Below are 144179 nucleotides of genomic sequence, written 5' to 3' on the forward strand. Positions count from 1 at the left end.
CAGAAGGACAGACAGACAGACTTTGATTTTTATGATTATATATATATATATATATATATATATATATATATATATATATGGTCATTGCATAAATTGAGACCCAGAGGAGATCTGGTACTGAGACGCAGAATCCAACTTGCTTCTCTCTGACTTAGAAGTCATACCCGATCTCCTCCCCGTGCAGGTTTACGCACATGCCAGGCACACAAAGTAAAGTTAGATCTCCCTGATGTATTTCTATACATTTTCTAGATAAAGCTGACATAGATTTTCTGGGGGTAGATCCCATGGCTGCCGATAAGCAATTCTAATCTTTAATTTTCTGCTCGTGTTACCTATATACAGTACTGTAACCTACAAGCCTGACAAGTGGCCAGGTACACAGCATAAGATATATTACAGTTCATGAAAGTACTGATACAAAATGTCTGACCTGTAGCCGTAGCACAAAATGTCTTCTGTTTTTGTATATATTTGCAAGTACTGTATCTCGTCATGCCGCATGCGTATGAGCCTGTGGTAGAGAGCCACAATTAATTGCTATCCTGTGCTTTGAGGGCACTAGGTGACAGATATTTGCCTAATGTTTTTCCCAGCTTGGCTACACACCTTATTCCCTTACTCAGAATGTGGTCACATGCAGGGACAGATTAACTTTACTATGGGCCCCGGGCTGTTCACCAAGCTTGGGCCTCCCCCCAACCCACTGTAACTGTGGTGGCCTTAACCTAAGTCTTTTTCCTCCATAATGCAGCCTGCACAGGACCTGTGGTGACATCATTGTCACATGTTAAGGTCCTTCAATATATTATCTAATGTTACTGCATTGTCTCCTGTCTGCAGTTTTGCCCTGATTTGTGCAAAATTGCGGTAAAAAGCTGTGATTTTTTATGCAAATCATGACTGAACATGAGTCTGTTTGGGGGGTCATGGGCCCCCCAGGAGCTTAGGGCCCTGGGCTATCGCTCAAAACGGACCTATTATAATCTGCTACTGATCACATGCTTCATCTTAATAAAGAATCGGCAGATACTTCAAAATAATGTGTTTTATGTTGTTAAACTGGGGGCTGAATGGATTTTGGTTGTGCCCCAAACCAGTCATCTGTAGCAGCTATGGCTTCAGAAATGATGAGAAATTTGGTTGCCTTGAGGTGTTTCTTCAGGTTTGGGGGGGAAAACACTGCCTGTGCCGCTGTGGCAATGTCTGCAGCAGGGGGCCCTAGCACATGCAGGGAGCCCATTAGCCGCCCTTATGGTTAAATACATTGGTGCAGGAGCAGACTACCTTCTGCTCAACCCCTTATATACTGCAGTGTGTAAGTGACCCAATGTTCACTTACATGCTGCAACACAAAAAAGGGTTAAAAAGCACAAGACAAGGAGATGTCTGCTTGACTGCTCTGATAACCCTTGACCCTTTTTTGTGTTGCAGCATGTAAGTGAACTTTGGGTCACTTACACACTGCAGTAGATAAGGGGCCCTTATCATTCCTGTACCTCCCTGGGCCCCCCTCATGCACGGGTCCCATAGCAGCTGCCTACCCTGCCCCTATGGTAGCTATGCCACTGGGCCAACATATTCCCACAGCACTTTACAATTTTAAATAGATCATTCCCATACCAGGAGTTAAACTTGGTCCGCCTGGGTAAAAACCAGGAATCCTAACCAGTAAACAATGATGACCTATAAATAAATCCTATTGCATTATGTAAATTGAATTATTATTCATTGTGATTAGGCCTTGGGCTTTTTCAGATCACAAGCGTACAGATGGTGCAGCGACAGTAAAGGGAGGCAGATACATGTAATACTGATACAGGGTCATTGTGAAATGGTGACATCATATGTTACACAATGTACATTGCTGTGCTCCGGAGAGTTTGATGGAGTTTCTCCAAATTGTCCTTTTTCCACTTAGATAAATCGGGCACATCCTTAAAGGGAAAGTTTTGTTGGAAAATAACCAATTGTTTATATTAAGTTTTTATGTTAAACATATTTTTAACAAATTGTTGATGATGATTTTCCTAATTTACATATTTACTGCATTATCAAATAATCATGAAATTGTGCAGTTTCCCTTCTAGCCACTAGGCCTAAAACTAAAGTGATACTCCCTGTTCTGTATCACATCATTTTCATGCAGTCTCCTCCTTATCATCCCAGACAGGAGTACACTGACAGGTGACACCAGTATATAGATAACAGACAGGAGTATAGTGACAGATGACACCAGTATATAGATAACAGACAGGCGTAAAGGGACATGTGACACCAGTATATAGATAACAAATAGGAGTACAGTGACAGGTGACACCAGTATATAGATAACAGACAGGAGTACAGTGACAGGTCTCACCAGTATATAGATTATACAACACAGACAAGAGTACAGTGACAGGTGACACCAGTATATAGATAACAGATAGGAGTACAGTGACAGGTGACACCCAGTATATATATATATATATATACTTATTATATATATATATATAGCTTAGGTAAGATGGCAGCCCCCATAAAAATCTACAAAAATGTAATGAAAATACAGTTCCAAAAAAAAGAAACAGATAAGAAAAAAGAGCATGTTTCAGTAGCTGGTGATGATGAGTAAAAAAAAACATAGTCTCAGTGATTCATTCCTTTTAGATTTACAATATCTAAGAATTAGTATATCTGGGCTGTTATATTGTTGGGCACAATACAGAGCTACAGTGACACCTAGTGGTTGGTTCCCAGTACAGCTCAATAATGTTTAAAATCAATTGGTGCGAACTTAATTAAGGGAAAGTAAAGATCATTGAACAGACATTAGAGGATTATATAGAGAGAATAGACAGAAGTACAAGTTGGGTTGTTAACCCTTTCATGACTGAAGGTCATTGATGCCTAAATGCTCAGGTCAAATTGAAGCAATGTTCCTCCCCGAATTCTAAGAGCCATAGCACTTTTATTTTTCCATCTACATGGCTCGTTGGGGAGTCATTTTTGCACCATGATCTCTAGTTTTTATTGGTATCATATTGGTGTAAGAAAATTTTTTGATTTTTATTCAGTATTTTTATTTTTTTTTTACACATTTTGTATTGCATAGATAGTCCCTTAGGGGGTTATATATGCAATGCTCTGATTGCATATACAGATCTATGGTATGCCATAGCATAGCATTCATCAGTATTATCAGCAATCTGTACATAGAGTTTGCCTGAGAGCTTACCCCCACCTGCTGGTACAAGTGATTGGGGAGTCCCAACAAGTCAGTGACAGGTGCTTGTCCTGTCACTGACTACACTAAATGCCGCAATCTCTATGCATCCCAGCATTTAAGAGATTAATGCTCTGGCATAGGCCACACTGATGTGTGCGGGACCGATAACATTAAGAGCCCCATTCAGTCCAGGAATGTATATATACAGATTGTGGACGTAAAGGGGTACTCCAGCGGGGGGGGGGCACTTTTTTGCTGGGACCAGGGAGAAGGTGGCCGAGGGAAAAGACGTCCACTCACCTCCCTGGTTCCAGCGGCGGGTCCCGCATCGCGGCGCTCCTGTGTGTCTGATGCGGGCCCGAGACGATACACCGTGATGCGGGACCCGCCGCTGGAACCGGGGAGGTGAGTGGACGTCTTTTCCCTCGGCCACCTCCTCCCCATTCCCAGCAAAAAAGTACCCCTGGAGTACCCCTTTAAAGAGGTTGTTCAGAAAAAAAATTATTTGAGGGCAACTGGTGCCAGAAAGCGCCAGAGATTTGTAATTTATAGCAGCTGTGAAGTACTGGAAGATTTGAGATTTTTTTTTAATAGAAGCAAATTACAAATCTTGGGCAATTTTTGCCACCAGTTAATTTTTTTTCTATACCTGTACTACTACACCCCTCATCTGTTTCTGTACTACTACTACTACTACACCCCTCATTTGTTTGTGTACTACTGTGGTGATCCCCGGTGGTGTTATGGCGGAGGAATGGCCGGTCACTTGCCAGGTGGTAGAGTGTGACTCCACTCCGGTGGTTGTTGGCCGAGATTCAGCCGGGCCTTAAGATGTTATGTCATGACGTCAGTGCCGGTTGGGCACACAGGTATGGTGAGACACCTGCTTTTAGTTAAGAAGGCCGGTTGTACCCTGTCCCCCTGTGGACAGTGACTTGCCGGGTTGCTATGGGGTCCCTTAGAATATTGTGATCACGGTAGGTCAGAGTGGTGTAGTGACCCTCCCTGACTATCGGTACTGCCACCCACAGAAAGGGGAAATGTCCCAAGGATGTGGTATACACTGTGTTGGTGTGGTGTGAAGAATCACAGAGTCTCTTTATCTTGGAAAGTAGTTGTGTGTGCAGCAGGTAATACAGCTTCCTTTGATAGGGTACGTATCAAAGAAATGATAGGGTAGAGGGGGGGGGGGGTGGATCTCGCCTGTCCGCAAACTGGATGTTGGCTTTGCTGCACAGTTGAGGTGAATGGAGCTGTATTGTAATACCACACACAACCTGAGGACATGCGTGATGCTGTTTTTGCAAAAAAAAAAGACAAATCAGCTGTGTGGGACATTTACTAAGGAGTCTAATGTGTGTGATTCTTCTAATGGGGATTGGTGTATATTTTGTTCCACTATCTTGCGACTGATTTATTAACATGTAGCAATGCATCTAAGTAAAAAGTCGCAAAAAAGAGTCGCAAAAATTGCGCAAGCATATTCACCTGGTACTGACCAGACGTACACTACCGTTAAAAAGTTTGGGGTCACACAAACAATTTTGTGTTTTCCATGAAAAGTCACACTTATTCACCCCCATACATTGTGAAATGAATAGAAAATAGAGTCAAGACATTAGTTAGACATTGGTTAGAAATAATGATTTGTATTTGAAATAACATTGTTCTTACATCACACTTTGCATTCGTCAAAGAATCCTCCTTTTGCAGCAATTCCAGCATTGCACACCTTTGGCATTCTAGCTATTAATCTCTTGAGGTAAGATGGAGAAATTGCCCCCCACGCTTCTAGAAGCAGCTCCCACAAGTTGGATTGGTTGGATGGGCACTTCTGGCGTACCATACGGTCCAGCTGCTCCCACAACAGCTCAATGGGGTTCAGATCTGGTGACTGCGCTGGCCACTCCATTACCAATAGAATACCAGCTGCTGCTTCTGCTGTAAATAGTTCTTGCACAATTTGGAGGTGTGTTTAGGGTCATTGTGTAGGATGAAATTGGCTCCAATCAAGCGCTGTCCACTGGGTATGGCATGGTGGTGCAGAGTGATAGCCTTCCTTATTCAGAATCCCTTTTACCCTGTACAAATCTCCCACCTTACAGCACCAAAGCAACCCCAGACCATCACATTACCTCCACCATGCTTAACAGATGGCGTCAGGCATTCTTCCAGTATCTTTTCATTTGTTCTGCATCTCACAAACGTTCTTCTTTGTGATCCAAACACCTCAAAGTTGGATTCATCCGTCCACAACACTTTTTTCCAGTCTTCCTCTGTCCAATGTCTGTGTTCTTTTGCCCATCTTAATCTTTTTCTTTTATTGGCCAGTCTCAGATATGGCTTTTTCTTTGCCACTCTACCCTAAAGCCCAAAATCCTGCAGCCGCCTCTTCACTGTAGATGTTGACACTGGTGTTTTGCGGGTACTATTTAATGAAGATGCCAGTTGGGGACCTGTGAGGCGTCTGTTTCTCAAACTAGAGACTCTAATGTGCTTATCTTCTTGCTTAGTTGTGCAACGCGGCCTCCCACTTCTTTTTCTACTCTGGTTAGAGCCTGTTTGTGCTGTCCTCTGAAGGGAGTAGTACACACCGTTGTAGGAAATCCTCAATTTCTTAGCAATTTCTCACATGGAATAGCCTTCATTTCTAAGAACAAGAATAGACTGTCGAGTTTCAGATGAAAGTTCTCTTTTTCTGGCCATTTTAAGCGTTATTTGACCCCACAAATGTGATGCTCCAGAAACACAATCTGCTCAAAGGAAGGTCAGTTTTGTAGCTTCTGTAACGAGCTAGACTGTTTTCAGATGTGTGAACATGATTGCACAAGGGTTTTCTAATCATCAATTAGCCTTCTGAGCCAATGAGCAAACACATTGTACCATTAGAACACTGGAGTGATAGTTGCTGGAAATGGGCCTCTATACACCTATGTAGATATTGCACCAAAAACCAAACATTTGCAGCTAGAATAGTCATTTACCACATTAGCAATGTATAGAGTGTATTTGTTTAAAGTTAGGACTAGTTTAAAGTTATCTTCATTGAAAAGTACAGTGCTTTTCCTTCAAAAATAAGGACATTTCTGTTAGCAACTTACCTGACTTTGCATCAGCAGCGGTCTCCTGTGCTCAAGGCGCGCGGACAAGACGCCGCTGATGGTAATCTGTACACTGACCTATTTCTCTGCTCAGGTTGCCTCTGTTGTGTTCTCTGGCAATTGCAGGGTTAACCTTGGTTTGGCTTGCTTTCTGTGACAGGCAGGTTTGCTCCCAGTGTGTGTGTGCAGTGTCCCAGAACATGCAGACTACTACTCCTATTATGGCCATTTCTATTGCTGTGTCAATGCCTGTTCTGGTAAGTGTTTGCACTGCAACTGCTGCTTGTTTTCCCCTAGTATTCTCTGGTAATGTGCATTCTCATGTGTATTCTCATGTATTCCTGTGTATTATTGCATTGTACAGTGGTATGCAAGGCTGTTGATCACGTGACCTGTAACCCTGTTTCCTCCAATGGCCGATTAGCTCTGGCCAGGAACAACCATGTGACCTCCCAGGTCCTGCTGACAAGTCAGTTCAGCCCCTGCTTTCAAGCAAGGAGGTTGTGTTGCTCTGTTCTCTCCCTCAGAAGGGGACAAAAGCATCTCTGCAGCCTCTTCACCATAAGAAGAGTGACTGATTCTGCTGCTGTATTCAAGTCTTAGGCTGTATCTGCCGGCTCAAGTGTCCGCAGTCTTCTCTTTCATCTGGGTGTCATTCCGTTATCTCTCCTCATCGCTACAAGGATTCACAGCAAGTATTATTCTCAAGCTAATCCACCCAGCAACGCTATTTCTCTCATACTCCTACTCCCATCATCCGGCACGTATTCTCACAGCCTATGCAGCACCACTCCTGCTTTATTTGTCAAAGCCTGCTATATACCCGGTTGCATCCGGACAGAACTGTTGCTACTAGTTACCTCATCGATAATAAAACCGCTGTTACTGAACCCTGGCATTGGTGTCCACTAACTGGTGCCCTGACTAGGTGCAGCAAAGAATCGCATGCCCATCATCACCCGCAGATTCCACAGACCGGCCCTACAGCTGTGCCGCCCTCAGGCCTATACCGTGACAAGTATAACCCCGGCAGCTGCCCCGGTCATTGCCCGCTCATAACACCAGCCATGCGGAAGTGGCCCCCAGGGGCCAGGGCATCGCATGTGTGTGTATGTTTTTCAGGTGTCTCTGGTTGGAGATTAGGGGCTGGGCCAATCCTGTCCTGAACCAGATTCCTGGTTCCTCATATAAGACAGTCTGTGTCTGTAGGAGTTGCTGGGTATTTTGGCGTGTATCCACACAGTGTCTCAGCTCCCTGGTTTGTTATTGTCTCCTGTTTCTGACCTTTTGGCTTGTTCCTGGACCTTCCTTGTTTGCTGCTTGCCCTGATCTTCTGCCTGTGTTCTGACCTTGCTTTTGCCTTGTGACTCTGTACCTCTGCTACCTGACAGTGTATGACCCGGATTGCTGACCTTTCTTTATTGTGTTTTGTTTGTCTTGTTTTGTCTTGTGTTTCACCTACTCAGTGTAGGGAACGTCTCCAAGTTACCCGCTGTCATCTAGGGCAGATTGTGGTAAGTAGGCAGGGGCACTGGATTGGGTCAGTTCAGGGCTCACTTGTCTGTGTCTCTGCTCTTGTACCTGACTAGTCATTACAATTTCAATGTGACCCCAAACTTTTGAACGGTAGTGTAGACCTGAACCAAGTTGCAAATGGTGAATTGGGCGTTAATTCAGGATTATGCAAATTTTGGGGTAAATACTCAAAGCAGACAGATAAAAAAAAGTTGCATCTCAAAAATATTCTCCCATTGAATACTGGTTCGTAAATAGAACCAAAAATTGGTGAAAAATCCAATTATTCACCTAAAAATAGGTGCAAAGCCCTTGATAAATTTCCCCCTCCGTTTTTCTAATTTATGAACGTGGAGGGTGCAGGGTGCCATTTAAATTTTCACTTCAGGTAGCAGAAAACCTAGAATCTGCCCTGTGAGTGCTAATAGCTAACAGTGTACTGACACAGCAGAGAACCATAAGCTCCCGCTGTGACAGTGTGTCTTGTGGCTGCAGGCAGTATCTGCCTCCAGCCACAAGGGCCGCTCTCTCCTCCCGGCAACTGGCGCAAGTGACATCACTCATGCTGAGCAGGGGGAGAAGTTGCTGGGGGACTAGAGAAACCATAAAGATGAGTAGAGTATAGCTTTTTGTGTTTTAATTATAGAAAAAGGGGGTAGTATTATGATTATGAAGGGGCAGGAGAATGATGAAAGGGGCAGTAGTATGATGATGGAGGGAAAGGAGGATTAAGGGAGTAGTAGTATGATGATATGGGGGTGCAGCTGCATCATATGAGTACAAACTACCAGTATTTACAGTAAGTAAGTAGAGTGATATTTATGGGCCACAGCTTGTATGTTGCTCTGAGGTGGTGTTGTGTAATATACTGGAGGTGGGTTGTGTAATATACTGGAGACCTGACACTGGGGTGTGTAATATATTGGGGACCTGACATTGGGGGGTGTAATATACTGGGGACATAAAACTTGGGAGTGTAATTATCATTTTGTGTTGTTCTGTATAAAAAAAATTCTAACTGAAAATACAGGGGAAAAACCTCTTGTTGCCAACACTAAAGTTTCCCTGGAAGAAAATTTCAAATGTTGGCAACCATAACTTGACACTCCATTCAAAGACACTGGACCTCGATCTCAAGATCGTGAGGGGGTCCTGTGGTTGGACACCACATGATTTGACACATGTGAAAGGGGATAAGAGTACTAGAGAATGTAGTAGCCTTGTCATAATATAGGACACCAGGTATAAAAACCATCTCGACATATGGTGCCCTCTACATCGTAACCAACCCTTCCAAAGTCGGCCCTGATCAGACTCATTTTAACTAGCACTCTTTAGAGAAATACCGTATTTTCAGACGTATAAGGCAACTGGGTGTATAAGATGACCCCTGACTTTTAAGCAGATTGCCAGGGGTTCGCCTTAAACGCCGGAAAATGTTAACCCGTGCCTGACCGCAGCCCTGCTGTGGTCAGGCAGGGGTTAACTGCAGTTAAATTTTGAAAAAAAACATTTAACTCACCTATGGCCCGTACCCGGCTTCCTTGCGCCTCCGGTACCATTCTCTGCGCCTTCAGCAACCTCCGGTGCCTCTCTCATTCTCCCGAAGCTCTCCCGGAAGCCGAGCGTCTCCGATGAGATGCTCGGCTGCTAGGAAGAGGTTCGGCGATCTCCGTCTCCGGCGCAGGTAGTGACCGTCACACTGCCAATGTCGGGAATGGTACCGGAGGCACGCTGAGGACGGGAATGGGCACTAGGTGAGTTAAATGTTTTGTTTTTTTTTTATAGTGGTCGCCCCATATGGTGGGGATGGGGCCATTTTTGAGCCCCCCCACTATGGGGCAACCAAACCTGACGTATAAGAAGACCTCCGACTTCTAAGAAGATTTTTTGGGTTAAAAAGTCGTCTTATATGCCGGAAAATACGGTAATCCGATTATACTAAAAGATAAAAAACAACGTGTACACTTTTCCTTAGTGTTTATTACATGATTAGAATATTTTATAAATAATAAATGTCAGTTCAAGTACCCACATCTATCAAGTCTCAACATGTGAAACCATCCATTGGTATATCAATATTTTACAAAAAATATAAATTAAAATCTCTTTCTATAATATGCTATAAATAAAAAATAAAATAAAGTCCAGTCTTGTCTTCTCATGTTGCCATGGTGCCTTGCCGTTCTATAGACACGATGTTGATCCCAATCTATGTGATTTCTAGAAAGGATTAAGGCTGAAAGAAAACAATAAAACAATTAAGTACAAATATAGTGACAACCGTGATACTATGATAGTGATAGTAAATAGTAAAATGGGAAGGTTATTCATAGCTCTGTGACTAATTAAAAAGACAGAAAAGGAAATAAAGTAAGAAATAGAGAAAGTGCAAGAGAGAGAGAGAGAGAGAGAGAGAGAGAGAGAGAAAGAATAAATTAACTTTTATGGGAATTTTTTTTAAGGCCCTGTTTTGTGCCAAAACCAGAACTTGTACTTCTCGCACCTGTTGGATCCAATTCTGGTTTTGGCACAAAAACTTAAGCAGTTATTTTAAAAACAAAAATAATTTCAGCCTGAAGAGAATCTAAAAATACATAAGAAGGATATGTAGTTAAGTTATTTTTACCTGTAGTTGTGTTTTGTAGTTTTTGTTGTTTCCTTTAGTAGAGAAGGACAGGTCTCTTCACACTAGAGTGCAGTCTATATTTTGGTAACACATCCTTGGAGTCCACCATTCTGTCCATATGTGAAGGTCTGTGCTCTTCCTCTGTAATGGGGTAGATGTTCCTGAGTATCTAACTGTATGTCACTTCTGGTTCTCTCGTGTCTCCGGAGTGCAGCCATCTTCATGGTGTTCACTGCCAACTTTTTGAAGAAGCTGGAAGTTTCAGGTTGAGAAAATGTCTTATGCTTAATGAAGAACACAATGATGGCTTGATCTGTGCTGATTTCATGGAGGGAAACATCTCGCTTCTTGATCTTTCTTGAATACTCATGATCAGACATTTCTGCTGACGTCAATTCTCTATGGTTGATAAGTTTCTCTCCCCCTAAAAGACTTTGCTGTATTATCTCAGTTACATTGAATGTCGCCCAGGAAGACTTCAGATTGTTGGGTATACTTGTCTTCATGGATCCTAAGAAGAGTTTGTTGTCACCACTGTTGGCTTGGTAGATGTCCACTGTAACATTGCCCGATTTTGCAAAAGGTGGAAGATGAACCTGAAGCTTCACCATTTGTAGCTCATCATTTCTGGGGACCGTGGAAAGGTCAAAAGTCACTGACCACCGATTATCCTCCACAATGAAATCTGTAAAGGAAATTGAGACGTTAGTAATATCTACTATTCTGTTTTACTGTAAAATAAAAGTTACCCTCTCTACCGTTATTACTACACATAGAACTATTTGTTATTAAATCAGTTATCAACTTGTTTTATTTTATACCCAAAATATATAATAATAATAATAATTAATAGTGATGAGCGAATAGTGAGATATTCGAATATTCGATATTCCTACGAATATTCGAATATTCGATTGAATATTCGATCCCATTAAAGTCTATTCAAACAAGTATTCGATTAGGAAAAAACATCTATTTGACCATTTGGAGGGTCAAAACGGAAGCTGGGGGATTTGAACGCTTATCGAATATTTATCGAATATTCGTGGGATATTCGTACGAATATCGAATATTCGAATATCTCACTATTCGATCGAATATCTATTCAATCGAACAGTATTCGCTCATCCTTAATAATTAACTATAAATATAAAATAAATTATTAAAACTAGTGACTATATTACTTACTAAAAGAGGTAACATATAAAATGACAAATAATACAAACAACCAGAAATTACAGAACAATAGTTAATCTAGTGCTCACCCTTTGCAGGAAGACTCTTCCGACTCCTCCAGGATCTGTTTTTCCGGCTTGTTATCCTCCTTATTATTTCCCATAAGAGTATGATAGAGATTCATCATGTATAAAGGGATCTTAGCTCCATGAGGATGGCTGCCAGCTCTTGGATGAGACCTTGGTGGATGGAAAGGTCTCGCTGATATGAAGGAGATAAGCATCAAATATGAGAAGATCTTCATAACCATCTTAGAAGAAGACATCTTTCCCCAATGTCTTGGTCAGGTAGCTGTGATTCCTGTAGTAGCTCAGGAAGACTGAAGTGATATCTGCAGTAACCCCTGACTTTATATATGGATCCAGAATGGACTGTATGGGATCCTCACACTTCTGACTCTTTGAAGAGTTGAATCCACACATCAATAGATACATGAGCGGAGATCAATCATCTTTATGATTATCATGCTAATTACACCGATAGGACCCTGATTGATGTTTGTTTCTACAACTGATTAGTTTCGGTTTCTCTAATAGATAGATGGTATTTCTCTGTAGAATTTCTTCCCTTCATTGCTTTGGTCTATCATGTATGGATCCTATAAGATTTATTGTTAGTATTTATTCCTCCAGTTATTCAGACCAAGCCCCACCATTCTTACTATTTCCAGCAATTTTCATTTGGTTTCTATTTTTGGAAGATATCATCCCCTGCATGTAGATGGCTCTTCTGGTGCAAATAATATCCCAAGTCATATTTCAAGAGTATGTACAGTTTCAACTTCCATACAAGCCACCTATAGGTGGCACTAAAGAGATATTGTCTATTTCTATAGTTCAATTTTTTCCCTTATTGTCTCATGAATAAATCTTATTTTATTTGTTACTTTGAATAATTCTTCTATGGATACAGTGTGGACATTTTTCCCTTTCCCATCACTACTGTACAGATTCTATGGTTAAAGTTATATGTTATATGTAAAATACATCATGTATCGTCATGTTCCTAGTCAGACTCCCTCTTCTACGTCTTTATGGGCCTCACTGTGTGCACCCGGGGTACAGTCATGCTTGAGAAAAAAATGCAGAACACAAACTAAGCAGAAAGCAATAATTGACTACAATGTCTTGGTGCTGAAGTATTAAGATTTTTCTTTGAAAGAACTAAGTGACCCATGCTGAGATCTGACCAACAACCCCCATAGCATCATCCCTACTTTACAGTGGAAACATAGAGGATTGTAGGCAGAAAACGACCACCTGGTCCCTCTAGTTCACCCTTCGGTTATTGCCTGTATTATTATCTTTCATCCTTCTGATGGAAGAGATGATGGAGACGCTCTCTATTTTATGGCATCCTATGGAGGACCCTGTGACCATAACAACATTCAGCCTTCTCCATAGGAATGTACTGCATGCATGAAAGTAGCACAAATGCAGTGGAGAAGACATCTGGCCATATCAGAAGGAAGGCTTCTGATGATAGAAGTGACCAACCTCTTTAGGCTTTATGTTCTTTAGGGCCCTTGCACACTACAGAAATTGTGAAAATAACCTCCAGGGGTATCCATGCTCACTCCTGCTTGAACATCTGGCCGTCCCATAGGCTCCATTCTATGGTGTGGATTCTGACGTCTGTCAAAAGAATTGACATGTCAATTCTTTTTTGGGTGGACGGTGGAATCTGCCTGAATAGAATGGAGCCAAACTGGATGGGCAAGGTGTTCATTTTCTGCCAACACTCTTCTATGTTTTTATAGATTTTTGGGAATTTTTTTTATTCTTTTTAAGATGCCCCAAAACAAAAGAAATAATTAGATTGTCAAAACACTCAAAAACAATTTCTACAATTTCCCATTGTGTTTATTAAAAAAATTACATTTCCAAAAAAATATGCAAATCTATAAAATCTGATCATTTCAAACCATCCATTGGTATTTATACTTTTTATATTTAATATATAAATTAAAATATATCTCTACAATATGCTATAAATAATAAAAACAATTAAAGTCCAGTCTTGTCTTCTCATGTCTTCATGGATCATTTTCATTGCATGCGATGTAGATGTTGTGTTATGTCATTCCTTCAAATGATTCAGTCTGAAACAATAATAATACAATGAAGTACAAATATAGTGACATACTGTATGGTACATCAGTTATATAATATTAAAAGAGATTATCAAAAGCTCCATCTCTGTTTCTTTGGTGTAAAAATGTTACAATTCAGGCCGCACACTAAGAGCAAGAACACAACCACTCAACATCTTTTTTTTTTTGGCCTGTTTTTTTTTGGACAGCCATTATTGTGAGCCCAATTAACAGCTGTTATTTTTTTTTAGTAAGTCTCTTTTTCCACAAATAATTTCTTTGAAATAACGGTTGTTATTTGAGCTCAAAATGACGTCTGTCCCCAAAACAGTCTACAAATGTCCAAAAAAAGAATTGCGGTCGTGGCCCATAACTGAACAAAAATTTGCAACTTTTATTGACGCTCAAAAATTATGTAAAATTCTAAAGCCATAATACAGAAAATAGATATTTTATAAAGTAGAAATCAATAAAATTCAATTTAAGGATATGCAGTTTAAATAATTTTTACCTTTAGTCGGGGGTGTATAGTTATTGTAGTTTTCTTTAGTTGAGCAGAATGTTTCTCTTCACGCTAGAGTGCAGTCTGTATTTTGGTAACACATCCTTGGAGGCCACCATTCTTTCCACTTGTCTATGTGAAGGTCTGTGCTCTTCCTCTGTAATGGGGTAGACGTTCTTTGGAGTATCTAGCTGTATGTCACTTCTGGTCCTCATATGTCTCCGAAGTGCAGCCATCTTTACAGTGTTCACTGCTAACTTTTTGAAGAAGCTGGAGGCTTCAGGTTGAGAAAATGTCTTATGCTTAATGAAGAACACAATGATGGCTTGATCTGTGCTGATTTCATGGAGGGAAACATCTCGCTTCTTGATCTTTCTTGAATACTCATGATTGGACATATCTGCTGATGTCAAATCTCCATGGTTGGTGAGTTTCTCTCCCCGTAGAAGACTTTGCTGTATCATCTCGGTTACATTGAATGTCGCCCAGGAAGAATTTAGATGGTTGGGTATACTTGTCTTTACGGATCCTAAGAAGAGTTTGTTGTCACCACTGTTGGCATGGTAGATGTCCACTGTAACATTGCCCAATTTTGTAAAAGGTGGAAGATGAACCTGAAGCTTAACCATTCATAACTCATCATTTCTGGGGACTGTGGAAAGGTCAAAAGTCACTGACCACCGATTATCCTCCACAACGAAATCTGTAAAGGAAATTGAGATGTTAGTAATGTTATCTACAATATAGTTGTACCTTAAAAAAAAAAGTTGCCCTCTCTACTCATTTTTACTACGCATCAAAAAGATTTGTTAATAAATTAGTTACCAACTTGCTTTGTATTATACCCAAATATACTTTATAATAATTAACTATAAGTATATAATAAATTACTATAACTAGTGACATATAACATGACAAATAATACAAATAACAGGACTATAGTAAATCCTGTACTCACCCTTTGCAGTAAGACTCTGGACAGTATCCGACTCCTCCAAGATCTGTTTTTCCGGCTTGTTATCCTCCTTATTATTTCCCATAAGAGTATGATAGAGATGCATCATGTATAAAGGGATCTTAGCTCCATGAGGATGGCTGCCAGCTCTTGGATGAGACCTTGGTGGATGGAAAGGTCTCGCTGATATCAAGGAGATGAGCATCAAATAGGAGAAGATCTTCATAACCATCTTAGAAGAAGACATCTTCCCCCCAATGTCTTGGTCAGGTAGCTGTGATTCCTGTAGTAGCTCAGGAAGACTGAAGTGATATCTGCAGAAACCCCTGACTTTATATATGGATCCAGAATGGACTGTATGGGATCCTCACACTTCTGACTCTTTGAAGAGTTGAATCCACACATCAATAGATACATGAGCGGAGATCAATCATCTTCATGATTATCATGCTAATTACACCGGTAGGACCCTGATTGATGTTTATACAACTTATTAGTTTTGGTTTCTAGATGTAATAGGTGGTAATATTTCCCTTACCTTTGGGTTTTAGAGATGTCCTTTCTTGTCATGACCTATATGTAGATGGCTGTTTCTTGTTTCGCTAATAGTTAAAGGTTATGTTGCAAGGGTCTTAACCGGTTTAGGTTAGAGATTAGCGAACCTGACAAAAGTTTTTGTTCAAAGATTTAAATGGTGATTGTTCAGATTTGTGCGAACCCAAACTTTCATCAGGTTTTATCATCTCTAGTTTAGACCTTAACTTGCAGGGAAGCCACCTATAGAAGGCACTTTTTCTTTTTTATAGAGGTAGAAAAATTTGCATACTTTGTTGATGAGATTATTGTTCTATAAAGAAATCTGATTTTATGTATTATATTGAATAGTTGTTCTTTTTGGATTCAGTGTATGCTTTTTTAATTTCCCATCACTAATATACAGATGCTGCTAGAGTTCAATAAGGCAAATACATGTACAACTGATATAGTCTTTGTGCTATCAATCTGTTCCGTCCAGTCACGTTCTTCTTCCCCATTCCCCCCCCTTCATGTCTTCATGGACCCAGTTATGTGCTCTGTGGCACCATCATGGTGGTGCAGAAATGGGTCAATCCCAAACTAAGCCCATAAAGCTGGAAGTGACAATTGTCTAACACATGATTTCTCTTTACTATAAGGGGCCTGAGCAACACTCACATACTACTATCCCTACTTTACCATAGAAAAATAAAAGATTGTGTGCAGAAACCCCCCACTTGGTCTCTAGTCAGCCTGTGTATTATTTTCTTTTGAAGTAATTTACAAATCTTTATAATTTTTGGGCACCAATTAATCTAGATCATTTTTGTCTCTGGAGTACCCAATTAATACATAATGGCTAAATAATACCAACACATCATGACCGTTATCATTACCACTACAGACTGTGATAACAATGCAGTTACATCCAGTGACTCCCTGGTAATGTCTTTTGTAATTGAAATCAATTACTGAAGTGATATCTGAATCAATCCCTGACTTTCTGTATTGATCCAGGACGGACTGTATGGAATTCTCACACTTATGACTCTTTGAAGATTTTGATCCACACATCAATAGATACATGAGCAGAGATCAATCATCTTTATGATTATCATGCTAATTACACTGGCAGGACCCTGACTGATGTTTACACAGGTGATTACTTTCAGTTTCTAGGTGTAATAGATTCTCTGTTCATGTATCTGTTTACTCCCTATTATGGACAGAGTCTTAATATGGAACTCAAGATTTAGTATAGAGATGCCTGACCACTCCTGTAGTCCACCATATACATGCATTGCTTAAGTTTGTGTTTTAGAGATGTCCTTTTTTTGTCATGATCCGTATGTAGATGGCTATTTCTTTTTTTCACTAATAGTTAAAAGTTATGTTACAAGGATCTTGACAGGTTTAGGTTAGAGATTAGCAAACCTGACAAAAGTTTGGGTTCAAAGATTTAAATGCTGATATTAAACCCTAACTTTCCTCAGGTTTTCTCATCTCTAGTTTAGCGCTTAACTTGAAGGGAAGCCACCTATAGGAGGCGCTTTTTCTTCTTTATAGAGGTAGACAATGTTGCATACTTTTTCCCAGGAAGTATTGTCCTATAAAGAAATCCTTTTACATGTATTATATTTAATAGTGAATATAACTAATGTACAGATGCCGCTACAGTTCATTGTGGCAAATACATGTACAACCGATATAGAGTCTGTGCAATAACTCTGTTAGAAACATAGAAGATTGTCGGCAGAAGAAGACCACTGGGTCCATCTAGTCTGCCCTTTCCATTCTTATTATCTTAGGATAGATATATGTTTATCCCAGGCGTGTTTAAATTCTATTATTGTAGATTTACCAACCACATCTGCTGGAAGTTTGTTCCAAGTATCTACTACTCTTTCCGTAAAGTAATATTTTTTCATGTTGCTTCTGATCTTTCCAACAACTAATCTCTCACTGTGTCCTCTTGTTCTTGAGTTCAATACAATGTGTTTTATCCAGTCAAGTTTTTCTTTACCAGTCCTCCCCTCCTTGTCTTCATGGACCTTGCTTTGTGCTCTGGGGCACTATCAGGGGCCTACAGAAATGGGTCAATCCCAAATTAAGCCCATAAACCTAAAAGTGAAAATTGTTTAAAAAGTTTTGGTAATGAAGTATTATCATTTCTCTTCACCATAACTCGGATACTCCCCAATAGTATCATCCCTAATTTACCATGAAAACATAAAAAAATATCTGCAGACCCCCCCTCCCCACACACACACACACACACACACACACACACACACACACACACACACACTTGGTCTGTCTAGTCTTCCCTTATTTATTTATTTTTAATCGCAATCTTTCCCTTCCTATGGGTTATACTCAATTTGGATGATTTTTTTTAAAGGGGTACTCCGGGCAAAATTTATTTTTAATATGTTATTACAAAAGAAAAGTTATACAAATCCCTAATATACACTATTTATGGGAAATGCACATATGGTGCTATTTTCCCTCAACTTAGGAGATCAGGCAGGCTCACTTCCTGTAAAAAAAAGGTGACGTCACGTTCAAGTGCCGGGTCCAGCAGGGGGCGCATGTATGCATCTATATAGATGTATCTCTCTCTCTGGGGGGGAGGGGGAGGGGTCTCTACAGCGGGGTCAGTATCAGCCAGCACGGCTGATACTGACCCCGCTGTAGAGACCCCTCCCCCCAACTAGCTTACCCTGCCGCCCAGTCGGCATTCCCCCAACTAGCTCTGAGCCCACCCGTCCTGTGCAGGAGCGCTCACCCGCCGCTCGTTCCTGGCAGGGTGAGCGCTCCTGTACCTGCCCATCCAGCCGCCCATGCTCTGATCCGCCCATGCTCTGATCCGCCCGGTCCCTTGCAGGAGCGCTCACCTGCTGCCCGGTCGCGGTGCTGTGAGCGTTCCCGCACCTCCCTTTGCATCAACCTGTCCCCTCTCAGATACCCACAGCACAGGAGCAGGAGCAGGTGAGCTCACCCGCTCCTGCTCCTGCGCTGTGGGTATCTGAGGGGACAGGTTGATGCATACGGAGGTGCAGGAACGCTCACAGCACCACGACCGGGCGGCAGGTGAACGCTCCTGCAAGGGACCGGGCGGATCAGAGCACGGGCGGCTGGATGGGCAGGTACAGGAGCGCTCACCCTGCCAGGAACAAGCGGCGGGTGAGCGCTCCTGCACAGGACGGGTGGGCTCAGAGCTAGTTGGGGGGACGCTGACCGGGCGGCAGGGTGAGCTAGTTGGGGAGAGGGGTCTCCAAAGCGGGGTCAGTATCAGCCAGCACAGAGAGGAAGATACATCTATATAGATGCATACATGCGCCCCCTGCTGGACACGGCACTTGAGACGTGACGTCACCTTTTTTTACAGGAAGTGAGCCTGCCTGATCTCTTAAGTTGAGGTAAAATAGCACCATATGTGCATTTCCCATAATTAGTGTATATTAGGGATTTGTATAACTTTTATTTTGTAATAACATATTAAAAATAAATTTTGCCCGGAGTACCCCTTTAACAAAAAAAAAACAACTTAAAAAAAGGTATTGAATTACTTACAAGGAAATACAAAATATGTTTATTTTGTTTTACATTTTTTCATATGGGAAATTTAAGGGTGATTCCAATTGTTAAGGAATGTATTTTTTTTTTTTTAAACTTTTATAACACTTTTTAAGTACCCCTAGGAGCTATCATAAGCAATCATACAAGCAAAGATTGCATGGTTGCTATTAATTATAACATCTGAGCTGTGAAACAGCCATCATTGAAGTAATGTGTTTTCAATCTGACACAGAATGCTCTGCTGCCACCTGTGTCCATGTCATGAAATGTCCAATTTAAGAGAACAAAGGATAGACCGTCTGCTCTACAAATTTATTGACACTAAAAGAGGTGGCAGCAGGGAGCAATGTGTCAATCTGGAAAAACCTAAAAGATTTATTCTATTGCACATAGCGGCTGATAAGTACTGGAAAGCTTGAAATTTTTAGTTAGAAGTACTTTACAAATCTTTATATTTTTTGTGGAGTACCCAATTAAAACATAATGGCTAAATAATACCAACACATCATGACCGCTATCATTACCACTACAGTTTGTGATAACAATGCAGTTACATCCAGTGACTCCCTGGGGATGCCTTTTGTGATTGAAATCATTCACTGAAGTGATATCTGAATCAACTTGTGACTTTCTATATTGATCCAGAATGTACTGTATGGGATTCTCACACTTATGACTCTTTGAAGATTTTGATCCACACATCAATAGATACACAAGCGGAGATCAATCATCTTTATAATTATCATGCTAATTACACTGGCAGGACCCTGACTGATGTTTACACAGGTGATTACTTTCAGTTTCTAGGTGTAATAGATGGATGGCATTTCTCTATGTATCTTTTTAGTCCATTTTTACACCTTCATTGCCTTGATCTCTCATGGACAGAGCCTAAATGTATAGCTTATAAGATTTAGTATAGGAATGACTGTCCACTCCAGCTGTCAACTAGACCAAGCCCCACATATATATATATATAGCTGTTTCTAGTTTAGCTAGTGGTGCAAGTCCTATTGCAAGAGTCTTGACAAGTTCAAAAATTGACTTAAATGGACTCCACCTATAGGTGGCACTAGAGAAATAGTTTTCTTCTTTCTAGAAATAGAGTATTTTGCATGCTTTTTCCCAGAAGACATTGTCCTGTAGACTCCTAGATCTTTCTGTATACAGTGTAGGCTTTTTTCTTTCTCCACCTCTAAAGTTATGGAAGGCTAAAATAAATAAAAATGAAAATGAGTCTTTGTCCAATACCTCTGCCTTATTTAGTCAAGTTATTTACCAGCCCTCCCCTCCATGTCTTTAAGGACCTTGCTGTGTACTCTGCGGCACCATTATATTGGAACAGAAAAGGGCTAAATCCAAAATGATCCCATAAAGCTGGAAGTGACAATTGTCCAAAATCTCTCAATGCTAAAGTATTAAGATTTTTCTTCAATGGAACCAGGGGGTCTAAGCTAAGCTAAAATTAATGCGAGGGTTAGCAAAGGGGACATTTTTATTGGCTAAGGTGGTATAGATGGAGAGTTTGCACAGATGAAGGATAGGCAGAAAATGGTGGGTCACTGGATGTAACTGCACTGTTATCACTTATACAGCCTGTAGTAGTAATAATAGACATCATAATCTGTCAGTATTATTTATGCATTTTTATGGGTGATTTATAAAGACTATCTTGTCTAAATTGATGCCAACATGTCCCACTCTAGATCTATTGAGAGATGCACGCACCTCAATAAATTCTGAGAATAAGCAACTGCTGTGCAGCAGCCTTGGAAATCTGTGCCAGATTTTTTGATTTATGATTTATGCCCCCTCTTCATCCTGCCATGCCCCCAGACAAATAGGGTTTAGAGTTTTAGAGTTTTGGTGACCCCCAAGTAGTATGTAGGTAGAACCCACATTATTAGGCAAGCAGATTCTTCGTATCAGATAGGGAGGTAAACACCCTACGTGCTTGCAGACAGAATATTTTTACAACAGTTGGCATGGTTATAAAAATTGGCATGCAATGTTGGAATGGTTGTACCGTTCACAACTAATGGCTATGAAAGCAGAGAAACATGAATGACCAGTGGAGGAGATTTCCATCAGTCATTGATATCCACTAAGGTAACTTGTATTTGTACCTAAAACAATTAATAGATTGACGTGTGCAGCACATTTTATTGACCTCCCCCCTCTATGATGCATCATGTAGTGTCAAAATAAAATTGCCATAAGGTAACTAAATAACACTGCCAGGCATTGCCTAGAATCTAAATATCACCAAGAAGTTAGGGAATGTAGCTGCATCCTAAGCAGCAACTAATCCATAGGATGGGACACCAACCATGGAATCTTGAGTGCTATCAATCAGAAGACATGGTGTCCCCTTAAATAGTAACTAGGGATGAGCGAATTTATAGTACAAACAAAGCAAATTACTTTACTAGCTCAGCAATCTGCTGCTTGAGGCTAGGTTCACACTACATAAGTTTCCGGCCATAGCGCGCTCCGTGAATAAGCGGCCGGAGATTTACGTAGTTTGCGTACAATGGAAAGTATACGATGTACGGCTGTACAGTTCACACTACGTAAGAACTTACGCCCGGATCGTATGCGGCGCCGTAAAAAATGAACCAGACCATTGTTTTGGGACGGAAATGCTGTAACTTACGCCCGTAGCGTAACATGCGGTCCTGTACGGAGTGGTGATTTCTTATTTTTTACACTTTGATTTGCCGATCCAAAAGGTTCTGTGGGGTGTCCGGGGCTAGCCGAAGATATTCAAGTAAAATACCACTGTCAGATCGCTACGTACGCCGCTCGGGAAGCGTATGTAGCTTACGGGCGTAAGTTCGCGGACCGTACGTAGCCAGCCGCAACTTGCGTAAATCCCGTCCGAAGTTTTATACGTATATGTCCGGCTGTGAAAAATATGCGGCCGGACATATACGTAGTGTGAACATAGCCTTAAATTCCAAGCTTCTCCGTGCTGCGCCACCCCCTCTTCTCCCTGTACTGGATCCAGCTTTTCCAGGCACCCGGGGCGGAGCGGTACAGACTTCAAAGGCAGACGTCTGATAAGCAGATTGCCAAGCTAACAAAGCGATTTCCTTTGTTTTAACTGTAAATTCACTCATCTCTATTAGTAACCTCGTTTCCCATGAAGATGGCTGCATTTTGGAGACACAAAAGCAACAAAAGTGAAAGTCAACTAGGAAATCCAAATAGTGGGGGAAAGAAAATATTACTTTACTGAAAGAGTAGTAGATGCTTGGAATGAACTACCAGCAGATGTGGTTGGTAAATCTACAATAACTGAATGTAAACCTGCCTGGGATAAACATTTATCTATCCTAAGATAATAAGAAAGAAAATACTTAAAGGGCAGACTAGATGGATCAGGTGGTCTTTTTCTGCCGACAATCTTCTATGTTTTTATAGATTTTCAAATTTATTTATTGATGGTTTACAAGATGCTCCAAAACAAGAGAAATAATCAGATTACAAAAAGACTCAAAAACTATTTCTACAATTTCCCATTTTGTTTATTAAATACATTCCATTTCAAAAAATGTATTCAAATCTTTCAATTTTGAACATGACAACCCATCCATTGGTATTTCTATTTTTATATTTACTATATAAATAAAATATATCTCTACAATATGCTATAAATAATAAAAACATTAAAGTCCAGTCTTGTCATCTCATGTCTTCATGGATCATTTCCATTGCATACGATGTACATCCCATTTTATGTTCTGTGATTCCTCCTAATGATTCAGTCTGAAAGAATAATAATACAATTAAGTACAAATATAGTGACATCTGGCATATAAATGACATATTAAAAGAGATTATCAATAGCTCTCTCCCTCTCTGTTTAATTGGTGTTAAAATGTCACTATTTAGGCTGCATGAGCACACTATGGGGGAGATTTATCAAACCAGTGTAAAGTAGAATTGTCTTAGTTGCCCCTAGAAACCAATCAGATTCCACCTTTCATTTTTTAAAGAATCTGTAAGGAATGAAAGATGGAATCTGATTGGTTGCTAGGGGCAACTGAGCCAATTCTACTTTACACCAGTCTCACAAATCTCCCCCATTATGTTTTTTTTCCTGCCGTGTGGTGCTGTTTTTTTGCACAGTCATCATTTTAAGCCTGATTGACAGACGTTATTTCAAAACAATGGCCGTTATTCCACAAATAATAGCCATTGTTTTAAAAAATGTTTGATATTTGGGGTCCAAATGATGATTGTCCAAAAAACAGGTATCAAACATCCAAAAAAAAGACTGGTAGTCATGTCCCATATTTTATGAAGTAGACGACAATAAAATAAATTTTAAGGATATGCAGTTTAAATTATTTTTACCTTTAGTTGTGTTTTATAGTCTTTGTAGTTTCCTTTAGTTGAGCAGGAAGGGTCTCTTCTTACTAGGGTGCAGTCTGTAATTTGGTAACACATACTTGGAGTCCCCGATTCTGTCCACTTGTCTATGTGAAGGTCCTTTCTCTTCCTCTGTAATGGGGTAGATGTTCCTTGGAGTATCTTGCTCTACGTCACTTCTGGTTCTCTCATGTCTCCGAAGTGCCGCCATCTTCATAGTGTTCACCGCCAACTTTTTGAAGAAGCTGGAAGTTTCAGGTTGAGAAAATGTCTTATGCTTAATGAAGAACACAATGATGGCTTGATCTATGCTGATTTCCTGGAGGGAAACATCTCGCTTCTTGATCTTTCTTGAGTGCTTGTGATCGGACATATTTACTGATCTCACATCTCCATGGTTGGTCAGTTTCTCTCCCCCTAGAAGACTTTGCTGTATCATCTCAGTTACATTGAATGTCGCCCAGGAAGACTTCAAATTGTTGGGAAAACTTGTCTTCACGGATCCTAAGAAGAGTTTGTTGCCACCACGGTTGGCATGGTAGATGTCCACTGTAACATTGCCCAATTTTGTAAAAGGTGGAAGATGAACCTGAAGCTTAACCATTCTTAGCTCATCATTTCTGGGGACTGTGGAAAGGTCAAAAGTCACTGACCACCAATTATCCTCCACAATGAAATCTGGAAAGGAAATTGAGATGTTAGTAATATCTACTATTCTGTTTTACTGTAAAAAATAAAAGTTACCCTCTCTACCCATTATTACTACACATCAAAAATATTTGTTAATAAATCAGTTACCAACTTTTTCTATATTATACACCAAATAGATTATAATATTAACAAAAAATATATAATAAGTGACTATAATATTACTTAGATCAAGAGATAAAGTCATATAACATGAAATATTATAGAATATATTATACAAATAACCATAAGAAACCTGACTATAGTAAATCCTGTACTCACCCTTTGCAGAAAGACTCTGGACAGTATCCGACTCCTCCAGGATCTGTTTTTCAGGCTTGTTATCCTCATTATTTCCCATAAGAGTATGATAGAGATTCATCATGTATAAAGGGATCTTAGCTCCATGAGGATGGCTGCCAGCTCTTGGATGAGCTCTTGGTGGATGGAAAGGTCTCGCTGATATCAAGGAGATGAGCATCAAATAGGAGAAGATCTTCATAACCATCTCAGAAGAAGACATCTTTCCCCCAATGTCTTGGTCAGGTAGCTGTGATTCCTGTAGTAGCTCAGGAAGACTGAAGTGATATCTGCAGTAACCCCTGACTTTATATATGAATCCAGAATGGACTGTATGGGATCCTCACACTTCTGACTCTTTGAAGAGTTAAATCCACACATCAATAGATACATGAGCGGAAATCAATCATCTTTATGATTATCATGCTAATTACACTGGTAGGACCCTGATTGATGTTTGTTTATACAACAGATTACTTTCGGTTTCTGTAAAAAATGGATGATATTTCTGTATGTATCTGTATACTCTCCTCCCCATTGCCTTGATCTGTTATGGACAGAATCTCAATATGAAGCTCATAAAATTTAATGTTAATATAAAGTACTCTAGTTACCATCCAGACCACGCCCCACCACTTACTATCATCATCAACAATTTCCATTGGGTTTCATAAAGTGTTCAATTTGGACAATGTCATTACCTGTATGTAAATATATGTTTTTCTATTCTAGCTAAAAGCTCAAAATATGTTACATGGATCTTGATATGTTCAGACTTTAACTTCCATGAAAGCCACCTATGGGTTGCACTAAAAAGACAGTTGTCTTCTTTCTCTCAACTATTCTTTCTATCAACTATTATCCCAGGAAGCATTGTCTTATAAATAAATCCTATTTCATGGATTATATTGAATAATTCCTCTTTGTGGGTATAGTATTGGCTTTTTTCCTTTCCCCTCACTTGTACAGATGCTGTGTCTAAAATTAAGGGAGGCAAATACAGTGGTACCTTGTATTGAGAGCATTTTGCAAGAAAAGCTCACCGTTTTTCAAAATAGTGACTTGGTTTAAGAGCATTGCTTTGGTTTAAGAGCTCCCTGTATTAGGTGGGAGGGCGAGTGGGGGAGGAGCATGGTCTGCATAGTGGGGTCTACAGCACTGTACTCAGTACCCAGGAAGTCTTCCTCTCCTTCCAAATCATAGCAGATCCACTTCAGGCTGGGGCTTACATCAGGGGACAGGACTGTGGGGGTAATCTCTCCATAGCTGTAACCCCTCTCTCCCCGGACAGAGAGCGCTGCATGTATGTGCCCACATATACCCTGTTCATTCCTTCCTGCTCCCTGCAGTCTCTGTCAGTCATTGTGTTTCCCATCCTCTCCATTACTGTACAATAACTTATAGTAGAACATATTCAACTGTTCCTAAATGTTTGTTTTTTTTGTCTTACATGTTATTCAGAATAATAAATCTGCATTTCAATGATTTCTTATGGGAAAATTTGCTTTGGATTACAAGCAAGCTTATGGAACGATTATTGCTCGTAATCCAAGGCACCACTGTACACATAGAACTGATATATGGAATTTTGAGTTAAAAACTATCAAGACATACGGAGCTCCCTTTGGTAGTAACCATCTCTCCCAAAGCTGACACTGTTCAGGCTCATTTAAACTAGCACTTGTATAGGCTTTTCTGATGTGATCTATTGGTGGTTTACAGAATACTTATAAACAAGAGAAATATTCAGAGTATAATAAAAAAAAAAAAAAAAAAAAACAACCTGTACAATTTTCCATTGTGTTCATTTAATTTAGAATGCAGTATAAATCCATACATCATATTCCAAGTATCTAAATCTATTATATGTCAGCATGTGAAACCATACATTAGTTTTTCTTTTTTTTTACATTCTACTTATAAATACAATTCTATCTCTACAATATACTATAAATAATAATTAAAAAAATTCTAATAAATAAAGTTCAATCTTGTCATCTCATGTCTTCATGGTGCCTTGATTTTTTTTATTTTTTTTTAAATAATGTAGATTCCATTCTACGTAATTCTTCCAGTAGATCAACTGCAACAAAAAATAATAAGATTAAATACAAATATAGTCACATCTGGGGTACAAGTGAAAAACTATTAAAAGTAGAGGTGGGTATCAATAGCTCGGTGCCTGTTTTGTCTCAATTTATAGTGTACACTGAATTTGTGTAAAAATTTGCAACTTTTTTCACCATTGAATAGTTTTGAACAATAAACAAGGTCAACAATCAACCCTGATTGATGTTTGTTTATACAATCGATTAGTTTCGGTTTCTGTAATAGATGGATGATATTTCTGTATGTATCTGTACACTCTCCTCCCCATTGCCTTGATCTATTATGGACAGAATCTCAATGTGGAGCTAATAAAATGTTATATTGGTATTTAGTACTCCAGTTGGCATCTAGACCAAGCCCCAACAACAACCAAGCCACAACTATCATCTATCTATTGGTTTCATATCTAAGACATATGGCGCTCCTTTTAGTAGTTATCATTTCTCCCAAAGCTAATACTGATCAGACTCATTTTAACTAACACTTTATAGTTTTTTTATTTTTAACATTATTTGTGGGTTTCAGAAATTCGTAAATAAAAATTCTTAAATAAGAAAAATAATCAGATTATAATAATAAAATAAACTCTATTACAAAAACAACTTCTAAAATTTTCCATTGTGTTTATTTAGTCTAAATCCATAAATCATATTCCAAATATTTACATCAATCATATCTCAGCATGTGAAACCATCCATTAGTATTTCTATTTTTATATTTTTCATAAATAAATAAAAAAACTCTCTCTACAATATTCTCTAAATAATATTAAAAAATAAAGCCGAATATTGTTTTCTAAAGTCTTCATGGTGCCTTGATTTTTTGTTAGGGTCCTATTAGACGAAGACATTTTTGATGATTACCAAAAAAAAACGATAAAGCTTCGCAAACGAGATTGGTTATCGTTAACCTGAAATTGTTCACCATATTACACAGGAGAATGGTCGTAAGTTACGATCGTTACAACGACTATTTACTGCATCTGATCCCAGCAAAAGAAGAAATGATTCAGAATTAAAGCAAACGATTAACAAATATTTTAGGGTCAGATCTAAATGAACAATCAACGACACACAAACAATTTTTCAATCGTTGTCTGCAGTTACGTGGAACAATAATCGTTTATATTCGAACAATATAACGATTGTCAGCACAATAATCGACCCGTGTAATAGGGCCCTTAGACACGATGTAGATTGTATGTGATTCCTCCAGTAGATTAACTGCAACAAAAAAATAATATGATTAAGTACAAATATAGTCACATCTGGTGTACAAGGTCTCGCTGATATCAAGGATTTTAAATAAAAAACACATTTTCAATTGGTGCCTGAAAGTTAGAAATGTATTGATACGAGTATCTGTAAATTAATTCTATTTAAAATATCAAACCTTCCATTACTTTAAAATATATATAATTTACAAATCTGTATAACTTTCTGCCCCTGTCTGATATATAAATATTTTTCTCCTGTGGACCCCTGTAATACATCTGTAGGCCATGTTCACACAACGTATGTTGCAACAATGGCCGTGCAAAAACGGCCGTGATTTATACAAACCATACGTTGTCCGTGAATTAATGGAATCCCGACCTGAGGGTATACACATAGTATACACCAGAAGTGAAGATAATCCGGCCGTTAGATGATTTTCAGTAACACCCGCTGTCTGTGATTCGGCCAGGTCACAGAACGGCTGGTGTTTTACAAAGTGTGAACATGGCCGGACAGCTACAGACTGTTTAAGTGGTAACACCTATATTCTGTGTCTCACGGGTAACAGATTTTGTGAATTAAATTGCTTACTTTTTTCTCTCTATTCTGCACTTTTATACAAACTCCTCGCCTATAGGGTCTCTGATAGTAATAATGTTCAGATATTAGGAAGAGCCCGGCACTCACCAAGTAGATTATGCTTCTTTATTGTAGTGTAGCAAACATATGGTACAAGGACGCGTTTCGGCCAAGCATGGCCTTCATCAGCTTAGGGGTGTACACCCCTAAGCTGATGAAGGACATGCTTGGCCGAAACGCGTCCTTGTACCATATGTTTGCTACACTACAATAAAGAAGCATAATCTACTTGGTGAGTGCCGGGCTCTTCCTAATATCTGAACATTTTTCTCACCTCGAGCACCACCGCCACGGAAGTGCCGTCTTCTACATATTTCTTCTGATAGTAATAATGACCCCTGCATTACAGGAGACAGGATAATAATTGTACAGAAATTTAAAGTGTATGGCTATGTTCACACTACGTAAGTTCTGCAGAATTTCTGCAGTACTCTTGTAGTGCTGCAGGCTGAGGGAATCCCGGCCGGAGTGTATACACATAGGGGGACATTTATTAAGTCCGACTTTTTCTGCGCCGGACTTAAAAATGTCACCGCAGCTCCGGCACTACGGAGATTTATGTAGAGGCGCACTGCCTTAACATAAATCCCGTGTGCGCCAGTGAGCACGGCAGGAAACCTACACCAGCTGAGATACAGCTTGATACATGTCCCCCATAGTATACAATCCGGGCTGGAATCCCTAGCAGCAGCGTAGAAAACTGACATGTCAGTTTTCTGCGCCCGCTATTCAGTGAATAGTGGCCACAGAAAACCCTGTCAGTGCACACTGTGGAGCGAGCGGCTCCGGCCGTACGCTCTATTGTGTGCAGTAGGGCCATATGATGCGGGCGAGCACGGATGCGCCCACATCAGAACTCGGCAGCGCTTGAGATCATTCAGGAGGTACTGCAGGATGATCTTTTCCGAGACCGGCCGTTCCGTGACCCGGCCGGGTCACGGAATGGCCAGTCTCATACTACGTGTGACCATAGCCTAATATTGGAATGGTCTGAGCATCCACAACTAATGGCTGTGAAAATGGAGAAACATGAATGACCAATGGAGAACAATTGGAATTAACTATTACTACCATACATAGAACGGTTATGAGTAATAACTGTACAATAGGTCATATGGTCAATAATACTCATTTTTAATCTTTGGGCCAAGCAATATGTAAATAGGTTGTCCTCTGCGGAACCTTCTGTTGATTCCCTGTCCTATATAGTTTACCATGTAGTGGCCAAATAAAAGTGCCATTAAGTAACCAAATACCACTGCCATACATTGCATGGAATCTTGATAACAACAATAATCTAGGGAAGTGACTTTCCATAGATAAAGGGTCCATTTACACATAAAGATTATCTGACAGATTATCTGTCAAAGATTTAAAGCCAAAGCCAGAATCAGACTATAAACAGAGAACAGGTCATAAAGGAAAGCTTGAGATTTCTTCTCTTTTCAAACCATTCCTGGCTTTGGCTTCAAATCTTTGCCAGATACTTTGTCAGATAATCTTTCTGTGTAAATGGACCCTAAGACGCCTGTGATGGAATCTTTAAGGGGAACTCCCCAGAAAAATGTTTTCTTTCAGATTAAATGGTATCAGAAAGTGATATAGATTTGTAATTTACTTCTATTTAAAAATCTCAAGCCTTCCAGTACTTATCAGCTGCGGTATGTCTTGCAGGAAGTAGTGAAGTCTATCCAGTCTGACACAGTGCTCTCTGCTGCCACCTCTGTCCATGTCAGGAACTGTCCAGAGCAGAATCAAATGACCATGCTTTTGGACAGTTTCTGCCTGAGACAGACGTGGCAGCAGAAAGCACTCAGACTGTGTGAAAGTGGCAAAAAGAACACTTTCTGCAGGGCATACAGAAGCTGATAAATATTATAAGGCTTGAAATCTGTGTAACTTTCTGACACCAGTTGATTTGAAAGAAAAAAACCTCCGGAGTGCCACTTTAAGTTCAACATATGAGTAGATATGACACCCCCTTCAGTAGCACACCCTCCCTCCTAAAGGCAATCCTGATCAGGCACAAAACATTTTACCTAGCACAAAATAAATAATCCAATTATACAAAAAACAACTTGTCTAATTTTTCAATGTGTTTATTAAAAATGAAGAATGTTTGATAAATCCATACATGACATTTCAAGAAAGTATCCAAATCTATAAAGTTTTTTTTATTTTTTATTTAACACATAAATAAAATAAATTGTTTGTACAATATGCTATAAATAATTAAAACATTAAAAAAAAAATCCACTTTTGTCCTCTCATCTCTTCATGGGGCCTTGATCTGTTTTTAGACACAAAATAGATCCCATTCTATGTGATTCTTTCAGTAGATTAACTAAAAAAAAGAAAAAAGAAAAGATGATTATTGATTAAATAAAAATATAGTCGCATCTGATGCACAAATGATACAATCTTTTCTTTTGTGAGAAATAGTCACAATTCGTAGTGAATATCGTATTTGCAAAAAGAATTTCCGACTTTCACATCATCAATAGTTTTGAAAAATGCAAAGAAACAAGGTCTCTGATTTACTGACGTTATTCTTTAATTCTAAAGCCAGAAAACAGCAAAATATTTAGTGGTCAGATTAGGTGTAAATTTTATGTTCTGACTTTAGAACAGACTAAAATGTAAGATAAAGAGATAAGAGATAGAGAGATAATTGAGGTTTTGTAAAGACAACCTCAATAAAATATGTTCTAAGTTTATGTATTTAAAATTATTTTTACCTTTAGTTGTGTCTTTGTAGTTGTAGTTTTTGTAGTTTCCTTTAGTTGAGCAGGACGGGTCCCTTCCCACTAGAGTGCAGTCTATATTTTGGTAACACATCCTTGGAGTCCACCATTTTGTCCATATGTGAAGGTCTGTGCTCTTCCTCTGTAATGGGGTAGACGTTCCTTGGAGTATCTAGCTGGTATTCACTTCTGGTTCTCTCGTGTCTCCGGAGTGCAGCCATCTTCATAGTGTTCACCGCCAACTTTTTGAAGAAGCTGGAGGCTTCAGGTTGAGAAAATGGCTTATGCTTAATGAAGAACACAATGATGGCTTGATCTGTGCTGATTTCATGGAGGGAAACATCTCGCTTCTTGATCTTTCTTGAGTGCTTGTGATCAGACATGTCCACCGATTTCACATCTCGATGGTTAGTTGGTTTCTCTCCCCCTAGAAGACTTTGCTGTATCATCTCAGTTACAATGAATGTCGCCCAGGAAGACTTCAAATTGTTGGGTATACTTGTCTTCACGGATCCTAAGAAGAGTTTGTTGTCACCACTGTTGGCATGGTAGATGTCCACTGTAACATTGCCCGATTTTGTAAAAGGTGGAAGATAAACCTGAAGCTTAACCATTCGTAGCTCATCATTTCTGGGGACTGTGGAAAGGTCAAAGGTCACTGACCACCGATTATCCTCCACAATGAAATCTGTAAAGGAAATTGAGACGTTAGTAACATCTACTATTCTGTTTTACTGTAAAAAAAATTAAATAAAAGTTACTCTCTCTACTAGAGATGAGCGAACCTCAAGCATGCTCGAGTCCATCTGAACCCAAACGTTCAGCATTTGATTAGCGGTGGCTGCTGAACTTGGATAAAGCCCTAAGGCTATGTGGAAAACATAGATATAGTCATTGGCTGTATCCATAATTTCCAGAAAACCTTAGAGCTTTATCCAAGTTCAGCAGCCACCGCTAATCAAATGCCGAGCGATCAGTTTCGGATGGACTGGAACCCGAACCCGATTCGCTCATCTCTACTCTCTACCCATTATTACTAAATATCAAAATATTTGTTAATAACTACATCTATAACTGGTGACCGTATCATTACTTATATACACATAATTAAATCAAGTAAAAAAAAAAATGAAAATACAAGACTGTAGTAAATATTTTACTCACCCTTTGCAGGAAGACTCTGGACAGTATCCGACTCCTCCAGGATCTGTTTTTCCGGCTTGTTATCCTCCTTATTATTTCCCATAAGAGTATGATAGAGATTCATCATGTATAAAGGGATCTTAGCTCCATGAGGATGGCTGCCAGCTCTTGGATGAGACCTTGGTGGATGGAAAGGTCTCGCTGATATCAAGGAGATGAGCATCAAATATGAGAAGATCTTCATAACAATCTCAGAAGAAGACATCTTTCCCCCAATGTCTTGGTCAGGTAGCTGTGATTCCTGTAGTAGCTCAGGAAGACTTAAGTGATATCTGCAGTAACCCCTGACTTTATATATGGATCCAGAATGGACTGTATGAGATCCTCACACTTCTGACTCTTTGAAGAGTTGAATCCACACATCAATAGATACATGAGCCGAGATCAATCATCTTCATGATTATCATGCTAATTACCCTGGTAGGACCCTGATTGATGTTTGTTTATACAATCGATTAGTTTCGGTTTCTGTAATAGATGGATGATATTTCTGTATGTATCTGTACACTCTCCTCCCCATTGCCTTGATCTATTATGGACAGAATCTCAATGTGGAGCTAATAAAATGTTATATTGGTATTTAGTACTCCAGTTGGCATCTAGACCAAGCCCCAACAACAACCAAGCCACAACTATCATCTATCTATTGGTTTCATATCTAAGACATACGACGCTCCCTTTAGTAGTTATCATTTCCCCCAAATCTAATACTGATCAGACTCATTTTAACTAGCACTTTTTATACTTTTTTCTAACATTATTTGTGGGTTACAGAATACTCATAAATAAGAGAAATAATCAGATTATAATAAAATAAAAAAAACTCTTCTATAACAAAAACAACTTCTACAATTTTCCATTGCGTTTATTTAGTTTAGAATGTTGTATAAATCCATACATCATATTTCAAGTATTCACATCAGTCATATCTCAGCATGTGAAATTATCTATTAGTATTTCTATTTTTATATTTTTCAACTAAATAAAAACCTTTCTCTACAATATTCTCTAAATAATAATAAAAAATAAAACCTAATATTCTTTTCTCAAGTCTTCAAGGTGCCTTGATTTTTTGTTAGGGTCCTATTAGACAAAGAAATTTTTGACGATTAGCAAAAAAACGATAAAGTATTGCAAATGAGATTGTTTATCGTTAACCTGAAATTGTTCACCATATTACACAGAACGATGGTCGTTAGTGATGATCGTTACAACGACTGTTTACTGTATCAGATCCCAGCAAAAGAAGAAATTATTCGGAATTAAAGCGAACGATTAACAATGATTTTAGGGTCAGATCTAAATTAACAATCAACGACTAGTGATAAGCGAATAGTGCAATATTAGAATATTCGATATTCGTACAAATACAAATATCTGGAAAAAAAAAAACGGAAGCTGGGAGATTTGAACGCTTATCGAATATTTTTCGAATATTCGGCGAACTATTCGATAATATTCGATAGATCAAATACCTTACTATTCGATTGAATATCTTTTCGATCGAACAGTATTCGCTCATCACTATCAACGACAGAAAAACAATTTTTCGATCGTTGCCTGCAATTACGCGAAACAATTATCGTTGAAATTCTAACTATATAACGGTTGTCAGCACAATAATCGACCTGTGTAATAGGGCCCTTAGACACAATATAGATCCCATTGTAAGTGATTCCTCCATTAGATTAACTGCAACAAAAAAATAATATGATTAAGCACAAATATAGTCACATCTGGTGTACATGTTAAAAAATATTTAAGGGGGGGGGGGGTATAAATATAGTCTGTGCTTTTTTATGTAAAATAGTCCTAATTCATAGTGTACACTGGATTTATATAAACATTTGCAAAGTTTCTCGGCATTCTTTAGTTGTAAAAAGATGGGAACAGAAGCGGACAAGGTCACCAATTTATTAATACAGTTTTAATTTCAAAGTCATAAAATGGCACAAATTGTAGCGGTCAGATTAGGCGTAACTTTAAATTTCTTACTTTGCAATAGACTAAAATTCACTCAGATGAAATTTAAATAGATATGAGATAAATAGACAATAAAAAGATACATAAAGAGTATAGTAAATCCTGTACTTACCCTTTGCAGTAAGACTCTGGACAGTATCCAAATCCTCCAGGATCTGTTTTTCCAGCTTGTTATCCTCATTATTTTTTCCCAAAAGAGTATGATAGAGATGCATCATGTATAATGGGATCTGTGACCCACCGTTTTGTGATCCGGCCGGGTCACAGAACGGCTGGTGTTTTACAAAGTGTAAACATGGCCTGACAGCTACAGACTGTTTAAGTGGTAACACCTATATTCTATGTCTCACGGGTAACAAATTTTGTGAATTAAATCGCTTACTCTTTTCTCTCTATTCTGCACTTTTATACAAACTCCTCGTCTATAGGGTCTCTGATGGTAATAATGACCCCTGCATTACAAGAGACAGAATAATAACTGTACAGAAATTTGCAGTGTAAGGCTATGTTCACACTACGTAAGTTCCGCAGAATTTCTGCAGTACTCTTGTAGTGCTGGAGGCTGAGGGAGTACCGGCCGGAGTGTATACACATAGGGGGACATTTATTAAGTCCAACGTTTTCTGCGCCGGACTTAAAAATGTCCCCGCAGCTCTGGCACTACGGAGATTTATGTAGAGGCGCACTGCCTCTACATAAATCCCGTGGGCGCCGGTGAGCACGGCAGGAAGCCTACGCCAGCCAAGAGCTGGAGTAGGTTTCCTGCAAAACTTAAGATGAATCGAGCGCACTCTGAGTCCGTGCCCCCCGTTCCACCCCCTCTACACCTCCTCCCCGCCCCTCTGGCGTACCCGGCGGAAAATGCCGATTAGCGAATATTTTATTTGCAAAATGGCCATCACCGGGACCCCTAGCGGCGGCGTAGAAAACTGACATGTCCGTTTTCTGTGCCTGCTATTCAGTGAATAGCAGCCACAGAAAACCCTGTCAGTGCACACTGTGGAACGAGCGGCTCCGGCTGTACGCTCTATTGTGTTCTGTGGGGAGTTCTGATGCGCCCACATCAGAACTCAGCGGCGCTAAAGATAATCCAGCCGGTACTGCAGTACCGGCCAGGATGATCTTTTCTGAGACCGGCCATTCCGTCAACCGGCCGGGTCACGGAATGGCCAGTCTCATACAACGTGAGACCGTAGGCTAATATTGGAATGGTCTGAGCATCCACAACTAATGGCTGTGAAAATGGAGAAACATGAATGACCATGTGACGCAATGGAGAACAATTGGAATTAACTATTACTACCATACATGGAATGGTTATGAGTAATAACTATACAACAGGTTATATAGTCAATGATACTCATTTTTAATTTTTGGGCCAAGCAATAAGTAAATAGGTTGTCCTCTGCGGAACCTTCAGTTGACTCCCTGTCCTATATAGTATACCAGGTAGTGGCCAAATAAAAGTGCCATTAAAGGTAACCTGTCACCTGTAGATATGACACCCCCTTCAGTAGTACACCCTCCCTCCTAAAGGCAATCCTGATCAGGCACAAAACATTTTACCTAGCACAAAATAAATAATCAAATTATACAAAAAACAACTTGTCTAATTTTTCAATGTGTTTATTAAAAATGAAGAATGTTTGATAAATCCATACATGACATTTCAAGAAAGTATCCAAATCTATAAAGTTTTTTTTATTTTTTATTTAACATAAATAAAATAAATTGTTTGTACAATATGCTATAAATAATTAACATAAAAAAAAATCCACTTTTTTCTTCTCATCTCTTCATGGGGCCTTGATCTTTTTTTAGACACAAAATAGATCCCATTCTATGTGATTCTTTCAGTAGATTAGCTTTGCAAAAAAAAAGAAAAAAGAAAAGATGATTATTGATTAAGTAAAAATATAGTCGCATCTGGTGCACAAATGATACAATGTTTTCTTTTGTGAGAAATAGTCCCAATTTGTAGTGAACATCGTATTTGCAAAAAGAAATTCCAACCTTTGACATCATCGATAGTTTTGAAAAATGCAAAGAAACAAGGTCTCTGATTTACTGAGATTATTTTTTAATTCTAAAGCCAGAAAACAGCAAAATATTTAGCATTCAGATTAGGTGTAAATTTTATTTTCTGACTTTAGAACAGACTAAAATGTAAGATAAAGAGATAGATAGATAATTGAGGTTTTGTAAAGACGACCTCAATAAAATATGTTCTAAGTTTATGTATTTAAAATAATTTTTACCTGTAGTTGTGTCTTCTAGTTTTTGTAGTTTCCTTTAGTTGAGCAAGACGGGTCCCTTCCCACTAGAATGCAGTCTATATTTTGGTAACACATCCTTGGAGTCCACCATTCTGTCCATATGTGAAGGTCTGTGCTCTTCCTCTGTATTGGGGTAGACGTTCCTTGAAGTATCTAGCTGGTATTCACTTCTGGTTCTCTCGTGTCTCCGGAGTGCAGCCATCTTCATAGTGTTCACCGCCAACTTTTTGAAGAAGCTGGAGGCTTCAGGTTGAGAAAATGTCTTATGCTTAATGAAGAACACAATGATGGCTTGATCTGTGCTGATTTCATGGAGGGAAACATCTCGCTTCTTGATCTTTCTTGAGTGCTTGTGATCAGACATGTCCACCGACTTCACATCTCCATGGTTAGTTGGTTTCTCTCCCCCTAGAAGACTTTGCTGTATCATCTCAGTTACAATGAATGTCGCCCAGGAAGACTTCAGATTGTTGGGTATACTTGTCTTCATGGATCCTAAGAAGAGTTTGTTGGCATCACTGTTGGCATGGTAGATGTCCACTGTAACATTGCCCGATTTTGTAAAAGGTGGAAGATGAACCTGAAGCTTAACCATTCTTAGCTCATCATTTCTGGGAACTGTGGAAAGGTCAAAAGTCACTGACAACTGATTATCCTCCACAATGAAATCTGTAAAGGAAATTGAGAAGTTAGTAATATCTACAATTTAGTTTTACTGTAAAAAAAAATAAAAGTTACCCTCTCTACTAGAGATGAGCGAACCTCGAGCATGCTCGAGTCCATCCGAACCCAGAAAGTTTGGCATTTGATTAGCTGGGGCTGCTGAACTTGGATAAAGCCCTACGGGTATGTGGAAAATATGGATATAGTCATTGGCTGTATCCATGTTTTCCAGACAACCTTCGAGCTTTATCCAAGTTCAGCAGCCGCCACTAATCAAATGCCGATCGTTCGGGTTCGGATGGACTCGAACCCAAACCCGTTTCGGTCATCTCTACTCTCTACCCATTATTACTACACATCGAAATATTTGTTAATAAATCATTTACCAATTTATCATATATTTTACCTTAAAATAGGTGACACTTTCTACTATTACTACATCAACATAAATCTCAAATATAAAAGTAATAAATAACTATAAATATATCATAAATAACTACATCTATAACTGGCGACCGTATCATTACTTATATTCATATAATTAAATCATATAAGACAAACTGAAAATACAGGACTATAGTAAATCTTCTACTCACCTTTTGCAGTAAGACTCTGGACAGTATCCGACTCCTCCAGGATCTGTTTTTCCAGCTTGTTATCCTCCTTATTATTTCCCATAAGAGTATGATAGAGATTCATCATGTATAAAGGGATCTTAGCTCCATGAGGATGGCTGCCAGTTCTTGGATGAGCTCTTGGTGGATGGAAAGGTCTCGCTGATATCAAGGAGATGAGCATCAAATAGGAGAAGATCTTCATAACCATCTCAGAAGAAGACATCTTCCCCCCAATGTCTTGGTCAGGTAGCTGTGATTCCTGTAGTAGCTCAGGAAGACTGAAGTGATATCTGCAGTAACCCCTGACTTTATATATGGATCCAGAATGGACTGTATGGGATCCTCACACTTCTGACTCTTTGAAGAGTTGAATCCACACATCAATAGATACATGAGCGGAGATCAATCATCTTTATGATTATCATGCTAATTACACTGGTAGGAACCTGATTGATTGATGAATTTTTGTTTCTACAACTGATTAGTTTCGGTTTCAGGATGTAATACATGGATGGTATTTCTCTGTGTATCTGTAGACTTTCTTCTATTCACTGCCTATATCTATAATGGACAGATGACAATATGATACTTACAAATTTTTGTACCGAAATATCCACTCTGGTTTTTAACCATGCCACGTCCACCAATTTTTATTGGGCTTTAGAGAACATCCCTTTTTGACAGACAATGACATCCCCTGTATGTAGATGGCCGTTTCTGGTTCGGCTGAGAGCTAATTCATGTTTCAGTTGCCTTGACAGATTAAGACCAGAGATGAGCGAACCTGGAGCATGCTCGTGGCGATCCGAACCCGAACTTTCGGCATTTGATTAGCGGTGGCTGCTGAAGTTGGATAAAGCCCTAAGGCTATGTGGAAATCATGGATATAGTCATTGGCTGTATCCATGTTTTCCAGACAATCTTAGAGCTTTATCCAAGTTCAGCAGCCCCTGCTTATCAAATGCCGAACGTTGGGGTTCGGATCGACTCGAACCCGAACCCGGTTTGCTCATCTCTAATTAAGGCGTTAAAAGGATATTTCCTTCTCAGCTTGTTATCCCCTATTAATATCAAGCTGATTGTTGGGGGGTCTGACTGCTGAGAGCACTATGATCTTATAAACCGGGACATAATTGCAGCTGAAAAGAGTGGAGTACCCACCCTGCCTGTGAGGCCATGCATAATATTATTATATATACTATCACTGAAGAAACAGAGAAACAATAACTGGCGCACCCAGTAACAAAAATCAATATCAATTTTATTATTGTACATATATCAAAAACATCAAATGGACATACAATTAAAAACACTTAAGAAACCCAATACTGGAGGACATGCAGAAGTTATACATATGTCCCCCCACCGTAGTCCCAAATACATATAAATAAACAGAGCCCTGTAAATCACATCATATAATATAATATAACATAATAAAGACCATCAAAACTGAACTGAATCTAACCAAAAAAGTGCAAGTGCCTACATCAATAAAAACATAAATAAATACTGAATTCATGAGCGGACATATAAAGCCTGGGCATAAATAACCCTCAAAATCACAATGTGCCATACAACAAGGAATTGCAAGAAAAATCCCTTTTCATCAAATCCAAACAATGGTCAATTCAAGATGACATAACACATGTATATATCACCCAGGGCTCTGATATGGGATTCTGAAAAGTGATTTTTTTGCAATTCAGTGTTGTATGGCACATTGTGATTTTGAGGGTTATTTATGCACAGGCTTTATATGTCCGCTCATGAATTCAATATTTATTTATGTATTTATTGATGTAGGCACTTGCACTTTTTTGGTTAGATTCAGTTCAGTTTTGATGGTCTATATTATGTTATATTATATTATATGATGTGATTTACAGGGCTCTGTTTATTTATATGTATTTGAAACTATGGTGGGGAGACATATATATATAACTTTTGCATATCCTCCAATGTTGGTTTACCCGTATTGGGTTTTTTTATGCTCCGTTTACACGGAACGATTATTGTGCGAATTTGCACAATACCGATCGAATTTGAACGATAATCGTACGTGTAAACGCAGCGAACGATCAAAGGACGAGCGAGAAATCGTTCATTTTGATCTTTGAACATGTTCCCAAATCGTCGTTGGTCGTTCGCAAAAAATTCGCAGATCATTCCGTGTAAACAGTCTTTCACCGATTTAACCTATGTGGGAGATCGCAAAACGATTTTTCCGTACGATATATCGTTCTGTCTAAACGCTAAACCATGGGTCTCCAAACTGCGGCCCTCCAGCTGTTGCAAAACCACAACTCCCATCATGCCTGGACAGCTAAAGCTTTGGATTTGGCTGTCAAAGCATTATGGGAAATGTAGCTTTGCAACAGCTGAAGGGCCGCAGTTTGGAGATTGTTATAAAAAATCGTTACTTCAAAATCGTTAATCGTACGATCAAGCGAATTATTGCTCCGTGTAAAAGAAGCATAAGTGTTTTAAATTGTATGTCCATTTGATGTTTTTGATATATGTTCAATAATAAAATTGATATTGATTATTGTTACTCTAAATATATGTGTGGGTACGCCAGTTACTGTTTCTCTGTTTCTTCTCCCACCTATTTTTGTATAGCATACAATTATTTTCTATGACTAGCCAAACATTACTTACTTTATTTAATCAATTATTTAAAAACGAGGAAAGAAAACTCTCAATGAACCATGGGAATAGCAGCCGCCAATGCGTTTTGGATGACATGGTTTCTTCATAGCTCAATAGAATGAATCTGCATGGAGATGCTGTATTGCTGATGCAAAAGTCACAATATCTTATGGAAAAATCGCAGGCACAAATGTTAACAATTGGCAATATATAAATTTGTTATATAGTATGGAAGAGATTTATCAAACATGGTGTAAATTAGAAATGGCTCAGTTGCCCCTAGCAACCAATCAGATTTCAGATTCCTTTCATTTTCCAAAGGGTCTGTGAGGAAAGAAATGTGGAATCTGGTTGCTAGGGGCAACTAAGATAGTTTTACTTTATACCAGTTTTATAAATCTCCCCCTATGTATGTATACAGATATACACTCACGGGCCACTTTATAAGGTACACCATGCTAGTAACGGGTTGGACCCCCTTTTGCCTTCAGAACTGCCTCAATTCTTCGTGGCATAGATACAACAAGGTGCTGGAAGCATTCCTCAGAGATTTTGGTCCATATTGACATGATGGCATCACACAGTTGCCGCAGATTTGTCGGCTGCACATCCATGATGCGAATCTCCCGTTTCACCACATCCCAAAGATGCTCTATTGGATTGAGATCTGGTGACTTCGGAGGCCATTTGAGTACAGTGAACTCATTGTCATGTTCAAGAAACCAGTCTGAGATGATTCCAGCTTTATGACATGGCGCATTATCCTGCTGAAAGTAGCCATCAGATGTTGGGTACATTGTGGTCATAAAGGGATGGACATGGTCAGCAACAATACTCAGGTAGGCTGTGGCGTTGCAATGATGCTCAATTGGTACCAAGGGGCCCAAAGAGTGCCAAGAAAATATTCCCCACACCATGACACCACCACCACCAGCCTGGACCGTTGATACAAGGCAGGATGGATCCATGCTTTCATGTTGTTGACGCCAAATTTTGAACCTACCATCCGAATGTCGCAGCAGAAATCGAGACTCATCAGGCCAGGCAACGTTTTTCCAATCTTCTACTGTCCAATTTCGATGAGCTTGTGCAAATTGTAGCCTCAGTTTCCTTTTCTTAGCTGAAAGGAGTGGCACCCGGTGTGGTCTTCTGCTGCTGTAGCCCATCTGCCTCAAAGTTCGACGTACTGTGCGTTCAGAGATGCTCTTCTGCCTACCTTGGTTGTAACGGTTGGCTATTTGAGTCACTGTTGTCTTTCTATTAGCTCGAACCAGTCTGCCCATTCTCCTCTGACCTCTGGCATCAACAAGGCATTTCCGCCCACAGAACTGCCGCTCACTGGATGTTTTTTCTTTTTCGGACCATTCTCTGTAAACCCTAGAGATGGTTGTGCGTGAAAATCCCAGTAGATCAGCAGTTTCTGAAATACTCAGACCAGCCCTTCTGGCACCAACAACCATGCCACGTTCAAAGGCCCTCAAATCACCTTTCTTCCCCATACTGATGCTCGGTTTGAACTGCAGGAGATTGTCTTGACCATGTCTACATGCCTAAATGCACTGAGTTGCCGCCATGTGATTGGCTGATTAGAAATTAAGTGGTAACGTGCAGTTGGATAAGTGTACCTAATAAAGTGTCCGGTGAGTGTAGATAAGATGCATCTATATCCCCACAATTGAGGCGAATGAGCTAATTTTTTACATGCTTGTCATCATTGCCACTATAAGAGTTTATAAGAGTAAACACGGCGTAATACCGCGGAGGAGCTCTCCGCCTCGGAATCCCGTCGTGCTCAGTGTGCTGCTTTAAGCGAATGGGAGAGTGCACGCTCGTCTACTTCCTCTCCTCTCCGCTCAAAGAACTAACATGTTAGTTCTTTGAGCGGAGTGCGGCATTAGCAGACAAGCGCGCGCCCTCTCATTCACTCAAAGCAGCACACTGAGCGCGGCGGGATTCCGAGGCGGAGAGCTCCTCAGTAAGAACTGGCCCTTAGTGTTACTTAAAGTGAAGACGTGCTAAGAAGATCTCATTGGAACAGATGTACCTGGCGCATCAAAAACATTAAAGACACTCTAAGGCTAGGTTCACTCTATGTAAAAATGACGTCCGTCTTTCATATAAACGTCCATCACTGCGAGGATAACATTTGTTATTTTTTAAATAACAGATGATAATTGCACAATGGCTGCTGTTGTTTTAAAAGATGGCCGTCATTTTTACATAATGTGAAGCTAGCCTAAGGCTAATACAGATAGATATAGTTCATTGATATAGAATCAAGGCTCTATAACATGGTTATTAGCTTAGTAAAAGGGCAAAGAGTCAGCTGACCATATCTGATCATATGCAGGTACATAAATCCCTAGGATTCCTGAAAGGGAGGCACGGGCTGGGCAGAAACGGTTAGCAGGCCATATTTTGCCTGGGTCTGATTTAGGAGGAAGTTTAAAAAGGGGTTTTATTTAGCCAAAATTGTCTATTTTATGCCCTTTGTGGCCAAGTAGAATACCGCTGCTGCCTCCAGTGCCAACTAAAAGTGTCTGTCTAGGCCCTTTAGGGTCAACCAGTCTGCTGACAGCCGTAACCTTGTGTCCTGTGTCCATTGTTGCCACTTAACCCCTTCCCATCAGCAATCTGTATATATACGTTCCTACTGCACATACCCCATGCAGTAGGAATGTACACTCACCGGCCACTTTATTAGGTACACCTGTCCAACTGCACGTTACCACTTAATTTCTAATCAGCCAATCACATGGCGGCAACTCAGTGCATTTAGGCATGTAGACATGGTCAAGACAATCTCCTGCAGTTCAAACCAAGCATCAGTATGGGGAAGAAAGGTGATTTGAGGGCCTTTGAACGTGGCATGGTTGTTGGTGCCAGAAGGGCTGGTCTGAGTATTTCAGAAACTGCTGATCTTCTGGGATTTTCACGCACAACCATCTCTAGGGTTTACAGAGAATGGTCCGAAAAAGAAAAAACATCCAGTGAGCGGCAGTTCTGTGGGCGGAAATGCCTTGTTGATGCCAGAGGTCAGAGGAGAATGGGCAGACTGGTTCGAGCTGATAGAAAGGCAACAGTGACTCAAATAGCCAACCGTTACAACCAAGGTAGGCAGAAGAGCATCTCTGAACGCACAGTACGTCGAACTTTGAGGCAGATGGGCTACAGCAGCAGAAGACCACACCGGGTGCCACTCCTTTCAGCTAAGAAAAGGAAACTGAGGCTACAGTTTGCACAAGCTCATCGAAATTGGACAGTAGAAGATTGGAAAAACGTTGCCTGGTCTGATGAGTCTCGATTTCTGCTGCGACATTCGGATGGTAGGGTCAGAATTTGGCGTCAACAACATGAAAACATGGATCCATCCTGCCTTGTATCAACGGTTCAGGCTGGTGGTGGTGGTGTCATGGTGTGGGGAATATTTTCTTGGCACTCTTTGGGCCCCTTGGTACCAATTGAGCATTGTTGCAACGCCACAGCCTACCTGAGTATTGTTGCTGACCATGTCCATCCCTTTATGACCACAATGTACCCAACATCTGATGGCTACTTTCAGCAGGATAATGCGCCATGTCATAAAGCTAGAATCATCTCAGACTGGTTTCTTGAACATGACAATGAGTTCACTGTACTCAAATGGCCTTCACAGTCACCAGATCTCAATCCAATAGAGCATCTTTGGGATGTGGTGGAACGGGAGATTCGCATCATGGATGTGCAGCCGACAAATCTGCGGCAACTGTGTGATGCCATCATGTCAATATGGACCAAAATCTCTGAGGAAGCTTCCAGCACCTTGTTGTATCTATGTCACGAAGAATTGAGGCAGTTCTGAAGGCAAAAGGGGGTCCAACCCGTTACTAGCATGGTGTACCTAATAAAGTGGCCGGTGAGTGTATATATACGTTCCTGCACTGACGGGGCTGTAGATGTGTGCTGGACCACTGCAGTGAGAGCGGTCCCGCACACATCAGTGTGTCCGGGTTGGAGGTAATGAGAGGCAGCTGCAATCTCTCAGTGGTGTCTCATTAACCCCTTAAACGCCTCGACCTATAGCGATCATGGCATTTAAGGTACTCAGTGACAGAACAAGCTTCTGTTACTAAGTGATCAGGACCCCCGCAGCATGGCTTGTGCCGACAGGCAGGGGTAAGTCACTTACCTCCGTCCTGTCGAATCAGCGATCCATGTATAGAGTCTGCTTTCAGGCAGGCTCTATACATAGATCACCGATAACACTGATTTATGCTATGCTATGGCATAGCATAGATCAGTACATGCAATCTAATGATTGTATGTTTTACAGTGATAAAGAGTATTAAAAAAGAAAAAAAAATGTATTAAAAAAAGCTTTTAAAAGTATTACAAACCCCTTATACCCCCTCCCAATAAAAGTTTAAAATACCCCCTTGCCCATTTTAAAAATAAAAATCTTAAAAAATAAATAAACAAACATATTACATATCGTAGCTTGCGCAATTGTCCGATCTATTAAAATATAACATTATTGTTCCTGCACAGTGAACAACGTAAACGGAAAAAAAACCCACCAGGATTGCTGAATTTAATATAATAAATTATATATCAGAAAACAAAATTATTAAAAAGTGATCAAATTGTTTCTGTTACACCAATATGATAATTAATAAAAACATCATGGCCCAAAAAATGACACCCCAAGCCCTGTAGGTGGAAAAAAAAAAGCGCTATGGAACATTGCATTAATTTGACCCGGACTTTTGTGCATCAAAGGGCTCTGCCATGAATGGGTTAAATTCCCCGACACCTCACAAGACAGATTAGGGATGCAGAGATATTTGTTCCACTGTAACTGTTCTGAAGCAATCACCGATATTCTTTTTCTCCCTTTTCTTTCCCACGTTGTCCCTAGCTAAGCTGTGGCCGCCCCCCTGCAGCTGACATCCTGCACACTGTCATATTCCATTATTCTCACTGTTACAGCGAAGGCTTTGGCACTCCAATATACTGTTTAATAGTCCCACTATTGGAGTTGCTATAGTTAAGCTAATTTTAAAATTTTTAACTTTGGTTCGATTTGTATCAAAACAGAAAATTACAGGAAAAAAATCTGTGAATCCACTGAATTGAATTCTTCTGAATTGAATTGAAAAGTTAACCCCTTGCCGCAAAATGACGTTTGGGAAACGTCATGTAAAGCAGGTAGTTCCCGCAACATGACGTTTCCCAAACGTCATGTGTTCCCTGCCTCCCCCCGCTGTCCCGAGGTGAGATCGGGCAGCAGGAGGAGGCTATGTCACATAGCCTCCTCCCGCTGCCTCTGCTCGGAGGGGAGCCGCGCTCCCCCAGGGCAGTTAACCCCATAGACGCCGCGGTCAATGTGACCGCAGCGTCTATGGGGATATGTTTGCATTGGGAGGCGATCGGGCGGCGGGAGGGGGCTGTGGCATGTTGCCTCCTCCCGCCGCCACTACAGATCCTCCCCCGGCAGTTCCCTGTCCCCCCCGGTACTGGCGGATCGCCACTATTACCGTTATAGCGGCGATCCGCCAGTACCGGCGCCACCGCTGCATTTCATCTCCCCGGTGGGGGGAGATGAAATAAGTATTAATCAGACCTCAGATCAGCCCCCTTGTGGCCGATCTCTACCCCCCCCCTCCCCGGGCGGCCATCAAATCCAAGATGGCCGCCCCCATCGCTGCGAATAAACGATGTTTGTTCGCAGCGATGGAAATAAAAAATGAATGAAAACCCCATGCTCTCCGCCACCGGAGGTAGCGGAGAGCATGGGGCAGTGATCGGGGACCCCCCTGTGGGGTCCCGGAACAGGCGATCGGCGGTATATACTATATACCGCCGATCGCCTGTTCCCATTGCTGCCTGGCACTTTTTATCCCCTGTCACCATAAATCATTGGTGACAGGGGATAAAAAGTGTCACCGTGCCCCCCCCCAAGTCGCCCCCCACCCCCCAGTCACCCCCGTCCCCCAGTCACCCCCCCTTCCCCACATACGTTACCTGATCCTGGAGCTCCGTCCTCCTCGACGTCCTGACTGCTTCTGATGTGCGCATGCGCGTCAGAAGCAGTTAGCTCTGAAAATTTAAAGTGACAGAGACCAATTTGGTCTCTGTCACTAAACTATGATTACTGTGATAGAAAATATCACAGTAATCATAGTAATACAGTGAAAATGAAAGTGAAAAAGTACAAGTGAAAAAGTGTAAATGTGAAAAAGTGAAAAACATACAAACAAAATAAAACACACTTTTTATTATAGTAATAATTGCGTTTTACTTCCAGATTACCCGTAACCACCGCAGGTTGCCCGTATCCGCCCCAGTTTGCCCGTAACCACCGCAGGTTGCCCGTATCCACCCCAGTTTGCCCGTAACCGCCGCAGGTTGCCCGTAAACACCTTCCTTTGAACGAGAGGAAACTGGATGATGGGAGTAGTAGTCCTGGAGAATAATACTGGGCGGAATAGAACTGAATACTTGCTGTTGATGAGGATGGAGAGATAGTAACTGAAGAATGACACCCAGATCTTGACTGAATATAAGAATCTTGAGGATCAAGAGGGTCCCGACTGGACTGGAATACTTCTAAGCAACACTGAAGAGGGTACCGCGGGTTGCGGTCTTCTCCCTAAGGAGCAGCAAAGCACACGTCCTTCTCCCCTGAAGGTGGAGAGAAGACTACTGAGGTAAAGGGAAGTGACTAACTGACCCCAGCCAAAAGCTCAACGGCTATTGGGGTTACTATGGCAGCTGGGGAAGTCACGTGACACCAAGCCAATTGCATTACCACACCTTTGAATGCCAGGTAAATGAATATATATAGTAAAATAGGAGGAAGACCAGACTTAAACACGGGGTCAGAATACAAGTGCAGACATACAGTTAAGAGCAAATCTTCTGTTCTGGGACACTGCAACGTGATCACCTGTTCACACTGCTGCGATTTCAATAACGGTCTACCATGAGACCCTGTGAGTTTGGCAAAGAAGCTAGGGAGTGGACGTCTGCGGTGTGCCACTGCTCCCTCCTCAACAGGTGCTGCTGTGTCTCCCTGCCCTGAACCACGGCCTTCTGGGGTTCACCATTTTATGGACACTGCACAGTATGGAGCTTAGATAGGCCTTGCGTATGAAATACAGAAATCAGGACAAATACTTGTACTCCCACAAGTTTTGAGGGGGGCTGTACGGTACAATCTGGTAGTGGCTGGACCTAGGTACACGCTGTGGTACCCCCGTCCAATGAGCAGTGAAGTTTTATGCAGGTGTACTACAAGTCCCAGCAATACAGTGTAGTACCCACTAGTTTATGGGGGGGGGGGGCTTTGCGGTACTACCTGATAGTGCCTGGACCTAGATACATGCTGTGATACCCCCATCCAATGAGCAGTGAAGTTCTATGCAGGATGTACTACAAATCTCAGCAATCCAATGTAGTACAGCAGGACCACCAGCCCCAAAATCAAAAACAGAGTACACTGAGTACTTCTTAGGGGTGTGTATGCAACACCTAATGCCCCCTTTCTGCCAGCAGCCGGTCACCACAGTGTGCTGATGAAATCGTGGTAGCAGCACTGCAACTCCCAGCCAGCAGTCTCTAGTAATACTATTAAAAAACGCTTTGAAGTCCTGAAAAGGGCTGTTGGTTTATACTGCTAGTATATACCCTGCCTACTGGAACGCTAAACCCTACACTGACGCTCTCCCTGACCAGCAGCAGCTCTGTCCCTGATCTCTCACAGCATGTGTCTGAAGCGAGCACTGCCGGCGTCGAGTTTTATATGGCAGGGTCATCTGATCTGGCCAACCAATCGCTGCTATAGCCATGTATGGGTCCCACGTCATCGCAGGATGTACCAAAGAGTCTCCTGCATGTTTATTGGCTGAGAAATAGCGCCCAAACTTACAGGAAACAGATGATGAGATTTTCCCAAGTATCGCGAGATGCTCGTCCGAGTAACAAGTACCACCGAGTACCCTAATACTCGATCGAGTACCAAGCTCGGACGAGCATGCTCGCTCATTACTAGTGTAGGTTTCTGAGGCTGGCAAGGAAGCCTCATATATTCCTGTTTGGCATGTGGATGCAAAACTGACGTTCGGATAGGCCGGTCTTCATAGAATCCCAGGACATAATACATGATACATCCCAAACCTGGACTTCACATTCCAGAATACTCTAATAACTAACCGTAATGATTCTTTATTACAGACAATGTGAAGCAACGTTTTCTCCAGGAGGTCATAACTATTAACAAGACCTTAGGTAAGAGATAATAATAAGGGTTAGGCTCCTGATCTGTCTGTCCTTCTGTCCAGACTAGCACACGCCTCCTAGCCCTGTGGTGCCCTTGCTAATCTCCACAAGTTCCTATCTTTGCAGGCTTGCGGGGTTCTCCTACCTGACTCGTCCCTGCTCTGGAACTTTCTCCATTATAAGGCTATGTTCACACAACGTCAAAAATAGAAAAAAGGCAGCCACTTTTGCAATTTAAAATAACGTCCGTTTTTGACACGACTTTAAGTGACTGCAATGGCAATGCATTGAAGTCAATGGAAAGACGGACGTCCAATGCTTAGAATGTATTGAATAATGGACGTTATTGCAGCGGACGTCAAAATAATGTTCATGTTCATTATTTTCGGTTGTCTTTTGCAAACAGCGGACGTTTTTTATTAGCTGTTCACACGCAGTTTTTCTTTTGTCACCGTTCTTTCTCCGTTTTTACTATTAAATTCAATGGACTTTTCAATTAAGCCGCATCCAAAGTCCAACTAGTAACCCCAAACCAGAATAATGTACCAGCAGCCGACATTGCACTAAGGGAAGGCCTGACAGCTAAATGACGTCCGTTATTTTAGACTCCAAATAACGGACTTAATTTTAAATGGAGCCGAAAAGACGTTGTGTGAACATAGCCTAAATCTGTGGACAATGTAAAGTATATGGCTAATAGTCTCAAAAGAACATGGCAGTATAACACAACAGATTAAACGGCTGAACAAGTGAATAGCCTGTGTGTTGGGCGTGAGAGTCAAAATAGTCACTAAAGCAACAACAGTAATAAATTAAAGAAAATAAAAAAATAAAAAAGCATTATAGTAAAGCACATTAATATGCTCCTTATGGTGCGTTTACACAGAGAGATTTGTCTGACAGATTTTGGAAGCCAAAGCCAGGAATGGATTTGAAAAGAGAAGACATCTCAGTCTTTCCTTTATGACCTGTTCCCTGGTTATAGTCTGTTCCTGGCTTTGGCTTCAAAAATATGTCAGATAAATCTCTGTGTAAACGCACCATTAGGTCATTGAGCCTATAATCAACCCTAAACCCTCAACTGACACCCAACCTATCTGTTTCAATGGGATGACTCATGCGCCTCCGCTCTAGGCGCCTCTCCGCTCAAAGAATTGACATGTCGAGAGCAGAGACACGCGAGGCATCCCATTGAAACAGATGGGATTCAGGTGGGATTCTGAACGGAGTCTGCAGGCGGAATTTCTGTCTGTTTTTTGTATTGTGAACGGGCCCCTATAAGAGCTGTTTCCATTATCAATCAATATGCTGCCCTCTTGCTGACTGCTGTATATTCTGTTTTCATAGAGAATATGTGTCCTGTATGGCTTGATGGCTGGAAAAGGATCGACTCCTCGTGTTATTATGTCTCTGAGGAAACAACAACCTGGGATGACGGCCGAGATAAATGCTACAACATGAACGCTGTTCTTGTAATGGTAAAGGACCAGGCTGAATCGGTAAGAGCTGTATACAGGAGACAACATCCACCCTTTCTAATAAAAAGTAACAGCAATGTACAGTATAATATTTTAGATTATGTCTTTCCATATTCTCCAACATATAAGAATTAAACGTGGTTATTTCCACTACAACCTTCCAGGAAGTAATGGGGGCCGCACTGATGTTGAGGGGAGATACAAGGTGGTAGAATGAACACAATGGGGGAGATTTATCAAACATGGTGTAACGTTAAACTGGCTCAGTTGCCCATAGCAACCAATCAGATCCCACCTTTCATTTTCCAAAGAGTCTATGAGGAATGAAAGGAGGAATCTGATTGGTTGCTAGGGGCAACTGAGCTAGTTCTACTTTACACTAGTTTGATAAATCTCCATCGTGCCCAGATCAGCTAAGGCTTTGGCAGTTCAGGCATTATGGGAAATGTAGTATTGTACAGCTGGAGGGCCGCAGTTTGGAGACCTATAAACTCAGAAGGTACTCACAATGTAACCTCTGCACACAAGGATACTGGAGCCGGCCTGAAGTCCTGTAGGGTTGTCTTTTAACAATTTACCTTTAATGTAATTAAAACCGTTCTTAAACTTGGATATATGTGACTTCCCACTGGGGTATATTTTATACTTCCCAGGGCTGTTGAGTTTTAAAGGGGTTGTCCAGTGAAAAACTGGTGTCAGAAAGTTATATAGATTTGTAATTTACTTCTATTAAAAAATCGAAAGTCTTCCCATACTTATTAGCTGCTGTATGTCATGCAAGAAGTGTTGTTTTATTTTCAGTCTGACACAGTTCTCTCTGCTGACATCTCTGGCCGAGACAGGAACTGTCCAGAGCAGGAGAGATTTTCTATGGGGATTCATAGAAAACCGAGACAGAGTTCCTGTCTTGGCCAGAGATGTCAGCAGAGAGCACTGTGTTAGACTGTAGACCACTTCCTGCAGGACATACAACAGGTGATAAGTACTGGAAGACTTGAAATTGTTTAATAGAAGTAAATTATAAATCTATATACTTTTCTGATATCAGATGATTTGAAAGAAAAAGTCTTTCGCTGGACAACCCCTTTAAGTGCACTTGGGGTTGCAGGTCTACGCTAGAGGGAAAGAGACTAGGCAACCACTTTCCTTCCCTATCTAGACTACACTAAAAAGACTACAGTATCTTCCTCTCTCAGAGAGAGTGCTGGGCTACAGCATGGACTTTCCACCTTTCCCATGTTAGTCTATGGGTAAAGCAGCACAATCTTCTCCCTGGCCGGCAACTTGTCATTAATTTCTCATCGACTTCCATTATACATTTTGACGGGCTGTGCTACTGGCCGGGAGTTTCAGCACTCTGCCGTGATCTTTCTCCAGCTATATCTTCTAATCAATAACTTTTGACATTACTCATGACATGTCAAAAGTTATTTTTAGTGACAGGTTCGCTTTAACGTGTCACATGGACATATCAAAAGCTTTTATCAGTCAGGGTCTCACCGCGGAGAACGAGTGGGAAAAAGGAGACAGGTGGGCCTTTCAATCCCTAATGGCCCTTTTACATGGAACGATAATTTGCCTGATCACACGATTAACAATTTTACAGGAACAATGTTTTTTTTTAACGATCAGCGTTTAGACGGAACGATACATCGTACGGAAAAATCGTTATGCGATTGTTTTGCGATCGTGTAAGCCTATCTCACACATAGGTGAAATTGTTGAAAGACTGTTTACACTGAACGATCTGTGAATTTTTTGCGAACGACCAACGAAAATTTGAGAACATGTTGAAAGATCAAAATGAACGATTTCTCGCTCTTCCTTTGATTGTTCAATGCGTTTACACGTGCGATTATCGTTCGAATTCGATCGTTCCGTGTAAAAGGACCATAACTCAGAACAATCGCTGTCCAGGGCCCAAGTCTAAGGGCCCTATTCCACGGGACGATTATCGTTCGCATAATCGTTAGTGATTACCGATCTCAAACGACCACTATTGCGAAAGACCTGAAAACGTTCACTCATTTCAATGGAACGATAATCGTTACTTATGATCGTATTTGCGATCATTTTTTCTTCGCTATTTCTTTGCTATTGCGTTCGCATCTACTGCAAACGACCGAAGGACGTCTTATTCAATGCGAATGATTTGCGAACGAGCAACGATAAAAATAGGTCCAGGTCTTATAAAGTGATCAACGCTTTCTCGTTCAGACCTTAATCGTTAACTTCATTTCAACCGAACGATTATTATTTAGATTCCAAAGATTTAACGATAATCTGAACGACAATCGTCCAGTGGAATAGGGCCCTAAGACTGCTAGACAGAGATGATTGACAGTGGGGAAGTGAAGCATTGATCTATTGATTGGTGGGAGTTTCAGCAGTTGAGTTTTCAGCCAGTTACATGTCAGTGACACATCAGAATTATTTTAATAACAGTTATAACTCTATCTATCTATCTATCTATCTATCTATCTATCTCCTATCTATCTATCTATCTATCTATCTATCTATCTATCTATCTCCTATCTATCTATCTATCTATCTATCTCCTATCTATCTATCTATCTCCTATCTATCTATCTATCTATCTATCTATCTCCTATCTATCTATCTATCTCCTATCTATCTATCTATCTATCTATCTATCTATCTATCTATCTATCTGTCTATCTATCTCCTATCTATCTATCTATCTATCTATCTATCTCCTATCTATCTATCTATCTATCTATCTCCTATCTATCTATCTATCTATCTATCTATCTCCTATCTATCTATCTATCTATCTATCTCCTATCTATCTATCTATCTATCTATCTATCTATCTATCTATCTATCTATCTCCTATCTATCTATCTATCTATCTCCTATCTATCTATCTATCTATCTATCTATCTATCTCCTATCTATCTATCTATCTCCTATCTATCTATCTATCTATCTATCTATCTATCTATCTATCTCCTATCTATCTATCTATCTCCTATCTATCTATCTATCTATCTATCTATCTATCTATCTATCTATCTATCTATCTCCTATCTATCTATCTATCTCCTATCTATCTATCTATCTATCTATCTATCTATCTATCTATCTCCTATCTATCTATCTATCTATCTATCTATCTATCTATCTATCTATCTCCTATCTATCTCCTATCTATCTATCTATCTCCTATCTATCTATCTATCTATCTATCTATCTATCTATCTATCTATCTATCTCCTATCTATCTATCTCCTATCTATCTATCTATCTATCTATCTATCTTTCTATCTATCTATCTATCTATCTATCTATCTATCTATCTATCTATCTCCTATCTATCTCCTATCTATCTATCTATCTATCTATCTATCTATCTATCTATCTATCTATCTCTGTCAATAAATTTCCTAGGATACGTTGAATAAATTATATAAGAATAATAGGAGATACTGGATCGGACTGAGACGAGACCCAAAAGCAGTTGAAACCTGGAAGTGGCTGGATGGGACACAAGTCTCTTTTTCGTAAGTGCTGAGCAGAAGGCTTCATATGACTTGGAGAAAAAGCTAGACAATGTTACAGAAGACATTTACATTTTCCTGCATAATGTAAAAACAAAGAAAATTGTCATCAGAAAAAGCCATCTTCTCCACCCTTCTATTATTTCCTTTCTTATTATCTTAGGATAGATAGATGTTTATCTCAGGCAGGTTTACATTCACTTACTGTAGATTTACCAACCACATCTGCCAACCACAAGTTTGTTCCAAGCATCTACTACTCTTTTATTAATGTAATACTTTCTTATTATTCTTCTGATCTTTCATCTTGTTTCCTAAGTGTTTAAAAACACTTTCCTCCTCAGCCTTATTTAGGGATTTAATATACTGTACTTAAAGGTTTCGGGCTTGTATCCCCTTTCCCTTCTTTCCTCCAGACTATACAGATTCAAATCCTTAAGTCTTTCCTGATATGTTTTATGCCTCACACCCTCCACCATTTTTGTAGACGCCCACAGCACCACCACAGGTGGCCAATTATTATTATTATTATTATTATTATTATTATTATTATTATTATTATTATTATTATTATATATTTTTACTACTGCAGATGTTAAGCTTACTGGTCTGTAGTTACTGGGCTCTTCTGTACTACCCTTCTTGTGGATGGGTATAAACAACAGGGATCTGCTCCTATTATATATATATTGCATCTATACCCATGATTCTATATTTTTAGGATATAGATGAGGAAAAGAAACAATGACTTAAAATACCTAATGTAAAAGTTCTAGAACAATGTGTCAGCACTTGTGTCTATATTGATATCACCTACAGACAGAAACTATGGAGACATCTGTCCATGTTCTTGACAAGTAGGACCTACTAAAGTCTTTGGCCTATAAAGATAGGATCAGCTCGTCACATATATAGACTTTATGTGCAATAATTGCAAATAGGGGCCTCTGTACGACGTGATTTGCAACTTATAGTCACATTGTGCCAGCTATGTAACTGCATATGACAGCACCCATGCAGTGTACATGTTATGCATATGTCTATCTGTGTAGTCAGGCCTGAATCAGTCTTTAATGATTATGAATGGAGGTTCTTTTTATCTCGATAAGTGCTATAGACTCGGATGGAGGTGTCTCATTGCTTATTACTTATTTTTTTTTACCTTAAAAACAACTTGTTCTTCTTCATTTACAGAATCTGGAAAATAAATCAGCCCGATAATTACCGGGATAATGAACACTGTGCAGAAACCCAATCCGGAACCTGGAATGATGCACACTGTACTGAGAAGTTGTATTATATTTGTAAAAAATAAGAAAGAAGAAATAAGCTGAGATCTATTCTATACCAAGTAGTGGCAGAACATGGAGCTCCTGGGCCCTAATACAAAATCTATACCAGGGGCCCCACCTGCCATGTGCTATATATACAGCTATACTGCTTCTACTTCTATGCAGAGTGGCCTCCAGCTCTTTTAGACACCAGTGACTTCTCATGGTTTCTCCAATTATATAGCCTATCACCGCCATACTGTGCAAAAATGACCATTGCTATATGACCGAACTATCGTCAGTATCGATGAAGAAAGCCTCAAGACTTTGTTTTATACAATAATATTTATTATTATAATCATGGTGTTTATCTTGTTATCAGGCCAGATGTCACTTTCTTTTACGCTTACAAATAAAAAAAATATAAAAGACTTTTTTTTTTGTCTTGTTCTCAGCCTCTTCCCACATCTTGACCTAATAACATGAACATGCGGAAGGCCGGGTCGCATATGTTGTGGTAGTTCATGCAGTGTTGTGGCAACTCTGTGGTGTAGGGTCACTTGGGCACTTGTCACAGTAGCCTGGAGGGGTGCTTCTCAGAGCTTCAGATAACCTTAGCCCAGGGCCGTATTAATAACTGCAGCTACCCTAGGCCCTAAACCTGAAGACGCACCGATTGGCCTTACCAGACCTGACCAATACTACCATACCCCCCACCCCCCATGGAAAAGACAACAGATTTACTGGCTAGTTTGAACAGGAGGTAGGAGACTAAAAAAATAAAAACAAAAAGAAAAATTGTTTTTTTCTTTCTCTGCTCCCTGGTGCCGCCCCCCTGCAAGGTGCTACCCCCCTGCAAGGTGCTGCCCTATGCCTGTCCAATGTAACTGTGTACTCTGCCGGGATAGCTTGGTGAAGAACAGAGGAAGAAGAAGAAGATACTTGTACTCACGTATAAATAACTTTGATTTGACCGTCTTATGCCCTACAGTGTTGAGATCCCTGTCCTGCTAGGGTAGTACGAGGTCCCAGTTCCCTGTGCTGGACTGAGCATACTTTCCAAGATTTCCCAGAATAGCCGTGTGCTACAGTAGGATACGTAGGCTGCTTTGACCAACTGGGGTCAGTACCTAGCTCAGGTATACTGCCCTGTGTAGTCTTGAGGGTATCCCTGCTCTCTGTCTCTGTGTCTGTCTCTCTCCAACTCCAAGCTAGAAAGACAAAAAGCCCTCCCGCAAGGAACCAACCTCCTTTAAAGGGGGCAAACTAAACCTACTGGTGATTGATGGGTATGTGTGTGTGCAAGAGAGAAAAGAAAGGCGATAGGGCAGAAAAAAGAAGGAAAACAGACCTGCACCTTGACAGGATAAAACATGACATGTGACATACAACAGTTAATCCCATTGCTTCCTTCAGTTCTTCAGCTATACATTACATAATACCTGAAAAAAATACAACAGCGACACCTAGTGGGAAGAAACTAACAGTACACTCCACCTTCATCCCATTGGGAGTTATTTTGCCCAGGTGCATAGAGAACTTAGTGGCACATTTGTGCTGGGACACTACATACAGGTTACCATTCCATCTGCTGAACACTATAATCATTCACCTACATGTATACAACAGCGGACAGATCATTCTTACAGCTTCTGATGTCAGTGGCTATACCTAGAATAATAATGAGGGCTGACTGAACTCCTGTCTATGTCTACTTTGTCGACTTGCCCCAAACAGTATCCCCCAACTAGGTGACAATGCCTACGGTGCTAGGTGCACTGGGAAGAAGGTCAGAAAATACTAAGTCAACCAGTTGGGGGGATGTGACCTGTAAGTGATATTAGCAGAGGCATTGGCTTTGAGCTTCTGCCACCAAATCCTGTAATTTAGCGTTTCCCAACTGGTGTGCCGGGAGAACCCGCCAGGGGTGCCGCGGGATCCGGGTGGGAAATGTGCGCTGTCTCTTTAAGCATCCCGAGAAGCTGCGCGGCCGCACGGATGCACGGATCACTTTCATGTTCTGCCCGTACTATGAGCGGGCGGAACATTAAAGTAAACAGAATATAGGAGCAGGAAGTGTCAGCGTCCTGCTCCTATATTCACTCCCATAGGCCGCCGGCACTTCATGCCAGCAGCCTATGGGAGGCCGGGACGGGACCTCTCCGGCAGGCGTGATGACGTCACATCATCACGCCTGCCGGAAGTCCCGTCCCCGCGGCTCGCAAGATGGAGCCCAAAGAGGAGGAGAGCTGCTTCCTGCAGCCACAGCGCGGATTAGGTGAGTAGGATGTTTGTTTTTTTTAAGGGGCAGAGCAGGGGGCATTATTAGTTCATGGGGGGCACCTCTGGGGGCATTATTAGTATATGGGGGCACCTCTGGGGGCATTATTAGTTCATGGGGGCACCTCTGGGGGCATTATTAGTATATGGGGGCACCTCTGGGGGCATTACTAGTTCATGGGGGCACCTCTGGGGGCATTATTAGTTCATGGGGGTACCTCTGGGGGCATTATTAGTTCATAGGGGGCACCTCTGGGGGCATTATTAGTTCATCACAGCAGGGGATCCTACATACAGGGGGCATCACACCTTCCTACTCGCTTTACTGCACATAACACCAAACAGCGCAATTACTTTGGGAGCCTACAGGAGGGAGAAAGGATAGGAAGTTGCTAGAAATGTGCGGAGCCTAAATTGTTTGTCTTCCAGGTTCTGAAGAGATGAAAAGTAGCTGGAAGAAATCATCATGGCGGATGGAGAGGAAAAGGGAAAGTGACTCCTCAGATCAAAGAAGACGTCACCTGTGAGTCACTGTATGACGGTTTTCTTATTTTGTAGAACATTATTTAGTAGGGGTGCCCCGAGGAAATTTTTTTTTCCAAGGTGTGCCCCAAGGTGGAAAAGGTTGAGAAGCACTGTTGTAATTCATCCTTTTCACAGAGAACTTTACCTGCTGCTGGGGTCAGAAGGCTCCCGCACATCATCACTAACTTTGCAGGTTAACAAACCGTGGAAAATGGTTGTCCACTGCCCAGCCTTATACTCTTAAAGCAAATGGTACAACACTTTTGTGATTTTCACATGGATAGAGTGGCACAGTACTTTTTTTGAACCCAGGCCCAGTTCCCGTGTACGCCGCTGGTAGTGAGGAACTCGAGGTGGACCCGCCTGCCCCCAGTGTGACGAAACCCACTTCCCTCTGTGACGTGGCTCCATTAGAATCAATGAAGCCGCGTCACAGAGGGGAGGGCCAATTATCACATTGGGGGCAGGCGGCCCGTCTCCAGTGCTCCACCTCTGACCGGTACAAACGTTTTAACCAAAGTTTCGGAAAAACTCCAAACTTCCTGTTTTGGCTAGAGGGTTTCTCCCCATGGTCGAATATGGTCGACAACAAGATCTTGCTCAGGTGTGAAGGGAGAGATCTAAGGTACCTTTTAACCAGCTAAGAGAAATGTTTCTAATAAGCAATTATTTTTTTTAATTCGATTTGGTGAATTCACATAACAGGGGGCAGGTGGGGGGTGCATAACAGAGTGATTATTACTATGAGTTGGTGGGGCATTATGAATAGCAGGGGGCATTATTACTATGGATGGGGATGTATAGCAGAGGCATTATTACTATATGGGGGGCACACCAGGGGACATTATTACTATATGGGAAAGGGGTCATAGAAGGGGATATTATTACTATATGGTGGATCCTACATACGGGGGCAAACCTCATGTCTACTTACTTTACTGCGCATGACACCAAGCAGCAGAATTACTACCGTATGGGACCCTATAGGTAGGGAAAATGTAAGGATGTTGAAGGAAAAGTATAGAGCCTGTGCTCACATGTCAGTAACTTATGTCTTTCCCATTCTGTCTGCAGCAGCAGTGGTGAGTGCAATACCATATTATAAAAAAAAAAAATGTATGAATTTATTCTTAAACGTCTATAGACTCGTGTTTTTTTTTGTATGGGGGCTTTTGTGTGATGGTTGGACACCTAGAGTCTCTACTTGTTTAGTTACCATAAGTGCCATAGCAATTGTTGGTGAGGTTGTGATCTAAGCAGTGTCCTTATTGGAAAACATATACCTTCCCTCCCCCATAGCACATGACCATGAGTATATAAGAAGCTAGAAGCTCTCTATACTGTTAAGCATTGATAATGCCTTTCTTTTTTTTTCTTACTTTATTTTACTTATAACAAAATACAACAATCAAAAATAGCAACATTCAATTATAATTTTTCCTCCCACTTCCCCCACCCAAACCCACCCCAGAGAGAGAGGGGGAAAAAAAGAGAAGGGGAAATCATATCTTTATTTTATTTTTGCAGAGATCCACGGTCCCCAAATTTTATATAATCTTTTTGTTCTTTTCTGAGATATCTGTGGTGCCCAATATTCCTCGTATTGTTGTACTCTATTCACCAAACAAATCCATTCCTCCATTGCTGGAGCCCCAGAGCCAAACGATCTCCTGGAAATAACGATCTTGGATCAGTTTATTTAATAATGACCCTGCTCCACCATCATTCTTATATCCTCCCAATAAAAATCTAGGGCTAAAGAACGTGTAAAGAATTCGAGATCTTGCATTTTCCCAAATTCCATAAATCTAGAGTTCCCTCAAATAGGTGATAATGCCTTTCTAGAGACACGATGTAATCTGCTAAGCCATGGACAATAATACAACACCATATTATCAGAGATGCAGACTTTTATATCTGATAACAAACTGGATGGTCCCTCATGAGTTCACAGGACAGGACAAAAAAAAAAAAAAATCTAAAAATCTTAGCACAGAACAGTTTTCCATTTTGACTTTAAATGGCCTTTGGCCCAGAGAAGACAGCAGCACTTTGTTGATTGTGTGGCTCCTTCTTTTACTTATTTACAGCTTTAACTTCTATTTGTGGGTTGTGGAGAACACGATTCCAGGAAATGTTCCTGAGCCCACACAGGAATCTCCACTACAGAATCATGCATGTTTTTATCTCAGTGCTGCCCGAGAGATGTAGATCACCAGCATCCAAAATTGGTCGTTGCACCAGATTTAGGCTGGGTTCACACTATGTTTTTGCAATCCGTTTTTTTTTTCACCCATTTTTTGCTAAAAACTGATGAAAAAAATGGATGCAACCGTTCAGATCCGTTTTTCCATTGATTCCATTATAAGGAAAAACAGATCAAAAAAGATCTTTTTTTTTTTTAGCGTACACAAAAACGTAGTCGACCAAATTTTTGTGTCCGTAAAAAAAAAAAAAGATCCGTTTTGATCTGGGTTTTTTTTTATAATGGAAGTCAATGAAAAAACGGATCAAAACGGATGCACACAGTTGCATCTGTTTTTTTTTCATCCATTTTTTGCAAAAAAACGTTGTCAACATGGTTTACAATACTATCAATCCATGTGATGCAGAAGCCGGGGGCAGCCAACTACAGGATGGGGAGTTTCTGGCTGGCCCCAGTGATGTTGGGACTGGCAAATGTATCAGCAGAACAAGGATACCGGACCAAGTGCTTCTCCTGGTTTTGACACCTTGGCGTGTTTTGTGATTTTGCTTTGGTTTCATTTATCCCTTGGTGTGACAGACTGGCTTTGACTTTATATTTTCTTCCCGTGTGTACAGACTGTTGGGGTCTGCCATTCTGAGCACATCAACCAAGTAGACATGGACAATGAGGTTGTTCAGTTAGGTCTTTTTTTTTTTTTTTTTTTACTTTAGTTCTATCAGGTGACCAGGAGTGGGGGCTGCTTCTAGCCGCTGACATCAGAAAATGTAAGAATGATCTGTCCCCTGTTGTATACATGTAAGTGACATGACTATAATATCCAGTAGATGGAACGGTGTCCTGTACATATTATTGGGTCAAGGCGTAGGAAGGCACGAAAGAAACTATTCACATTTTTTTATTTACATTTTTATTCACAATTCTCCTTCTATCCACATGTACAATCCGCTAAAAATTACGGATTGGGCATCTGTAGTGCATCCGTATTTTCATCAATACATTTTTTAGAAACGCAACCTTTTAGCATGTAACTAATGACTCCTAATGATCCTTACAGACATCAATGTGCACTAACTTGAGTAGAGAAATACGGATCTGTAGATGACGGGACGTGTGAATAAGGCCTGAGGCTATGTTCACATGCTGTACAAACAATAAAAATCAAATATTATTGCTCAAAGGGCCTTCACCATACAGGGAGCTCCACCATTCTGGTCTCCTAGTGCTGCTGGATTGGATCATACAGACATCCAGCCATAGAGATTCAAAATCCACAAGGGTTGACAATGGGCAAAATAGATCTAAATCTACTTGAGACCTCAAATCCAAGTATAAAATAGAGCCTTGAAGTTTTCTTGATTGAAGACCACTCTGCATTATAAATAAAGCCAGTAAAGCTGTATAGAAAGCATATGGCAGGTGGGGCCCCTGGTACCGATTCTGAATTAGGGCCCAGGAGCTCCATGTTCTACCACTGCTTGGTGTAGAATACATCTCAGCATGTTTTTATTTTTTCACAAATATAATAAAATTTTTCAGTACAGGGTGCATCATTCCAGTAGCCGCCTTGTGTTTCCCCACAGTGCTCATTATCCCGGTAATTGTCGGGCTGATTCGCTGTCCAGTAGCTATAAATAAATGAAAACAAACAAATAATTTTTCGGATGAAAGAAATGTAAGATAAATCAATGGATGAAAAAATACCAAAGATATAGCCAGGAGACACATCTGTCCTAGTCTATAGGTTTTAGTGAATAGAAATAACAAGAAGCTCCTTTCTCAGGGTTAAAGCGTATCTGTTATAGGGACCGCTACCCCATCAGCGGTGAAGTCAACTCTCTGGGTGGAAGTTCGGGTCTCTATGGCTGATCCAGCAGCTGCCCTTGTGACAGATACCCATTAACCCTTTCAGGACTGGACTAATTTTGACCTCAAGGACCAGTGTGGTGTCCCACCACTGGTGTTTTTGTCTCTCCTGTGCAAATGTCAAAAAGTCTTTTCTCTCAGGTTAAAGTGGTGATGAAATATTCTGAATTTGCACCACTAGGTGTCAGTATTTATATGCACAGCTGAAGGTAGTCATGGGTTAATGTTTTATGTATGCCATGTGTTTATTGCTGACCAATAGGAGGTGCTCTTTTCTTCTAACCTATTATATTTCTCCTTTCTCCTGCGCACATTCATCTCCACCACTCACAGGCAGGCATACACAGAGCCCCTGTAGGAGGAGTTTCACTGGTGGAAAGTTTTAGTCAGATTCTCAGAGAGGAAGGACACAAAAACCACTGTTCATGCTGTAGTTAAGCCAGGGTCTGGCTGATGCCAGGACCTCTGTCAGGCACAACCCAGTTCAGTTGAGTCTAGTTACCTAAGTGTAAAGATGCAGCAAGAGACCAACAGTTCTTTCACTACTACTACTTTATCTATTATGCAGTGCTAAGCGCACCAAAGGGAGAGGTAACCAAGGAACAGCCTGCCCCAGCTGGACTAGCACTGGCGTCACCACTATAACATCACCGTCTGAGCTGACAAAAGCAAACACCTGCACCAAGCCAGCCACCACACCAAGGCTCATTTTTCAGATCTGACCTATTGCTCTTTATGTGTTTATAGCTTGGATGCTTTAACTTATCCAAAAGTTTGCTTTTCCGTGACACATTGTACTCTAGAGGTAAATTTTGACCAATATCCATACAATTGTCTTGTAAAAGATGTCCTCAATTTATGAAAAAAAATGGAAAAATAGCATGTCTTTAGCTTTAACATTTTCTGCAGTTACCGTGTGGGTTAAATCATGTGATATTATTGCCAGCATCATAACGAATGCAATCAATCCCAAATATTTGTACTTTATTGATCAATTGCAGAGCGGGACATGGGGATTGTGTGTTTATTTTATTTTTTTAACTGTCCCACTAGGTTACTGTGGCATCAGCTGATAGCAGGTATAATACACTGCAGCACCCATCAGTAATGCAGTGTATTATGCCTGTCAGTGTTACACTGACAGGCATTGCTGGGTAGACTCTCTGTAGCAGCTGAGTGCAACCAAGTGGTAGGGAAAGGTAATGTAATGATGGCCTAGGAAGAGAGACAAAAAGTCACATGTACCCCAAAATTGTGCCAATAGAAAGTACAAAAGGAGGGGGGGGGGCAGCCGACAGTCTTCTACATTTCAACATTATGCTTAAACATATTGATGACAAAGTTACCACTCTATAGTTTTCATGTAGTTTTTTTTTTCTCACATAGACCGTCATATTAAGCCTCCTGCTCAGCACTTACTTGAAGGTGACTTTTGTCCCATCCAGCCACTTCCAAACTTTAATTGCTTTCGGGTCTCGTCTCAGTCCAATCCAGTATCTCTTATTATTATCATATAATTTTTTCAAAGTGTCCTAGGAAAGTTAGTGACAAAGATAATAATAGATAGTAATAAGGGTCCCACTTAATTTAATTCTATATTTGTTCTTGGCTGTCAGATGTTGTCAACCTGAAAGAGGCACTTCACCACTTATCACTTTAATATATTTATGCTGCTTATTGTTTGGCACTACCCCCCCCCCCCCCCCCATAGAATACTCCACTGCTCAGCTGACCCCTGCCAAGTGAGAATGTGCCTCATGCCTCATACTGGCCAAAATATATGAACCATCCTACTACCATTTTGTTCACAAATTCACATCAGTGCACCCCGATTTCCATCCCACCTGACACTGGTTGCATTAACTACAGTAAGTTTCATTTCCATATGTTGGAGAATATTGTTAGACACTCAATAGACAGGCAATATTGCACTGTTGTGTTTGTTTTTTTAAAGTGTGACTGTTGTTTTCTGTATACAGCTCTTACCAATTTAGCCTTGTCCTTTATCATTACAAGAACAGAATTCATTTTGTAGCATTCCTCTCGGGCCGCATTCCCAGGTTGCTTGTTGCTCAAAGGCAAAGTAACATGAGGAGCCGCTCACATCCCAGCCGGCAGGACACTGTGTGCACATACTCTCTATGGGAGCAGAATATACAGTGGTTAGTAACATCTGAGCTATCATCAATCCCTCTGCAGTGTCCAGGAACCATATTTAGGGTTGGGTGTTGGATAAATCCCAATTATCAGCTTTATAGTAATGCTGTTTATGTATTTATTAGTGTTTTTGCTTTTGTACCAATTACTAAATCATGGCCAAACACCCAACACATTGGCTATCCACATGTCAAAGGGATCATAGCTTGTTAAAAGGGTTATCCAGTTAAGTAAAATAGATGTTTAATAATCCACCTTCCTGGAGACTAACACCCTGTTAAATAGTCGGTATTTAGAGATGAGCGATTTGAACAGACCGCGATGTTTGACTATTCGATTAAATATCGGACCTCATTAAAGTCTATGGGGAAAAAAATGCTCATTTCTTGGAAACCTAAATTCGACCACTTGGAGGCCACCAAGTCTACAATGACACCAAGTCCATTAATGCCAGCACCTCTGGAATGCATCTGGAACAGAAAGGGAAGCTTGCCTGGATGCATCTAACACGCCAAAGTCGCAGTATTACCCCACTATCACAGCCTCTTAACTAAACACTCCAAACACTATATAACCTCTATGTAAAGTGGAAAAAATACATGGAAACCTTTATTCCTCTCCATTAGCATGGACAGAAAGTCAAATTTTAAACCCTTTAAATCACGTTGTCTATGACAACTACAGATGGCATAGGCAAAGGGGAAATCAAACTGCAATGTAACAGCAAATAGGTCAAGAAAAGGCGTGACAGTTTTTTTTTTTTTAATAAGTAGCGTAGCGCGCCAAAACTTGTGTGGTGCTGTGTGACTCCACCAGTGTAGTGCATGGTCGAGATATAGCCCAGCCAGGTGTTATTCTATTGTGACGCCAGTGCCGGTTGGGCACATAGGTATAATGGCACACCTGCTTTTATCTTAAATAGGCTAGCTATACCCTTTCTCCTGTGGTAGGTAACCTGCAGGGCTGTTTGGGGGTCCCTTGGGTACTTATTATGATGGTCCGGAGTGGAGTTGTGACCCACCTGGACTATTGGTATCGCCATCCACAGAAAGGGGAGATGACGCAAGGAAGATGTAATGGCTGTGTAGGGTCTGGGATAAGAATCACAGAGTCCACTTAAAATAAATAAACTCTTCTTTATTGCCAAAATACTTGATACAGTGATACCCAATGAGTTCAGCTTGATAAGTTACTTAAAACTGTGGAGACAGGAACTGGGCTGAGACCTGAGAAAGAATACAGTCGTGCCGACTGATTTGCGTGCTGAGAGGTAGAAGTAGTTCAGGGGAGTAGAGAGAAGGATGTCGAGAGAGTCCCAACCAAAAGTAGTACTGTGCTCTGCCGAACTTGAGAAGTAGAGTAAGTAGAATGCTTTAGAGAAGAGAGAATATTTGTGCCTATGTTTTGACTCTTTGGTCTTTGCACCACCTATTGCCCACCAGTGTCGATCGACCCGTCCTAGAGGGTGACACAAACCCCAGACCTTGTTACCTGGGATGAGCAGAGTGGTCAGAATTTTCTGATGACACCCACACTGCGAGATAGAGTACGTAGGCTTCTAGCAACTTTGCTCTATCCGGATCAGTTCCTCTGTCTTCAGGATACTGTCCTGGACTGTTAGACTTGTTCTCGGCGTGGGCTGGGATGATCCCTGACTTGTCCTCTCTAAGTGTGCGTTCAGCACTGCATAGTGTGTAGAAGTGTGATTTTCAAGAAAAGAGTGCATGCGTCCACTACCACACCTTTGACTACACTACACTGGACTGACTGTTGGAGTCCCATCTCTTCTTCACCCCATGTGACAACTTCCTACAGCATCTTGTAACGTGTGCTGTGAATGGGTGAGAAGAGTGCAAGGAAAAGAGAAGGATAGAGATAGGCAGAAGAGAAAAAGCTCTTTTTGGTGCACAGATCACAGAACAAATAACCCTTTAGACACAACAGCTGTGCAATACTTAGGCATACAGTATACATACTAGCGTCACCTAGTGGCGAAACTTAAGCAATACTTCACCACCACTAACACTTTAAAGAACAGGCTTTTGTGAGAGGTGTAAGACAGGCGACACCAGTGGTGGGACACAACAATTGCCCCGCTACTATTAGAATGTAACAGCAAATAGGTCTGGAGAATTATTAGCTGCCTGCCTGTCTGAGTAGATAATGTGCTGGTAGGCAGCCTGTTTATTGTATGGACCAAGCTATATGCTGTGCTGTGCAGTAGCCCTAAAAAGTGCTTTTGTGGTCTTGCCTGTCTACAATCACCTAAAATCCTAACTGTCCCTACTCCAAGATCTCTCCCTCAACTTGTCCAGCAAAACTTAGACTGTAGGAGCAAATAGATGAACTGAATCCTATTCTTTACAATGAGCAGCTGCCTGCCTGTCTGTGAGAATAAGCTGCAGATGTTCTGGTAGCCAGCCTATTCACAGTTAGGCTGGGTTCACACTACGTATATTTCAGTCAGTAATGTGGTCCTCATATTGCAACCAAAACCAGGAGTGGATTAAAAACACAGAAAGGATCTGTTCACACAATGTTGAAATTGAGTGGATGGCCGCCATTTAATGGTAAATATTTGCTGTTATTTTAAAACAACGGCTGTTGTATTAAAATAATGGCCGTTATTTACTGTTATATGGCGGCCATCCACTCAATTTCACCATTGTGTGAAAAGAGCCTTTCTGTGTTTTTAATCCACTCCTGGTTTTGGTTGCAATATGAGGACCACAATACTGACTGAAATATACGTAGTGTAAACCCAGCCTAAATCTGTAGATAGACACTGTGCTGTGTATTTTAGTAGCCCTAAGAAGCGCTTTTGGGGTCTTGCCAGCCTACAGTCAGCTAAGTCCTCACTGTCCCTGCTCCAGCCTCTCTCCCAGACTACCTTTAAGATGGCAACTGACGACGAGCAGAAAAAGCCAAGTTTTTATACTTGGAGGTCACATGAGTAAGCAAGTCAATGAATGTAGACTCTGTTCTCACAATTCCAGCTTGCTCCAAGGTCCTGTCACACACAGGCTGCACAATTATTGGCTAGAAAAAGGTGCCAGGCAAGGTGGGAGGGGAAACAAATTTTTAATGCGTTTTCGGTCGGATACTCAATTGAATATGAGTATTTTGAATAGTGTAGTATTCGATTGAATAGCTACTCGTTCGAGTGCTACTCGCTCATCTCTATCGTTATTACCTTATCAGTCTCCTTCCCTGAGTTGTGACTGTGCTCCCTTCTGTGCAAGACCACTTAAACTGTGTTTGAGCATTCCTCTATATCCCGCTTCTGAACTCCCTCTTCCCCCCTCCCTTTGGGGATTCTCACGTGACCAGTGTCTTTGGCCAGCTGTCTCAGTACTATGTGATGCTGGCTGGCCCCAAGGGTGGTTTTAACAATGGCAACTTGACCCTGGAGGGAGTTGGACTGCATCACAGAGTGCAGAAACAGGCAACCAGAGACCCTTGTCACTTAAGAATCCCTGAAGGGAGGAGGAAGAGGGTGTTCAGTGTCAGGATGGAGATGAACGCTCAGACGCAGTTTTCTATCTCTCGAGTCAGAACTCAGGGAAGGAGACTGATAAAGTAATAACAACTACTGAACAGATTGTTAGTCCCCAGAAGGGGGGACTAGAAAACCTCTATTATACTTAACCGGATAACCCCTTTAAGCTGTTGTGTTATACTTCAATCTTGAGACCATGATCCATATACTTTACATTCATTGTCTATAGATTTATAATGGAGAAAGTTCCAGATTAGGGAGGAGTCAGCTAGGACAACCTCCTTCCATCCGGCAAAAATAGGAACTAGCAGAGATTAGATGGAGCACCACAGGGATAGGAGGCAGGTAGATACCCAGCCAGACCTAACCCAGGAGCCTAAACCTTATTATTGTCTCTTACCCAATTTCTTGTTAATAGATGTGATGTCCTGGAGAAAACTTTGTTTTACATTATCTGTAATAAAGAATACATATGTTTAGTTATCAGAGAAATTACATGGAGAGAGAATTCTGCAATATAAAGTATAGGTTTGGCATCTATAATAAGTATATCCTGGTATCTAGGAAATATGTGAATATGGTTAATTGAGGCTTTCATAAATTATAAGTTACATTACTGTGACCCTTGTAAAGGACCCACCTAAATCCTGTTTAAATCTTGTGACATCTGCACGGGCCGACTGTGATTGATCACCTGCAGGAGATAAATTCAAATATCTTTTAATGCAACTACATTATTTCATTGAAGAGTAAACAAGTAAAGTACTGGAAGCCGCCCTTTACCTGTAAGCGATGTTAAATGCAGAGGTGTGATTGCCAGAGCAAAGCACCTATTGCTCCCCGTTCTGTCAACAACTCTTGTGGTTGTTTAGGGCATAGGAGTTGTTGTTAAACTCAAATCTTGTTATTTACAAGGTGGCATCATGGAGGAGCCATCCTGTAATTTTCCCTGAGCACCGACGTCATCACTTGGCTGGACATGCACAGTGTCAGACTGGGGTATCTGGGGTCCACCAGAGGCAGGGCCGCTTCTGCCATGAGGCGGAATGAGTATTCCGCCTCAAGCGGCAGATTCTGTACCCCTGCAGGGGGCGGCAAGATCTTCACCGCTGTCATTTTAGTTAAGTTTATCTTAACTAAAAGGACAGCAGCAATCGCGTGTCTGTAGCCCAGGTTTGCCTCAGGCGGCAAAAAGCCTGGGAACGGCCCTGACCAGAGGAAATGATCCTGGGGGCCCACCAATGAAAAATCAGAGAGAAACAACATGTCAGTCATTCTTAGTGCAGATTCTAAAGCTGGGGGCCCACCAAAGGATCCTCCGGTTCTCTGGTGGGCCAGTCCGACATTGGACATGCACAGTACATCAGCAACAAGTCCCCGCTCAGTGTTTCATGTACTGTGCACGTCTGGTCCAGCAATGGCATCAGCGCTCGTGGAGGGGGGGTAACTAGTAAACATTTATTATACTTAACGGGATAACCCCTTTAAGCTGTTGTGTCATACTTCAATCTTGAGACTATGAGCAATATACTTTACATTGTCTATAGATTTATAATGGAGAAAGTTCCAGAGTAGGAGGAGTCAGCTAGGACAACGCCTTCCACCCTGCAAGGATAGGAACCAGCAGAGATTAGATGGAGCACCACAGGGATAGGAGGCAGGTAGATACCCAGCAAGGCCTAACCAAGGAGCTTAACTCTTATTATTATCTCTTACCCAATTTCTTGTTAATAGATGTGATGTCCTGGAGGAAACTTTGTTTTATATTGTCTGTAATAAAGAATACATATGTTTGGTTATCAGCGAAATTACATGGAGAGAACATTCTGCAATATAAAGTTTAGGTTTGGCATCTATAATAAGTATATCCTGGTATCTAACTGTAGGTATAACTGTATTTAACCAAACAGTATTGCCCTTCCACCATCTCAGTACAAGTTTCACAATGAAAAGCTGAAAGTCCTCTCCTATGTCACTTCTCCTTACTAGCAAAAAGTGAATCTCTAGTTTTATGAATCACTGTTGGTTGGTTGGTTGGTTGGTTGGTCAGAACAGTCAAGTGTGAACAGATTGTTACTGTGGGCCTGATTCCCACATCGGTAGTCCTGCCCGCAGCCACAGAAAGGACTACGGATCCTATTTGGTTCCATGGCTTCCGCACTTTTTTGTGGCATGGATCCTGCATAGTAATGAGAGAGCATGTTCATCCGAGCTTGGCACTCAAACGAGTATTAGGGTACTCGATGGTACTCGTTACTCGGACGAGCATCTCGCGATACTCGGGAAAATCTCATCATCCGTTTCCTGTAAGTTTGGGCGCTACTTCTTAGCCAAAAAACATGCAGGAGACTCTTTGGTACATCCTGCGATCACGTGGGACTCATACATGTCGATAGCAGCCATTGGTTGGCCAGATCAGATGACCCTGCTATATGAAAAGCGCGGCCCCCAGTGCTCGCTTTAGACGCATGCTGTGAGAGATCAGGGACAGAGCTGCTGCTGGTCAGGGAGAGTGTCAGTGTAGGATTTAGCGTTCCAGTAGGCAGGGTATATACTGCTTCAAATAGTTTTTTAATAGTATTACTAGAGACTGCTGGCTGGGAGTTGCAGTGCTGCTACCACGATTTAACCAGCACACTGTAGTGACCGGCTGCTGGCAGAAAGGGGACATTAGGTGTTGCATACACCCCCCCAAGAAGTGCTCAGTGTACTCTTTTTTGATTTTGGGGCTGGTGGTCCTGCTGTACTACATTGGATTGCTGGGATTTGTAATACATCCGCATAGAACTTCACTGCTCATTGGATGGGGGTATCACAGCGTGTATCTAGGTCCAGCCACTATCAGATTGTACTGCACAGCTCCCCTAAACTAGTGGGTACTACTCTGTATTGCTGGGGTTTGTAGTACACCTGCATAAAACTTCACTGCTCATTGGACGGGGTTGTCAGAGAGTGTGTCTAGGTCCAGCCACTACCAGATTGTACCGTACAGCCCCCCCCCCCCTAAACTAGTGGGAGCACAAGTATTTTTCCTGATTTCTGTATTTCATACGCAAGGCCTATCTAAGTTTGATACTGTGCAGTGCCGTTGCCAGAGGCCGTGGTTCAGGGCAGGGTGACACAGCAGCACCTGTTGAGGAGGTAGCAGTGGCACACCACAGACGTCCACTCCCTAGCTTCTTTGACCAACTTACGGTCAACTTACTCATGGTAGACAGATATTGAAACTGCAGCAGTGTGAACAGGTGGTCACGTAACTTATCCACCACCCAGTCTTCAACGCAGTCCGCCCACGTTACCAAAGGGAGTGGAACCCTTGCTCCATTAGCTCAGCCTCCTTCCCCACAGCCTAGCCCCTACAGGGACAGAAGGGATTCAGATAGATCCACCACCATGCTCCCAGGAACTCTTTTCTGGACCCTTCCCTGAGTCTGAGCAACCAGAGCAGTCGATCTGTCCCGATACCCAAACTATGCAGGTCACGCAGTCAGTGGGTGATGAGAGTGGGGACTTGCAAGCGGGGTTGGAAGAGGTGTCTGATGATGACGATGAGACCCGGATGTCAGCCAGTGAGGTTGTTGTCATGGATTTTTGTGTGTTTGCAACTTCAGCCATAGCAACGTGCTCCTGCCTAGTCTGAACGGTAGTGTGAACAGTGTTCTAGGAGAGCTGACTAAAAGTGTCTTTTTTTTTTCCTTCTGTGTTCCAGATGGGGGAGTGGCCGCCTCTACTTGGTTGTGCACTCCTCCTGTCCCACCCAGGTGGTGTAATTACTCTTGCTGGTATTAGACAGATCTTGCATGCCCAGAGCATAGGCATATTTCATGCCATGGAGAGGCGATAGTACAGTGTAGGACTGTCCCATTATAAGGCCACCCTAACGTGGTGGGGCAGTTTATACCATTTTCAAGAGGTAACCAAGAGCCTCATTATTTTTATGTAAGTTTTTTTCGGCAGTTGTGCGGGGCTGCTTTAACTATTTTCATGTCTGTAGTGGGTCTGTATCTTGCCATTGCGGTGAGCTGTGGCATTTTTCTGTGTTTTTGTGTGTTTGCAACTTCAGCCATAGCAACGTGCTCCTGCCTAGTGTGAATGGTGTTCTAGGAGAGCTGACCAAATTTGTCTTTTTTTTTCTGTTGTCATGGATGTAACCCAAAGGGAGGAGAGGTGAGGAGAGTGAAGAAATGGAGAATTAGCTGGAGGAAAAGATGAGGACGAGGTGACTGACCCGAGCTGGGTGGATAAGCCTAGTGAAGACCGTGCTTCTGAGGGGGAGGCAAGTACCATGCCTGGCCCACGTCTTCAACCTAGTGTTGCTGCGGTTCCTTAAAACTTACCCCAATGTGGCTGACTTGCTCACCAAGGTGCACCGCATCTGTGTGCATTTACGCAAGTCAACCAGTTAAACTAACCCCAACTGCTACAGTCAAATTCAAACTCAAAACAACGTTGGGGGGGGGAGAAGTGGGGAGTCGCATGATGCAGGGAATGTTACCCCAACTGCTAGAGTCAAATTCATAGTCAAATTCAATTTACCTTCCTTGTCTTGTCCATTTCGAACCATATTATCTGTGGATGTCATCTTATCTTAGGGGTGTCCTCTGCCATCTTTTCACCAGTACCTTCTACCTTTTTTTGATGTTGTAGCCGTTTTGAAGGCAGGATTGACCAGGTCTTTTTAATAGACACTTGCCATCTCAGAGACTCTTTAAAGGATTGAAAGTGTATTCATTCGTTCAAATCAAATTCCAGCCTCTTAAGAAGACTGTATTGTTATTCTTCGTCCCTACCTCCAAAGATATGCCTCTCACACACAACTACATGTGGGTGTGAGGCTAAATCTAGCCATAATTGTATTGTCCATCTTGGTCTGGGTCTGTGTTGTCAGGCTAAGTTTTTGGGTGGTCCATATGCTACCAGTGTTTGAATGGTTCCATGTGTTCTCACCGCCATGCTGTGTCAGGCTAAGTTTTGAGTTGGTTCAAATGATAACTCTGCTTTAATGAAACTCTGTGTCCTCACCGCCATGCTGTGTCAGGCCTAATTTTTGGGAGGCTCACTTGCTATCTCACTTTTAAGGGTTCTCTGTGTCCTCACTGCCATGCTCTGACGTCACACTACGTCTGCGGAGGAGGGGGACTGGTTGCCGGGGGCCCGCCGATCGCGCCCTTGCCAACCAGCCAGCTGTTTTATTTTTTGTTTTGTTTTGTCTAGCCGTGGCCGGGGCCTCACCCCCCCCCCGGCCGGGAGGCATCAGGTGTACCTTTGATGGTGACTGACAGCTGGCCTAGCCAGTTAACTGTCAGCACCTAGGTTTGTGTCCACTAAAAATCCCTGCCCCTAGACTCACTCTAATTCTTGGGTGGACTCACTTGCTTCCTCACTCACTTTTAATGGTTCTCTGTGTGCTCAATGCCATGCAGTGTCTGGCCTAATTTTTAGGAGGCTCACTTGCTTCCACACTCACTTTTAATGGTTCTCTTTGTGCTCAATGCCATGCTGTGTCTGGCCTATTTTTGGGAGGTTCACTTGCTTCCTGACTCACTTTTAATGGTTCTCTGTGTGCTCAATGCCATTCTGTGTCTGGTATAATGTTTGAAAGGCTCACTGGCTACTGCTTCTACCTTGTTCACTCTGTCCTCACCGCCATGCTGTGTCAGGCTGAAATTTTTGGCTGGTTCATGATATGCTACCTCTGTTTTAATGGTTCCCTGTGTTCTCACTGCCATGCTGTGTCAGGCTGAGTTTTTGGGTGGTTCATTTACCTACCTCTGTTTTAACCAGGCTGTTGCACAGAATTAGGCATAATGGTGCCATTAGAGGCATGCAGCCTAAGAGGCATGCATACATGCTGCCCCTGCTGTTTCCTGTCCATTTCCGTTGTGTTTCCATCAATTTCTGAGGTTGACTGGTTTTCACACGACCTTCCCTCTACCGAACTTGAGTCTCCTGCAAAAATGCTCAAGTCTCCCATTGACTTCAATGGGGTTCGTTATTCGAAACGAGCACTCGAGTATCGGGAAATACTAGTCTCGAGTAACGAGCACCCGAGCATTATAGTACTCGCTCATCACTAATCCTGCACCCAACACAGACCTGTAACAACTAGTACCGGTGTGTATATAAGGCCATAGAAATTACTATTCTATGGCCTCATTGAAGTACTTATTCCGTAAATGCAGATAGAATGAGTGGATGTTTGAAATAGGCCTTAGTATTTACCTAGACTTCTATTGGCAAAAAGACAAATTTGGTCAGCTGTCCTACAACACCATTCACACTAGGCAGGAGCACATTGCTATGGCTGAAATTGCAAACACACAAAAAAGCTACAGCTCACCGCTAATGGACAGACACAGGCCCAATACACAGACCCAATAAACTTCTATTGGGAGAACCCCGCCAAACCTCTCTGCTTTCTGCATGCAGAGATTGCTGAGACATGGTGGATTTTAGGTAATTAGTAGTTGTCAAATTTATATACCCTTCTAGAAAATTCTTAGTTAATAGAGGGGGGGTGGTCCTTTGTCACATTTGTTGGCCAAAATGCAGAGAAGGTACATGAGTCTTCTGCTCTGGATAATACAGATGAAACATTGATTTCAGAGGGGACTGTTCCCTGTGTAGGGATTGTCCAAGGAAGAGAACCCTGTTAACAAGGAGTAATTTAAGGAAGAATGTGAATATGCTTAATTGAGGCTTTCATAAATTACAGGTTACATTACTGTGACTCTTCTGGAGGACTTACCTAAATCCTGTTTGAATTTTGTGACATCTGCACGGGCCGACTGTGACTGATCACCTGCAGGAGATAAATTCACATATCTTTTAATGCAACTACATTATTTCATTGAAGAGTAAACAAGTAAAATACTGGAAGCCGCCCTTTCACTTTAAGCGATGTTAAATGCGGAGGTGTGATTGCCAGAGCAAAGCACCTATTGCTCCCCGTTCTGTCAACAACTCTTGTAGTTGTTTAGGGCATAGGAGTTGTTATTAAACGAAAATCTTGTTATTTACAAAGTGGCATCATGGAGGAGCCATCCTGTAATTTTCCCTGAGCACAGACGTCATCACTGTTCTGGACAGTCACATGCACGGTACATCAGCAGCTCAGTATTTCATGCACTGTGCACGTCTGGTCCAGCAATGGCATCAGCGCTCAGGGAAAATTACAGCGGCCTCTCCGTGCTGCTGCAGGCTCCTCTATTTCCAGAGACGCGTGATTAAAGAAGATTGTACAGGTGGGATGGAAAATATAAAGCAAACTCCATCAAAAGTTTTGAGCAAACTCCATTTTAAGCAAAACACATTGTGATTCTAATGGTACTTTTACACGGAGCGATAATTCGCCCGATTAACGGTTTTGAATGAACAATGTTTTTTTTATAACGATCAGCGTTTAAATGGAACGATACATCGTACGGAAAAATTGTTTGCCATCGCTTAAGCCTATCTCACACATAGGTTAAATCTGTGAGCGACTGTTTACATGGAACGATCTGCTAACTTTTTGCGATTGATCAATGCCGATTTGAGAACTTAGAACTTTAAAATGACCGATTTCTCGCTAGTTGCTCGATCGTTCACTGCCCCTCCTAATCCACTGCGACTTGGTCTGGCATGTTAAAACACCTGTGCAATGTGAAAACAGGAGTAAATGTTCCAGTGGCATTCCGAATGATGAAGAGGGTGGGGAGGAAGGGCAGAGGGGTGGTGCAAAGTTAGGGCACAGATGCTCCCCTTGGGCATGGGCTGCAAGTTTAAAAGTAGGTTTTTAGGACAATAACTGCATCACCTGGCAAACGGACCTCAGGACAGATCTTGGATTAAAAGCAGCTATCCGAAGGTACAAGTGGTTTGGGGGGGGGGGGGGTCAGATTGTGGGTACAGAGTCGCTTTAATGCAACAAATAAGGGCTCATGTGGGTTTCTAGGTGAAAATATGTAAGTGCTATGGCCTTTTAAGCACAAGGAGGGAAAAGTGAAAACGCAAAATGGAAATTGGTCCGGTCTTTAAGGGGTTAAAGAAGAGGGAGGAGGAAGGAATGGTGAGGTGTGTTAGAGTGCAGCACAAATGCGGAGCCATAACTCTTTATTCACTCTTCATTACAGTAGGAGATGCATAATCCTCTCTACACAAAAATTGCCAAAGGCACCATGCTCACAAGCGGGCTGCCAACTACGGCACACTGTCAGCACCTCAGGATAATCGGGCAGGAAAAGCCAAGTTCTTATGCTTGGGATAAAAGCATCATTACTGCTGGGAGTTGCTGGAGGGAAATGGATGGCACAGGCAATCTGACATTGCATACACAAAAAAATATTTGGGGGAATTTGTAATTCGCAATAACTTTTTTTTGTATAATAAAAGTTGCAAATTTTTAAGTAACCTCCTTTTTAAGGAAAAAAATATATATATAAACTTTTACACTTTTAGCCTACTCACACCACTTAATAAATATGGCACCAAATCTGTCTGTGACAGGAAATGTCCAGACCAGTAGCAAATCCCCATAGAAAACCTGCTCTGGACAGTTCCTGACATGGACAGAGGTGGCAGCAGAGAGCACTGTGTCAGACTGGAAAGAATATACCACTTCCTGCAGCACATACAGCAGCTGATAAGTAATAGAAGACTGGAGATTTTAAAATAGAGGCAATTTATGAATCTGTATAACTTTTTGTCACTATTTGATTTAAAACATTTTGTTTTCTCTGGAATATCCCTTAAATTCACCGCCATTCTCTCCAGGATCAGTATATGAATTGCCGGTCTTAATAAATTTCCCCACTTTATTTTCATGGGATCTTAATTTTCTATCTCTTACCCAAGGTCATGTTAATAGAATTGATATCCTGGAGAAATTGTTGTTTCCCGTCATCTGTAATAAAAGAGAATTGTGTATAACAGTTCAGAGAGTTCTACACGCTACCATACCAAATGTGTTTATTTCTATATATTCTATATTTTTTTTGTAAACTGGGAAGGAAAGGTAATTTAAACTTTTATTGTATTATTTATTATTTTAAAAACAATTTTTATTATTTTTTTCCCACTTCATAAGTCCCCCTTAGGGTCCATTTACACAGAAAGATTATGTGACAGATTATCTGCCAAAGATTTAAAGCCAAAGCCCGGAATGGACTATAAACAGAGATCAGGTCATAAAGAAAAGCCTGAGATTGGTCCTCTTTTCAAATCCATTTGGCTTTAAATCTTTGGCAGATAATCTGTCAGATAATCTTTCTGTGTAAATGGACCCTTATAAGCAATCATTAGATTGTTTATACTGGTCAATGCTGTGCTACTGCATAGCATTGATCAGTGAGATCAGCACTCTGCTACTAGAGTCTGCCTGAGACAGACTATAGGAGCAGATCGCTCATCAGACAGCATGGAGATAGGTTATGCTGAGTTTACACGGAATGATAATTGGCCCGATCGTACGATAAACGATGTCGGAGTAACGATTTTTTTTTCATAACAATCAGCTTAAGCCTATCTCACACATAGGTTAAATCGGTGAACGACTGTTAACACGGAACAATCTGCGAACGACTATTTTAGAACATGTTGTAAGATCAAAATGAACGATTTCTCGTTCATCGATCGTTCGCTGCGTTTACACGTACGATTATAGTTTGAATTCGATCGTTATCGTGTAAATTCGCACGATAAGCCTTACGTGTAAACGCACCAGCTTCTGAGCCATTCTGTATACTCTTATCATACCGGTTTATCATGGTGCCTTAGGGAGTAATGAGGATTTATTCAAGGAACTATCCAAATAGGATTTATTGAAGATTTTGTCAATTTCAGCCAAAATCTATGAAGCTGTGTAATCTGTCTACAGCAGCCAATCACAGTTCAGCTTTTTGCCAGGGTTAAGAGCTGAGCTGTGATTGGTTGCTGGGGGCAGTTTACAGCAGTTGTTTTTTACACCGTTTGAAAAATCTGGGCCGAACATGCAACTTAAAGGGGTTATCCAGTGCTACAAAAACATGGCCACTTTCTTTCGGAGACAACACGACTGTTGTCTCCAGTTCAGGTGCGGTTTGCAATTAAGCTCCATTCACTTCAATGTAACTGAGCAGCAAAACCCCGCCCAAGCTGGAGACAAGAGTGGGGCTGTCTCTGGAAGAAAGTGGCCATGTTTTTGTAGCGCTGGATAACCCCTTTAATCAATTTTCTGAGACTTTTCTGGGGGACTCACCGAAATCCTTTTTGATCTTTTTGATAGTTTCAAGGATCATCCGCTGTTGGTCGTCTGCTGAAAATAAATACAGATGTTCTTTAAAAAAAAAAATTCACTTTATTGAGGAGTAAACATTTAAAGTACTGTACGTGGGTCAAGGATTGGTGCAAATTATTACTTTTAGCTATCGGTATTCCCTCTTAGCTTGTTATCCTTTATCCATAGCGTAAGAAATAATGGGCTGATTGCTGGGGATCCGACTACTGGGATCCCCATTGATCAGGAGAAGAAGTAGTGTTTTTTATGCTACAGAAAGGGGATGCCTAGATGGGGTATACCTACCAGATACTACTTGGGGGGGGGTTGGGGCTTCATTACAGGGTAGATAGTATCTACCAGAGGGAAGCCAATGTGAACAATATTACAATCAGGGAGACCAATTCCTACAAACTGGTTGATATATCTACTTGGGGTGCGGAGGGGCATACCAACTGGGGAGCTGACTACAGAGGGATTACCTACAGGGGATGTCCATAAGGGGATACTACATACTAGGGGAAACCAACCTGCACAGAGGGGCCTAATTACTACATGGGGTTATAAATTGGCTTTATGGCATATGGGGCTGTACTGAGATGCCTAACTACTATATGGGGGAACAGAAGGCACTTATACTTTAAATGTTCACAGAAGGGGCCTAACTACTATATGGGGGCACAGAGGGTATTCTTTACATCGCTAAGGCCATCCTTGAGGAGCATAATTTCTTAAGCCAGAAAAAAAGAAATATGTAAGAAAACATACCAATATTTACTCTCTTTCTGTGGTTTTCCCAGGAAATGGCACCACTGTCAATAGGTGCTAACATGTTTAGATATAATATGATCTTTCATGTGGAGGACACTTACCATGATTCTTCAGATGTGATATCTCTTCACTCACTTCCATAGCTGGGGAGTAAAGATTAGATTTGAGATAAGACAATATTGCTGGAGGGGAGTGGATGGTAATCTGACCTTGAATCTTTATTTTGCTATATAACGTTTTATGGGGAATTTATCATTCACTGTTTTTGTATAATAAAAGTTGCTAAAAAATTATAAAAAAAAAATGTGACCTTTACATTTCTGGCCTACTCACACCACTTAATAAATATGGAGCCACCTCTGTCTATGACTGGAACTGTCCAGAGTAGTAGCAAATCCCCATAGAAAACCTCTCCTGCTCTGGACAGTCCCTGATATGGACAGAGGTGGCAGTAGAGAGCACTGTGTCAGACTGGAAAGAATACACCACTTCCTGCAAGACATGCAGCAGCTGATAAGTACTGGAAGATGGGACATTTTTAAATAGAAGTAAATTAAAAATCTCTATAACTTTCTGACCCTAATTTTCTATTTCTTACCCAGGGTCTTGTTAATAGATTTGATATCCTGGAGAAATTGTTGTTTCACATCATCTGTAATAAAGGAGAATTGTGCTTAGTTATCAGAGAAATAAAAAAAAGACTGCACATCCTTATACTGGAATATATGTGAAATTAGTTATGTTTTTCCTATAATAAGTCCTGTATATCCTGGTATTGTAGAGAAGCAACTACGCTTATTATTTCAGGCACCAACTCTACTTTGTAATGATGTCTTTTTTTTTTCCATAAAACATACAGTGAAACCATGCCAACTATTAACCCCTTAGCGACCCATGACGTATCTGATACGTCATGGTGCCGCTCGGGGTGTTCAGAGCGGGGTCCCGCCGGGACCCCGCTCTGAACGGCGCTGATCCCGGCTGACACGTGCAGCCGGGCAGTGCCTCTATTAGCCGGCGCGGGTCCCGTTGCCGCGCCGGCTAATTAAGCCTCTAAGTGCAGCTGTCAAACCTGACAGCTGCACTTAGAGGCTTTGTACACACTATCCCTGGTGTCTAGTGGCTCGGATCTCCCCCCGCAATGCGATCGCGGGGGGGAGATCCGTTCTTCTGCCCGTGCCGGGCCTCAGCGTCGGAATGACGCTGATCCCGGCTCGGCAATAGATTGCTATGGCCTGCAGCAGGCCATAGTAATCTATGACCGATCTAATCGATCTTTGCTGTGTATATACACAACATTGATCTCTATGAGAGATCAGTGCTGTCTATATACAAGTCCCCCAGGGGGGCTTCTAGTTACATTAAAAAAAAAGTAAAAAAGTGTTTTTATTAATAAAAAATCCCCTCCCCTAATAAAAGTCCATATCACCCCCCTTTTCCCATTTTATAAATATAAATTAATAAATAAATAAACATATTTAGTATCACCGCGCGCGTAATCGCCCGAACTATTAATTAATCACATTCCTGATCTCGCACGGTAAACGGCGTCAGCGCAAAAAAATTCCAAAGTGCAAAATTGCGCATTTTTGGTCGCATCAAATCCAGAAAAAATGTAATAAAAAACTATCAAAAAGTTGTATATGCGCAATCAAGGTGCCGATAGAAAGAACGCATCATGGCGCAAAAACTGACACCTGACACAGCCCCATAGACCAAAGGATAAAAGCGCTATAAGCCTGGGAATGGAGCGATTTTAAGGAACGTATATTTGTTAACAATGGTTTGAATTTTTTACAGGCCATCAGATACAATATAAGTTATACATGTTATATATCATAGTAATCGTAACGACTTGAGGAACATGCATAACAAGTCAGTTTTACCATAGGACGAACGGCGTAAATGCAAAACTCCCCGAAATCAAAACAAATTCGTTTTTTTTTCAATTTGACAGCGCAAATGATTTTTTTCCGGTTTCGCAGCATATGTTATGGAAAAACAATGCATGTCATTGCAAAGTACAATTGGTTTCGCAAAAAATAAGCGCTCATATACGTCTCTAGGTGAAAAAATGCAAGCGCTATGGACTTTTAAACTTAAAATGGAATAAGCAAAAGCGCAAAAACGAAAATAGGCTTTGACCTTAAGGGGTTAATGGTGGCTCTCTACTGCTACATGCTGTAGGGAGATGCTGGGTATAGAGCAGGCCCAGCTCCTCAGCCACTCTATATGCTCTTATACTGGTTTATCATGGTGCCTTAAGGGGTTAATGAGGAATATTTCAAGGAACTATCCAAATAGGATTTATTGAAGATTTCAAAGATTTCAGCCAAAATCTATGAAGCTGTGTAAATAGAATTTGGTGTAAACTGCCACAGCAGCCACTCACAGCTCAGCATTCTTTTTACCAGGGCAAAGAGCTGTGATTGGTTGCTCTGGGCTTTATTGGTTGATTGGTTACTCAGCTGTTATTTTACACCATTTGGAAAATCTGGGCCGAACATGTGACTTGTTAACCCCTTGACAATTGTGACTTTTGAGTTTTCGTTTTTTCCTTCTCGTCTTCTAAGACCCATAACTCTCTTATTTTTCCCCCTACAGGGCCATGTGAGGGCTTGTTTTTTTTAGCAACAGGTGTACTTTGTAATGGCATCTCTCATCTGCCATAAAATGTATGATGAAACCCCCAAAAAATCATTTAATTTAATAGAATTTGGGTCAAGAAATGCGATTCCACAAATTTGGGGGGGGGGGGCTTCCATGTTTACGCAATGCACAGTATGATAAAACTGACATTTATTCTATAGGCGAGTCTGAACACAGTGATGTGCATGGTTACTAGGTTTTATAACGCTTTACAATTTTTATTGGCAGTAAAACTTTTTTTCTGCAAATAGGCATATTTAAAATGGCCCTATTATGACTCTTTATTTTTTCACCTACCGGGTCGTATGGGGGTGTCATTTTTTGCGTCATGATCTCTAGTTTTTATTAGTAAAATTTTTTTCTAGATCAAACTTATTGATCGCTTTTTATAAATTTTTCATACATAAAATGTAATTTAAAAAAAAGTAACCTCTGCATTTTTTTTACCGCTTTTTGTTTACGCCGTTCACAGCGTGGGAACAATAATGTTTTATTTTAATAGATCGGACGATTACGCACGCTACGGTATATTATATGTTAATTAGCTTTATTATTTTTATGTGTTTTATGTATAAAATGGGAAGGGGGGTGATTTAAAGTTTTTTATTGGGGGAGGGTCTATGGGGCATTTTTTAAATCTTTTATTGATTTTTTTTTTCTTTTTTAAACTTTTTAAGTCCCCTTAGGGGACTTTTACATCAATACATTAGATTTCATTCTCATAGCGTAGCAGGGATTAGTGTAATCTGCGATCTTCTGATAGAGCCTGCCTGTGGCAGACTGTCAGAAGATCAGACTGCATGGAGGTAAGACGTATACCCCTATCAGTCAGGCTATACAATTGGGACCCCCACAGACACACTGCGGGGGTCCCGATCGGTAAGTGACAGGAGATGCTCCTGTCACTTACACTTAAACGCTGTGTTCGCTGTGCGATTGCAGCGTTTAAGGGATAATGGCGGGCGGCCGCGCGATCGTGGCAGTCCGCCATTGAGGGTGAGGGCCTGGAACTGGCTGCAGATAGCCTGGGGACCCCGGAAGGGCATAAATTTACGCCCTCCTGTGTTAAGGCCCGGGCAGCGGGGGGCGTAAATGTATGCCCATAGTCGTTAAGGGGTTAAATTGCTGAGACTTTTTTGAAGGACTCACCAAAATCTTTTTTGATCATTTTGACGTCTTCAAGGATCGTCCGCTGTTGGTCGTCTGCTGGGGATAAATTCACATGTTCTTTAATAAAAGTCACTTTACCGTATTGAGGAGTAAACACATAAAGTAGATGGGTCAGGGACTGGTGCAGATTATTACTCTTAGCATCTCCTAAGCTTTGGATAAGGGATTACTAATAGCTGATTGTTGGGGATCCCCAAACTGATTGCTTTGCTGGGGATCCGACCACAGGAACCCTCACCAACCATGAGAGGAGGGATGCAATCATCCTTACAATTAAATGTAGCATCTACTGGTTAGTATTATTTATGCTACAGAATGGGGGGGTGCCTACCAGATACTACTGAGGGGGAGGGAGATCAGGGCTTCCCTGTAGCGGAGTATCTACAGGGGAGGCCGACTACTAGGAGGTAGCCTATATGTGGAATATTACCACCAGGGACACAATTACCTACAAACTAAAAATTTCCAGTATAAACAAAGTAATTCGCTTCATTAACTCGACAATCTGCTTATCAGCCTTCCTGGGTGGCTGGAAAATCTGGATACAGTCCTGGTAGAAGTGCCCAGAACTGTATCCAGCTTTTTCAGCCAACTAGGATGAGTGGCATGGGACAGTATGGATTTCAAAAGGCAGATCGCGGAGCTAATGAAGTGATTTGCTTTGTTTGTACTGTAAATTCCTGTACTGTAAATTAAACTAGTGGGGATATTTATAGTGTGTGTGTGTGTGTGGGGGGGGGGGGAGTATTCTTACTGGGGAGCCGACCATGAGGGGATTATCTCTAAGGGTATGTCTATAAGAGGAAATTAAAAATACTAGGAAAACCAACCTGCACAGAGGGACCTAACAACTACATGGGGGTATAAAGTGGCTTTATAGTATATCGGGGCTGCACTGAGATGCCTAACTACTATATAGGGGAATATATGAGTCTTATACTTTATAGCGTCACAGAAGGGGCCTAACTACTATGTAAGGGGCACAGGGGGTCTTTATTATTTTGGTCAATACTCTACAAGATATAACGTGATATCTGCTGTAGAAAATAACTGGTCTCCAACTTACTTCTATTCTTTATATCACTGAGGCCATCTTTGAGAAGCACAATTTCTTAAGACAGAAAAAAAGAAATATGTTAGAAGGCATACAGATATTTTTTTTTTCATTCTGTGGTTTTCCAAGGAAATTGCACGCCCGTCTATCTGTGCTGACTAACATGGTTAGATACAATAGGGTCCCTGATGTGGAGGACACTTACCATGATTCTTCAGATGTGATATCTCTTCTCTCACTTCCATAGCTGGGGAGTAAATAGCAGATGTGTAAGGAGACAGTATCAGTGTATTCATAGCATTATTATAAAGATCATTACAGCTGGAATTTGCCACCTCTATCCATGACATGTACTGTGAAGAGCAGGAGCAAATCCCCATAGAAAACTTCTCCTGCTCCGGACAGTTCCTTCATAGGACCTTTGTTTTCTATTTCTTACCCAAGGTCTTGTTAATAGATCTGATATCCTGGAGAAATTGTTGTTTCATATCATCTGTAATTAAAGAGAATTGTGTTTAGTTATCAGAGAAATAGAAAAGACTGCGCATCCTTATACTGGAAGAAATATGAAATTAGTTTTGTTCCCCCTATAATAAGTCCTGTATATCCTGGAATTGTAGACAAACAACTAAGCTTATTATTTCTGGCACCAACTCTGAGCCACTGGTTTATCATGGTGCCTTAAGGGGTTAATAAGGAATATTTAAAGGAACTATGCAAATAGGATTTATTCAAGATTTTGAAGATTTCAGTCAAAATCTATGGCTCAGGGAAGAAACAGAGTGCTGCACATCACACCTATGGCTGATACTAGTGCCGCTTGGCTAAATATAAAACACATCAGAATTTTGTGTATGAATTGATCAAGCCATACTGCCCCATGTACCTCGTGCCGGTATCTGATACACATGGGTCCCTACACTAAGTCCACACCGTGCCAGTCAGTGGCCACCAACCCCGCAGGCGTGCACAGCCAGGGAACGGGGGCCATGGGACGGCCCTGCGACCCCCATGCCACAGGACCAGACCCAAAAACACCACACCAGAACCCGGCCAGCACCGCCGGCGGAGAAGGTCGCCCCCAAGCAGCACAAGTCTGGATAAGGTATTGCGCTCACCATAGCTGCAGCAAACAGAATGGGAAAAAAACAGGAGGGATTAAAACCATGTGCACTCAGGTGTCTCCTGCTAATTGCGGTCATGTGGGTCTCACCAGGAGGAGTGCAAAACACGGAGAAAAGAGAGAAACAAAATGTGGCTCAGGGAAGAAACAGAGTGCTGCACATCACACCTATGGCTGATACTAGTGCCGCTTGGCTAAATATAAAACACATCAGAATTTTGTGTATGAATTGATCAAGCCATACTGCCCCATGTACCTCGTGCCGGTATCTGATACACATGGGTCCCTACACTAAGTCCACACCGTGCCAGTCAGTGGCCACCAACCCCGCAGGCGTGCACAGCCAGGGAACGGGGGCCATGGGACGGCCCTGCGACCCCCATGCCACAGGACCAGACCCAAAAACACCACACCACATCAGTCAAAATCTATGAAGCTGTGTAATCTGTCCACAGCAGCCAATCACAGCTCCGCGTTCCTTTTACCAGGGCTAAGAGCTGAGCTGTGATTGGTTGTTCTGGACAATTTACACCAGTTTGAAGGACTCACCAAAATCTTTTTTGATCATTTTGACGTATTCAAGGATCGTCCGCTGCTGGTCGTCTGCTGGAGATAAATTCACACGTTAAAATCCACTTTACCTTATTGAGGAATAAGAAAGTAAAGTAGATGGGTCAGGGACTGGTGGAAATGATTACTCTTAGCAATTGGTAATCCCTTATCCAAAGCTTAGGAGATGCTGATTGTTGGGGATCACCAAAAAGTAATTGCTTTGCTGGGGATCCGACCACAGGAACCCTCACCAACCATGAGAGGAGGGATGCAGTCATCCTTACAATTAAATGTAGCACCTACTGGTTAGTATTATTTATGCTACAGAATGGCGGGTGCCTACCAGATACTACTGAGGGGGAGGGAGATCAGGGCTTCCCTGTAGCGGAGATGGTATCTACAGGGGAGGCCGACTACTAGGAGGTAGCCTATATATGGAATATTACCACCAGGGAGACAAATTCCTACAAACTGGTGGGTAGAGATGAATATATTTACAGTATAAAGTAAATTGCTTAGTTTGTACTGCAAATGTACTGTACTCTACTGGTGGGTATATCTACCGGGGGGGGGGGGGGGGGGAGCATTCTTACTGGGGATCTGACTATAGAGGGATTACCTCTAGGGGGATGTCTATAAGGAGATACTGCATACTGGGGAAACCAACCAGGGGGGATAGAGTGGCTTTATAGTATATGGGGGCTGCACTGAGATGCCTAACTGCTATATGGGGGTATAGAAGGGTCTTATACTTTATAGGGTCACAGAAGGGGCCTAACTATTATATGTGGGCACAGGGGGTCTTTTTTACTTGTTGGTCCATACTCCACAAGATACAATGTGATATTTACTGTAGAAAATAACTGGTCTCCAACTTACTTCTATTCTTTACGTCGCTGAGGCCATCCTTGAGAAGCGAAATTTCTTAAGGAGAGAAAAAAAAAATATGTAAGAAGACATACAGATATGTTTTCTCTTTCTGTGGTTTACAATTGCACCAATGTCTATGGGTGCTGACTAACACGGTTAGATATAACATGATCTGTGATGTGGAGGACACTTACCATGGTTCTTCAGATGTGACATCTCTTCACTCACTTCCATAACTGGGGAGTAAATAGCAGATTCATGAAAAAACAATATCGGGTTATTCATAACACTATGATAAAAGGATCTGTATTGCTGGAGGGGATGGCAAAGGTACTCTGAACTGGAATATACATTTTGCCATATAACATTTTAGGGGAAAATTATCATTCACTCTAACTTTTTGTATAATAAAAGTTTTTTGTTTTTTTTTTTTAGGTAGGAGTCGACAACCCCCAGTCATCTAGGCTGAGAGGCTGTTGCAACCACTCTGGAATCAGGAGCTGAGGTCAAAGAGCAGTCCTGGAAAACCAACAGCACAGGAGGAGGAGCGATGTCTCTGTGCTGTCGACAATCACACCCTGAATCACTGCTCCGCGCTTTGGCTTGTCTCATAGCAGACATCAGGCTGCGGGAAGGGAGTCTTCTCCAGCTGCCTTCATACAAGCTCTGCATCGGAATAGTGAAATAGCAGGCAGCATGGAGGGAGAGGACTCTCTCTTCATGCCGCATCACTATTTGTATATGGACGCTCCAGATGACATTATCTTCCAATACTGGCAACGTGTTTATAAATAAGTTGGAAAACCCCTTTAAATTTTTTTTTTCTCTCTCTTACCCAGGGTCTTGTTAATAGATTTGATATCCTGGAAAAATTGTAGTTTCACATCATCTGTAATAAAGGAGAATTGAGAAAAGACTGAAGATCCTTGGGCTATGTTCTCACAATGTATGAACAACGGCCGTTGTTGACAATTGCATTGAAATCAATGGAGAACGGCCAGAAATAATTAACGTGTCAATTTCTTTCACCGTCATAGCGAAACACGGCCGTTGTTCAAAACACTTTTTTTGGAGGGATAATTTTTGTTATGTTTTACTGGATAAATAAATCTGGCCCAAACAAATAACTTAAAGTGACTGTACCACCAGGCCCAGGCTGAAGCACTGGAGGCGGCCCGACCCTCCCTTAGTGGTAAGAAACCCCAGCCCCTCCATGATAGGATTCCATTGATTCTAATGGAGTCACATCATGGAGGGTCTGGAGTTTCCTCCCACTAAGGGTGGGTTGGCCCGCCTCCAGTGCTTCAGCCTGGGCCTGGTGGTACAGTCACTTTAATATATTGCTGAGACTTTGTTGAAGGACCCACCAAAATCCTTTTTGATCATTTTGACGTCTTCAAGGATCGTCTGCTGTTGGTCGACTGCTGGAGATAAATTCAGATATTATTTAATAAAATCCCTTTACTTCATAGAGGACTAAATAAGTAACTTAAATGGGTCAGGGAGCGGTGCAAAGTCTTAGGGTAGGTTCACACTGAGGAATTCTCGCGGATAAACTCCGCAGAATTCTGTCGGCTGTACGCGCTCATATCACTTCTTTTGGCGGAATCAGCCGGCCCATAGAATGGTGTCTATGAAGCCGGACGAAAAGCGCGGCCATGAGTGCGTACAGCGGACAGAATTCCGCTGAGTTTATCCATGAGAATTCCTCAGTGTGAACCCGCCCTGAGTCTCAGTAAATGGGAAGAGTCAAAGGGGTGTTCCCATCTCAGTTTGTCATCCTCCAACCATAGCATAGAAGAGAACAAGCTAATTGCTGGGACCCCCAAACAATCAAAGAATGGGGATCCCAATCATCCTCACAATGAAATGTAGTGCCTACTGTACTTGTGCAGTCACTAATGCCATGCCTGGGGTTGCCGATATGTTGGGCCAGCTGGTGGGTTTGGTATTTCGGAGGTTACTTTTCACGGTGGCCAGGAGGGGTAACACACACACCCCCAGACACACGGTAACTGGACCTTGATTAGGAAAGATGTGAGGTGCCAGAGTCCCACTTTAAACAACTTGTGTACTGTATCTTAGTGCAACCAGGCCTCTGTACAGCGGTCAGCTCTGTGGTACCAAGCCTGGGTTGAATCGCAGTAGAATATAGAATTTCTTGCATTTTTACAGGCGTCTTCACACTAGTACAAAAAATAGAGCACTATATAGGTTCTCAATAGTTGGTTGAGCAGTTTGGTAGAGAAAACGCACTAAAAATGCAACTCACAAAAAGTTCCAAAAACACAAAGAATTTCGCAGAAATCAATAAAGGAAGTCTCTAACACACTTTTGAAGGGGGGTTACCACTTGTGCAAAAACAGACAAATCCTGTTCATGACGCCATGCGGAGCGTTGCCGTGGCAGGGGTTGCCGTTACAGATTTTGGTGCTTGCTGGTGGGTTTGGTGTACGGAGGCTACTTGTCACGGTAGCCAGGAGCGGTAACACCCACCCCGGACACATAGCAACCGGGCCTTGGCTAGGACAGGTGTGAGGTGCGGAGTGTAGGTGCAACGGCAGAGATGACAGAGTCCCACTTTAAACAACTTGTGAGCTTTACTTAAAAAAGGTATCTTTTAGTGCAAACAGTTTCAAACAGTGCTCAGGTACTTAGTGCAAAAATAATCAAATCAATACTTCAACAGGTAGATAGGTGAGTTGATAGAAGAAACAACAACAGAAGATAGGGATCATGTACAGTACTTTGTACTCAGCGGGGATGTGGAGAAGTGTTTGAAGAAATCCTCGTACTCACATATGGATGAGTCTAGTTACCTCAACTAACTGCCTTCTACCCCACAGTGTCGGGTGACCCGTCCTCTGGGGTAGTACAAGTCCCAGGTCTCTGCTCTGAGTGGGGCTGGCTTGTAGTGTTCTTCCTACAGTAGTAGTGTCATTCATTCCTCTTTAAGGTAGTTGACTGTCCTAATCAGGTAGTGGATCCTCGGCGTAGGCAAGGGTGAGTTAGTGCAGAAACAACTATATACACAACCTGTCTGACCTGCAGCCAGGCGTTAACTGACTAAAGACTAAAAAGAAGTTGTCACTATAAGGAAAGTTCTTACTAGAGAAAAGAAGTGTAAGTGTAGCTAGATCTAAATGTTATCCGCAGCTGTGCTGTGTTAGCGTGCCATCTAGTGGTTGGAGTAAGGAACAGCGGCCAACCTGTCCTAACCTGTGACATTAGAGAGAAACAGTTTTACCAAGGTGTAAGAAGAGAAAAGAAAACACGTAGTGGGACACTACAACTACTCCATCCATTCTCTATTGTGCTTCTTCAGCAGCACAATTTCATATACTTTCTTTATCCCAATTCATATAAATAAAGTATACCAAACTGTATGTTCATGTTTTCAGAATCAGTTATTCAAAATAAGGGTCACCAGTTGACCATCAGATTTTCCTACTCCAAACAGCAAGCTCAGGAGCCAGATGGGACCCTGCACATAATAGCCTGGTCTGGTGGCTATCAGGGTAGTAAGTACTGTATACAAAAATGGAAATTTTAACAGAGATAGCAATGTACGTCTGCCACTTGTGCCTGCAGGCTTTATGCTACAGATATTATTTTCTTTCTGTGGTTTTCCCTCTAAATTGCACCACTGTCTATGGGTGCTGACTAACATGGTTAGATATAATAGGGTCCCTGATGTGGAGGACACTTACCATGGTTCTTTAGATGTGATATCTCTTCATTTATTGCCGAATCTGTGGAGTAAATAGCAGGCTAGTGAGAAGACAGTATCAGTGTATTCATAGCATTATGATAACAGGAGCATTACTGCTGGGAACTGCTGAGGGGAAATAGATGGCACAGGTAATCTGACCTGGAATATACATTTTGCCATATAATTTTAGGGATAATCAATCATTCACAATTTTTTGTAAAATAAAAGTTGGTAATTTTAAGTAAGCTCCATTTTAAGCAAAAAAAAGTCACTTTTACACTTCTTGCCTACTCACACGACTTAATAAATAAGGTGCCACCTCTGTCTGTGACATGAACTGTCCAGACCAGCAGCAAATCCCCATGGAAAAAGTCTTCTGCTCTGAACAGTTCCTGACATGGACAGAGGTGGCAGCAGAGAGCACTGTGTCAGACTAGATAGAATACACAACTCCCTGTAGGACATACAGCAGCTGATAAGTACTGGAAGACTGGACATTTTTAAATAGAAGTAATATACAAATCTCTATATATCTTTCCAACACCAGTTTATTTAAAAAACTCCTTAAATTCACTGCCTTTCTCTCCAAAACCAGTATATGAATGGCCAGTTTTGGTAAATCCCCTCTCTTTATTTTCATGGGACCTTAATTTTCTGTCTCTTACCCAAGGTCATGTTAATAGCTTTCATATCCTGGAGAAATTGTTGTTTCCTATCATCTGTAACAAAGGAGAATTGTGTATAGAAATATAAAAGACTGAACATTCTTAAATGAAAAGTCTGCGCATTTTCAATATTTGACAGGCGACAGGGAAGAACATAGCAATGAAGCATTGCTTACCTCACCCTGTACCCATGATGCACCATCTAAGCAGCCCAGGGTCCCCCGACAGAAGGCATTTCCCCCCCGAGTTCTTATGACATCACAACTCTGGGGAAACGCTCCTCCCGGCTGATGGACAGCCCGGTCAGAAAATCATTGACTACAGTCATGGCCAAAAGTTTTGAGAATGACACATATTATATTTTCACATGATCTGCTGCCCTCTGGTTTTTATGTGTGTTTGTCAGATGTTTTTATCACATACAGAAATATAATTGCAATCATATTATGAGTAACAATCAATATTTGCAGTGTTGACCCTTCTTCTTCAGGACCTCTGCAATTCTCCCTGGCTGCTCTCAATCAACTTCTGGGCCAAATCCTGACTGATAGCAGTCCATTCTTGCACAATCAATGCTTGCATTTTGTCTGAATTTGTTGGTTTTTGTTTGTCCACCTGTCTCTTGATGATTGACCACAAGTTCTAAATGGGATTAGGATCTGGGGAGTTTCCAGGCCATGGACCCAAAATCTCTATGTTTTGTTTCCTGAGCCATTTAGTTATCACCTTTGCTTTATGGCAAGGTGCTCCATCATGCTGGAAAAGGCATTGTTGATCGCCAAACTGCTCTTGGACGGTTGGGAGAAGTTGCTCTTGGAGTAAATTCTGGTACCATTCTTTATTCATGGCTGTGTTTTTATGCAAGACTGTGAGAGAGCCGATTCCCTTGGCTGAGAAGCAACCCCACACATGAATGGTTTCAGGATGCTTTACAGTTGGCATGAGACAAGACTGGTGGTAGCGCTCACCTCGTCTTCTCCGAATAAGCTGTTTTCCAGATGTCCCAAACAATCGGAAAGGGGATTCATCAGAGAAAATGACTTTACCCCAGTCCTCAGCAGTCCACTCCCTGGACCTTTTGCAGAATATCAGTCTGTCCCTGATGTTTTTTCTGGAGAGAAGTGGCTTCTTTGCTGCCCTTCTTGAGACCAGGCCTTGCTCCAAGAGTCTCCGCCTCACAGGGCACTCACACCTGCCTGCTGCCATTCCTGAGCAAGCTCTGCACTGCTGGTAGCCCCATCCCACAACTTTTAAGAGACGGTCCTGGCGCTTCATGGTCTTTCTTGGGCGCCCTGGAGCCTTTTTGGCAACAATGGAACCTCTCTCCTTGAAGTTCTTGATGATGTGATAGATTGTTGACTGAGGTGCAATCTTTCTAGCTGCGATACTCTTCCCTGTTAGGCCATTTGTGTGCAGTGCAATGATGACTGCACGTGTTTCTTTAGAGATAACCATGGTTAACAGAAGAGAAACAATGATGCCAAGCACCAGCCTCCTTTTAAAGTGTCCAGTGGTGTCATTCTTACTTAATCATGACAGATTGATCTCCAGCCCTGTCCTCATCAACACCCACACCTGTGTTAATGGAGCAATCACTGACACAATGTTAGCTGGTCCTTTTAAGGCAGGGCTGCAATGATGTTGAAATGTGTTTTGAGGGATGAAGTTCAATTTCTAGGCAAATATTGACTTTGCAAGTAATTGCTGTTAAGCTGATCACTCTTTATAACATTCTAAAGTATATGGAAATTGCCATAAAAACTGAAGCAGTAGGCACGGGGAGAGGTGAGTCTGGATGGTTTGTTATGTTCCCCCCTGTCCATGGAGTTTGACATTTTTTACTAGTGGCCGGACTTCTCCTTTAACCCCTTCATGACCATTGACACATATGTCCTCGCCTTCTAAGAACCATAACTTTTTTATTTTTCCACCTTACAGGGCTGTGTGGGGGCACATATTTTGGGCCATGATTTATTGTTTTTATTGGTATTATATTGATGTAAATTTTTTAGATATATCTATTAGAGATGAGCGAATACGATTTGATCGAGATGATATTTGATTGAACATTCCGGTATTCGAAAGATTCGAATTCAATCGAGTAGTGTGGTGAATACGCGGGAAACATTCTAAAGCCCTCCCATCGCAGTTGGCACTTTTTTTTAACCCAACCTCCATGCAGGGAGGCTGTGAGGGACCCTGGGAGTACGCAGCGCAAAAACGGCATCTACCCTCATTGGATGGCTGAACCACATGACCTCGAATCTCAAATACATGGCTACCGCCTCTCGAATGCAGATGAGCTTTCAACCTAGCCAGGGAAAGATCTTGCAGCAAGGAGAGATAGGTTTTAGTAGTGTTTGGTTAGGCAGGATTACTACAGAACCCAAAAGTCCTTTTCAGGGCTAAGATCAAGCGAAAAAGTCATCTCTGAATCCAAAGCACTTCTCAGTGCTAAGAAATAGATTATATAACAGCAGCATCAGCAGGTGTACTCATTCCAGTACCCTGTGTGTACAAGTGACTTATAGTTTCTCTGGTTTAGCCCACTAAGGGCACCTGATATATACTGTTCCAGTAGCCCAGTAAGGGCACGTGATACATATTGTTCCAGTAGCCCACTAAGGGCACGTGATATATACTGTTCCAGTAGCCCAGTAAGGGCACGTGATATATACTGTTCCAGTAGCTCAGAAAAAGGCACGTCATATATATTGTTCCAGTAACGTTCGTACAGCATGACGCGTGATACGTGCGAATAACATGACGCTCTGTGGACACACATTAGAATCATGTATGTAACGCTGCACAAGAAATATGAACGAAATGTGTGAACATTGCCGTAAACGTTCGCAAATATTTTTCATTCACAACGGAGAGTGGCATTATACAGCGATTTTGGGGTGTTGGGTGCACCCAGGCATGCTCCCCCTAATGTCACAGTGTAATTCCTGAGGTGTTTGCATCATTTAGAGAGGTTTCATGGGGGACTTGGTGACCTCCAAGTGGTCGAATTTGGATTTCCAAGTGCCGCAATTTTTTTTCCCATAGACTATAATGGGATCGAATATTCGTTTGAATAGTCGAATTTCAGTGACTATTCGATTCGAATTCTCGAAAGTCGAATATTTCACTACTCGCTCATCTCTAATATCTATATACAACTCTATGGAGTAAATAACAGGTTTGTGAAAAGACAATATCATTGTATTCATAGCATTATAATAAAAGGATCATTACTGCTGGGAATTGCTGGAGGGGATCGGATGGTAATCTGACCTTCAATATACATTCTGCCATATAACATTTTAGGTGGAATTTATTATTTACTCTTTTTGTATAATAAAAATTGCTAAAACAAATCTAGTAATAAAAAGTTACATTTCTGGTCTACTCACACCACTTAATAAATATGGAGCCACCTCTGTCTATCTCAGAAACTGTCCAGAGCAGCAGAAAATCCCCATAGAAAACCTCTCCTGCTCTGGACAGTTCCTGACATGGACAGAGGTGGCAGCAGAGAGCACTGTGTCACACTGGAAAGAATACACCATTTCCTGCAGGACATACAGCAGCTGATAAGTACTGGAAGACTGCAGGTATTAAATAGAAATAATTTACAAATCTTCATAACTTTCTGCCACCAGTTGATTTAAAAACATTTTTTTCTACTAATCTGCAGACTTTCTTTTAAAGACCAGTATATAAAATGCTGTTCTTGATACATTCCCCGTTTTATCTTCATGGGACCTTTGTTTTCTATATCTTACCCAGGGTCTTGTTAATAGCTTTGATATCCTGGAGAAATTGTTGCTTCACATCATCTGTAATAAAGGAGAATTGTGCTTAGTTATCAGAGAAATAGAAACGACTGAATATACTTAGGCTATGTTAGTGCGTCGGAGCGGCACTGAGCGAAGTCATTGAGGGCATAGGCTTTGGCTCTCCGTGCGCCTGCGCCGCTCTGATGCACTACGGCACTGGGAGGGGGAGTGGTGAGGCGGGCCAAAGTGCGGCAAGAAGCCATCACCACTGCCCCTCCATAAGAGTGTGGATGCTACACATCTTCACATAACCCCTGGAGGCTAGATGGTGCTTCATCTGCAGTGTGAAGTGCATTGAGCCTGCCCCAGCAAGAAATAGGTTAAGTTCACCCCTTCCTTTCTGGCATTAGCAAAGTGCGCTAAGGACAACAGATGGAGCACAGTCTGGCCACCAGGGGGTTAAGTGAGAATGCACAGCATCAACACTTAACCTTCTGGAGATTATGCATACAGTAAGCAGCTACAGTATGTATATAGATGTTTTATACAGTAAAGGAGCAGAACACCTGTTAAAATGATGGGTGTTGTGCTTCTTTTTTGTCTCTCTTTTTTTTGTTTGGTATCTTGAGGACTATGCCGGATTTGGTGGACTGCAGCATTGTATTGTCTTTTTTATGCAGTTTACATGCTTAGCAGTGGAAGCTGTCTAACAGAATTAGTTTCTAAGCCAGGGCTTAGTGTTATCCCGTATAATGGCTAACACTAACATTATTACCCCAGTACCCTCACTGCCACCAGGGGTACTGGGAAGAGCCGGCTACCAGTAGTCTTAGAGCATGAAAAAATGTCACTCCAGGGTGGGGTGGTAGCAGGCTGGTATTATTAGGCTGGATAGGGCCAAAATAAATGACCCTTCTCATCCTGGTATTACTAGGCTGCTGCTGTTTTTTTTTCCCCTTGCTGGTAATATTTTTAAATATATAAGTAATTGTTTCTATTTTATAAAGTTTTATAAATCTGGACCTACAGTGAAATGTAAATTGGTAAAATTACCAATACTTTTTTGAAGGACCCACCGAAATCCTTTTTGATCATCTTGACGTTTTCTAGGATCATCCGCTGTTGGTCATCTGCTGGAGATACATTGAAATGTTCGAAAACCACTTTGTTTCATTGAGGAGTAAACAAGTAAAGTATACATGGGTCGGGGATTGGTGCAGATTATTACTCTTAGTTTGTAATCTCTTATTTACAGCATATTGACAGCATAGGAGATACCAAGCTGATTGGTGGAGATCCAACCACTGGGACCCCCACCAATTGTGAGAACAGGACTAACATTGTTAGATCTGGTTAGATATATTATGGTCATTGATGTGGGGGACACTTACCATGATTCTTCAGATGTGATATCTCTTCAATCATTGCCAAATCTGTGGAGTATATAGCAGATTTGTCAAAAACCCGTCTTTACTGCTACGAGGGTTGTAAATGGCCCAGGTATTGTGACCTTGGATATACATTTTGTCATATAACATTTTAGGGGCAATTTATCATTTATACCAACCTGTTTGTAAAAAAAAAATTGCTAATTTAGGGTAAGCTTCATTTTAAGAAAAAAAAGTGACCTTTACACTTCTGACCAACTCAAACTACCTGAGAAATATGGCGCCACCTCTGTCCATGTCAGGAACTGTCCAGTCCAGTAGCAAATCCGCAGAGAAAGTCTCTTCTGCTCTGGACAGTTCCTGACATGGACAGAGGTGGCAGCAGAGAGCACTGTGTCAGACTGGAAATAATACACCACTTCCTGCAGGGCATACAGCAGCTGATAAGTACTAGGAGACTTGAGATTTTTAAGTAGAAATAATTTACAAATCTATATAATTTTCTGACACCAGTTGACTTAAAATCTATTTTTTTTTCTCTCCACTGACTTTCTCTTTAAGATCAGTATAAGAAATGGCGGTCTTGGTAAATTCTCCTCTTTGTCTTCATGGGACCTTAGTTTTCTATCTCTTACCCAAGGTTTCGTTAATAGCTTTAATATCCTGGAGAAATTGTTGTTTCCCATCATCTGTAATAAACAATAATTGCATTTAGTTATCAGAAAAATAGAACAGACTGCACATCCTTAAACTCTTATTTTACAAATGATAAATTTGGCGCAAATCCCAGAGTACTGTATGTGAATTTTTGGGTAAATACTCAAAACAAGGAGATGAAAAAAAATACATCTAAAAATATTCACCTGTTGAATACTGGTTCATCAATAGAACTGGGTGAAAAAATCCAATTAATCACCTAAAAATAGGCGCCAAGCCCTTGATAAATCTCCCCCATTGACATTTATTAAAGGGGTATTCCAGTTTTTTTTTTTTCTTTTAGATCGACTGGTGTCAGAAAGTTATATAGATTTGTAATTTACTTCTATTTAAATTCTCTAGTCTGCCACTACTTATCAGCTGCTGCATGTCCTGCAGGAAGTAGTGTATTCTTTCCAGTCTGACACAGTGCTTTCTGCTGCCACCTCAGTCCATGTCAGGAACTGTCCAGAGCAGCAGCAAATCCCCATAGAAAACCTCTCCTGCTCTGTACAGTTCCTTTCACAGACAGAGGTGGCAGCAGAGAGCACTGTATCAGACTGGAAAGAATACACCACTTTTTGCAGGACATACAGCAGCTGATAAGTACTGGAAGACTGGAGATTTTTAAACAGAAGTGAGTTACAAATGAATATAAATTTCTGACCCCTGTTCATTTAAAAGAAAAAAATTGCTAGAGTTCCCCTTTAAGGTACAATATAACATCATTAGGCATCACTAGAACATGAGGAATGAAATGTAACATAAAATATAGTACACGCAAATATTACAAGAAGAAAGCTGTAATCTTCCTACCTTCCTTTCATCATGTAACACTAACACATAGTAACAAGTAATAGATCAAGAAATATGGTCCCTGATGGAGGACACTCACCATGATTCCTCAGATGTGACATCTCTTCCCTCATTGCCGAATCTGTGTATCAAATAGCAGATTAGTGAGAACACAATATCAGCTTATTCATAGCACTCAATGTACTGTTTATCATTGACCATAATAAGGAAGGTTCTCCATCCATTGACCATAATATAGAAGGTTCTCCATCCATTGACCATAATATAGAAGGTTCTCCATCCATTGACCATAATATAGAAGGTTCTCCATCCATTGACCATAATATGGAAGGTTCTCCATCCATTGACCATAACATGGAAGGTTCTCCATCCATTGACTATAATATGGAAGGTTCTCCATCCATTGACCATAATATGGAAGGTTCTCCATCCATTGACCATAACATGGAAGGTTCTCAATCCATTGACCATAATATGGAAGGTTCTCCATCCATTGACCATAATATGGAAGGTTCTCCATCCATTGACCATAATATGGAAGCTTCTCCATCCATTGACCATAATATGGAAGCTTCTCCATCCATTGACCATAATAAGGAAGGTTCTCCATCCATTGACCATAATATGGAAGGTTCTCCATCCATTGACCATAATATGGAAGGTTCTCCATCCACTGACCATAATATGGGAGGTTCTCCATCCATTGATCATTATAAAGGAAGGTTCTCCATCCATTGACCATAATATGGAAGGTTCTCCATCCATTGACCATAATATGGAAGGTTCTCCATCCATTGACCATAATATGGAAGGTTCTCCATCCATTGACCATAATATAGAAGGTTCTCCATCCATTGACCATCAACAGTTTTGGAGATAAAAGGGGTATTCTAGCAACATTTTTTTTTTTTTTCATTTTTTTTTTTTTTTACTAAAGTTAGGCTGGGTTCACACTATGTTTTTACAATCGGATTAAAACAGATCTATTTTTTTTATAGGACACAAAAATGAGTTCAACTACGTTTTTGTGTATGTTTGTGTATTATATTTTCAGAAACCGTCCGTTTCGTGTCCCGGCCTGGTCACGGAATGGCCGGTCTCATACGCCATGTGAACATAGCCTAAGGCTGCATACAGCACTGTAGCTGTATCTGTAGCTGTGCTGGGACCAGAGTATCCCTGCATTTCCAACAAAGCCATTAGTGACACCACAGGGGCTCCTTACTGCCACCACTATCTACCTATCTATCTCCTGGCCACCGTGACAAGTGCCCAAGTGTACCCCAGACCACCTTGCTGTTCCACCACCTCACAGCACACTGGGCCACGGCACCGCCTTGCGTGGCATCACAAACAAGATTTTTACTCGGTTTTTCTGCTTAGAAACCCCTCAAAAGTGTCTCCAGACCTGTCTTTTGCCCCACTCAGAAGTTGCTTCAGTGTGCCAGCTACCAGTGCGCCCAACAAGGGGTTAACAAACCACAAGATTGTTTGTGTCCTATCCCGCTGGACATTGTCGTCTTCAGCAGCTTCTAACACAGCCCCGCACTCCGGAGCTGTAAGTCCAGCAATGTCACTAGAACCTCTACCCCAGACGGATGCCCCATCCTGCACCACGTGGGTAGAAGATTCTGACCACTTCGGGTCCAATGGCCCAGATAAGGTCAAATCTATCTATCTATCTGGTCAACAGGAAAGTAAGCAGCACAGCCTGGAGCTTCAGTCAGATAGCGGGTGCCAGATGGAGGATCACGACCACTGATCAGATGTAGATAGTCAAAGGATTCCAACAGCACTCTCCAAGTAATTTCAATGTGCAGATTTATTCCATCAAAACGTAATGATGGTTGCAAGGTAGTGCTTTTGTTTTTCTTTTTTTGCTGTGCTGCACATTACATTTTGATGGAATAAATCTGCACATTGAAATTCCTTGGAGAGTGCTGTTGGAATCCTTTGGCTATCTATCTATCTATCCATCTGCTCCTGCAGCTAATGTCAGCTGGGGATAAGTAAAGGGCTGCAGTAATTCATGTCTCTTCCTCCTCTATATTGACATTAATATTGTGCAACCTTACAAGCAAATGAAGATAATAAGCTCCATAGAGCTCTATATTTTTTTTTATTGTAGTTTATAAGCACAATTTACCCCAGATAAAACAATGTGGATGTAGATAATGCCATACAGATGTGTTAAACACCAAAAAAAAGTAATAATAATAATAAGCGGTGTAACCAACACTCACAGTATTTTAACAAGATGCTTGTGGTGATCATCAAAATGAGGAACAATATAGTAATAAGGGTCAGAGCTGCTACACTTATCCGAGATTTTGTTATGTTGCCGGGTGACTCTTCTAAAAGAAAATCATCACAATAAATATATTTAGATAGATAGATAGATAGGAGATAGATAGGAGATAGATAGATAGATAGATAGATAGATAGATAGATAGATAGATAGAAAGATAGGAGATAGATAGATAGATAGATAGATAGATAGATAGATAGTAGATAGATAGATAGATAGATAGATAGGAGATAGATAGATAGATAGATAGATAGATAGATAGATAGATAGGAGATAGATAGATAGATAGATAGGAGATAGATAGATAGATAGATAGGAGATAGATAGATAGATAGATAGATAGATAGATAGATAGATAGATAGATAGATAGATAGGAGATAGATAGATATATAGATAGATAGATAGATAGATAGGAGATAGATAGTTAGATAGATAGTAGATAGATAGATAGATAGATAGATAGATAGGAGATAGATAGATAGATAGATAGATAGATAGATAGATAGATAGATAGATAGGAGATAGATAGATAGATAGAAAGATAGAAGATAGATAGATAGGAGATAGATAGGAGATAGATAGTTAGATAGATAGGAGATAGATAGATAGATAGGAGATAGATAGATAGATAGATAGATAGATAGATAGATAGATAGATAGATAGATAGGAGATAGATAGATAGGAGATAGATAGAAGATAGATAGATAGATAGATAGATAGATAGATAGATAGATAGATAGATAGGAGATAGATAGATACAGATAGATAGTTTTTTATTCGCCCAAAACCGCAACGTTTCGACCTCGCTATGAGGTCTTTTTCAAGCAGTGTCAATGGTACATATGGCAAAGTGTGCATTTTATACACAGCAAACAAGGTCAAAAATCAGTGGTTACAAATCATTAATTAGTGTATCACAGCAACAGCAGGTAAACAAAATACATACGCAAAAGGAGATACGTGATCGTGACAAATACATCACATGATCGGTATAGTGTCCATCAAAAAAATCACCATCAAACGTGTATAGTGTGTAATATATGATATAATAAAGTCCAAAAAGTCCTATTTACAAAAGGAATGACGAGGATCCTCACTCACCATGATGACAGCTTCGCCCCATGTTAGGAGTAGTTGGCGTGGTGGATAACAAAAGGCTCATGCGCAGTAAACAACCAATACACAGCAGTGAGTCAGTGACGTATTCTATGTCCCACGTGATCGGATTAACTCTATGCATGTAGGATACTGACCCAAGTGGAGAATAACAGTATCTATGTAGATTCAAAATATGGAACACTGTATGCTACATCCATTGACACGGCGAGTGTATAAACACCCAGACGGCCTTGCTGAGACATTTGTACCATACTTCTCCATATACAGGGCTGCCGGGAAACAAGAGATCTCGGGCTGTTTCAAAAAAAGCCGCACACAAAAATTCCTCGGTGTTCCGGGACTCCTGATTCACGGCACCGTGCATCACGGTGTCCCTTCCACTAAGTCCATGGCCTTCCACGCTTGGACTTTCTGGTACTCGTCCCGGCCGACATTTTACCATGTGGACGCTGTTGCAGTGATTCCAAAAGCGCATAGAAAACGCAAGAGTGTCGCTGAATGTGAATAGCAGCTAACAGCCAAAAAGTTCTGGGCAACATGGGCAACATGTGATCAAAACTGACACTTTTACACATCCCATAACAAAAAGGAGATATCAGATTAAACAACATATCACATGCGATACAGACTGGGTCATTTATATCATTTTGTGTCCATGTCAATTACTCTATGTTGGTGAAACCTCCCTAGATGTCAAGACTCGCCTCACACAACACAGGTACACGATACGCAAAAATAAATTGGACCTACCAGTGTCTAAACATTTTGTTGAACTTAATCATCAGGAACAGGACCTTCGAGTCATCTTCATGGAACACATCACCCCCCCAATCAGAGGTGGTGATAGAGTGTCTCAATTGAAAAGGAGAGAACTTTTTTGTATCTTTGAATTGAATAGTCTCAAACCTAACGGTCTAAATATAGATTTCAAAATCAATAATCAATAATATTTTTCTTAGTACTTACTATTAATATCTTTTTTCCTCAATAGATGGCATTTTTCTCTCCTCTATGTTGTTGTACCATGTGTATATATGGCCTATAATTAGTTTTACTATATACTTACCTTTGTTTATCTTTTCAGGATATCAAGCAATTTTCTTTGGAATCAAGGAGACTTCACCACATGATGACCTTGCCCATTTGAGAACTTTTTGGCTGTTAGCCGCTATTCACATTCAGCGATACTCTTGCGTTTTCTATGCGCTTTTGGAATCACTGCAACAGCGTCCACATGGTTAAAATGTCGGCCGGGACGAGTACCAGAAAGTCCAAGCGTGGGAGGCCATGGACTTAGTGGAAGGGACACCGTGATGCACGGTGCCGTGAATCAGGAGTCCCGGAACACCGAGGAATTTTTGTGTGCGGCTTTTTTTGAAGCAGCCCGAGATCTCTCGTTTCCCGGCAGCCCTGTATATGGAGAAGTATGGTACAAATGTCTCAGCAAGGCCGTCTGGGTGTTTATACACTCGCCGTGTCAATGGATGTAGCATACAGTGTTCCATATTTTGAATCTACATAGATACTGTTATTCTCCACTTGGGTCAGTGTCCTACATGCATAGAGTTAATCCGATCACGTGGGACATAGAATACGTCACTGACTCACTGCTGTGTATTGGTTGTTTACTGCGCATGAGCCTTTTGTTATCCACCACGCCAACTACTCCTAACATGGGGCGAAGCTGTCATCATGGTGAGTGAGGATCCTCGTCATTCCTTTTGTAAATAGGACTTTTTGGACTTTATTATATCATATATTACACACTACACACGTTTGATGGTGATTTTTTTGATGGACACTATACCGATCATGTGATGTATTTGTCACGATTACGTATCTCCTTTTGCGTATGTATTTTGTTTACCTGCTGTTGCTGTGATACACTAATTAATGATTTGTAACACACTAATTAATGATTTGGAACCACAGATTTTTGACCTTGTTTGCTGTGTATAAAATGCACACTTTGCCATATGTACCATTGACACTGCTTGAAAAAGACCTCATAGCGAGGTCGAAACATTGCGGTTTTGGGCGAATAAAAAACACTTATTACTTTTTCACTGAATTTCGAGTGCCACGGCTTTTTCTATTTAGATAGATAGATAGATAGATAGATAGATAGATAGATAGATAATAGATATGTATAGATAGATAGATAGATAGATAGATAGATAGATAGATAGATAGATAGATAGATAGATAATAGATATGGATGGATAGATAGATAGATAGATAGATAGATAGATAGATAGATAGATAGATAGGAGATAGATAGATAGATAGATAGATAGGAGATAGATAGATAGATAGATAGATAGATAGATAGATAGATAGATAGGAGATAGATAGATAGATAGGAGATAGATAGGAGATAGATAGATAGATAGATAGATAGGAGATAGATAGATAGATAATAGATATGTATGTATAGATAGATAGATAGATAGATAGATAGGAGATAGATAGATAGATAGATAGATAGATAGATAGATAGATAGATAATAGATATGGATAGATAGATAGATAGATAGATAGATAGATAGATAGATAGATAGATAGATAGATAGATAGATAGATAGATAGATAATCAAAGAATTCCGCAGCACAACCATGTGGTGAAAAAATCCAAAATTGTGTTTATTCCATGTCAGTAGAAAATTCCATGCAACGTTTCTGTCTCTTCTCGAGACCTTTCTCAAGCATAAACATAGTGAGTAACACATCCATTTTATACACACGTGAAGTCAGCTACAATTGATTGTCAATCAATGTGACGTCATAGTAAAAGTGAAATCGTTCACAATATAGGGTCCAAAAGGACAAAGTGTACATTGGTATACAATTGCTTGTGCATTTATATATACATATCACACAAAACATAGTGAAAAAAGTGCTACATTTAAAATAATATGTAGTTTGCTGGGCGGAGTCAGCCACCACTCTCCACTGCTACTGGTTCTTCATTCACATGCCTTCATTACAGGACGTCATCTCCCTGGTGTAAAACAACCTCTCTGTGCAGGTGTGTGCAGACTCTCACTCTGCTCATCCCTGTGGGTGGATACATGGGAGGACCTATGGGGGCTCGCTTCTGTAGCTCCAATCTCAGTAGGTAAATATGTTATTATACGGTCATGCTGAGAATTAGTAAAACATCTGTGATCTTCAAGGAGCAGGGGCCATAATATGTACAGCTAGCACATTCAAACGGACTGTCACTATTCGGAACTCCATCCTTCAAACTTCGGGTTATCCGGCCTGACGCTCTTAGCTTCGTGTTCACACACAGCGCTAGAGCGAAAGTGTACCTGGGTATCTCAAACACCCTACAAAAAGAGTGGGAGATTCCCATACCTGCCCAAACCCAATATTAAGTTGTGGAAAGTCCTATTGTACTATATCAGTGTACTAACCCCGTAGTTGGAATTAACCCCATCCTGATATTACTGGTCAGCAGTGGGTTGTGGTGGAGTCCTCGCGCTCAGTCTTGATCATTCTAAAAAAAATTAAAAGAGAAAGAATGTGATTACTCAAATAATATCAAAGTACAAGACCATCATGTTGGGGTACGTTCAGGACAAATCACCCCCCAAACAAAATTATATATTCACTTATACATATACGTATTAATTTTAAACTCCACATTAAGACCCTTTGGCTGTAGAGTATCCAACCGAAAAATCCATAGTAATTCCCTTTTCTTCAGTGCTGTCACTCGATCACCTCCCCTTGTTAATGGGGGAATATGATCTATGATCATAAATTTTAAATCCCTCTCACTGTGTTTCAATTCGGTAAAATGTTTCGAGACAGGGAGATCTTCTCTCCTCTGTCTGATGGAATATCGGTGCTGATTAAGTCGGGTACGCATCTCGCAAGTGGTCTCACCCACATATAGTAGCTGGCATGGGCACCAGAGAACATAAATTATCCATTTGGACGTGCAAGTAAGATAAAACTTAATATCATATTTTTTACTCGTGTGTGGATGTATAAATTCATTCCCTTTGTGCATATAGGTGCAAGTGATACACTGTCTGCATGGAAATGACCCCTTATTTTTAACCATAAGGAATCCCTGTCCTGTTCTCTCTTTTTTTTGTAAGTCCGATTTAACCAACTTATCTCTCAAATTACCACTCCTTCTATAAGACATAAGTGGTGGGCATTGAAATTCTTCAATCATTTGGAAACTGTTACTCACAATTCCCCAATGATGTCTGATGATGTTTGTTATTTTAGGGGATAAGTCATTGTAAGAGGATACAAACGGTATTCTGTTTTTTTTCTCTCTTGTACGTGTACTGTCCAACTCATATATTCTATCTCTATGTCTCATCAACAGGTCTCTGGGGTATCCCCTCTCCTGGAAATCCCCCACCATCTCCCGCAGCGCGGACTCCAGTCTATCAGGTGAGTCTGTAATTCTTTTAGCCCTTATCATTTGACTATAGGGTAGGCTGCGGACCATTGGCCTAGGGTGACAGCTAGAAAAATGGAGACACATATTGGTATCTGTTTCCTTTCTATATAGGTTTGTTCTCAATAAATTGTCCTCTAATGTAAGTTTTACATCCAACAAATTGATCTCCTTGTAAGACTGTGTCAGTGTAAACTGAATATTACTGTCAATGCTGTTCAAAAACATATGGAACTCCTTCAGGGAATCCTCCCCCCCTGTCCATAGGAGGAAGATGTCATCAATGAATCTCCACCACCTCAGAACATGTCTGGAGTGATGGGATTCAAAGACGACATCCTCCTCCATCGTGGCTATACAGATGTTTGCAAAAGTGGGGGCTACATTAGCCCCCATTGCCACGCCCCTCTTTTGTAGGTATAGTGTGCCTTCAAATGTGAAATAATTGTTCCTCAAAGTCAGTTCTAACAGTTCCAAAATAAAACTGTGGGCTGCATCCGGTATTTTAAGTTTGTGTAAATTGCGTCTTACCGCTGTCATGCCAAGTTCATGTGTGATAGAAGTGTATAAACTTACAATATCAAATGAGGCTAAGATACACTGTGGGGGTAAGGTAAGTCCCTTGATTTTTTCCAAAAAATCACCTGTGTCCTTTCTGTATGATTTTGTATTAGTAGCCAGGGGTCTGAGTACTTTGTCTAAGAATATCGATGTGTGCTGCATAACAGAATCCCTGCTGGAAACTATAGGTCTCCCCGGTGGGTTCTGGAGGCACTTGTGGATTTTTGGTAAAAAATAAATAATAGGTGTTACTGCATGTTTTACTTTCAGAAACTCAGACAATCCTTCATCTATCAGCCCCTCATCAACCCCCTTGGACACAATCCTGGTAAGTTGTTCCTCTATTGTTTGTTTGGGATCTCTGGGTAGAATTTCATATACTTCCCTATCCCCCAATTGTCTATATGCCTCTTCCATATATTTAACCCTGTCCATGACCACGATCGCACCCCCTTTGTCAGCGGGTTTGATGACCAGATCGTGGTCATGGACAAGGGAATCCAAAGCCACTTTATCACTGTTAGACATGTTTGGAACCAAAATGTTATGTTTGTCATATGTTTCTCTCAACGTTGCAATATCTTTCTTAACCAAAGAAATATAAGTTTCTATTGCCGCAGACATAATAGGAGGTTGAAAATCACTAGCATTGTACAGATTTAATTCCTTAGCAGAAAATACACTTTTACTTATTTCACCAATTTTCTCAGTGACATCAGGTTTAGCAGAGAACCATACTTTTAAATTAATTCTTCTGAAAAACTGTGATAAGTCTAGTTCTAACTGGAACCAATCTACAGGTACACTAGGACAAAAACTTAAACCTTTCTTCAAAACAGACATTTGGGCAGTATTTAGTATAGTAGAGGAGATATTTACCACGCTTTTGGAGTCTCCCTCCTCAAGCTGATTGTTCTCGGTGTTGCTGCCTTGTTGTTCTTGTATGTCCTTGTTTTTTTTGTAGCTCCTGTGTCGTCTGCGTCCTCCCCTTCTCGTTGGCCGTCTGAACGCTGCCCTAAAAAAACTTCCGATTCTTCTGCTGTAGACTTTTTCTTAGGATCTTTTTTGTCTCTGTTGTCCTCCCTTGGTTTCCTCACTTTTACTTTAGTTGTCTGTTCTTGCTTCCGTCCCTTGTACTCTCTCCAAGTGTAGACTCTGCCCAATTTATAGTCCATTTCATCCCTATACCACTTGTGTCGTTTGGTCTCTTGTATTTCTTTTTTATATTTCTCAGAAAAGGTTTGATGTTTGGTAATGAATTTGTTGTACTCTTCACCTGTGGCAGTTTGTTTCAGTTGTTCATCCAGTTCAGCCACTTTAACTTTTACTTGTGTTAGTTCTCTCTGCATAAATTCAATATTTAGCATTAAAATGTCCAGACCATATTTATCAGAGATTTTCTCAAACCTCTTGCGAAAGTCTATATCATTGGTAAAAAAGTTTGGTCTCAGTGTGGAGCGGATGCCCCTAGGAATCATATCACAACGCAGATATTCCCCTAGTGCACCCAAGTGGAGCTGTATGTTGATCATGCGTTTATTTTCAAATTCAAGTGTCCTTTGTATATCAATAAAAGTGGGTTTTTTTAGGTAAAACCCACTTTTATTGATATACAAAGGACACTTGAATTTGAAAATAAACGCATGATCAACATACAGCTCCACTTGGGTGCACTAGGGGAATATCTGCGTTGTGATATGATTCCTAGGGGCATCCGCTCCACACTGAGACCAAACTTTTTTACCAATGATATAGACTTTCGCAAGAGGTTTGAGAAAATCTCTGATAAATATGGTCTGGACATTTTAATGCTAAATATTGAATTTATGCAGAGAGAACTAACACAAGTAAAAGTTAAAGTGGCTGAACTGGATGAACAACTGAAACAAACTGCCACAGGTGAAGAGTACAACAAATTCATTACCAAACATCAAACCTTTTCTGAGAAATATAAAAAAGAAATACAAGAGACCAAACGACACAAGTGGTATAGGGATGAAATGGACTATAAATTGGGCAGAGTCTACACTTGGAGAGAGTACAAGGGACGGAAGCAAGAACAGACAACTAAAGTAAAAGTGAGGAAACCAAGGGAGGACAACAGAGACAAAAAAGATCCTAAGAAAAAGTCTACAGCAGAAGAATCGGAAGTTTTTTTAGGGCAGCGTTCAGACGGCCAACGAGAAGGGGAGGACGCAGACGACACAGGAGCTACAAAAAAAACAAGGACATACAAGAACAACAAGGCAGCAACACCGAGAACAATCAGCTTGAGGAGGGAGACTCCAAAAGCGTGGTAAATATCTCCTCTACTATACTAAATACTGCCCAAATGTCTGTTTTGAAGAAAGGTTTAAGTTTTTGTCCTAGTGTACCTGTAGATTGGTTCCAGTTAGAACTAGACTTATCACAGTTTTTCAGAAGAATTAATTTAAAAGTATGGTTCTCTGCTAAACCTGATGTCACTGAGAAAATTGGTGAAATAAGTAAAAGTGTATTTTCTGCTAAGGAATTAAATCTGTACAATGCTAATGATTTTCAACCTCCTATTATGTCTGCGGCAATAGAAACTTATATTTCTTTGGTTAAGAAAGATATTGCAACGTTGAGAGAAACATATGACAAACATAACATTTTGGTTCCAAACATGTCTAACAGTGATAAAGTGGCTTTGGATTCCCTTGTCCATGACCACGATCTGGTCATCAAACCCGCTGACAAAGGGGGTGCGATCGTGGTCATGGACAGGGTTAAATATATGGAAGAGGCATATAGACAATTGGGGGATAGGGAAGTATATGAAATTCTACCCAGAGATCCCAAACAAACAATAGAGGAACAACTTACCAGGATTGTGTCCAAGGGGGTTGATGAGGGGCTGATAGATGAAGGATTGTCTGAGTTTCTGAAAGTAAAACATGCAGTAACACCTATTATTTATTTTTTACCAAAAATCCACAAGTGCCTCCAGAACCCACCGGGGAGACCTATAGTTTCCAGCAGGGATTCTGTTATGCAGCACACATCGATATTCTTAGACAAAGTACTCAGACCCCTGGCTACTAATACAAAATCATACAGAAAGGACACAGGTGATTTTTTGGAAAAAATCAAGGGACTTACCTTACCCCCACAGTGTATCTTAGCCTCATTTGATATTGTAAGTTTATACACTTCTATCACACATGAACTTGGCATGACAGCGGTAAGACGCAATTTACACAAACTTAAAATACCGGATGCAGCCCACAGTTTTATTTTGGAACTGTTAGAACTGACTTTGAGGAACAATTATTTCACATTTGAAGGCACACTATACCTACAAAAGAGGGGCGTGGCAATGGGGGCTAATGTAGCCCCCACTTTTGCAAACATCTGTATAGCCACGATGGAGGAGGATGTCGTCTTTGAATCCCATCACTCCAGACATGTTCTGAGGTGGTGGAGATTCATTGATGACATCTTCCTCCTATGGACAGGGGGGGAGGATTCCCTGAAGGAGTTCCATATGTTTTTGAACAGCATTGACAGTAATATTCAGTTTACACTGACACAGTCTTACAAGGAGATCAATTTGTTGGATGTAAAACTTACATTAGAGGACAATTTATTGAGAACAAACCTATATAGAAAGGAAACAGATACCAATATGTGTCTCCATTTTTCTAGCTGTCACCCTAGGCCAATGGTCCGCAGCCTACCCTATAGTCAAATGATAAGGGCTAAAAGAATTACAGACTCACCTGATAGACTGGAGTCCGCGCTGCGGGAGATGGTGGGGGATTTCCAGGAGAGGGGATACCCCAGAGACCTGTTGATGAGACATAGAGATAGAATATATGAGTTGGACAGTACACGTACAAGAGAGAAAAAAAACAGAATACCGTTTGTATCCTCTTACAATGACTTATCCCCTAAAATAACAAACATCATCAGACATCATTGGGGAATTGTGAGTAACAGTTTCCAAATGATTGAAGAATTTCAATGCCCACCACTTATGTCTTATAGAAGGAGTGGTAATTTGAGAGATAAGTTGGTTAAATCGGACTTACAAAAAAAAGAGAGAACAGGACAGGGATTCCTTATGGTTAAAAATAAGGGGTCATTTCCATGCAGACAGTGTATCACTTGCACCTATATGCACAAAGGGAATGAATTTATACATCCACACACGAGTAAAAAATATGATATTAAGTTTTATCTTACTTGCACGTCCAAATGGATAATTTATGTTCTCTGGTGCCCATGCCAGCTACTATATGTGGGTGAGACCACTTGCGAGATGCGTACCCGACTTAATCAGCACCGATATTCCATCAGACAGAGGAGAGAAGATCTCCCTGTCTCGAAACATTTTACCGAATTGAAACACAGTGAGAGGGATTTAAAATTTATGATCATAGATCATATTCCCCCATTAACAAGGGGAGGTGATCGAGTGACAGCACTGAAGAAAAGGGAATTACTATGGATTTTTCGGTTGGATACTCTACAGCCAAAGGGTCTTAATGTGGAGTTTAAAATTAATACGTATATGTATAAGTGAATATATAATTTTGTTTGGGGGGTGATTTGTCCTGAACGTACCCCAACATGATGGTCTTGTACTTTGATATTATTTGAGTAATCACATTCTTTCTCTTTTAATTTTTTTTAGAATGATCAAGACTGAGCGCGAGGACTCCACCACAACCCACTGCTGACCAGTAATATCAGGATGGGGTTAATTCCAACTACGGGGTTAGTACACTGATATAGTACAATAGGACTTTCCACAACTTAATATTGGGTTTGGGCAGGTATGGGAATCTCCCACTCTTTTTGTAGGGTGTTTGAGATACCCAGGTACACTTTCGCTCTAGCGCTGTGTGTGAACACGAAGCTAAGAGCGTCAGGCCGGATAACCCGAAGTTTGAAGGATGGAGTTCCGAATAGTGACAGTCCGTTTGAATGTGCTAGCTGTACATATTATGGCCCCTGCTCCTTGAAGATCACAGATGTTTTACTAATTCTCAGCATGACCGTATAATAACATATTTACCTACTGAGATTGGAGCTACAGAAGCGAGCCCCCATAGGTCCTCCCATGTATCCACCCACAGGGATGAGCAGAGTGAGAGTCTGCACACACCTGCACAGAGAGGTTGTTTTACACCAGGGAGATGACGTCCTGTAATGAAGGCATGTGAATGAAGAACCAGTAGCAGTGGAGAGTGGTGGCTGACTCCGCCCAGCAAACTACATATTATTTTAAATGTAGCACTTTTTTCACTATGTTTTGTGTGATATGTATATATAAATGCACAAGCAATTGTATACCAATGTACACTTTGTCCTTTTGGACCCTATATTGTGAACGATTTCACTTTTACTATGACGTCACATTGATTGACAATCAATTGTAGCTGACTTCACGTGTGTATAAAATGGATGTGTTACTCACTATGTTTATGCTTGAGAAAGGTCTCGAGAAGAGACAGAAACGTTGCATGGAATTTTCTACTGACATGGAATAAACACAATTTTGGATTTTTTCACCACATGGTTGTGCTGCGGAATTCTTTGATTATTTATGGGGAGACGTGGATTCGGTCTCCAGCTGCTGGCACCCTTACACCAGTCTGAACAGAGTGCACTTCAAACTGGACGTTAGATAGATAGATAGATAGATAGATAGATAGATAGATAGATAGAAGATAGATAGATAGATAGGAGATAAATAGATAGATACATACATAGATAGAAGATAGATAGATAGATAGATAGATAGATAGATAGATAGATAGATAGATAGATAGGAGATAGATAGATAGATAATAGATGATAGATAGATAGATAGATAGATAGATAGATAGATAGATAGATAGATAATAGATATGGATAGATAGATAGATAGATAGATAGATAGATAGATAGATAGATAGGTAGGGAGATAGATAGGAGATAGATAGATAGATAGGAGATAGATAGATAAGAGATAGATAGATAGATAGATAGATAGGAGATAGATAGATAGGTAGGGAGATAGATAGGAGATAGATAGATAGAAGATAGATAGATAGATAGATAGATAGATAGATAGATAGATAGATAGATAGATAGGAGATAAATAGATAGATACATACATAGATAGAAGATAGATAGATAGGAGATAGATAGATGATAGATAGATAGATAGATAGATAGATAGATAGATAGATAGATAGATAGATAGATAGATAGATAGGAGATAGATAGATAATAGATGATAGATAGATAGATAGATAGATAGATAGATAGATAGATAGATAGATAGATAGGAGATAGATAGATAATAGATAGATAGATAGATAGATACATAGATAGAAGATAGATAGATAGATAATAGATAGATAGATAGATAGATAGATAGATAGATACATAGATAGAAGATAGATAGATAGATAGATAGATAGGAGATAGATAGATAGATAGATAGATAGATAGATAGGAGATAGATAGATAGGTGATAGATAGATAGATAAATAGGAGATAGAGAGATAGATAGATAGGAGATAGATAGATAGATAGATAGATAGATAGGAGATAGATAGATAGATAGGAGATAGATAGATAGGAGATAGATAGATAGATAGATAGATAGGAGATAGATAGATACAAAAAAAAGTCTTAATTGTAAAAGATAGACTTTACGATTAGTTGTTTGTGCTTTGTTCTCCTTCACAGAGTTTTCTCCTGCGTTTATCTGAACCATATTCAAAAACACACCGTGCTTGGTATGGTTGTCTAAAAATAGAAAAAGTATCATTGAAATACAACTCTTCCAAATCCTGTGATCTGACAAAGTATTACAGGTGTTGAGACTCCCATTTATTTAATATTGCCTTTTGCAATAAAGTTATTTAATTTTTATATTTGTATTTTCATATATCTCTGTTCTATATTGATATATATTGCTATTTATCCGCCTTGCCAAAGTAACCCATGCTGTGCTCACCTCCTGTCGATAATTTCCCCTAGGTGTTATGCTGTGGTCGGCTTATTTCAAGTGGGGGAGCATGTAATGTCCCAGTAGGGGTGGTCTACTAAGTTTTTTCCCCCTGAGTACCTCTGTCAGGTATCACACGAAGGAAATGAAGGTGCTTATTTGTATTTCCCCACTAGGTGTCACACTCGGGTCTATAACTATGTACTTGTCTTTGAGCACAGATGAAGGTAATGGGTTAACGTATGTTTTGTTGGTTGTTGTGTTATCCAATCACAGAGGCAAAAATAGAGAAAGTATTATTGAAATATACTGTAACTCTACCAAATCCCGTGATCTGACAAAGTATTCTGGGTGTTATTAAACACTAGTCCAAAATGGGCCGGAAAGAAACTTAAAAAGGCTGAAAACATAAAATTCTGTAATATTAGCCATTTTTTGATTAAAAATTATTTAAAAACTGCATGTGACCATAGCTGAATGGAATGTCAGGATCTTATGGAGTGGTATTACTAGGAGCTGGCTATCACTTACCTTTCTCTCTTGTATTATCTTGAATAGTCTTCATTTCTTGATTCTCCATTGTCAGATGTGGAGTCCTCTGCTGTGTCCTCTAGCGATGTTACTTTATATCCTGGTCAGCACCAAGTTTCTCTAGGAACTTCTACATGTAAAAAATGTTTCGATTTCCTCATAACATGAGAGACGCCAAAGAAAAAAGAAGTGAGAGGGAAACTGTTACTGTAAAACGAACCAAACTTCCTAAAATTACTATAGAGTTATTAAAATGTATAATTCTGACTTCAAGTTACAGGAGCTGAACTTGCAAATTTGAGTTGATACAATTAGGTGGCTATAATGGCTATAGGTGGCTCAGAAGGAGCAGTTGCACCCAGGTCCTAGTGCCTGTGGTTGCTCCATGGCCTAACTAAACATTGAAAAAGAATGGATAGAATAGAAGAAGATGGTGGACCTTCTCAGAGATTTAGCATTCTGCATTCTACATATCTGCAGAAACGAATAAACTTAAAATAGAACTACAGAAGGAGGTAAAGAGTGAAAAAATTATTCTTGGTGTAATCTATAGACCCCCCCAACATTACTGAGGAGGTAGATGGCCAGTTAAATAGACAAATAGAGCGGGCTGCCCGGGAGGGAACAGTAGTGATAATGGGGGACTTCAACTACCCAGATATAGATTGGGGTCACGGTTCAGCTAAAACCACAAAGGGGAGGGAATTTCTTAACCTCCTGCAGGATAATTTTCTGGGCCAGTTTGTGGAGGAGCCAACTAGAAGTGATGCCTTGTTGGATCTGGTTATTTCTAACAACGCTGAGCTGGTTGGGGATGTCACTGTCCATGAACACCTGGGTAATAGTGACCACAATATAGTGACTTTTAGCTTAAAGTGTAGAAAAGAAAAACATGTTGGGAGGGCAAAAACTCTTAATTTTAAAAGGGCCAATTTTCCTGGGTTAAGGGCTGAACTCAGGGCATAGACTGGGGGCAGCTGCTGTCACATACGGATACAGCTAATAAATGGGAAATCTTCAAATCCACATTAAATAACTGTACTGCCAAATATATCCCTATGGGTAACAAATTGTTAAAATCCAATCCCACATGGCTTACAACCGAGGTTAGAAGAGCTATAAATGAGAAAAAAAGGGGCATTCAAAAGATACAAATCAGAGGGGTCAGCTGTAGCAAGTCAACAAAACCTGTAAAAATGTAATAAACGCAGCAAAAATTCACAATGAAAGGCAGGTAGCCATAGACAGCAAAAGAAACCCCCAAAAATTCTTCAAATATATTAATGCAAAAAAACCAAGGACAGAGCATGTAGGACCCCTAAATAATGGCGACGGGGAATTAATAACTGGAGATCAGGAGAAAGCTAAGTTACTTAATGGCTTCTTCAGCTCTGTATATACAAAAGAAGAGGATGGAGCTGCTGGAACTGGATTGAAAACTGGCTTAATAATCGTACCCAGAGAGTGGTGGTCAATGATTCCTACTCCGAATGGTCCCCGGTAATAAGTGTAGTACCCCAAGGGTCAGTACTGGGCCCTCTTCTGTTTAACTTGTTTTTAATGATATTGAGAATGGAATTAACAGCAATGTTTCTATCTTTGCAGATGACACCAAGCTTTGTAGTACAGTACAGTCTATGGAGGATGTGCAGATGTTACAGGATGACTTAGACACACTGAGTGTTTGGGCGTCCACTTGGCAAATGAGGTTCAATGTGGATAAATGTAAAGTTATGCACCTGGGTACTAATAACCCGCATGCATCATATGTCCTGGGGGGAGTTACACTGGGAGAGTCACTGATAGAGAAGGATCTGGGTGTACTTGTAGATAATAGACTACAGAACAGTACACAATGTCAGTCAGCTGCTTCTAAGGCCAGCAGGATATTGTCATGCATTAAAACAGGCATGGACTCACGGGACAGGGATATAATATTACCGCTTTATAAAGCTTTGGTGCGGCCTCATCTGGAGTATGCCGTCCAGTTTTGGAACCCGATTCATAAAAAGGACGTTCTAGAGCTGGAGAGGGTACAAAGACGGGCAACTAAACTAATAAGGGGAATGGAGCATCTTAGTTATGAGGAGAGATTAAAAGAATTACATTTGTTTAGTCTGGAGAAGAGACGCTTAAGGGGAGATATGATTAACTTATTTAAATATATAAATGGCCCCTACAAGAGATATGGGGAAAAGATGTTCCAGGTAAAACCCCCTCAAAGGACAAGAGGGCACTGCCTCCGCCTGGAGAGACAAGAGGGCACTGCCTCCGCCTGGAGAAAAAAAGGTTCAATCTCTGGAGGCGACAAGTCTTCTTTACCATGAGAACTGTGAATCTTTGTACCACAGGATCTGGTCACAGCAACAACAGTAGAGGGCTTCAAAACTGGGGAGACAAGTTCTTAGACCAAAATAATATAGATGCATATGCATAGAACCTATCACCCCTCCCCCTTCCCTGTATCCATCCCCTCCTTGGTTGAACTTGATGGACATTTTTTTTTCAACCGTATTAACTATGTAACTATGTAATTGTATTCTGGCCTCTATAATATTTTAATTTTTCAATATGAGTAATAGAAGTAGTAGGCTCTCTAGCGTAACTCCCCTTAAGTTATCCAAGTTAGTATGTATAGTCTTAGATATATATTGTTTCTGATTATGGCATAAATGGTTGGTTACAATGAATCAGAATTGTGTGTGGAGATAAATAATTTTTATATTCATAAGATAAAACAAATAATGAAAAAATAAAAAATAAAAATAACCAGTGAAAAATACAGAGTTAAAAAACACACCTGTATCAAAATTCATAAGATTCTATAGGCATATATATCAGTATATATCTTCAAATTATAATAATCGCAGGAGTATATATATTAACATTCCTAGTGTAAAACAGGAGCAGCCCTGGAACGTGGATAGAGAAAGTATAAAGTTTAAGCAAGGGCTGCAAGGACATTGGTAACGATGTCCTTGCAGCCCTTGTTAAACGATTATCGGGCCGTGTAATAGGCCAAGTAAACAAGCGCCAATCTATCGGCACTCGTTTACAGTTATTGGGCCCCTATCGCCCCGTGTAATACAACCGAGAGAAGAAGTCATGTTGTGATCTGAGCAGTGTCCTTTCTGAAAAAAGTATGACTCCCCCACCATAATGTATGACCATGAGTGCGTAAGAAGGTATATGGAGCAGAAAGCACCTGGAGAAGTAAGAGATTTGGTTTAACAGGCCCCTAGTCAGCAAAGAAGCAAGTCCATGTCCATTACAACAGGTCATTGCTAGAGATGATTGAACATAAGATTTTCCCATGTTCGATCATCTCTAGTCATTGCCCGTTCAGCTGACGCCGGAGTTGGCAACCAGTCACAGAAAGAGGACGTGTATCCTTAGCCGGTCCTAGTCATGTTGGGAACAGCCAATCAGCAGGGCAGAAGCCCCGATGCCAGTCACAAGCAGCCCTGGCACAGAGGGAAATTCAACCAGAATCTGCTGTCAGCAGGCGCCTGGGATTGTGAGCTCTGACAGTCAGTAGGATTTCCTTTGCGTATATCCTCTGGTTTTCACTTCTGCTTTCACTCCTTCTTCTGACTTCCGCCCCTGGTTTGTGGTTTGGATACTGTGTGACCTCTTGGATTGACCTCTCGTGTATTACAATATTGTCTTTGGTTCCAATTTGGCTACTGCTGTGGTTGCTGTAACCCCATGTGCCCCCATTACAATGCCCACCACATTGCCCAATACTCCCAAATACTGTTTTCTAGATACAGTATAATAGAACCTAAGGATGGACATAAAAGTCACAGCAGGGGGTATCTACCAAAAAATGTGTCCCTGACCAAACAAGATTATAGGATTAAAGAGTTTAAGATTTACACTCATTGTCTATCTACGGAACTGGGGATACTGCACATACAGTATGTAACAATAGAGTCAACAATCCATCATAGCATGATAACCGTATCGGTAACCACACCAAGTCTGACTGTTACCTCTGTACATATCCGGTGGGTGTAATCCAACCACTGGGACAAACCATCATGAGAACAAAGACTGCTCTGTGCTCTATTCAGTCTCTATGGGATCTTAGTACACTGGTGAGTTCAGCCCTCCACAATGTTAGTAAGTCCCATAGAGAATGTATGCAGTGATGATGGGTGGTGCAGCTGCTTCATTGGCCTGGGGGACAAGAGATAGTCATTCTTATAATTGATGTCCCTATGGTCAGAGCCCATCAACCAGATATTTATCACCTGTCCTGTGTATAGGTGATGACTTCTAATAATAATAATAATAATAATAATAATAATAATAATAATAATATTCGCAATGGTCTCCTCTTTCCTATATAGTCTGCCCCATGTTTCCTCTCCTATATATTGCTCTCATGCCAACCCACATATGCTGCTCCCTATGGTAACCCTCCCATATGCTGCTCCCAATGGTTCTCTTTAAAATATCCTGTTCCCATGGCCCTTCTGTCATATATACTGCTCCCTATGACCCACTAACATGATGCAAGGACCTGATTACATCATAAAGAAGGTTAATTCACGTCCTTGCAGGCAAACAGAGAGTTTTTGGGACGTCTATGGGCTCTGAGCAGCCAAATTAGCTCCGACCTTCCACTCACATTATTGCAGTCTGTTCAATTTGACCAAAATTTTGTAAATTCTACAACAATTGTCCGGGTTGCTCCAAACCCAGTTAGGGCTGGTTATTGTTCCCAGTCCGGCCGCTAACATCTGAAGCTGTAAGAATGACCTGTCCTCTGTTGTATACACGAAGGTGACATGATTATAGTGTCCGGCAGATGGAACAGTGTCCTGCACATATTATTAGGTCAAGATTGGGAAGGGGCTAAAGAACAAGACAAGAAAAAAATCTTTTCACTTTTTTTTATTTGTAAGTGTAAAAGAAAGTGACATCTGTCCTAGAAGCGAAATAAGCACAATAAATAATAATAATAATAATAATAATAATAATAATATTCATCATCATCATTCATCATCCGTCATCCATCATCATCATCATCATCATCATCATCATCATCATCATCATCATATCAATCATCATCCATCATATCCATCATCATCATCCATCATCCATCATATCCATCATCATCATATATTATTGCCCAAAGGATCACCTCCTCCATCTCAGGAGCTCCATCATTCTGGTCTCATCGTACTCCTGAAATGGATCATGAAGTTACAGACATCCAGCCTAAGAGTCCTATTAGACGAAGCATATTTTAAGGATTATAAATAAACAATTGAAAACGAGAGCCATCTGAAAGTGTTTGCGCTGGGGCTAACCCGCTGAGAGTAGTAGTAGGTGGTAATACTGGGTAAGACCCGGGTTGCCACTTGCCAGATGTTAGGTGTTAGATGTTCTTGTCAAGGTAGTCCTGAGTGGCAATTGACCCACTCGGACTATCGGTACCGCCACCCACAGAAAAGGGGAAAATTATCCCGATGTATCTGACTTGTAAGTGTAAGGTGCTGCGCTGAGGAAAGGATGACTGAGTCCCAATGATAAGAATAGAACAGCTGGGGGCTGGGTTCACACTACGTATATTTCAGTCAGTATTGCAACCAAAACCAGGAGTGGATTAAAAACACAGAAAGGCTCTGTTCACACAATGGTGAAATTGAGTGGATGGCCGCCATATAACAGTAAATAACGGACATTATTTCAATATAACAGCCGTTGTTTTAAAATAACAGCAAATATTTGCCATTATATGACGGCCATCCACTCAATTACAACATTGTGTGAACAGATCCTTTCTGTGTTTTTAATCCACTCCTGGTTTTGGTTGCAATATGAGGACCACAATACTGACTGAAATATACGTAGTGTGAACCCAGCCTATTACTGTGCAAATCTTCAAATAATACAAAACACTTTTTGCAGAATCTTGATAAAGACTTTAGTGCTTCAACATAGTTTGTGCTGCGGAGATACTTTAGAGAGCAGAATACAGTAGAGGTAGTTTCAGCTGTGCTTGTAGAGATTAGAGAAGTGCAGCGAGGAAAAAAGTTTGTCAAGAGAGTCCCAACCCAATGAAGTACTGTGCTCTGCCAGAACTTGAGAGAAGAATACTTGAGACTTAAAGGGGTATTCCTCCCAAGAGCTAAAAAATTTAATGCCCCCAAACCTAGCTGGTGTTACTCACCCTGTTGTCCCCTTGAGTTTTTGGAGCCGTCTCCCGTCTAGCTGCTGCCGTTCCCGAGAAAAAGCAATCTATATCCAAGATGGTGCCGGCCAGAAAACTACATTTTCCAGCATGCAGTGCAGTGCAGTCGGTCCCGGGCTGTTGCGGGAGAGTGTGGTGTCCTACCAGTCACAGTCATATACACCCTTCACAAAAGTCTGTAATTATCGTACTTGTGTGGTGATGAAAATAGTACTAAAATTCGCCACTAGATGTCACTGTAGTATATATGTGTATTTGGAAGCCACACAGCTGAAGGATGTAAAGGGTTATGGTTTCTTTATGTATCACCTGAATTTGCAGACCAGTAGGAACTTGTTTTTCTTCTTTCCTATCAACTCTCTCCTTATTTCTTCTGTTGCACCCTTCACCCACTCACAGCACACGTAAGTTACGCTAGGGAAGTAAGTCACATGGGTGGAGCAAAGGTTTTTCATGTGGGGCATTGTGGAGGAAGAACACAAGCTAGATAGCTCTCCACAGTGGTCCTATCTGAGCCCTGGCCCTCTTCCAGGTCCCCGTTCTTTCAAAGTTTAGTCTTGGCTAGAACCCTGTATGGGAAGGACGCAAGCCAGCACACTTCTAACAACTTTTTTTAAAGTGACGCTACACAGCACTGTGCACTGTTAAACCCCTCTTAGGAGAGGACAAGCCAGAGACAACCTCAACCCACGCCGTGGACTAGGAGAAGTCACAGAGCAGGACAGTATCCACAAAAGCCAAAGAGCTAGGAACTGATCCAGATAGAGCAAAGTTGCAGCAAGCCTATAAACTCTATCTTGCAGTGCGGGTGTCAGCAGGGAACCCTCAGCATTCTGCTCATCCCAGGTAACAAGGTCTGGGGCCTGTGTCACCCTCTAGGAAGGTTCAGCTGAGTCTAGTGGGCATATGGTGGTGTAAAGAGTAATTCAAGGTCAATACACAGGCACAGGTGTACTAGTAAACCAGCCTTCCTTATTATTCTTCTGTAGGTCCCAGGCACCAGAGCGGGAGAGCAGCAGCAGCGGAGGCGGCCCGGGGGGGTTGTCGTTGTGTAGCTGGGGCGGGTGCTGTCAGACAGATATGTATGTCCAGGGGGACTGTGTTGGCGAGTGTAATATAACATACGTGGGGGGGGGGGGGGGGCACAAAGGGAGACTGTGTCTCTCTCCAGGGGGATGTATATATATAATTACTGGAGCACCGTACTTAGTAATGAAGTAGCTTTAAGCTTCTCATACGTCCAAAAAAGAAAGGATTTGACTCACGTTTAGTCGTTCATTTTCTTATTTTATTCTTTGGTGTATTCACATGCTGTTTCACAATGGTAGCTGTGGGCTCTATTAGATGTGCATAGAACGGAGTGGGCGTTCCTTACTGCCGTAACGCGACGTTTCGGGGTCGCCCCCTTACTCATGCACTTCAGGGGGAGACTGTCATCCCTGTTTTCAGTGGGCAGGGATATAATGGCTCACCCTGCCTATTGAAGAGATGGGGGACACGTGATCGCCGACACCAAGGGTGGGGGCCAGGAGCATGGAGTGGTGTCGGACAGGACTGAGATTTGATGATTTTATGCAACTAGAGTGAGTGAGTGCACCCAGAAAACAGCAAAACTGTGCAGAATCCTTAATAAATGTATATTGGAAAGATGAAAAGCTATAGATGGGCAATTTATTAAAGCAAAAATGATTTTGGGGGAATACCCCTTTAAGTATATATGTATTCTGGGCTGAAGGATTTCATGTACTTTATTGTATGTGAAGCCACTAGCTATAAGCTGACTGAGAACCAATCCCTGACCTGGGTACCTCACAGTTGTCCCTCCTGTAGGTCTCTAGTTCTATCAGAGATTGGACTTGTAGTCTCCTGATGTGGTAAGATGAGACCAAAATAAAACTTTCTAGCATCAAAATAATTTGTCGTGTTTGAAGGGGTGGTGGCTGGGTCTTTCAGCACGACAAACAACCAGGGCAACTAATGCTGTGTTTACACGGAACGATTATCGTTCGAATTTGCACGATACCGATCGAATTTGAACGATAATCGTACGTGTAAACGCAGCGAACAATCAAGCGATGAGCGAGAAATCGTTCATTTTGATCTTACAACATGATCTTAAATTGTTGTTCGCAAAAAATTTGCAGATTGTTCTGTGTAAACAGTCGTTCACCGATTTAACCTATGTGCGAGATAGGCTTAAGCGATCGCAAAACGATTTTTCCGTAAGCTATATCATTCCGTCTAAACGCTGGTCATTATAAAAAAAAAGCGTTACTTCGAAATCGTCAATCGTACAATCGGGCGAATTATCGCTCCGTGTAAACGCAGCATAAGCAGCGGCTCCATAAGAAGCATTTCGAGGTCCTGGAGTGGCCTAGCTGGTCTACACCTGAACCCAATAGAAAATCTTGGCAGGGGACTGAAACTCAGTGTTGCCCAGTGACCACCCTAAAACCTGAAAGACCTGGAGAAAATGTGTATGGGGGAGGGGGACTCCAGGAACTCCAGGAAACATCCGACCTCTGTAACTGCAAACAAAGGTTTCTGGACTACATATTAACTTCTGTTTTTTCTATTCTATCAAATACGTATTACATGTAATAAAATGTAAAATAATCATTTGAAAATTAGATAATGTGATTTTCTGGATTTTTTTTTTTATAGATTCTGTCTCTCACATGTGAAGTGACCAACAATAAAAATCACGCACCTTTCTATTCTTTGTTGGTGGGAAAACTTGAAAACTCCTTTCACAAACAAAAATAATAATAATAATAATATAAACTGTATGTAACCATAACTAGAAACTGGTGAGCAAAGTAACATCGCTAGTAGAACATGCTAAAACCAACCAGCAACAACACCGTATGGCAGCGCATGCAGGTCTATAACAGCTGCAGTGCTTACAGGCTATCACTCAGCCATCCCACAATACTTTCTCTTTCTATCAGGCTTCCTACCAGTTCTCTGCTGCCACCTGCTGATCAAATATAGAAAATACACAAAATAAATAGGGGAGAGCTTAAAGGGGTACTCCGGCGGGGGTGGGGGGGGGACTTTTTTCATGGGACCGGGGAGGGGGTGGCTGAGGAAAAAGACATCCACTCACCTCCCCAGTTCCAGCGGCGGATCCCACATCGCAGCGCTTCAATCCCCGGTTCCTGGCCGCTTCCTGGTGTCTGACACCGCCCGAGACGCTACGTCTCAGGTCCGCTCAGCCATTCAGTAAAGGAGGCGGGATCCGTGTCCAGTCCGCTCAGATCCCGCCTCCTTCACTGAATGGCTGAGCGGACCGTAGTCTTGGGCAGCGTCAGACACCAGGAAGCGGCCGGGAACCGGGGACCGGAGCACCGCAATGCGGGACCCGCCACTGGTACGGGGGAGTAGGGATGGTCCGAACCTGCCGAGGGGTTAGGGTTATTCCCCCTGGGGTTAGGGTTATTCCCCCTGGGGCTAGGATTATTCCCCCTGGGGTTAGGGTTATTCCCCATGGGGGACTTCTAGTATAAGTACACTGATCTCTCATTGCGATCTATGCTGCATAGTAAAACAGCATAGATCGATGAGATAGGCACCCGATTGCTTCCGGCTGCTGCAGCCGGAAGCAACCGAATGCTGAGCTGGGATCAGCGCCATTACGGTGCAGACCCTGGCCGAGTGAAGACACGGGGATTGCTTCTCCAGGACTATGTCCCAGAAGGGCGATCTCCACCACTAGACACCAGGGAACGGCTGCATCAGGTAATCAGATGCAGCTGTCATCTTTGACAGGAAGCTACATTTCCCATCATGCATCTCCCTGATTGGTCCGTTTGTGTACTCGCCCCCTTAGCTTTCTTACCTGCCCAATGCTGTCATTACTATTGCACAGTAAACCTCGGACTGTTTTTTTTTTTTTTTTTTTACTGATTTTGCATCACATCACCCCAATATGTATTTCATACTAACTGATGATGTAGCAGAGCTGATGCATGTTACAGCTATGTGCTGCACAATGTGCATTTGTTTTTCCTGGGGTAGGGGTGTAGTGTAGGTTTAGCTTTCTGCTTGCTGACTGTGAATGTAACATTCTATTTCCGTCCAGACTCTAAGAACATCTATAACTCTTACAATATACGGATCTGAGACAAAAAGACAAGTACATGTGTCTGCATTCACTGACAGTAAGCAGAGATAGCACTATAGCACTTCATATTACAGAAACCTAGGCTCAGGGACACATGTAAATCTAAGGAAGTAGCACTTTCACTAGTGAACAGGTGCAAGTCAATAGATACAGTAGTTAACCTGGCCCCAGACAGGGGATCACATGTCCTGTGTCTACAATGGGCAGGGGGAAGAGGGAGCAACGTGTCAGAGAGGACACAGAGAAGATGATTTTAGACATCCAGAGCTGATAAATATGAGAACAAACAGGGAAAGGGTGCAAGATAGGTTATACATGTATATTAAACATAAGGTGGTATTGGGAAGGGGGATCTTTAAAAATATTGTTTTTGTTACCCATATAACCCCTTTAACTCTGCTAAGTCCAAGGCTTGAGCAGGCCTTCAGTTTTTGATATTGTCAGTGGTGGCAGCCGAAGGGCCATATATTCACTCACTGCTGCTAGGAGCTTTGCCTTGGTTTAAGAGCTCCCTGTACTGGGTTGGAGGTAAAGTTGGGGCGAAGGTATGATCTGCATAGCGGGGTCTACAGCACTGTACTCTGACCCCGGAAGTCTCTCTCACCTTCCAAATCATAGTAGATCCACTTCAGGCTGGGGCTTGCATCAGGGGACAGGACTGTGGAGGTAAGCTCTTCATAGCTGTAACCCTTCTCTCCCCGGACAGAGAGTGCTGCATGTATGTGCCCACATATATCCTGCTCATTCCTTCATGTTCCCTGCAGTCTCTGTCGGCCCTAGTGTTTTCTATCCTCTCCATTCCTGCTATAATGTGCCTGCACTTACACTTAGCTATATACACTGCTATAATGTGCCTGCACTCACAAAAGCTATACGCACTGCTGCTATAATGTGCCTGCACTTACACTCAGCTATAAACACTGCTGCTATAATGCACCTGCACTCACACTCAGCTATACATGCTGCTGCTATAAAGTGTCTGAACTCACACTCAGCTACAGTATACACACTGCTACTATAATGTGGCTGCACTTACACTCAGCCATTCACACTGCTATATAGAAAAGTTTCTGTCTCTGTCCTCCTGCACAGCTCTGTAATTCTCACTTCCTGATCCATGGTCCATGCTGAACACCCCCCCCCTTTCCCCATTGCAGTCATGTGACCACACAGCCCTGCTTCTCTATTCTAGCCTGTTGTACTATTCTACTGTATTATGGGATCTGCAGCTCCATCCTGTATCTACAAACTGCGGCTGTTTTTTTTTTTTCATTCTTATGCACTTACTATACATTATACTCCACACGCTGCTTGGCTATACTTTACAGTAACGTGTAACATGACACGTCCAGCTTTCTAAATGTTTGTTTTACCTGTTATTCAAGAAAAATAAAATCATTATCATTATTTTTGGGGTGTGGAACCAATTGTCTGCATTTCAATGATTCCTTATGGGAAAATTTACTTTGGTTTAAGAGTGATTTGGATTACAAGCAGTGGTGGTCTTTGGCACCAAGCAAACCAAGCGATCGCTTGGGGCCCCCAACATCCAGGGGGGCCCCATGCCCCGCTCTTGTGCTCAAGACCGCTGGACAGGGCCGCTGCCCGCTCGCTGCTGCCATCTAAACTGTACTTATGAGCACTCGTAATGAGCGCTCATAGTTACATGCAGCAGCACTGACAGGGCGGGAGACATTGGCTCCCTTCCTGTCAGTCACTCTTGTGGCCACAGGAAGGGTTTTCCCTGTGGTCACAAGTGGCAGCTTTGTCCTTGTGGTGCCGGCGCTCCAGTGACATCACTGAAGCATTGGCGCCAGGACAAGGGGAGTGCGGCCTCTTGTGATCTCAGGGAAAACCCTTCCTGCGGCCACAAGAGTGAAGAGAAGAGGAGACGCCCGGACCCAGGTGAGTATAAGTGTTTGTTTTATTGTGTTATATACTATATGGGAGGGGGAGCACACAGGGGTCTGTTTAACTGGGGGAGCGCACATCGGGGGTCTATATAAATGGGGGGAGCACACAGGGGGGCTATATAACAGGGAGAGCACACAGGGGGGCTATAGACTACTGGGGCTGCACAGAGGGGTCTATATACTACTGGGGCAGTACACAGGGGGTCTATATACTACTTGGGGCAGCAGAATTGGGTCTATATACAACTTGGAGATCACACAGGAGGTATATATCCAAGTGGGGGAGCACACAGGGGGGCTATATACTACTAGGGGAGCACACAGGGGTCTATATACTACGGGTGGGGGCACACAGGGGGTCTATATACTACTGGGGGAACATACAGGGGGTCTATATACTACTTGTGAGGCACACAGGTGGTCTATATATAACTGGGGGAGAACACAGGGGTCTGTATACTACTGGGGCAGCACACAAGGGGTCTATAAAATACTGGTGGGGCACAAAGGGGGTCTATATACTACTGGGGGAACCACACAGGGGGTTTATATACTACTGGAGGAGCACACAGGGGTCTATATCCAAGTGGGGGAGCACACAGGAGGTCTATATCCAAGTGGGGGAGCACACAGGGGGGCTAAATACCCCTGAGGGAGCACACATGGGGCCTATATACTAGTGGGGGAGCACACAGGGGGTATATACAACTGGGGGCAGCACACAGGGGGTCTATATACAACTAGGGCAGCAAACAGGAGGTCTATATACTTCTGGGGGAACACACAGGGGTCTATATACTACTGGGGGAAGCAAACAAGGGGTATATACTACTGGGGGCAGGACACAAGGGGTATATACTATTGGGGGCAGCCCACAAGGAGTGTATATTACTGGCGGTAGCGCAAAAGGGGTATATACTACTGGGGGCAACACACAGCGGTCTATTGTTTTGGAACGCGTGTCGAGGGGGCAGGGCCCCAGACATAACTTCGCTTGGGGCCCCAGAAATGCCAAGACCGCCCCTGATTACAAGCACAGTTCCAGAACAAATTATGCTCGTAATAGTAACTCAGGGTGCCATATACCAAGTGTGTTCCTGTTTTCCCTGGTGTCAGAGACTATGACAGTCATGCACTGCTAAACCTAGCATTGGGGAACCGAAGTTAAATAAGCACCCCCCGTGCCAACGCAGTGGATTCGTTTGTCAAGACAGTCACCCCCTAAAGAAGGAGAGGAAAGAAAGTCTGATCTGCAGCAGACCACAGCGCAAGATAGCCGCTCTCTACTGAACTTTGCTCAACTAAGTAGGAAGGAAACTACTAGTCAGAGACAGAGGCCGGGGACTCGTACTACCAGTCAGGACAATCCCTGAGAGGCAGAAGGCTTCAAGATATGTCACACATTTCACCTACATCCCAGCAGAGTCCTTACTAATTAGGCAGGGACCCTCCTATCCGGCCCCTATCTCCTGTCACAGCTTCTTTCTACTCTACTCTATTTCACGCTCTTATTGTTATTACAGATTTTACACCTAAGCACTGTTACTTTTGTTTTTCACTGACGATAAGTTCCAATAAAGTAGAGCATTGTTAAAAGTGGGACTCTGTCACCTCTGCCGCAGCACCTGCACCTCACATCAGTTCTACTTTAAGGGTAGCTTCACACATACACATGCAAGTTTGCAGCGAAATCCACTGCAAATCCTGGTACAGTGAACTTCAGTAGGGTTACATACCAGCAGCGGAATTTTCATTCCGCTGCAAATATGTAACCTACCCCCCCCCCCCCCACCCTGCGCCCGCAGCATACATTACCTGCTCGTCACCGTGGCTGCATGTGAGGCTTCCGTCTCCTCTTGATCCGGGGCCGGGTTACATACTCTAAGCGGAATGAAGATTCTTCTGCTGGTATGTAACCCTTTTGAAGTCCCCTGCTAGGATTTGCAGCGGATTGCGTGGCAAACTTGCAGCGCCAAATCCCATGTGAATCCGGTACGTGTGAAGTTACCCTAAGGGCCAGTTCACACAGAGCAATACTGGCGGAATTCCGCCAGCCTCTGTGTCATATTGGCCGTCTATGGGAGGCTCGCGTGCCTCCTCTCTCCGTGCGGAAGAATGGACATGTCAATTCTTCCGAGCTGAGAGGCGTGGAGAGAGGAGGAGCGAGAGCCTCCCATAGACACGGAGGCTGGTGGAATTCCGCCAGTTTTGCTCCATGTAAACTGGCCCTAAGGTCCTGTTGCCCATGCATCTGGGGGTGGGTATTACCTCTCCTGGTCACCTTGACAAGTAGCCCCCAAAACACTGGGGCCCGCCAGCTGGTTCAATACCAGTATCAAGTGACGCGGGCTATGTCATTGTTACCCTCCCTTCCTAGCCTGATAATACTAGCCTGCTACGACCCTAGACCAGAAGCATCATTTTTTGACACTCTGGAACAGATTATACTCGCCTCTTCCCCTGTACCCCTGTAAGTACTGGGATGATAATTCTGGGGGTTAGTATTATTTTACTGGACACTGTTTATAAGAGAACTTATTAGACAACTTCTACTACTAAGGGCCCGTTCACACTGAGCAAAACAGGCAGAAATTTTGAGTGGTACCCGCACTACAGACTTCTCTCGAAATCCCTCCTGCCGCACTGTCTCAATGTGATGTATTGCTCTCCGCCGCTCTCTGCTCAAAGAATTGACGTGAGGTATAGGGTGTATTCTAACTTATTTCCATGTAGTATTATATTTAGATGGTGCGGTATGTGGCAGTATTATATTTAGAGGGTGTGGTATGGGGCAGTATTATATTTAGAGGGTGCGGTATGTGGCAGTATTATATTTAGAGGGTGCGGTATGTGGCAGTATTATATTTAGAGGGTGCGGTATGTGGCAGTATTATATTTAGAGGGTGCGTTATATGGCAGTAATATATTTAAGATGTATTTGGTGGTATTCACACGGGCATTGTATAGGAGTATTTTATTCTGAGGGTGCGGTATGTGGCAGTATTATATTTAGAGGGTGCGATATGGGGCAGTATTATATTTAGATGGTGCGTTATATGGCAGTATTATATTTAAGATGTATTTGGTGGTATTCACAGTAGCATTGTATAGGAGTATTTTATTCAGAGGGTGCATTATGTGGCAGTATTATATTTAGAGGGTGCGGTATGTGGCAGTATAATATTTAGAGGGTGCAGTATGTGGCAGTACTATTTTTTGAGGGTGCGGTATACGGCAGTATTATATTTAAGATGTATTTTGTGGTATTCACAGGGGCATTCTAAAGGAGTATTTTATTCAGAGGGTGCAGTATGTGGCAGTATTATTTTTAGAGGGTGCGTTATATGGCAGTATTATATTTAAAACAGCTGGGGGGTAGGTGCAGCTCACTTAAATAAATCCCAATGCTGAGGTTAACAGAAAATGCCAATACCCAAGCATAAACAAATAAATATAGAATAAAAGAAAATGTATCTGTCCTCTAAGCATTAAGTGCTAATAGGGTGTTTTAATCACAAACATATAAAATACATCAGCCACAGGGCCCTTGTGGTGCAATAAAATCAAAACAAATATTTAAGAAATAAAATACAAAGCGGTAAAATAACAATGTCAAAGTCCTTAAAACATGACACTTCAAGCACACAGAGTTCATATAAGCTTCATTTGATGGGTAATCTGGTCTTTGGATTCAGATCTGGAGAGTTACTCCCATCATCCTCTCAATAGCTTGCAGCAATGCCTGTCAGTGATAGTGGACAGATGAGGGTTATACTCCTTACCCACTGTGCTTGTGCAGCACTGCTGATGCAGCGAAATTCAGTTTGCTTAAAATAATATATGCGATGTTCCCCCTTATATAGGGTATATGTATGTATCTACAACCAGACAAATAGTACTGCCCTCCTGGCGATCTGTCTATAGTACAATGTGTATACTCAGTCTCTCTGGCTTTACAACTGCTAGTTGTCATAAAGGGAGAACTTAGACACATGCAAGTCGTTTGGTGCAGGTGCACCTCTCACCCATGCAGGATCAGCGTGTCCTCCGGGGTCACCGGCGTCCCGTTCTGCCCACGGTAAGTGTGATAACGTCACCAGCCTTGTTTTAACTCTGCTCCAAAGTGGGGCCCCGCTGCTGGTATATAAACAGAGTGATAGCCGGGCCAACTCCTTCCAGACTTGTACAGTTGCAAAAGTGGATACCGAGATGCTCTCAGATTTGTTTTTGTGGGGTGTAGACAAATGTTAGAGTGACTGCCAGACGTGTTTTCGGGGTCTCTGCACCCCTTCATCAGTGGCCAATGATGAAGGGGTGCAGAGACCCCGAAACGCGTCTGGCAGTCACTCTAACATTTGTCTACACCCCACAAAAACAAATCTGAGAGCATCTCGGTATCCACTTTTGCAACTGTACAAGTCCGGAAGGAGTTGGCCCGGCTATCACTCTGTTTATATACCAGCAGCGGGGCCCCACTTTGGAGCAGAGTTAAAACAAGGCTGGTGATGTTATCACACTTAGGCTAGGTTCACACTGCGTTTTTAGCATCCGTTTAACGCATCCGTTTTTTTGCAAAAAACGCATGAAAAACGGATTGCAAAAAACGGATCCATTTGTGTGCATCCGTTTTTCCATTGACTTCCATTATAAAAAAAACGGATCCGTTTTTTTTTTGGCGGACCAAAACGGACCAAAAAACGTTGCTGACCCTATTTTTCTGGACGTTAAAAAAAACGGATCCGTTAAACGGATGCTGAAAACGCAGTGTGAACCTAGCCTTACCGTGGGCAGACCAGGATCCAGTGAGCCCGGAGGACACGCTGATCCTGCATGGGTGAGAGGTGCACCTGCACCAAACGACTTGCATGTGTCTAAGTTCTCCCTTTATGACAACTAGCAGTTGTAAAGCCAGAGAGACTGAGTATACACATTGTACTATAGACAGATCGCCAGGAGGGCAGTACTATTTGTCTGGCTGTAGATACATATACAGTATATACCCTATATAAGGGGGAACATCGCATATATTATTTTAAGCAAACTGAATTTTGCTGCATCAGCAGTGCTGCACAAGCACAGTGGGTAAGGAGTATAACCCTCATCTGTCCACTATCACTGACAGGCATTGCTGCAAGCTATTGAGAGGATGATGGGAGTAACTCTCCAGATCTGAATCCAAAGACCAGATTACCCATCAAATGAAGCTTATATGAACTCTGTGTGCTTGAAGTATCATGTTTTAAGGACTTTGACATTGTTATTTTACCGCTTTCTATTTTATTTCTTAAATATTTGTTTTGATTTTATTGCACCACAAGGGCCCTGTGGCTGATGGATTTTATATGTTTTTGATTAAAACACCCTATTAGCACTTAATGCTTAGAGGACAGATACATTTTCTTTTATTCAGTATTATATTTAAAGCGTAACTATTATTTCAGTAGCCAAAAAATGAAATTCCTCAAATAAAAAGCCCTCGTGTTACCCTTTAAAAAGAGCCCTAAACTGTGTTGATAGCGTGTACGCTCGCTGAGATATCCCCAGTTGTTTGGCTGAGAAGAATAAGTGAATTTTTCTTCTGGCTGAGAGAAAGTGGGCGTGGCCTATCCCTCATCTCCCTGGCTGGTCCCTCTATCCACTGAGTAGCACCTTAGCAGATGTATCACACATAGCAGGATTAGATACAGCCCCAGCATACAGTATCACACAGTAAGATTAGATACAGAGCCCCAGCAGATGGTAGCACACACAGTGGGATTAGATACAGTCATCTGCTCTCATTACACTGTAGGATAATGTCAGCCATGGAGGTGGGGGCACCTGCTGCAGACATCTGATAGTGAATGTTATATGTAATATGGAAGAACTACAGCTGTGTTGTGCTGGGACTTGTAGTCCTCCCCTCAGTGACTCACCCACTCTCCCTCATGCGGCACATTGGAGTCATGGCTGGGATGTCCCTCCTTGTTGAAGCACTGAGTACTTGTCCGTCCATCCATCTCCTCCCCTGTGTTGCTCCTCACACACAACACCCTCAGCTCTGCTATGTGATCGTTTTGTTTATGTTTCTCTCTGTGTCAGGGCTGTTATCTGATCCTCCTGTCACAGTCTGTACTCTAAGTACGGATCTGCAGGAAGGGGGCGTGTCCAGCAGGAATGCAGAAATAAGTCAGAGCCAGACAGAGCTGTAAGGGCATAATAAGCCTTATGTATTTAAAAAACTGTTCATTTTATGTTATTAATGTATATTGCAAAAATTGTTATCATGACCTAAGCTAACTAAAACTGAAAGGTCAAAATATTTTATAGTTACGCTTTAAGATGTATTTGGTGGTATTCACAGGGGCATTGTATAGGAGTATTTTATTCAGAGGGTGCAGTATGTGGCAGGGTTATATTTAGGAGGTATGGTATCTTACTATACTCATAGGGTGCAGGGGCTTTTCTTAGTTTAGAGAATGAAGATCTGCTGCAGAAGTGAGGAGCTGAGGATGTCTGGGCTTCAAACTCTCCAGAGATGAGACGTAGATGAGAGAAGTCATGTTAGCGTAGATCACATGGAGAAGAAAAGGAACGACTCCAAAGACGTACAGTATGTGAGTCGCGGATACCATTGGGTAACATTTCAGCACTATTTTATATGATAGATTTGATTTAACTATCAGGTAATTTCCCACACATATTCATTTGAATTTCACATTTTGCTTATGCCATTTAATATTTTTAGGAAGTTTGGGTTATTTTACATTAGTAGCTTCCTTCCCATAAAGAGGCACTTCTCTTTTCTTGGTAACATCTGTTATTTGGAAGCAAACATATATACTTTACATGCTGAGGATACTAGAGACACTTGATGCTGATGACCAGGACACCAAGTAACATTACTAAAGGATACAGAACAGGACTCCACTTCAATGAAGAATAAAGAAAAGAGGAATATTCCAGAAGGTAAATGATACCCAGCTCCTAGTAATACCGCTCTATCAGATCCTGACCTTAGTATGTATGTTCACTTAGGGGGCCTTCACACAGGACGTATCGCAGCAGAAATCTCGCTGCGAGTTTTGCAACGAGATCCGCTACAATGTAAGGTCCTGGCAGGCCCCTGTGAAGTTGTTTACTTTATTTTATTTTTTTCTGTAGATCATTTCATGGGGATGACTATGTATTTTTTATATTGTACCTTATTGGTTTAGAGTCCTTCATACTGAACAATCCATGTGAGTGTAGCCCTCCACATTAGACTGTTTCTTATAGGGATAGGAACTACCATGATGGCATTTGCTGATAGATAATGAACGGTGCTGTTAGGGATCTGGACATTGTACTCTCTAAGCCAAGTGATCCAAAAGAGCAGAAATGTTTCTGTAGGATCTGCACATAAATGACTGTATATAGACTTATACACTGTCCAGATAAATATTGCTTATAGTATCCAGATAAAGAGTGGACTTTAGAGATGAGCGAACCTTTCAAAAGTTCGGTTCGGCAGATTCGCTGAACTAAAATGTAAAGTTGGTTCGCCCCGAACTTTAACGAACTGCGCTAAAACAGCTAAACGATTGCAGACGTTCAGCTGTTTTACTGCGGGTCCCAAAGGTCACTTATCATACTTACCTGTCTGCGCTTCCCCACTGTCCTTCTTTAGTCCCATCTAGTCTTCTCTAGAGACATCCCGCTCAACCAATCACAGGCTGACTGAGATGGGACAGCACCGCGGCCAGTAATTGGCTGAGCGGACTGTCACTCTTGTCTCTAGCTACAAGAGTGTTGTTTGGTGATGGCTCACTGGAGGCTGAATGATGTATACCCAGAGACCCATTGTGAGGCTGTAAGTACCAGTCTAGTATGGCAGAGTAGCAGAGGTGCCCCCATCAAGACTGTAGATGGCTGCCATCAACTTAAATCTGTTCTTAAATCCCTGTCTTTAATAATAATAATAATAATAATAATAATAATAATAATAATAATGTCTTTCAGATTATATGGATGATATGTATGTGAATATAGAGGATCTACACAATCAAGCAAAACTGTCTGTAGGGGAGGATGAAGAACCAACAACCAAGAGTAAGGCTTATTGATATTCCTTATCTTTCAGGGTTGTCATATGGACAAAAAAAACCTCGAAGCACCTACTCTGATCGTGTCTTTTTGCTTGTGCTAATGAAAAAATAATAATTTTAATTGTTTGCTATAAGGCATAGAGTCCCTGTTATACCAATGATCTGCTTAAGGGGCGAAACAGGATTAGCAAACCAGGATCTCCCCCCCCCCCCCTTATAAGAGATCAGTGAAGTTGTATTAGAATGTCCCTAGGTGGACTTCAAATTAATGTATGTTAATAAAAAACCCCATACTGTAATAAATGTTTAAATCACCCCTTATCCCATTTTATAAATAAAAATAAATAAATAAAAAGTATCGCTGTATGTGTAATCACCCAAACTATTACATTATCACATTTTGCACGATAAACAGAATAAAGGGACTGTACCATCAGGCCTGGTCTGTATCATAGAGGGGCAGGGGTTTCCTCCCACTGGGGGTTGGGTAAGCCCGCCTTCAGTGCTTCAGCCCAGGCCTGATGGTACAGTCCCTTTAAGTGCAAAAAAAGGTCCAAGTAGAAAATTGTAGATTTTTGGTCCCATCAAATCCAGAAAAATTGTAATAAAAAGTGATCAAAAAGTCGCATATACGCAAGCAAGTTACCGATAGAAAGAACATTTCATGGGGCAAAATTAAATTTTTTTAAGGTCATGAAATTAAACAGTCGTACAGATGGGTGGAGTGCAAGCAAACAGGAGGTAGCCACCCCCCACACACATATGTAAAACAAAATGCACAAATTGGCCAGCAATCCAATACTTTGAGTTCTTTTTACCAAAATGTAATGGGTGTTGAAAGCGGCCATAATTCAGCCTAAACTTAAATATTGGATCAATGATCATCACTGCAATGACGACCGCCAAAGTATGTCAACCCCTTAACAACGGATAGCGTATATTTACGCCATTGCTCTGCTAGGGGGGTTCAGAAGGGGGGGCACACCGTGACCCTGCTCTGCCCCGCCACAATCCCAACTGCTATCTGCAGCCTGGGACCGCGGCTATTAGCGGGTACGGCCGATCGCCGCTCTCGCTAACTAAGACGGTTAAAGGCAGCTGTCAAATATGACAGCTGCATTTAAATGTCTTCTATAGGCCTTTCCCTGGGGTCTAGTGGCTGGATACCCCCGTGATGCAATCGCGGAGGGGTAATCCCTTCAGCTTACCGGCCCGGGACTCAGGGAGGAAAAGACACCTCAGACAGCCCCATAGACCAAAGGATAAAAGCGTTATGAGCATGGGAATAGAGCAAATTTAAGGAACAATTATTTTCTTTAAGAGGTTTTAATTTTTTAAAAGCCAGCATAAACACAACCCCCCAATTTTCTTTTTTATAATGTGATTTTAATTTCACTGCGCATATAATTTTTTGCTGGTTTTGCTGCGTATTTTATGGAAATCTTAAGTCTGTCATTGCAAAATACAATTAGTGGCGCAAAAAATTAGGGCTCATGTGGGTCCGTGGGTGAAAAAATGCAACTGCTATGGCCTTATATACACAAGGAGGAAAAAACTAAATCTAAAAAAAAAAAAAAAATTGTCTCAGTCTTTAAGGGGTAAAACAGCAATTTTTTTTTAAACACCGTTATTTTGATTACCAAATAGTGGCCCTTTAAAAATCAGTGTGTGAACATAGCCTTAAAACATAATGTACACTGGGGGCCTCTGTTCTGTGGTGACGGGCAAGTGCCGAGGGGGCCCCCAGAGGAGCTGTGGGCCCCGGCACTTGCCCAAGTATGCCCTGTGCTGACGCCGGCCCTGTGTACAGCCGACACTAGGTGGAAGATACTGTAGGAGTTTACTGAATATATGTTCTACATATAGCAAAGCTTCCTATAGACGCCCAGCCTTTAACCTGTTCATCACAAGCCAGTACAGGGGTTTAGATCTCTATATGAAAAATATTAAGCATCTATCCATTATAAGGATATAATAGTTCCTTAAAGGGTTATTACCATCTTAATTAATATAACTTACCTCCTTCTCCTGATATATCACTTTCTAGGCCCTATTACACCAATCGATTATTGGCCGTTATGGCCGATTACCGATTGTTGTAATAGACAGTGTTAAAAGGCAATGGTCAGCCAACATGCACAATGTTTGCTGATCGTTGTCTTTTAACGAGTTGAAGGAAAAAAATGCTGATAGCGACAGTCTGCTGGCCGTCGCTCCGCGTAATAGGAGCAGAGGAAGCTAAACATGGCTTATTCCCACCACAGCGCACTGATTGGCTGAGAGTCAGGAGACGCCGGGAACCCCCGAAGCAAGCCGGAGCGCAGACCCAGTAATGTATGTATCGGGCCGCAGGGGGTTAAGGGCGCTGACTTTTATATACTAGAAGCGGAATGACAATCCCGCTGCGAGTATGTCATCCCATTGAAAATGACAGTTAAGGATCCGCAGCGGATTTTGCTGTGTATTCGCAGCGTGAAATCCACTGCAGATCCATTGTGTGTGAACCCAGCCTAAAAGTAGTATTTTTGCATAATGTTTGTATATATTTGAATGTATTTTACTTGAAAATTATCTGTTACTGTTGTGCTGATATACGTCTTGTTTTTTTTTTCAGAAGGGTCAACCAGCAAAAACATAAAAGCTCGGATAATTCTAGCAGCTCCAATCCTTCTTATTATCTTATTCCTCATTTTGGCTGCCGTCACAAGTCTCCTGCTAAAATACTGTGAGTGCTGGTTACACAGCTCTATTATTATTAATAGTATTGTATATATATATATATATATATATATATACACACACACACATATACAGTGGTACCTTGGTTTAAGAGCCCACAGTTGTGACTTGGTGTAAGAGCATTGCTTTGGTTTAAGAGCTCCCTGTACTGGGTGGGAGCGCGAGTGGAGGAGGGGCATGGTCTGCATATCAGGGTCTACAGCACTGTACTCTGACCCAGGAAGTCTCCCTCACCTTCCAAATCATAGTGGATCCACTTCAGGCTGGGGCTTACATCAGAGGACAGGACTGTGGAGGTAATCTCTCCATAGCTGTAACGCCTCTCTCCCCGGACAGAGAGTGCTGCTATACTGTGCCCACATCTGTCCTGCTCATTCCTTCCTGCTCCCTGCAGTCTCTGTCAGCCCTTGCGTTTCCCATCCTCCATTACTGTACAGTAACTTATAATATCACATATTCAGCTGTTTCTGAATTTTTGTTTCATCTGTTTTACCTGTTATTCCAAATAATAAATCATTATTTTTGGGGGGGGTGGAACCAATTGTCTGTAGATCAGTGATTTATGGGAAAATTTGCTTTGGTATAAGAGTGGATTTGGATTACATGCACGGTCCCGGAACGAATTATGCTCGTAATCCAAGGCACCACTCTATATCTATCTATCTGTCTATGCTATATACCCAGCCAGACCACTGCTTTTAGAGCAGAGTGGTGGTAGGTAACCTAGACAACAAACTGTCAGCATTGGGAGAAAAAGACTGGGCAATTAAATGTTTTTGTTAAAATATTTCACTTGACGAGTTCCACAAGATAAATTGTATGAGTTAAGATGGAAATACCCCTTTAGTGAACAGTGCCACCCCTCTCTATGGGAGTTATCTGGTAGCTTAGACCCATTATAGTGAATACTAAACAATGACCATAGACCAAGTCTTCAGACCTGAACCACAGAATTCAGAATGGATCCTTCTCCCATAGTGATATATATATCTGCTTTACTGCTGGTGCACTGATAACCCCAGACTAGGGATGGTCCGAACCTGCCGAGGTTCGGGTTCGTACGAACCCGGACTCTCGTCAATGATTCCCGCTGTCTTAAACCTCCGTGGAGAGGGTGGATACAGCGGGAGAACCGCCTGGAAAACTGGGATACAGCCTATGGCTGTGCCTGTATCCCAGTTTTCCAGGCGGTCCTCCCACTTTATCCACCCTTTCCACAGAGGTTTAAGACAGCGGGAATCATTGTCGAGAGTCCGGGTTCGTACAAACCCGAACCTCGGCAGGTTCGGACCATCCCTACCACGGACCTCTGCATGGAGCTCTGCACAGTTTCCTTTCCTACTTGATTGCCAGCTGGAGAACAGAGGTCGGAGGTTATCAGAGCAGTGAAGCTCTGTCTTCTTTTTGTTAACCTTTTTTTGTGTTTTAAGTAAACATTGGGTTACTTACACACTGCAGTACATAAGGGGTTAAGCAGAAGGACACATGCTCTTACCTTCTCCCCTGGGCCCCCCTCCTGCACGGGCCCCATAGCAACTGCCTACCCTGCCTCTATGGTAGCTACGCCACTGGTCCTGAGGGGCTGGAGGGATAGGATCCTCTCCATATCATATCTATATAATAATGAGAAACAGCACACTGAATAAGGAGAAAATGTCTTCTTACAAACCTGCTACTTACTTCACAGATTTGGCAATGAGTGAGGAGATGTCCCATCTCAAGAATCAAGGTAAGTGTCCTCAACATCTACAAAGACCGCATTTCCCCCTGTACGTGTTACTATTGCATGTATAAAGGGTTTGTAGGGAGATTTCTACTATTTATTCTATATAATTAAGGAAAATGTATGGTCCTTTATGGATATTCCAGAGTCTGGCACAGCGTGTCCGGCCCCAGGATTCTATTAAAAGTGGGTTCAGCCCAGAGTAATTCAGTAAATTCCAAACTTTTTCTAGAGGTTCTGCCAAAGCAGCTAAACCACGTTTGCTCATTTCTATTCATATGTGATATCAATTCTTCTTTCACTGTGGTCGTCATCCATATCACTTCTACCTCCACTTCTTACTTGGCGTGTACAGCTAACACTTTGGCTGACCAGGCCTGATGGGAGTTGTAATTTTGCAACAGCTGGAGAGCCAAGGTTCCCTACCCCTGGTCTGAATATATATGATGGGTCTATAATAATACTACTGTATATAAAAACGTTATTTGAGCTTAAATAAGTTCTTTTTATGGGAATAATATAGGCACTGTATTATTCTCTATTTTCCAAGTAATACTCAGACTTTGGTCCAGCTTTGTCTCTTATGGTCTAAATGTGATCCCATACAACCTTTGGCTATGTTCACACAACGTTTTTTCAGCTCTGTTTAAAATTACGTCTGTCATTTTGAGTCTAAAATAACAGACGTCATTTAGCTGTCTCGTCTCCCCTTAGTGCAATGACAGCTGTTGGTACATTATACTAGTTTGGGGTTACTGATTGGCCTTTGGTTGTGGCTTAATTGAAAAATCCATTTAGTTTAATAGTAAAAACGGAGAAAGAAGGGTGACAAATAGAGATGAGCGAACCAGGTTCGGGTTCAAGTCCATCCGAACCCGAACGATCAGCATTTGATTAGCGGGGGCTGCAGAACTTGGATGAAGCTCTAAGGTTGTCTGGAAAACATGGATACAGCCAATGACTATATCCATGTTTCCCACATAGCCTTAGGGCTTTATCCAACTTCAGCAGCCACCGCTAATCAAATGCCGAAAGTTCGGGTTCGGATGGACTCGAGCATGCTCCAGGTTCGCTCATCTCTAGTGACAAACGAAAAAACTGCCTGTAAACAACTTATAAAAAAGGTTCACTGTTTGTAAAAGACGTCCGAAAAGAATCGTCATGATCATTATTTTGACGTCAGTGGCGATAACATCCGTTATTCAATACATTGTGTGCATTGGACGTCCGTTTTGCCATTGACTGCAATGCATTGCATTGAAGTTAGTCAAATCACAGCAATAACTGACGTTTTTTTAAATTGCAAAAGCGGCTGCCTTTTCTCTATTTTTGACGTTGTGTGAACATAGCCTAATCATTATTATTTTTATAGCAATATGGCTTGATCAATTTATATACCAACATCCTGGCGTTGATTTTTAAATGTAGCCGAGAGGCATTAGTGTCAGCCATAGGTGTGAGGTGCAGCAGCTCCTTTCTCTCCTTGTCCGTAATTTACGTTTCTACCTTTTCTGAGTGTTTGCACTCCTCCTAGTAAGACCCATGTGACTGCAATCAGCAGGAGGCACCTGTGCACACATGACTAGTACCTCCTATTTTCCCATTCTACCTGCAGGAGCAATGGTGAGTGATAAGACCATGTTCACACTTGTGTTGCTTGGTGGCAGCTCTCTCAGCCAGCAGTGCCTGCTGGGTTTGGGGGGGGGGGGGCCTTGGGGATTGATCCTGTGACACTGGGGTTGCAGGGCCATTCTATGGCCTCCCTTCCCTGTTTGTGCTCGCTTTGCGGGGTTTTTTGGTCGCTGACTGACACAGTGTTGAGTTAGTGTAGGGACTCATGTGATCCAGGGAACCTGCAAGTGTTACATGAGGCAATAAGGTTTGATCAAATTATATACCAACATCCTGGCGTTGGTTTTTAAATGTAGCCAAGAGGCATTATTGTCAGCCATAGGTGTGAGGTGCAGCAGCTCCTTTCTCTCCTTGTCCGTATTATTTTTATAGAATTTAATCATTTCTATGGGAAAAATATCCTCCATCTAGTCTTTGGTGATCTGATTTCTGTATTTTAACTATATGCTAGCTAATATATAATACTAGAAAATGTACCCGGCGCTGCCCGGGTATAAAGTGTCAGTGTGTTAATTATATTTGTTCTAAGGTGCCCAGGAGGCCAAGCTAAAGGTATTGTTTCATCTGAGTTAATCAGTGGAATTAGTGTATACCTGTAGTGCATAGTTGGAGGGGTTCTGTATACCCACAATGTATAGTTTTTAGGGGTCTCGCATATCTGTAGTGCATAGTTGGGGGGGCTGTATACCTATAGTGTATAGTTGGGGGGGTCCTGTATACCTGTAGTGTGTATTTGGGGGGGCTGTATACCTGTAATGTATAGTTGGTGGAGGTCTTGTATACATGTAGTTTATAGTTTGAGGGTCCTGGATACCTGTAGTGTATAATTGGTGGAGGTCTTGTATACCTGTAGTATATAGTTCGGGGGTCCTGTATACCTGTAGTAAATAGTTTGAGGGTCCTGTATAACTATAGTGTAGAGTTGGTGGAGGTCCTGTATACCTGTAGTGTATAGTTTGGGGTCCTATATACCTGTAGTATATAGCTGGTGGAGTTCCTGTATACCTGTAGTATATTTGGGGTCCTGTATACTTGTAGTATAGAGTTGGTGAAGGTGCTGTATACCTGTATTATAGAGTTGGTGTAGGTCCTATATACCTGAAGTGTATAGTTTGGGGTCCTATAAACCTGTAGTATATAGTTGGTGGAGTTCCCTATATACCTGTAGTGTAAAGTTTGGGGCCCTGTATACCTGTAGTATATAGTTTTGTGGAGGTCCCGTGCACCTGTAGTGTATAGTTTTGGGGTCATGTATACCTGTAGTGTCCTGTATACCTGCAGGGTTGTATTTGCCCGTATGGCAGTGTTATTCAGTCACAGTGTGTCGGTATTGGTCATGTCTGGTATGGCGGTGTTATCCAGTCACAGTATGGCGGTATTGGTCAAGTCTGGTGTGGCGGTGTTATCAAGTCACGGTATGGTGGTATTGGTCAGGTCTGGTATAGCGGTGTTATCCAGTCACAGTATGGCGGTATTGGTCATGTCTGGTATGGCGGTGTTATCCAGTCACAGTATGGCGGTATTGGTCAGGTCTGGTGTGGCGGTGTTATCAAGTCACGGTATGGTGGTATTGGTCAGGTCTGGTATAGCGGTGTTATCCAGTCACAGTATGGCGGTATTGGTCAGGTCTGGTATGGCAGTGTTACCCAGTCACAGTGTGGTGGTATTGGTCAGGTCTGGTGTGGCAGTGTTACCCAGTCACAGTTTGGTATACCTGTTGTGCCCTGTATATACATGTACTGTATGGATGGAGTAGGGGGTCCTGTATATACATGTACTGTATAGATGGAGTAGGGGTCCTGTATATACATGTACTGTATAGATGTAGTAGGGGGTCCTGTATATACATGTACTGTATAGATGGAGTAGGGGGTCCTGTATATACATGTACTGTATAGATGGAGTAGGGGGTCCTGTATATACATGTAATGTATAGATAGAGTAGGGGGTCCTGTATATACATGTACTGTATAGATGGAGTAGGGGGTCCTGTATATACATGTACTGTATAGATGGAGTAGGGGGTCCTGTATATACATGTACTGTATAGATGGAGTAGGGGGCCCTGTATATACATGAACTGTATAGATGGAGTAGGGGGTCCTGTATATACATGTACTGTATAGATGGAGTAGGGGGTCCTGTATACCTGTACTGTATAGATGGAGTAGGGGGTCTACCAGTTATTACTGTGGATGTTGTGAGGCAGCTTCCCTAGCAACCATTGCTCCCTGTGAAAATGAAAGCAGTAATCCTATTGGTTGCTAAGGCTCCAACTGCCGTGTCTGCTGCAGCTAATTATATCACCTGTGTTTGCAGTGAGGAGATTTTCCAATTCATCTCCATGGGGCGCCTCTCTTTCCCCTCCCCCTCCCCTCCTGTACATCTGGCGGGGACGGGACCTTCGCAATAACCTTCCCGGGCACCCAATGTATCTGTGTGCCAAATTTGGGGTCAAACGGTTCAGGCGTTTGGAAGTCTATAGAGGACAGACAGACAGACAGACAGACAGACAGACTTTGATTTTTATGATATAGATATATAATTGTTCTGTATAATGAGTAATAGAGTTTTTTCCCCTTTATTCTAAGAAATTGTGCTCCTCAAGAACGGTCTCAGTGACTTAAAGAATACAAGTAAGTTGATCACCAGGTACTTTTTAGCAGATTTCATTTAGTATATTTTGGAGCATGTGAATACTGTATAAATATAAATAAATATATATATATATATATATATATATATATATATATATATATATATATATATATATATATGCCGCAATTACAATTTTGCTGCTTGTCAAAGGAAATAGCTGAGAAGCTGGTTGATAGACATTTTTATAACAGCTTAGATGAACTCATATTATACATGTTAGACTTTCTGCCACAGATTGTAGTATATTATCTGGTGTATATTGTAAATTCAACTCTGAAGAATAACACAGACTGTAATGCCTCAAGATTAGTGATAAGCGGACCCCAGGATATTCGGGTTCGCTCAGTTCGATCAAACTTGAATTAAAAAAAGTTTGCCAACCTGCACTTTTACCTGAACTTCCACACAGACCCAAGCTTTAAGTCAATGGTGATCCAAACTTTGGGCCTCAAAATGTCGGTAAAATAGTTGTAAAAAGGGGTAGAAAGCTGCAAATGAAATGAAAATGTGAGTAGGAACAAGGCAATTGAACTGGAAATAATGGGAATGGGAGATCTGGCCAGGTGTCTATTTTGGAAACCCAGAAACTATTGAAATGGAGAGTAGCCATCATTCAGCACCATGAGCTTTGTTGGCACGTACACATCCACCATGACCATGACTCATCCAACATGACTGTACTTATAATTCTGCCTCCTGCTTATACATGCCGTATCTGTCGATGGTGTTGATGCTTTTCGTAGAGCGCTGAGGAAGGTGTTCCCTATAGCGGCCATGCTCATCCTCCCTTCCCAGACGGTGCTGGTTCTCTAGCTGCAGTAGTGACCTCCTCTTTTTCGGCCTGTTGCTCCTACGAACCCTCTTTGTCCGATGGGAATTCTGACAGTAATGCCTCCACCAGTTTTTGTTTGTATTGCCTTATTTTTCTCGACCACTCTAATATTGGTATTAGAGAAACAGTGATATCTTTATAGTGGGGATAAAGCAAGGTGGCCACCCAGTAGTCAGCACTGTTTAGGATTCTTGCAACACGTAAGTCACTTCTCAGGCAATGCAGCATATAATGGCTCATGGGAGCGAGGTTGCCCTAAGACAAGGACATGCCGTGAGAGGTGGCCGTGAGAGGTGTCACCCTGCTGTAAGCACATCTCTTTTTTCTCCTCCTCATCCTCCAAAACTGTCCCCAGGCTGGACCGAGGTGTGAAAGGGTGGACCAACAACTGGGAGAATGGACCTTCTACCTTCTCCTCCGCTTTCTCCTGTGCCACCACAACATCTTCCATCACAGTCTGAAGGTTTTTTTTCCTACAGGAATAGGCTGGGAATGGTAGCACTGATGATAGTGTCTTTAGTGCCGATGTACGTAGGTGTAACGTCCCTGACTTTGCCTACTGGTCCACACCAGCTTTTCTGGTGTCTGATCCACTGCAACTCATGCTTGGTATTTAGGTGCCTTATGTTTGTGGTGCTGAGGTTATTGACATTAACACCTTGGCTAAGGGCCTGGTGGCACAGCATGCAAACCACCCACGTCTTGCCCTCGCCCTTGTCACAAAAAAAAAAAAAAAGCCGCAGGGTTCCTATGATTAGCTTAATACATATAGTGGTATATTCTTCAAAGATTTTTTCAATTACAATCCACTGTATTGGAGTTTCTATTAACTGTTTTAGGCACACACAGTTCCGTGACGCATTTCCCGCCAATGGCCGAGGTTCTAGCGTTGGCGCTCTGCTGAACTTTTGCCCCTTGCTCCCTCTTCTGCTGTGTTTCTGGGGATGGTTCATCTTCTTTTCCTCAGGACTGTCATGGGCTTCAGTCCATGTGGGGTCTATCACTTCATCATCACCCCTCAGGTCATCTTCCACCCACT

At 41.6% G+C, this 144179-nt stretch overlaps 3 protein-coding genes across 3 annotated transcripts in view; 1 reads left to right on the forward strand and 2 right to left on the reverse strand.

Moving 5' to 3' along the window:
• Positions 1-23735: 23735 nt before the first annotated feature.
• On the reverse strand, positions 23736-24926 carry LOC138784197 (nodal homolog 3-A-like). Its single transcript, XM_069959707.1, has 2 exons — positions 24686-24926; positions 23736-24394 (listed from the first exon to the last, which is right to left on the reverse strand). Exons 1-2 carry the CDS (start codon positions 24924-24926, stop codon positions 23736-23738), a joined length of 900 nt encoding a protein of 299 aa, XP_069815808.1.
• Positions 24927-61241: 36315 nt separating this feature from the next.
• On the reverse strand, positions 61242-113368 carry LOC138784201 (uncharacterized protein PF3D7_1120000-like). The gene is made up of 26 exons (XM_069959711.1): positions 113247-113368; positions 112421-112513; positions 99573-99683; positions 97409-97450; positions 96453-96506; positions 95821-95862; positions 95506-95562; positions 94436-94489; positions 90666-90719; positions 89999-90040; positions 87656-87712; positions 87124-87177; positions 83949-83990; positions 83756-83800; positions 82669-82725; positions 79469-79522; positions 78972-79013; positions 78082-78138; positions 76696-76749; positions 74614-74667; positions 69582-69635; positions 68506-68559; positions 68266-68319; positions 64196-64348; positions 63629-63741; positions 61242-61971 (listed from the first exon to the last, which is right to left on the reverse strand). Exons 1-24 carry the CDS (start codon positions 113293-113295, stop codon positions 64200-64202), a joined length of 1425 nt encoding a protein of 474 aa, XP_069815812.1. The 5' UTR covers positions 113296-113368; the 3' UTR covers positions 61242-61971; positions 63629-63741; positions 64196-64199.
• Positions 113369-132330: 18962 nt separating this feature from the next.
• The window catches only part of LOC138791320 (CD209 antigen-like protein C), a 20955-nt gene continuing 9106 nt past the window's right edge, over positions 132331-144179 (forward strand). Inside the window, exons 1-5 of the mRNA XM_069969190.1 lie at positions 132331-132438; positions 133471-133560; positions 136171-136281; positions 137983-138024; positions 142242-142286. Of these exons, the coding sequence (XP_069825291.1) occupies positions 132405-132438; positions 133471-133560; positions 136171-136281; positions 137983-138024; positions 142242-142286 (322 nt within the window). The 5' untranslated portion in view covers positions 132331-132404. The remainder of the gene's footprint in view (positions 132439-133470; positions 133561-136170; positions 136282-137982; positions 138025-142241; positions 142287-144179) is intronic.

The sequence above is a fragment of the Dendropsophus ebraccatus genome, chromosome 1 (assembly GCF_027789765.1).
Source record: "Dendropsophus ebraccatus isolate aDenEbr1 chromosome 1, aDenEbr1.pat, whole genome shotgun sequence".
NCBI classification, from domain to species: domain Eukaryota; kingdom Metazoa; phylum Chordata; class Amphibia; order Anura; family Hylidae; genus Dendropsophus; species Dendropsophus ebraccatus.

What these genes read in the sequence shown, in the direction of transcription:
- LOC138784197 (XM_069959707.1), bottom strand. Translation starts at nt 24,926, where the DNA reads ATGTCTTCTTCTGAGATGGTTATGAAGATCTTCTCCTATTTGATGCTC. An exon ending in CCAGAGTCTTTCTGCAAAGG is followed by an intron (nt 24,395 to 24,685) that starts GTGAGTACAGGA and finishes TTTCCTTTCCAG; the next exon opens with ATTTCATTGTGGAGGATAAT.
- LOC138784201 (XM_069959711.1), bottom strand. Translation starts at nt 113,295, where the DNA reads ATGGAGAATCAAGAAATGAAGACTATTCAAGATAATACAAGAGAGAAA. An exon ending in GTCACATCTGAGGAATCATG is followed by an intron (nt 96,507 to 97,408) that starts GTGAGTGTCCTC and finishes TGTTTATTACAG; the next exon opens with ATGATGGGAAACAACAATTT. An exon ending in CAGTGATATAAAGAATAGAA is followed by an intron (nt 82,726 to 83,755) that starts GTAAGTTGGAGA and finishes ATTTATCCCCAG; the next exon opens with CAGACGACCAACAGCGGACG.